The sequence below is a fragment of the Rattus rattus genome, chromosome 9, assembly GCF_011064425.1.
Source record: "Rattus rattus isolate New Zealand chromosome 9, Rrattus_CSIRO_v1, whole genome shotgun sequence".
NCBI lineage: Eukaryota > Metazoa > Chordata > Mammalia > Rodentia > Muridae > Rattus > Rattus rattus.
Window position 1 is genome coordinate 16,917,800 of NC_046162.1, and position 117,375 is coordinate 17,035,174.

Below are 117,375 nucleotides of genomic sequence, written 5' to 3' on the forward strand. Positions count from 1 at the left end.
CTGTAACGAAGGAGAGGCTCACTAGTTTAGCAGCTGGTTGTAGGAACCAAGCAAAATGAATGAGTGAGTCAATGAATGAATGAATGAATGAATGAACCAAGAAGGAGGCGGTGGGAAAAGACAGGAGAGCCGTGGCAATAGCGGGTCCCAGAAGGTACCATAACATGCAGCAGCTGTGTACTCTGAGAGTGCGCATGTCTTGCAGTGGAGAACATGGCGCACTGTGAGTTTCTTCTCCTGAGAGACCTGCTCATCCGGTGAGGTGTGGGGCCACCTGTGATCGGGTGGCTGAAAAGGGGGCCCGGGACCACTGTGGCCCAGACTGACTTGCCTCCCCTCGTTCAGCTCCCATCTCCAGGACCTGAAGGACATCACCCACAACGTACACTACGAGAACTACCGGGTCCTCAGACTCAATGAGAGCCACATGCTGCCCCGGGGGCCAGGCTGGGTGAACCTGGCTCCAGCCTCCCCTGGACAGCTGATGGCTCCGGGACCAGAAAAGGTCCGAAAGCGATCCAAGGATCCCAAGGATGATGAGTGCTGAGGGGCATGGCCCCAAGCCTGCTAGGCTCCTCCCTTCCTCAGCAGCCAGCTCCCAACACACACCCTAGAGCATCTATGTGAACCTGGAGTTGCTTTGTACTAAAAAGCTGTGCTTTGACAACTAAAGGGTTTGTAAACGAGTCCTCTGAGCCGGTCTGATATAAGAATATGGTTTTTGGGGCTGGGGATTTGGCTCGGTCGGTAGAATGCTTTGCGTAAAGCCAGAAGCCCCAAGTTTGATCTCCATCACCAGGTGAGGCCAGGAAGAGAACTCACGTCTGTAATCTAAGCACTCAGGAGGAAAGAACAAGAGGGTAAGAATTCAAGGCTTCCCTCCACTGCATAGCCACTTTGAGGCCATCCTGGGCTGTAGTATAGAGTTTACTCGGCGCGCGCGCGCGCGCGTGTGTGTGTGTGTGTGTGTGTGTGAGTGTGTGTGTGTACACGTGTATGTTCTTGGGCTGAAGATGTAGTTCAGTAGAACAGTACTTACCTTAGAATATGGTAAATATATATACATTTTTCATATATTTATTATTGCTACTAAGAGGTTAAGACATATGTCCTCCCACATATATTTCAAATACGTATTTAAATTCTATATATTTAAATTTTAATTAAAATTAAAATTTATTAATTTAGTTACATTTAATTAAAATATTTAAGTATATTTAAATATATATATATATAATTCTATATAATTTTTTTTTCATGACAGAGTTTCTCTGTGTAGCCCTGACCACACTGGAACTTTGTAGACCAGGCTGGCCTGAAATTCACAGAGATCCACCTGCTTCTGCCTCCTGAGTGCTGGGATTAAAGGCGAGCACCGCCATGCCCAGCACTTACTATATTTGGATAACTGGTCCTCCTGCCAGTCTCTCTGTTGCCCAGATTTCCTGCCCATACCACTACTCCTGCCTCTCTTTGAACAGTAAGAGACCAGAGACCCAAGGTAGGAAGAAGAGGTGCCCTACATCCTGTACCCCCTTTCCTCCTCCAGCTCCTCAAAGGAGCCCAGTTACCAGTCAGGCTCCTTCTGCTGTCGAGAGCTTTCACTGCTGGCCCAGGGGAAGACATGGAAACTTACTGCTGCCCTTCAGTGGTGCCCAGCGATGGGCTGACCTTTGTCTCCCCTGGATCTGAGTCACCAGTGTGATGCACCACCCTGGTTGGTGGGAAATTCCCAGGAGACAGGGCACTTTCCTCCTCCTCCTCAGTCTGCAAACCTGCAGGACATTGAAGGCAGTGTCAACCTTGTAACATTTGTCCAGACAAAACAAAGTGACATGCCCGCCACAGTCTGAAGTAGTGGACTGGAAACAAAAGTCACGCAGCCGGATGGAGTGTGGGGGCTGAGGGTCTGTGGCAGAGCCTACACTCCCACAGAACTCTCTGGAACTCTAGAAATAGAGGGGCTGGGGTGGGGAGGGGGCTCAGGTCTTCGTTGAACAAGCATGAGGATTGAGTTTGAGCCCCCCAGCACCCATATAAAATCATCTGCCACCCCAGTACTGGGACCATGGTGCAGGGACAGACGGATGCATGGAGCACAGTGGCAGCCACTCTAACCCAGTCAGTGAGTTCCAGGTTCAGGGAGACCCTGCCATACAAAACAAGGTGGAAAGGGACTAAGGAAGACACCTGACATCTACATCTCACACACACACACACACAGCACACAGCACACAGCACACATGCATGTCAGACCTCCGCCTGCAGCTCATGGTGGAACACTTGTCTAACACGCACAAAGCCATAAGTTTGATCTGTAGCACTGAATGCAAGAAGGCAGAGACAGAGAAATGTGCTGAGGTACACAGATCCCACAGGTGGGGCTACTCCCTCAACCCAAGAACCTGAGGTGACACTCCATCCACATCTACAAGGAGTCAGTGGACACTCGGTAGCCAGAGTTAGCAATAGGGTTACCCCAGCTACGAAAGCCACACTTCCCGAGAGCACTTGATATTCCTGTAGAAGACCCAGGTTTGTTTCCCAGCACCCACTTATTGGCTAATGACTGTGTGTAACTCCAGTTCCAAAGGATCCGATGCCCTCTTCTGGCTTCTCAGGGCCCTGTACATATCTGCACATACATACATGTGGGAAAACATTCATATACATCAAATAAAAATGAATCTTTTAGGGGTTGGGGATTTAGCCTCAGTGGTAGAGCGCTTGCCTAGGGAAGCACAAGGCCCTGGGTTCGGTCCCCAGCTCCAAAAAAAAAAAGAACCAAAAAAAAAAAAATGAATCTTTTAAAAAGTAATACCTTCCATGAAGCCCTCTGTGCTGCTGCTTCTTCTTCTTTCTTCTTCTTCTTCTTCTTCTTCTTCTTCTTCTTCTTCTTCTTCTTCTTCTTCTTCTTCTTCTTCTTCTTCTTCTTCTTTTTCTTTTTTCTTTTTTTCGGAGCTGGGGACCGAACCCAGGGCCTTGCGCTTGCTAGGCAAGCGCTCTACCACTGAGCTAAATCCTCAACCCCGCTGAGTTTTATGTTAACTTGACACAAGTCATATGAGCAGAGGGAACATTAATTTAGAAAATGTCTCTGGAAGACTGGACTGCAGACAGGTTTGTAGGACCCTATAGACCAGGCTGACCATGAACATAAAGATATCCACTTACCTCTGCCTCCAGAGTGTTAGGATTAAAGTCATGGGCCACCACACCAGTGCCTGTAGGGAATTTTCTTAATTGGTGATTGTTGGGGGAGGGCACAGTCCATTGTGGGTGGGGCTGTTCCTGCGCTGGTACTGCTGAGCACTATGAGAAGCAGGGTGAACAAGCCAGAAAGCAGTACCCCTCTGTGACCTCTGCATCAGCTCCTGCCTCCTGGTTTCTGTCCTGCTTGAGTTTCTGCCTTGGCTTCCTTCAGTAGACTGTAATTCAGGATATGTAAACCAAATAAACCTTGTAGGGCTAATCTCTTGTGCTATGTGTAAAAGAATTCACGTGTCAATAAAGAGCTGAATGGCCAATAGCAAAGCAGGAGAGAATGGGCAGGACATCAGGCAGAAACGGGGGAGGGGGAGGAGAAAGGGAGAGGAGAGGGTAGAGGGGAAATGGAAAGAGGGAGAGGACTCAGAGGAAGTTGAGTGTATGAAACTGAGGGGAGGTAACTAGCCACATAGCAGACATAGAATAGTACAAATGCGATAATATAAGTTAAGAGCTAGTTGGGGAGCAAGTCTAGCTTAAATCCATAAGCATTCACAGTAATAAGCCTCCATGTCATTATTCAAGAACTGGGGTGGATGTCAAAAGCCCCAGTGGTTACAAACCCTCCCCCACCCCCCGAGTTGCTTCTGATCATGGTGTTTCATCAGAACAACAGAAATCCTAACTAGGACACCCTAATTTTAAAAGAAAAAAAGTTGAAACCGAGTCTCACGTAGTCCAGGCTGACCTCAAACTGACCGAAAATGGCCTTGAACTTGTGATCTTCCTGCCTCTGTCCCCACACAGTGGGATCACAGACCTGAGCCACCACATTCAGTTCATGTAGCGCGAGGGATCAAACCCAAGGCTTTGCGCATTCCCAGGATTCCCCCACCCCCACCCCAATGTCCGCAGGCCTTGCTGCGTGGGCCCTGTGGTTTGTCTCCTCCTCAGCCCCCTGCACTGGGGATCTGTGGGAGAGCAGAGGTTGCTCCGCTTCATCCCCGCGTCTCACACAGGGCGGTTGCTCAGCGAGCAACGATCCCCATATTGCTGTTTATCTAGCCGTGTGCTCAGTGAATTCGCAAACCTGCCCTTCCACCCCTGCCCTTGGCTGACCCCAGGCTTAGGGAACTCCTGTCCCCAGGGCTGTGTGGACACACATCACTCACAACCTCCATCTCACAGGTGGACTGTTGCCACACAGAGGTTGAGACATCGACCCAGGGAACAATAGACTCTGAAGCTTCAGATGAGCTTCGGGCAACCTGGCAAAACCCACTGCATTTCAAGAGCACACGCCCTTTGGCTCGGCGATTGCATTTCTAGGAACGGGTATTACACAGAATGCGGCTGGTCACAATGTCAGCACTACTCCATCGGTCTTGTGGTAGGAGGGGGGCAGGCTGTTGGGCACCTCCTAGATACCAGCACTAACTTCCCTGTTTTGACAACTGAAAATTAACCAGGACATGGCCACAGGTCCCCTAGAGGGAGACGCATGTGTAAAGTATATCCTCCCAGATTATCTGGTGTAACAAAGGGCGGGAAACAGTCCGTCTGTGCAAGGACAGGCTATGCTCTGTGGATTGGTAACCCGTCAGCAAAAATAACACAATAGTCGCTGGGCCAAAACAAGGGTTTCAGCTGGACATAGAAGAAGGGGACATTTGGACTCCAGCTTTAATTTGTGCTGTTTTGGGGTTTTGAAACAGAACCTCACAATGTCATCCAGGATAGCTTTGAAATTGCAGAAAACCTCCCAACATGAGTGGCGTGAGGCAACACGGCCAGTGTGCAGCTTCTTGTTTTGTTTTGCTTTTTAAGTTTTTTTTTTTTTTTTTTTTTTTTCCGAGACAGGACTGCTCTGTGCAGCCCTGGCTGTCCTGAACTCCTCTGTAGATCAGGCTGGCCTTGAACTCAAGAGATCTGGCCACAGGCCTCTGTCACCACTGCCTGGACAATGTACAATCCTTTATTTATTGGGTTTTCGAGACAGTGTTTCTTCATGTGGCCCTGGGTATCTTGGAATTCTCTGGTAGCTGTAGACCAGGCTAGCCTGGAACTCTCAGTAATCAGCCTGCCTCACTGTCCCAAATACTAGGCCTGCTCCACCACCCCGGGCTGTGTGCAATTTATTTATTTATTTATTTATTTATTTATTTATTTATTTATTTATTTATTTAATTTTTAAAACTAGACTTCTTTTTAAAGATGTTTTATTTATTTTATGTATATGAGTGGTCTATCTACACCTGCCTGTCAGAAGAGGGCATCAGATCTCATTACAGATGGTTGTGAGCCACCATGTGGTTGCTGGGTTTTGAACTCAGGACCTCTGGAAGAGCAGTCAGTGCTCTTAACCGCTGAGCCATCTCTCCAGCCCCTGTGCAATTTAACATACGGATCAATAGATGGTTGTGAGTGAACGTTCCCGTTCATCAATATGGATACTGTGGCTCAGAACGGACAAAAGGCGCATAGGGACAGGACAGCCTGGAGAATGAATCTCTTTCTCAGAAAAAGTTCAAAGAAGTGCAGCCCAAACCAAGGAGCTCCGGGAGCTTCCTCCTGCAGGCAGCGGCGCGCGCGGCAGTCTGGGAAATGTAGTTCGGTCACTGGGCCACCCTAAGCCCGCCACTTCCATTTAGGGAGATTTAAAGCAGGACACTAGAGGGGATCTCAGGTTAAAACAACTGGAAACAGAAGTAGATAGACAGAACCTGGGCAGACCTTCTGTTCCCTGAGGTTAAGTCCCGGGAATTCTATTGTGGTCAACTTGCTGGTGACTTAGAGGCAGGGTGAAGGAGATAGGGCCAGGCCTTAGGATGCTGGGTTAGTTCTGGGAACTAAACTAACCTGGGGCCAAAGTAAACGTTTCTGTCTCTGGATTTCTTGCGTGCCCTCCCTATTTCAGTGCCTAAGGAGTTCTAGCTGCTCTTCACCTGTACAGATAACCACAGTTTTACCAAATTAGGTGATGGGTTTTCTTTTAAACAGGTTTCACGTATTCCAGGCTGCCCCAAATTCAACAGTTGATGACCTTGAACTTGGCGGGTGTGAACGCATGTACCTGTGTGAGGATGTGTGCGTGAAGGGGAGGCCTTTGTTTCCTGTAGGTAGTGTGCATCAGGAGCCATCTACGTTGTTTTTGCTTTGGCCTGGGACTTGTCCAGAAGGCTAGGAATGCTGGACACCGTTCGCCAGGTGTCCACCTGTCTCTACCACCCCAGTCTTGGGATTGCAAGTATTGGGATGCCTGGCCTTTTCTGTTTTAACATGGATCTGGGAATCAAACTCAGTTTTTCATGCTTTCATGGTGTGGTGGTTTGAATATGCTTGGCCCGTGGGAAGTGGCACTATTATGAGGTGTGGCCTAGTTTGGGGAAGTATATCACTGTAGGGGTGGGCTTGGAGATCCTATGCTCAAGCTCCATCCAGTGTGGAAGAGACCTTGACTGCATTTTGGATCAAGCTCCTTCAACTGGATGCTGTAGTACTTCCCGCCATGATGATAATGGACTGAAGCTCTGAAACTGTAAGCCAGCCCCAATTAAATGTTTGCCTTTTTTTTTTTTTTTTTTTTTGGTTCTTTTTTTTCGGAGCTGGGGACCGAACAGGGCCTTGCGCTTCCTAGGCAAGCGCTCTACCACTGAGCTAAATCCCAACCCCTAAATGTTTGCCTTTATAAGAGTTGCCTTGGTCACGGTACCTCTTCGTAGCAATGAAACCCTAAGACACATGGTGATCACTTTAGCAAACGAATCTTTATGAAACAAAGTTAAAATTGGCTTAACAGCCAGGCATACTGGTGCAGGAATTTAGTACAGCACTCAGGAAGCAGGGACAGACGGATCTTTGAGTTCAGGGACAGCCTGCTTTACAAATACAGCTCCAGTCATGCCAAGGCTACATAGTGGGACCATGTCTCAAAAAAAAAATTTTTTTTTTTGGCAGTTCTGTAACTTTATTTGACATTCAGCAGTTAGTTCTCATCCACATTGACCGTCTGTAGATTTTTGAATGTGGTAACAGGCACGTAAGTTACCAATGTGTAGAGCTTGTTTGGTGAATCCTCATCCTCATTACGCTTTCTGGACAAACGTACTCGGATGCGGTACGGAACATTCCTTATTCCTTTGGCCCAGACGGCTTTATTGAGCCTGGTGTCTATGCGCACATCTGGAGTTCCCATCTCCTTCATGGCAAATTTCCGAATTTCTTTGAGTGCCCGAGGAGCACGCTTCTTGAAGCCCACTCCATGGATGCGCTTGTGAATGTTGATGGTGTATTCTCGGGTCACCACCTCGTTGATGGCAGAACGGCCCTTCTTCTTCTCGCCACCCTTCTTTGCGGGAGCCATTCTGCCGGGCCCAAGTTGGAAAGGAAGCTCAAAAAAATTTTTTTAAACAGATTTAAGCCCATGGGTTAATAGAAAGGCACTCAGGGAGACCACATGCCTGGGTGTGAGATTCTCAAGGTAGAGTCATATTTAAGTGTCTTAGCGGGAACCATATACAGTTTTAGTAGTAGCTTTTGAAATTATGCTGTCCAAAGTTATTCTAAAGAACTTTTTCATGAATGGAACCATGGAGTGGTTCTTGAGGTACATGGGCCTTGGATAGGATTACAGTCTAATAAGGGAAAGCCATGGGTCACAAAGTTGCACAAGGAAGACAAAACATGGTCTTTATTGTAAGCAGAGTGGGCTTATGACGTTGCACAGTTATGGTTGTCATGTATGCCTCCAGCGTGGCTCATTGCTCTTTTAGTGTGTTTCTTTGAACTATCTGTATGGAAGGAATATTGTCACGTAGGTGATCAGCACAGCATTTATTTTTTTTTAATTGCACTGGGTCCTTGCCTCTGTCTCTGGGCTTCCATGCCGAGCTCAGGATGAGAAGTGGAAACAGGCAGAACAGGATCTGTGAAGTGTTGGAGCTCACTGAGGACTCATGGGAACTGACCTGAGAGACCACTCTTTCTGGACAGATGGTGGCTAATTAGCATATATCTCTCACTTTTGCTTTGCCGCTGACAACTTGTTACCCGGGCTGATCAGTCATTCTCCTCCCTCATCCTCAGGAGCAGCTGGAACCAAAGGTCTGGGCCATTATCCCCAGCTTATTTGGAAGTTTTACTTTGAAAACACTCTTTGGAAATGAGACTCTCAAAGAGGCATTTTCTTTTTTTATGTGAGTACACTGTAGCTATCTTTAAACACACCGGAAGAGGGCATCAGATCCCATTACAGATGGTTGGGAGCCACCATGTGGTTGCTGGGAATTGAACTCAGGACCTCTGGAAGAGTGTCAGTGCTCTTAACCGCTGAGCCATCTCTCCAGCCCTATTTTCTATTCCTTGAGAACATACCTGCTGGGAATAGGAAAACCCCCTTGCCCTGTATTCCATCCGCAGGGATACATAGCCTCTTCAAAAGCCTCCTTGCCTCTGCACAGTGGTCCCTAGCAAGAAGAGTCCTTGTGAAGCCAAACACTTGTTTTTCTCTTCGTTTGGATCCCTCCATTCTAAGGAAGCCTTGAAAGAATGAAAGATTCCCTTCTGAAAATAGAGTTAAAATTATCTAGGGGTACAAATATTTCCTCTCTTCCTGACAGTATCTTTTCCTTCCCCCACTTTGCTGTGTATTTATTCCCGGTGCCATCCGCGACAGAATCATTTTATATGCTCCTTTGTATATATAGATACAAGTTACAAGTATACCAATGTGTATGTACCACAAAACTTAGAAATGGATGTCCAAAATAATAGGGACTCACTAAAGAAATGGGGCTGGAGATGTAACTCAGACAGCAGACACAAAGCTCTGGGTTTGATACCCAGCACCCTTCAGACAGGGTATGGTAGAGCTTGTTAGCACTTATAAGGTCAGGGCTGAAGGATCAGAAGTTCAAGACTATCCTTGACAACATAGCGAGTTTGAGGCCTGCATAAGTTGCATAGACCATCTTTTGGGCTGGGGGATTGACATATATGCTGTTAATCCTGGTACTTAGGAGGCAGAGGCAGGACGACCTTGGTGAGTTCTCCCTGTTCTACAGACTGAATTCCAAAACAGCCAGGGTTACTAGACTCTCAAAACAAATAAATAGCAAATTTTCAAGGTTTCTTCCGTCACAATTGTTCTGTCCAGCTCAGGAATGGATGAAATGGAGAGTGGGTGAGTGACTTAGCAACGGAACTACATTACCCACAAGGCATGCTGTGCATCAGCCTATAAAACAAACATTTCCCACAATGCGGGACATGATACTGCCCACTAGGCCTCATGCAGCCTCGCGTTGTAGGCAGTGAAGTTCTTTTCATGGGCTGAGCTGGCTGTCGGGCCTAGAATTGAGGTCCCTGGACAGGCATTTTGGGCAAGGTAGTCAGTCTTCTTGCTATTGGCTGAGTGAGCTGCGGAAGGTGGTGCCATGACATCTTTCCCACATCTGATAGGCTGTACAAGGAAGATTTGACCCACGCCAGCTTCATGTGTCCCTAGTGTACAGAGCAGGATGCGCTGAGACCAGAGCCTGACTACAAGGCATGATGCTCTCTCTCCACAGCCCAAACTTCTCCAGCCAGCCACACAGTGCGCAACCCTGACCCCAATCTGTTTGGACCACCTTTTTTGTGACCACCATGAGGACATTGCAGAAAAACCTTCACTGTACCCAGGAGACAGAGCAAGGAGGAGGGAGCATGTGTCTCCTGCACTATAGGCCCCATAGCCTGGTGGCTTCTCTAACTGAAACCACTTACAGTTCAGTCAAGATGTTGGTAAGGGATGGCTGCCTCCACAGGACCTGGTGAAAAATCCATCCCCATTTCCAGTCGCAGGCAGCTACTAATGTCCCCTGAGTTGAGCCCCATGACACCTTCCTTTTATAACTCCCCCTCCCAAGACAGGGTTTCCCTGTGTGGCCCTGGTTGTTCTGGAATTCACTTTGTTGATTAGGCCTTTAACTCTGCCTGTCTCTGCCTCCCGAGTGCTGGGATTAACGGTGTACAGCACCACACCCAGCTTTAAAGCCGTGCTCTGAGGTGTGAGGGGGCATGGGTTTGAGGGGTCCTCTGCAGTGCTCTCTGGTGGGTGTTTACACTATGGGGCGTGTGTAACTGCCCCGTGACTGCTGCACACCCAGCACCCCCTCCTTCCAGCCATTCTAAAAGGAAAATGGGGGGCTTGCTCTGGAGTCAGTGGAGAATTGGGTGAGTTTCAGGTCCTTTTTGCCAGATTCAGAGCAGCTCTGTAGATCTTGTGCTCCTGAGGAAACTAGGGGTTCCTGAGGTGGGGAGCCCAGGCTGCCTTGTCCTGTCCTCCAGGCCTCACTGGCCTGTAAGGTGAACTGCTGTGGTCAGTCCACACCCATGCTTGATGGAGTAGCTGAGTGCTGAAGTAGACACCTTATTAGCAGTTACTGAAATCAGGAGACAGTTATGGAAGCTGTGGAATTGTGGAATTCTGGGTGTTAGATCCAGATAGTATGTCTGTTACTGGTGACTGAATACATATTTTTAAAAATATGTTGTGTGTGTGTGTGTGTGTGTGTGCAGGGGGTGTGGGCTGGGCTCCTGTGTACATGTGGAGGCCAGAGGGTGGCTTGTTGGTTGTCTCCATGCAGGGTTCAGGCAGGAGACACAAGTTCCCAGAGTCAGCAGCCAATGCCTTACCTGCTGAGCCCTGCGGGCCCAGGGTGTCATTGTGGTGTCTCCTTGTGTTGTTGCCCGCCCCGCTCTTTCACCATCACGCCTGACCCAAGCTTGTTACTTGGTTCCCTTCACTCTCATAATAAATGCCAGCCCTTGTGACCCATGTGTGGTGTGTGGTGTAGCCTTTCCTCTAGGGCTCTCGGGCTGCACGTGGAAGACAGCAGAGGCACCCAGACCCTCTCTGCCCACACCACTCACTCAGCTCTAGTTCATGTCCCTGCTGGTGCCACAGGGCACAGACTGATGGGCATTTGCCATTTCTTGGGTTCTCATGTGGAGCCTGCCCTCCCTTTTCCCTGGGACCCTTCCTTCTTCCTGTTTGGACTTCTCTACCTCATGGCCTTGTCATCCGGTCCTCTGAGGTGACCCTCGGGACTCCACCTTCAGAGTCTTTGTCCTTAGCCCCTTTGGCTTTCTGCATGGCCTGAGACACAGTGGATGTCGCCCAGGTGTGAACGTGGCTTTGGGCTGATTTGCTGGCCCACCACCACCCTGCAGCTTTCCTGAAAGCCAGTGATTCCCAGGCGCAGTTTCTTTTTCTTTTTTTTTTTTTTCCGAGCTGGGACCGAACCCAGGGCCCTTGCGGTTGCTAGGCAAGCGCTCTACCACTGAGCTAAATCCCCAACCCTTCCAGGCGCAGTTTCAACTGCAGCAGAGTTTATTTTCTATCCCTGTGAGTCATTCTCAACAAGCCTTGTAACTAACATTATGTGGGTTAGGGACAGTGGGCACCTTTGCTCTCCACAGTCAGTGGTTGAAGTAAAGGCTGCTAGGCAGAGGTGGAGTCATGCTGCCCTGGAGTTCAAGCAAGGGCATCGGCACCTGGGCAGAGCAGCCTGGCTCCCACCTACAGGGAGGCTGCCTGTGGCCTTGGTAGAGGCCTGACTTGCATGTGGCTTCTAAAGGACATGTCTTGGGATTGGGACGGATGGTGGCATCCCCTGTGGACAGGATTGTGTAGGCTTGACGCTGGCTCCCAGTGGCCTGCCATGGACCTGCCCTTTGTGTGGCTCACAGCTTGACACTGAGACTCCTGCCTATCCTCAGCGGCCAGGCAGCTGGCAGTACCACTCCTCCACCCGAATGCTAAGACATCCGCTAGGTGCCAAGTCTCCTGCCATGTCACCTGAACCCTGCCTCAGTGATGGCTTCTCGCTCTTTCACAGAGCAACCAGGGGAAGACTCTTGAGAGATGAGGTGGTAGGAGATCCAAGGGGCTGAGAAAGCAGGTACAAAACAGTCCTAAAGATGGAGTCTATGAGGTGGTTGTAGGGGGGCAAGGCTTGCAAAGTAACCAGGTGGAGGAAGCGCAAGTGTCCGTGAGGCCCGGGTACACAGCTGCTATTGGGTACCCAGGGAGGGAGACGGGGTACCATTGCATTTCATACAGTGTTAGAATTCCCAGGAAGAATGGCATTCCATTCAGACTAGCAAAGATTGGTGTCACCTTTAATTTGGAGTGACCTGAAATCTATGTGTGCTTTTGTGTCTCAGTTAAAAAGAGAGAGAAAGCAAATTTCAGGTTCTGCTTCCTTTTCCATCAGATCTGTATGGGTGTGTACATAAAATACCAGGAATCCAGGAACCTGGGGACATTTTCTATAGGAAACTATAAATGTGTTTAAATATGGGAACGGAAGAGGCCCTGGATGCAGTTCCCAACACCGCAACAACAAAAGTTTAACTGTTAACTTAAATTGGCTTAAACTGGCTGCATGGTGTCTAGACTGGGGGTCCCAGCCCCTGAGGCCCATGCTGTTAGAAACAGGCAGACTGTAGAGACCACCAGGGCTGTGTGGGTAGAAAGTCTGCCACCCAACCTGCTTCTCAGGTCTTTTACCTGAGTTGCCTATAGCTGGCCCATACCAGGGAGGAGCCGTGTCCCAAGAGGGTCCCCTAGATTTAGGGCATTCTGCTTCTCAGCCCAGAGTTTGATGTGCTTCTTCCTCTGAGTTTGTGATCCCCCAGTATCTTCTTGGGCCTGATCCTTTTGGCCTCCAGGGCCATCCTTGGCAGACAGCTGAGGTGGAACAGCCCCCTTTCGAAACGCCCTCAGCTGCTGAAGAAGCTGGCTTTTCCCAGTACAGTACCTGTGACACAACATAAGCAACCTCAGCCCTGTCACCTGACAGCCAGAACTCCCAGCACTGAAACAGCAATGTCCTTATGTAGTTTCAGTTCCATCCCAAAGCAAGGGCAATGTCGGACCACCGCTGCAGTTGGTAGGGATGACCCTTCTTATGGCTTTTCTCTTTGTAAGGGACATTGTCCATAAAACAGGCTAGTTTTATGTCAACTTGACACAAGCTAGAGTCATCCGAAAGGAGGGGAACCATAAGTAAGAAAAAGTCTCCATAAAATCCAGCTGTGAGGCATTTTCTTAGGGACTGACAGGGAGGGACCAGCCCACTGCAGATGGTGCTACTATCCCTGGGCTGGTGTCCTGGGATCTATAAGAAAGCAGGTTGTGCAAGCCATGGGAAGTACGCTAGTAAGCAGCACCCTCAATGGCCTCTGCATCAGCTCCTGCTTGAGATCCTGCCCTCACTGCTTTTTGTTTTTGTTTTCAGTTCAAGATTCTCTCTGTAGACCAGGCTGACCTATAACTCACAGGATCTGCCTGCTCTGCCAATACTTCCCACCCTGTTTTCCTGGGATGTCCACATTCTACATCTAAGCTCTGCACATGATCTGCAGCCTGGGCTCTAATCCTCCCAGCAGTGCAGGCAGCTGAGACCCATACTTCTCATTCACCAAGGGTCTAGGCTCCCCGGGCATGTCTGATTGGATGCTGCTCTTTAACCAACTGGAACTTACACATTTGGCTAACCTCTGGCCCTACATTTTATCTTCTGCTGGGATGAGCAGCAAGGCAATCAAACTAGGGAGCTGTTCTCAGAGGCTGGAGAAAGCTGCCATAGGGGGAGCTGGGTACAACAGGCCTGGCCACACAGACTTCCCCTAGGGACACGTCATAAAACACAATGATGTCCACTCTCACCACACCACGTGCTGGCTTACATGTGGGGGGGGGCCAGGGTACATCAAAGGAGTGTCCCTAAGCAGAGGAAGAGACTCTAAAGTTACCTTTGTTCCCAGGAAGATGCCACCGGTATGGAGCCTGCTGACCCCACTTCCTCCTCCTCACTGTCAGAGGAGCTATGTTCAGAGCTGGGAGTAAAAGGAAATGGATTCTTAGGATGTTCTGCAGCTTCCTTGCCAGGCCTACCTCTCACCTTCTCACCCAGGGACCTCCCTGGGAGTTCCAGAGGGTTGGTAGCCAGCCAAAGCTAAGGAGCCACTGGGCTGTGCTGCCCATGTGCTGGCAGGAAGGTACGATGTGCTCAAGCCAGATGAGCGTTGCCTTCTGTCCCACCTTCCCACCTCAGGCACAGTTCCTGCTTTGTACCTCTCCTGGGACTGGTGTTCTTGTGGATCTGATGGTTCTGTCAGCCGCAGGTCAAGGAAGACAGTGGGAGGCTCTGTCTTCAGCCTCCTACTCTCTGCCCTCTTCTGGACTGGCTCAGTTTGAAAGCTGGACTCTGCTGAAGCACTTCTGCAATGGAGGGTGGGGTGGCCCTTCTGTGTGATTCCTTGCCACCAGATGAGCTGCTCGAATCACAGTGCTCAGGCAGCTGTGACAGTGTTCCTGCTGTGTGTTCATGGGCACCTGGAACCTGTGTGTTCTCATAGCTACCGTTGGGACAGGCCAGCACTACCCTATAGAACTGGGCAAGTCTGACGTGCTGCACATCAGCTAGGCTGATTGGTAGGTCTGGCATCCCAAGTGCCTGGGAAACCGAGGCAGGAGGATGGAAAGTTCAAGGACTAGGCAACTTAGCAAGACTTTATACATGTAGTTTGTTTTTCAAGACATAGTTTCTCTGTGTAGCCCTGGTTATTCTGGAACTTGCTCTGTAGACCAGGCTGGCCTCTAACTCATAAGGATCCACCTGCTTCCGCCTCCCAAGTGCAGAGATTAAAGGTGTGCACCACCACCCAGTTTATACATGTGTTTTTAAAACGTGCGTGTGTTTGCTTTCATATATATCTATACACTATTTATATATCTGGTACTCATGGAGGACAGAGAGGGCATCAGAACCCCTGGAACTGGAGTTTCAGACAGTTGTGAGTCACTCTGTGGGGGCTGGGAATCAAACCTGTGTCCCCCAGAAGAACAATCAGTGCCTCTCACTATTGGCCATCTCTCTGACCTCCTAGAAAGACTATAAAAAGGAAAAAGAGACTGGAGAGATAGTTCATCGGTTCAGAGCACCGACTGCTCTTCCAGAGGTCCTAAGTTCAATTTCCTACAACCACATGGTGGCTCACAACCATCTGTAATGGGATCCCATGCCCTTTTCTGGTGTGTCTGAAGACAGCGACAGTGTGCTCATATACATAAAATAAATAAATTTTTAAAAAAGTAAAAAGAAGGCTGGGGTTTGTGGGGTGGTGGTGCACACCTTTAGTCCTAGTAGTTAGGAGGCAAAGGAAGTGGGATCTCTGTGAGTTCAAGGCTAGCCTGGTCTACCGAGCAAGTTCTAGAACAGCCAGAGAAACTCTGTCTTGAAAAACTAAACAGGGCTGGAGAGATGGCTCAGTGGTTAAGAGCACCGACTGCTCTTCCAGAAGTCCTGAGTTCAATTCCCAGCAACCACATGGTGGCTCACAACCATCTGTAATGGGATCTTATGCCCTCTTCTGGTGTGTCTGAAGATAGCAAGTGTACTTACATATATAAAATAACTATTTAAAAAAAACAAAAATAAACAAAACAGCAAATCCAGCAACAACAACGAAAGAGTCAAAAGACTTCTTGTGATGCGGCAGTGGCAGAGTCAAGCACATGTGAGGCCCTGGCCTTGCTCCCCATAGCATAAGAAATTCTATTCAGTTGGAGGAGGCCACTTAGCACAGGGGGCTGTTTATATATTCAAGCTAGTCATTTCCAGTAGGCCCATAAAATTACATAGTCCTCATCCCAGTAGCCGCATTTCCGGTGCTTAGTAGTCCTGTGGAGCTGGTGGATTTCATACTGGAAAGTGCAGGCCTGCTAGCCATGCAGAACCTACAACTACCTCCCAGAAAAGGCTCCCAGACTCCTGAAGGCAGTGGAAGGAGCATGTGGGAAAGGCAGGCCTCAGGGAACCCATCTCCTCCTCTGCTACCCCAGCTTCACTCTGTCCCTCCTTGCTTCCCTCCATGTCTAGGACAGGTTGCTGCCCACGGCCCTTCCAGCCTCCATCGCCATCCTGTCCCCACTGGTCATGCAGACGGTGAAGACAAAGTGTCTTCAGCTCTGCCACCGATGGACTGGGACAGGCACAGCGATCTGAACCTCGCTTTTCTCATCAGGAAAAACAGAAAATGCAGCATTTGCCTAATCAGGTTCCTTAGTCAAAGAAAAAGTACATGCCCAGTGGCCCACCAAAAGGCCCAATCAGCACTGCCCAGAGGTAGGGTGGTTCTAAGGAAATGGCTGTGGCTGGTGGAAAGTCTCACCTGATTCTGGCTACCTGCTCTTCTGTGTCTTGGAGCTTGTCAGCAGATACCTTCCAGGTAGGGTGTCGGACTCTAGACTGAGTGGCACACAGGAGCGCCAGCTGTTCCAGGAGTAGGTCCTGGGAGGATCCGGTGCTGTGCCCTGGGGATTGCCAGGAGAGGGGCTGCTGAGCTCAGGTCTGCCTCTGAGAGGTGGAGCTTGACTCCAATGTGCCCCACCCCAGCTTGTCCTGAGGCTTCCAGCTTCACTTGGCAAAGTCAGGGGTAGTCATGTCTTCAACAGGGGCTGCTGCATTTATGCCTTGTGACATAGGGTCAGAGTGAGCAGATGCTTGTAGCTTTCAAAATGTAGGAAACAGGCTTATCATATAGATCAATTTCTCTCTCTCTCTCTCTCTCTCTCTCTCTCTCTCTCTCTCTCTCTCTCTGTGTGTGTGTGTGTGTGTGTGTGTGTGTGTGTGTGTGTGTGTGTGTGTTGGGAATGAATCCAGGGTCTGTGTGTGCTACCAAGAGCTCTGTCACTGGGCTATATCCCCACCCTCTTATACATCTTTATTACTTTTTTTTTTTTTTTTTGAGACAGGGTAGCCCTGTCTGGAACTCAGATCTGTAGACCAGGCTGCCCTCGAACTCACAGAGATAAGCCTGCCTCTGGGCACCACCTGAGTGCATCACTACCCTGCTCATAGTACATCTTTCTGTGAATACAGTTCAATATTGAGCTAAGGGCACTCTATGACGAGCTTGATTTAGCTAGACCCCTATTGATTATGAGCTCTTTTCAACTTTTCAGAATTTTAAAATATATAGCTCTGAGCATCCTTGTAACTTTTTTTCCCTTTTTTTTTCGGAGCTGGGGACCAAACCCATGGCCTTGCGCTTGCTAGGCAAGCACTCTACCACTGAGCTAAATCCCCAACCCCGAGCTCTGAGCATCCATGGGTGTGTGTTTACAAGAGATTTTCTAAGTGGAATAGCTTAGCTGGTGGAAATGGCACTTGGGAAGTAAAAGCAAGATCAGGAGTTCAAAGACAGTTTCAGGTATAAAATGAGTTTGAGCCAGCCTGGGCTTCATGTTTCAACAAAACAAAACTAAACAAAAAGGAACAGCTTGATCAAAAAGCCATGAACATTTAAAAAAAAAAAAAAAAGAAGAAGAAGAAGACTATTTCTGCCACAGCACACTCAGAGGTGCTCATGCAGAGGACGGCTTTGCCACACCCTGAAGCTCTGCTGACACAGGACTTGCTGTCACATGCTCATTAGGGGCAGACCTTTGAAGTCTGCAGCAGGAGGATTGTCAAGAGCTCCAGGCTGGCCTGGGTTAGTGTGAGACCCTGTCTCAAACACAGGTGGTGGTGTATTCCTTTCATATCAACACTCAGGAGGTAGAGTTCAACACATCAAGTTCCAGGTCTACCTAGCCCAACAGCTAGACCTTGTCTCAAACACAAAACAGAGCTAGGGCTGAAGAGATGGCTCGGTGGTTAAAGCACTTGCTGTTCTTGCGGAGTACCTGGCTTCAATTCTAAGCACGCACTAGGTAGCTCACACACGTAAGGAACTCCAGTCCAGGGGATCGGTTGCCCTCTTCTGGTATATGCACAGTCAAACAGCCCAGAGGCTGTTGGTCTAGTGGAGTCTTTGGTCTGGACTAAGCCCTAACCTTGCTCCTCAGCTCAGATCTGCTTGCACCAGCTGCTGGAGGCCTGTGTGGGTAGGGAGAGCATGAAGAGCTTCTGCCTTTTACAGAGCTGCTCACAGCAAGGCCACAAGGACAGTGAGAGTATGACCTCCTCTGCCTTCCTGCAGGAGTGTGCAAGATGCCGGAAGGGGAGGAGGAAGCAGGTTCTGCTTTCCCTTAGGAAAGAAAGGGGAAAGAAAGGAAGCTGGAGGAATAAAACAGGTGAGCCACAGGGCAGGTCAACTTTAAAGGCCTGAACATGCCTGGAAGATCAGGCAGCCACATGTATGATGAATGAATGACGTCTTTGTAAGGCCCGTTGAAATGTGTGCTGAGGGCAGTAAGGGAGACCGACCCTGCCCAACCCATAGCCCTGCCACTGAGGCTTAGGAGGAGGTGGGGACTGACTGGCTTAGGCTTCAGGGTTGAGAGTCAGACCTTGGTCTTGGCAGCGATCCGCTAACCACCATGCACTTCTGGATGCACTGTCACCCTGGCTGCCTTGTTGCCCTGGCAGACTCTGGAGGATGTAGTCCAAGTCCCAGCCTTCAAGTTGCTGAAATGGTAACACTGATTACAAGGTTGCAGAAGTCCTGCAGGAGCCCCCACTTTCACATCAGCTGTGCCGGTGGAGGGGAAGATCATCCACTGCAGTGAGGGGTGAACAGGGAATAGTGCAGCTTAGGACCCCCTCCCAATTTGGTTTTAGATTGTCCATGTCCCCACTGTAATAACGCACTTGGCAGTGTAGTTCCTTCACTTGCATGCACTACACAGACAAAGCCCCCTTCAAACACTGCACCTAGAAACCCAGAAGTCTCTCGTCATCCCTGACCTGCATCAAGCTACAGGTATTCCCATCTCTCTGGATTATGGTATAAATCTTTCCCCTCAACTCCCCTAGCAATCAAATTTAGACAGTTTCTATTCAAGTGGGTGTCCAGTGTATCTAGGCATGGAGAAAAGAAGGGGCTATCTTGCCCGAACTGATTTTGAGTGTATAGGTAATGCGTCTTGAGCAATCTTTTAGGGATAACCTATTTACTGTAATCTTGAGCCTGCGCATAACTAGGCTTTGATGCATCGTGGGAAAGGAACATGCACAGTAGGAAAAAAATCAATCGAAATAGAGAACCACACATTTATGCTCTTAGTAGCCAGCCCCCCTTCCTTTAGACCTCATAAAATGAAGCCCTGTCAAACTTGAGACAGTGTATAGCTTTTTATCTGTTGTCACTGAGCTGCAATAAAGTTATCCTGCTTCAAAAGATAACTTTGCACATCTGTGTGATCTGTGTGAGGCTTTGTTTTCAGCTCCTTGGATAAGGGGCCAAAAACCCGGAAGGACCCCGCCCAGACTCCAACCACAGTAACAGTAGAGTGGTGTCTGGAGTTTGGGTGCATATAGCAAATGAATGCCCTGTCGTGACTGATTACACTGAGCCAATGGGAGACGTACATTCCTTGGCATCTCCTTCCTTTGGCGGCTTTGCCGGGGGTGGGGGAGTGTGTGTGGCACAAAGATAGCTAACCTGGAGGAAGCCCCGGTTTTTTTCAGACATGATCTCATTATAGCTCAGGTTGGTATTGAACAATGTAGCCAAGGATGACACTGAATGTCTGATCCTCCAACCTTTGGAATTACAGGTGTACACCCATTTTGTGCATGCAAGGTAAGCACTCTACCATAGAGAGACACCCTTGCCTTTTCCAACACATAATTGTTTTTGGGGGGGCAGCATTTCTATGTGTAGCCTTGGCTGTTGTGGTACTTGCTCTGTATACCAGGCTGGTCTCAAACTCAGAGATCCACCTGTCTCTGCCTCTCTACACCCAGATCACCATGTAATCTTTAAACTGTCTAAGTTCATACCAATTTAAGATGTTAGAAAGGTTTTGCAACTTTAAGAACCTGGTGGTTCAAGCAGGTGCTTAAACTGGAGACCCTGTTGGCATGCTTGGCTTGGCAGGCATTAGTATGACAGAGGGAGAATGAATGCTTATGTGAGACCTTTCAAATTCTTGTAGCCCTATAGGTGAGAAAGAATTAAAGTCGTGAGGGTGAACAGAGGAAATTGTTGGCTTATGCAAACAGCAATGAAGAATCCTATGCAGGCTACACGCTGACACTCTGTACAATGTTTGAGTGATACAGGGCTGAGGTGCATGGCCTTCCCATGCCAGGCTGGACCATCTTCCATCATGCCTACCTGCACAGCTGACCAGGTACTCTTCTCTTTGAGAACTGGGCTAGTATGACGGCTTCTTTCCTGTCCAGTGGGCAGGGTAAGCTCATAGATCTCAGCTGTGTCCCCCACAGGCTGCCTACCCCACAATGGGGAACGGCTCCACCATGGAGGGACACAGAGCCGCTGCTGTGGCTTACCGGTCTGCTTTCCCAGTGGTCCTCATACTCCTTTCTCTGCTGCAGTACCTCACAGGATGGCCTCTCCTACTCCTAGCCTGTCTCCCTGGCATATGACGTCTGCCCGCCAAGGGCCTCCCTTCTGCAGCACTGCTTGTCTTAGCATGACTGACAATCAGCACTGACATTTGGGTCATTTCTATGTTCTCTCAAGAAGGCTGGAGTTGGCTTCTCTTGCTGTTGCCACTAATTCTCCCCGAGGGTGAGCTCTGTGCCAGGCTATCCCATACTGTCACAGGAGCAACATGTGGACTTGGGACCTGGGCTCTATGTCCTGAGGCACTGCTTCCAGCCTCCACAGCGGGGCAAGAATATGCCAGGCAGTGGGGACTACCTGAGGGCAGGGTGGGCCGTGCGGACACCTACCTTGAGTGAGAGAACTGGTCTTCCTTCCCAAGACTGCTCTGAGGTTGCTTTTGGACGGGGTCCTAACTCTGCCACGTGGCCCTGGTCACCACAGGCTGGGTTCTGAGCAGCCTGGGTCACTTTCTGAAGGATCTCTCTCTCTATCATCTTCCTCCTCTCCCTGCGGAGGGCTCTTCGCTTTGCAGAGTTTTTAAAATCAGTATCTGAGGGCTCTGTCTTCAACTTTCCTTCCAAAGGAAAGGTGGCTCCTTCTCCCTGGGAACTCCAGGGAGGACTCTGGGATCCTCTGCCTTCAGGCCAAGCGGGTGCCTCCTTAGCATCCAAAAGGATTGGGCTGCTCTTGACACAGCCAGGGCCTCTTCTTTCCTGATGGGCCAAGTCCTTTGATCTTACCATCCATTCACTTCTGGGTTCTATGGCTAATCTCCCAGGAACCAGAAGTGGCTAGGGAAAAAAGGCATCCTTTATGAACACCTGCAGACAATCTTCAGAGAGTGTATATGCACGATTAAGTCAGAGTATAACTGAGAGCTAGTTCTCTCCTGCCATGTGGGTCCCAGGGATGGCATGAACTCAGGCTGTTAGGCTACCACCAAGCCATCTCAGGGACCCCATTTTGACTCCCCCCCCCTTTCCTTTTTTCAAGACACAATCTTACTATATAGCTCTGGATGTCCTGAACTAGCTCTGCAGACCAGGCTAGCCTTGAAGAGATCTGCCTGACTGTCTCCTGTGTTGGGATTAAAGGCATGCACCACCATCACTAGGTCTCATTTTGACCCTTCTGAGTTCAGCAGTCTGTCAAGTCATGTAGTCATTGCCACTGTTTCCCAAACTGTTCCACTCCCACTGCCTCTTTCCCAGAGGCTGGCAATTCTTATGGAAACAAAGACAACATCTCATGAAAATCCTGCTGTTGGGTGTGCAGCTCACACCTTTAATCCCAGCACTTGGGAGGCAGAGGCAGATAGGTCTCTGAGTTCAAGGCCAGCATGGTCTACAGAATGAATAGGACAGCCAGGACTGAGAAACCCCATCTCTAAAAACCAAACCAAACAGACTAGGAGTGACCTAACGTGACCAGAGCCCCAGTTGCCTCTCAGAGTCTCCTGCGGAGAGCAAGGGGTGTTATTTACACTTGTTCTTCTGAGGGCTGGCCTTCAGGCAATGTATATGGTGGAGGTGGGTCAGGTGATCCTGTTCAGCCCTTGCATATCCAGTTTGTTTCGAGAGGATGTTAGGATTAACTGAGCAGAGGGAGGTTACCCAGAGCTGAGTGGCTCCTAGAGCCCAGCCTGGCCTTTAAAATGGGTTTTGGCTCCTACAATGTTTTCTTTGGGAAGTATGTTTAACCACAGCAACTTCAAGAAGTGTTATCAGGTCTAACAGGCTGGGGTTGCCAAGGATAAAAGCCTCGGGTGGGATCTATTAAGGTAACGATTCATTTTCATCATCAAGCCAGTGATGTTTTAAATCTATCATCTATCTATGTATCTATGTATCTATGTATCTATGTATCTATCTATCTATCTATCTATCTATCTATCTATCATCTATGTATCTATCACCTATCTACGGACCTACCTACCTATTTGTTTTTCTGAGACAGGGTTTCTCTGACCATTTAGACCTACACTGCTGCTGGAATCCTTGTGAGACTTTCGATGACCTCCCTCCCCTCCCCTCCCTTCCCCTCCAGGGCTCCCAAGGCCTGTGTCCCACAGACCTCAGGTGAAGGACTCCTCCCTGCAGTAACCCAGGTCCCAGACTCATCGACACCAACAGGGTCTTCAGCCAGCTCCTCCGTTAGGTCTGGAATCAGGACAGGCTGGTTCCGCTGAAAGATGAAGGGTTCTTCTTCCTCACAGTCAGACTGCGGACAGACCGGAGTACTTTAGAGGAAATGGCAGTCATGTTTTGCCCATCCTGCCCAGGAGCAGGTCTAAGCAGGTCAGTTCTCTACCAAGGGCCTAGTCCTGTGCTGTTTTCTGCAGCCAATTTGAAAACAGGCCTAGCAGCATACCTCCTGTTGGTGAGATGTGGGCTTCATTTTTCACAGGCCATATGCAAGCCTTGCACACAACGGATGCTGTGTTAATGCCAGCCCTGAACAATGGTGGTGAAGAGGCAGCTGAGAATGGAGGCCAGCTCACTTTCATACTGACTAGTCACTTAACACAGGAGCTTTGGTCACCTGTCTCTAGTGGAGAGAGGCTGAGCGGGTACTGGCCTGCCTCCTCATAGGGACTTCACAAGGCAATGGCAGCATTAGAGCACTGTGGCGCTGTCACTGTCTACCTCTTCTGCCTCGTTCACTATGAACTGGATGGTGCCCGAGTCTCAGCTACACCATGCTCGTCTTGGCAAATGCTCAGGCATGGCACAAAGCAGCCATCTTGCTTCTAGAACCCTTGCTCTTCACTTGAAATGTCCTATGTCAACCTGTGTGCTGAGCCTCTGGCCAGTGCATCACCATGTATCCCTCTCACCTGTGTAAAAAAAAAAATGGTCGGTGACCCCTGAATCACCTCAAGTAGCAGAATCCCTGCTGGGCCATACTGTGTGGCTCTGGCATGATGATCACTCTCAGAGGTTGGAGCTGGCTCTGACCTGACCCAACAGAGTTGAGAGCAGCCCAATAGCAGGGTGGGAAGACTCTGGACTTTGGCACTGAGCCCAGCTGGGAGTCAGGACCACAGCAGGAGTGGCCTTGGAGATACAGAGCACTAATATCCACACTCGAGCGTTCTGGCAAACCCAGAGAGAAGCCTGAAGGAAGTGGATACCCAGAAGTAATCCCAGACACTGATGAGTGAGAACAAAGCCCATAGACCAAGGTGCGGTCTGTAGAGAGAAGTGCCCGAAGCTGTCCTTGCCCAGGCTGGACAGTTAATATCTTCTTGCTCACCAGGGAGGAGTCTGAATCCAGAGATGGCAGCTGGTCTTTGGCAGCCTTAAGGATGGCATCCCAGGGAGAAACTGGCAAGGATACCACAGCTTTGTCTTTGGATGTCATGGGGGCCAGGACTCAAAGCATGCCCTCTGTCTGGGTCATCATCAAGGAGCCCTGTGGAGCACACAGGGTGAGGTGGCGGTGACTAGGTGTCCAAGGAGAAACTAACATTGGTAGCCTTCCCCAGGCCTTGAAAAGCTGTAGGTGAAAACGCGCCCGCAGAATCCCACTTTCTACCTATTTCCTTCTGGTTTTGCAAACTTATGCTACTGTACGTGTGGGTGTGTGCAGTAATGAGTGCACAAGACCATGGTGTCTCACATGTGTGAGATGTAATACGTAAATGGAGGGTGTATATGATACAAATAGGCGTATGTATAGATACACAATCCTTATGACTTGGAGATTTTATATATGTGTTTTAAGAACACTATTACCGGGGTTGGGGATTTAGCTCAGCGGTAGAGCGCTTGCCTAGCGAGCACAAGGCCCTGGGTTCGGTCCCCAGCTCCGAAAAAAAAAAAAAGAAAAGAAAAGAAAAAAAAGAAAAGAACACTATTACCTCTGGGAGAGCCTTTAGTGGAGCATTTGTCTCCATGTAAGAAGAACAGGAGTCCAATCCCCAGCATTGAGAAAAGGAATGAGATGGCTCAGCAGTTACGATGTCCTCGTAACTGCTCTTGTAGAGGATCGGAATACAGCCCTAAACCACAATTACTTGTAACTTCAACCTCAGGGAGAGCCGATGTCTCTGGTGTCCACTGGTACCTGCGCTAGACTACACATATACATACCCACCTTCACACACATACATATAATTACAATAAAACTAATAAAATCAAAAATAATTTTTAGAAGTTAGATCCATTATCCGATTCTGTTTGTCATCATTCAAATGAGTCCCTATAATCCAGTTCCTGGCTCAGCTCCACCTTCTTTGTATCTTACCCTAAAAAAAAAGATGCTCAGCCTTCAGGGTTTCGAAAGAGGGACTTTAGGATTAGGGGGTGAGGGCCTAGCGAACCAGGCAGATCAGCTAACGGTGTCGAACCAGAGCAGCATCAGGGGAGTGTGTGGGGGCTTAAGGTCTTTGAATATTGTAAAAAGGACGTGTGCTTGGCGGTCCTGAATTGGGAACCATAGGTGGAGACGCTTTTGGTATACGCAAAGGATGCTTCATAACAGGGGCTTTGGCAGTACGGTACAGAATCACCAAAGTGAAGGGGGCCGCCCAAGACTGGTCGTCCTTTAGGTGTGCAAGACCTTGAGGTTGAGGGAAGGTCTGACTCGCAGGGGGAAAGAGCATGGAGGAGCTGAGAAGACCGAGGGGCTCAGTGTTTCTCCTCAAAGCCAGTTGGTCTCGCCTCGCTCTGCCCCGCCCCGCCCCGCGCCGCGCCACGCCAGGCGTCGTTGTCAAGGGGACTGGAAGGCAGCGGGACAAGCCGGCCTGTGTTAGAGCAAAGGGGAGGATCGCACTCCCTGCCACCCGCAGCTGGGACCAACACATGGTCGCATAGGTTTCCGCGGTCTCCTACTCGCCTCGTCCGCTCCGCTCGTCCACTTGCCCTGAGCCCGGGCTAAGCACAGCCACCCAGCGCAGCCCGACAACCCGCCTCCTCGCCTCTTCCTCGCCTGGCACGGCCCGCCTCTCTGCCTCAGGATTGGCTCCTGAGCAATGAGCGGTATCTGCCATCTCATTGGCTGCTGTGGGATGTCAATAACAGAACGTCCGTCGCCTTCCCGGGGTGCTCTGCGCCGCCCGACAATTACTTCCGGGGTGGGCCGGGCGCAGGGCTGTTGGCCGGTGAGGGAGCGTGCAGCTGCTGCTGGAGGGTGGCGCGGGAACCTGAGGCCTTGCAGGTAGGCCGGGCCGCGGCGGGGCCCTCTGAGAGGCGGGGCCCGAGGCGCCCCGCGGCCGCCTTGATGGTCAACCCTGGCGCTTGCCTGTCACAGGGTCTGGGGACGCGGGCCCGGCTCCGTGTTGCTAAACTGAGGTACCTGCCAGACTGTCCAGTCACACGGGAGCCAGCGGCCGTGCACGGTCGTCGGGACCGCTATAGGGCCGGAACCGCGTCTCACATTTGGGCTACAGGGGCTCCCTCGAGGCCTTCACGAACCTCTTGAAGGAGTGACAGTTGCCTCCAGAATAGATTTTTTTTTAAAACGAAGATTTAAAAAATTTAAGAGTAACGTCAGTGCTGTTACTGAAATTCTGGAAGCGAGGTGCAGAAGACATACAAACCTTTATTTTACTCGAATCGATTTTTTGGGTGTTGGTTTTTTTGAGATTGTGGGCGTGTCTCGCTGGGTAGACCAGGCTGGCCTCGAGGTCTGCCTACCAAGTGCTGAGATTAAAGGTCTGAGCCACTACGCTAGTGGGCTGTATGTTTTTTGAGTAAGCATTTCATGTATTCCAGGTTGTCCTTGAACTCAAAAGTGGTCCTATTTTCTCAACCCCCACCCCCACCCCCAAGAGCGGAATTACAGGTGTGAGCCCTTCCAGGGTTCCACTAATCTGCTAAAATTGCACCTTTAGGCCAGCATGTGTCCACTCTATTGGTTCAGACTCGGTTTCACCAGTGAGGTTAGGTACTACTTGAGTTCAGGCGTTGCAACATGAGAAGCTAGTGTTTCCAGAATGCAGGCCTTGATTTTCACCTCACCAGCCCACACACATCACTCACCATGAGGCTTGCAAGCTGCTCCCCAGATTAGTGATTTGTACGTTGTCCTTTTTATAATTCAATTTTTAAAATATGTCCTTGCAAGCTGTGTATATATGATATTTATCACTAAGATAGCTCCTCAACCAGAAAGACAGATCCACCCCCCTGCCTTTTAGGCACTCACCAACACAGAATAATGCTAGAGTGTTTAAAAGCAGGGAATTAGTACTTTCTGGGTACATACTTCCTTCAGGCTTCCTCTGGGTTCCTCTTGAGTATGGATATTATGGTGCTCTGTGTCCTTGAGGCCACTCCTGCAGTGGTCTTGACCCCCCTACCCCCTGCCCCTGATGGGACCCAGGTAGGCTCAGTGCCAAAGCCCAGGTCTTCCCATCCTTCTATTCTGCTCTTGACTCTGATAGATCAGATTAGGGTCAGTTACAACCTCAGAGTAATAACCTTACCAGAGCACTGTGATTCAGTCCTGGAAGGGTTCAGCCACTTAAAGTAGTTTGGGGTCACTGAGGTGGCCCCATGAATGCGTAGTACCAGTGACTGAGTATAGAGGCAGATGCCTTCAATCTCAGCAAAGACTATCTGTGAGACCAAGTCCAGCCTGGTTTATAACTTGAGTTCTAAGTTATCCAGGGATACACAGTAGGACCTTTTCTCAAAACAAAACAGTGGCCATTGCACATGTGAGAGTTGAATGTGAAACTAAGGCCCTACTCACAGTAAACTGCCATTATCTCTTCTCTCTCCCCCTCCCCCCCAACACTTTGCCTTGCTAGGGCTTGGACTCAGGACTCAAGGTCTTATGCAGTAGGGCACCTGACATCTCCCATCTCTTCCTGTTCTGTACTAGCTTCCTGTGCTCCTAGACGTAAGAGTCTGCTAGAAGATAAATGGCTAGTCTTTGGTTTGAGTAGGATTACCCAGAATAAAGCACTCCTAACCATACACTTGCCCTCCTTGTGGTCATCTTTCCTATTTAAAAGGGTTGTGTGGGTGGGTTCCTGCTCAGGTAACATTTGCTGAACATCAGGATTGCCTTCTGCAGTCTGCTACGGTTTTCTTTTCCCCTGCCCTACTTGTCATCCCCCCCCTTTTTTTTTGAGGCAAGTTCTGTCTGTCCAGGCTGTTTTTTTGTTATTTTTGGTTTTTTCTCCTCTGAGGGTTTCACTGTTGTAGTCCTAGTTATCCTGGAACTCAGTCCTGTTTCCATCTCCCCAAGTACCATAATTAAATTGCATCACCACATATAGCCTTCCATGTGGTTTGTGGAGATGCAAATGTATGACATTCCTGACCTTTATGTGTGTGTGTGTGATCCCCTGGAGGCAGCTGTGAGTTGCCTCATATGGATGCTGGGAATTAAACTCGGGTCCTCTGTAAGAGCAGTACATGCTCTTAACTGCGAAGCCATCTCTCCTGCCTTGGTTTGTTTTAAGAAGACTTGAAATTCTGTGTATGCATGTATCTTGGGGGTAGTATGTGCACACACGAATGCAGATCCAGGAAGCCAGAAAGGAGTGTTGGATCCGCTGGAGCTGTAGTTACAGGAGGTTGTAAGCCACTGGACATAGTAAGTGCAAGGAACTGAACTTGGGTCCTCGGTAAGACCAACCCCTGAGCCATCTTTCTGGTCTTACTCTTGCGTTTATTCAGAGAGGATCTCTGTGTAGATAGGCTGGCCTAAACTTGTTGTATAATGCAGGCTGTCCTTAAATTCATAGTCTCCCTGCCTCTCTTCTACCTTCCCAGTGCTGGGATTATAGAGGTGTGCCACCACACACAGCTTCCGTGCATTTTAGCAACAACCTTTTAGACACACATGTCCATAAGTGAGGAATTAGGGACGGAGAAGCTAGACACAGAGCTCAATTTTGCCGCCCACCCAAATTCAGCAAATAGTGCTAAATAACCCAGCTTGCACTGTTTTACTACCAGTGAAAAGGCCATCAGACTCCTGGAGAATCTGACGCAGAGCCTGTGGTATGGAGCAGGTGTGCAGCAACACAGTTAATGGCTCCATAGATGTTTCCGTCCTCTGTCTGGCCTCAAACTGCCAGCAGCTGTGTGATGTTAGGAGGAGGCTAAGTCAGCCTTAGTGGCTTCAGTTCTTAGGAATCTGAGGTGATAGCCTGCTGTTGGTAGGAGTTTTTCATCTTTGGAACAGCCAGGGAAGAACAACTAACCCCTGGCCTCCCTCTGCAGCCATGTCTGAGCTCAGCGATGAAGCCAGCGAGCCGGAGCTTCTGAACCGCAGCTTGTCCATGTGGCATGGACTTGGTGCACAGGTCAGCAGAGAGGAGCTGGATGTCCCCTTGGATCTTCACACAGCTGCCTCCATTGGCCAGTATGAGGTGGTGAAGGAGTGTGTGCAGCGGTAAGAGGTCTTGGGGTGCATCCCTTCACCTCACATTCTAATTTGCATCTTGGTGGCTTCAGTTCCCAACAGGCTGCATGCAGCCTTGCAGAGATCAAGGTCTTCAATCCATATCAAATAGGCTCACCCACTTGTTGCAGGTGTCCTTGACAGCCGGCTCCTGTTCAACTCCTAGAAAAAAGATACCTTTGATTCTGAGGACAAGAAAGATGCTTAAAACATGTTATAAATACTAATTTGTAGTTTATTTGAACCAGAATCATTTGGGGGGTTTCCTCTGACTGTAGAAAAACCCAGAGAAAACAATAGAAAGGACGGACAGCCAGCACTCTGGCTCTGTGACTACAGGCTCACTGTGGTTCTTGAGCACAGAGGTGAGAGGGTGGCCTCCTATCTTCACTGCCTGCTTTACTAATCTGCATATGTGTATTTAGTTCCACAGCCTGTCTATTATTCTGTGTGGTCAGAAGGTTTGGCTGGAAAAGGGTCTCTTTACTTTCTTGGTTCCACCCCACTCTATACTTAAAAGTTTGTCAGTGCTCACTCATTTAGTATCTTGGTTAGATGATGTCTCTCAGACCTCTCTGTGCCATCTCAATTCCTGATGAGCCAGGGGAAAGCCTCAGAAAGCCTGTGTCTCTGGTTGCTAATCAGAGCCATCCATCGTCCTTGGCCAGCAGAGTCTGAGTGCTCTCAGTCTAGAGCAGTCTGTAGGACTCCTTTACTTAGTGCCTCAGAGGTGTGCAGCTAGGTGTGTAGTCAGCACATGTCCTCACAGGATCCCAAGACTCCTGCTGAAATTCTTTGGAGTCCCAAGTTCTTATATGTTGAGTGTTTTGTTAAAAAGAACATGTCTCAAAGCAGCCCAAAGAGGGGAAGATAGAGTAGATCTGTGCTCTCACTGGAGTTGACCCAGTTGAGAAGCACACTTGCTCACAGAAGCCTAGGTTGGGGCCAAGGGATATTGGAGGTTTCAAGAACAGGTGCTGAAAGGTAGGTGGTGGTTAGCTTTGCTGAGGTACTTGCTACTGTTGAGTTTGTTGAATTTCCACTCATGAAGCCATGCAGGGGTGGATGCCAAGTCATTCCAGTGACTCCAGAGGTAGCTACATGTAGCTCTACAGGCAGGGCCTCAGGCCACTGCAGAATGCAGAGCCAGCTCGAGCTGCTAGTGTGCGGAAGTCACTGCCTCGGTCAGCTTAGTATGGATCTCACAGGAGGCACTGATCAGACAACAGTTTCCACACGGGGAATAAGAACTGTAAAGGGGAAGGCCTGGGCCTTAACATACCTTCTTTGGAGTGGGCAGTGGGTGCTATTCTAGAATGGGACTATCATTCCCAAGCCTTAAAGTCTGAGAGCCCCACTCTTCTGCTTTTCTCAGTGAAAGTGCATTTCCAGAACTATAACAGAAAGAACTTAGATAATAGGTACTCTGGTGACAAGTTTTTTTATAGGGTGAAATGACAAAGGATCAGTGGCAGTGATGTCCTTAGTTCCTTTCTCTTTGCTTGACCACTCTGCATAACTCTGAAGGCAGACGGTGTTAATTTGGTGCCTGGTGGTTAAGGTGACTCAGCCTCATTTCTACTAATAAACTAGGCCAGTTAGTCTTTTCTGTGCTGGGTCCTTTGTGCTGCAGGGTGTTTAACCCACTACCTAGACCTAATCTACTATGTGCCAACAGCTGGCTACTTCCTAGATAATATAACTGGGGAGAAATGGCAAGACCTTACCTAACTCCCCTGCTTGATCATGGTGGGTATTGCTGTAGGTACAAAAAAGATTATTGGCCTTGTCCAGGAGGTACTGGACAGGCGAGAGCATTAAAATAAAGGGGTTATATCAGTCACTTTTACTTTTTTCCCCTTTTCTTTCTGTTTGTTGTTTGTTTGTTTCTTTTTTAAAATTTACTTATTAGTCTGTAACCACAGCCCATGGAATGCTTCCCACATCATTTTACCCAGTCTAGAAAATTCCTCAGACCTGTGCAAAGGTATGTCTTTTAGTTGATTCCAGACCCTGTCAAGTTGACACTCACGATTAACCATCACAAGACTCTGAAGCAGGATGGAAACACTTACCTGGGGATGACTCGAGGCAAGCGACTCCTGCCTTCTGGAAGGGCAGCTTGTCCTACCAGGCCTAGCACCTGGCTCTGACGAAGCCACATGTGAGATGCTGGTTATATCTAGCATAACTTGTGTTATTTAGGAGAGAGTTAGATTTGAATAAGAAGAATGGTGGTGGCTGGACTCCGCTGATGTATGCCTCCTACATTGGACACGATACCATTGTTCACTTGCTGCTCGAGGCAGGTGTGAGTGTGAATGTGCCAACCCCAGAAGGACAGACTCCACTGATGCTGGCCTCCAGCTGTGGTAACGAGAGCATCGCCTACTTCCTGCTCCAGGTGAGCTGTGAGTGGGCCCAAAACCCCAGGTGCTCCCTGGTTGCCCTGACAGGATATGAGATGCTGCAGGCCACAGTGTGCATATACGCATAGGTCAGCTGAAGGTCCAGTGGATGCTTCCCAGGCACCCACCCAGATTATATATTTTGGAGACTTGGGGCGTAACCCACATTCTATTCTTTTGAAGCAAGGTGCAGAGCTTGAGATGAAAGACATCCAGGGCTGGACTGCACTCTTTCACTGCACCAGTGCCGGCCACCAGCAGATGGTCAAGTTTCTTCTGGAGAGTGGAGCCAATGCCAACGTGAGGTGATTGTTGCAGCCACGTGGTCATAGGAGTGGGCTGGGTTTCTGAGATCAGATAGGTGGTTAGCAGAGAGGAGCTAGGCAATGAACAAACCAAGCCAAGATTCCTACATGCAGAGCAGGCGTGCAGTCTCAGGCCCAGGCTCTCGTGCACTTAGAACTGTTAGGATGTTGAGATTGGGGGGTGGGTGGCAGTTCAGTTGGTAAGGTGTTTGTTGCACAGGCATCAGCTTGATCCCCAGGGACAGGTAAAAATGTTGCCGTGGTTGTGTATGCTTATAACCACAAGGCTAGTAGGAAGAATAGGCAGATGCCAGCCCAGTCCACTAGTCCAGTTGGTGAACCCTAAGTCATAAAAAGAGAGCAACTCAATAAAAAAAAAAAAAAAAAAAAAAGGTGGGTGGTTGTCAAGAAACAGCACCACTTCCAGCTTCTGCACTGTGCACACCCACCCACCCCGCGCTCACCCTCACCACACAAGGACACCAAGGAGATGAGGTGGAATAGTCACGAAGACCACACGAGATTTAGTAACTCCTCTGCTTCATTAATAGTCCATCTTCCCTTCCTCAAAGCCATTCCCACTTCATTCTAAATCCCCACTTTAATCATGCTCAAAAAGCATCTTCTGCCAGGCATAGTGGAGCACACCCTTAATCCCAGCACCCAAAAGGCAGAGGAGGATTTCTGGCCAGCCTGGTTTACACAGTGAGCTCCAGCCAATGGACAGCCAATGCTACCTGAAGAGACCCTGTCTCAAAAAACATACTAACTGAACAGGCTGGTGTTAAAGCAGCTATTGCTCTTCACTTCTCACAGATGGTGATGTCTCTTCCCAACTGTCCAAGTCTTATCTATTGGGTTCAGCAGCCCATGAACTGTTTCTGTTAAGCCCATCTGTGTTCTCAAACAGCCCCTTCACTGTTCCTCATTCTCTGCTGAAATAGAAGCCAGGAGTCATGCTAAACCTGTCTCTCAACCATTGTAAGAAAGAGTTTTCACCTCTCAACATCTCTCGTTAGAATATAGCTTAGAATCATTAGACAAGTTGAATTTTAATTAGTAGCATTTTATTTCTATTTTAGAGTCATTCAGAATTATATCGTGTCTCCCAGCATGGGTACCAAGAGCCAGAATTTGCCGTGCCAGCTTAAGGTGGCGCTCAGTTGGTACTTGCTGTGAAGGGGGATCATTACATAACATGCACCAGACCACAGTAGCTTCATGTCATGAAAGTCATGAAGGAGACTAGGGAGGTGGCTTAGTGGGCAGAAGTGCTGTGCAAGCCTGACAACTGTAACTGTAGGATGCAGTCATGCGGGTGTCTGTAAGCCAAGCACACAACAGGAAGTAGGAGGGCAGAGACTGAATCTCCAGAAGCTAACAGGCCAGCTAGCCGGGGATACCCAGCAACCAAGAAACCATGACTCCAGCAAGGTAGAAAGGCAAAGATCAATACCCCAGCAGTTGTAACAGCATGAGAGCCTAGGCCTGAGCCTGCACCCCTACTTTGCATGTAAGGATCTTGGCTTATTTTGTTCATTGCCTAACTTCTCTCTGCTAACCATCTATCTGATTTCATCTTGCAGGGAACCTATATATGGATTCACTCCTTTGATGGAAGCAGCTGCCGCTGGCCATGAGATAATTGTGCAGTATTTTCTGAATCATGTAAGTACCTATTTACTACCTTATAATTTACTCACAGCAAATGGGAAACTATAAACTCTAACTGGGGTTTCTTTTACATGTGTAGTTAGCATATTGTATATATGCACGTGTATACATGTGGAATAGAGGACCGTAGGAGTCTGTTTTCTGGGACGTGAACTCAGACCGTAGGATTGATGGCAGGTGCCTTTATCTACTGAGCTATCTTGCTACTCTGTAGGCAGTACATTTTCACTGAAACATACAGTGCTGAGTAAAAATAGACACCCACATTTATGTATTTACAATGATTTTGGAAACACATTAACTCTATTCCTGATGCTGGAGATTAAGCCCAGGTCTTTGCATGTGCTGTGTAAGCTCTCTATTGCTGAGAGAGATCCTCGGCCCTTTTAAAAATGTTTTATTTTGAGGCAGGCTCATAGTAAGTTGTCTAAATTGGCTTTGAACTTGTGTAGCCCAGGAAGACTGTAAACTTTTAATCCTTCTGCTTCAGCTTTCTGAGTAGCTCAGTTACAGGCCTGTGGCCTGTGACAACCAGGCAGTGTGACTAGAATGACAAGAAGGGAGGGTTGGAGTATGAGTGACAGTGTCCAACATGAACCTCAGCAGACTTCCAAGTGGCATCGCTTGTCAGGACACAGTCTGGTAACTCTAGGCCCAGCTAGCATTACTGTAGCATGCGTCAGCCCTTGTCTCAGTAGGACTGAGAACTGTGTCCACACAGAATTGTACACAATGTCTACAGTAGGAGTCTTCCTAAGCACAAAGGGGAATCAGTGTGCATGCTTTGTGATTTACTTTTGCTGTTTGCTGTTTGTTACTTTTGTTTTGCTTTCTGGAGTTTGCATCTGATGTAGCCCAACCAGGTCTCATAACTACCTATCTAGGTGGTAAATAGCCTTGACTTCCTGATACTCCTGCTTCCACTATAAGTACTAGGATTATAGTCATGAGCCACCACCCCATAATGCGTGTTTTCTCCACGGGTTTTGGGTGTCCTTCCTGCACTGCATCCACTCCTCCCTGGGGAGTGGTGGGAGGTATCTTATTTGCTCCCACTGACACCTACTGCAAGTTCCTCTGGACCGCAGTGTTACTTGGAGTTACGCTGTCAGTCCTTAATTATCTCTCAAGTTAAACTCCTGGAAGAGACTCTGGGCCAACTTTTATTTTCTAAATTCCTTGTCATTTGTCCTCAAAACCTTGCTGGGCAGCCTGCCACCATGATATTAGACTGTATTGTGAACACTTTGAGAGGAGAAATCTATTGCATTAGGTTCAGAATAAGGATCTTCCCACCTCAGGAAACCTAAACCGTAATCTCGTTAGGTTATTCTAGCAGGAGGATTGTGAGCTCAAGGCCTGCCTAGAATCACAGTGAGACCCTGTCTGTTTCAACAAAACACCAATAGTTGGAGGTGGAGGCAGGAGAATCAGGAAGTTAAGGTTGTTCTTGGCTACATCCTGTCTCAGAAAATCAGGGACAACAGACATAAGTTCAGTTTGGGAGGATGGAGACTTCTTTCTGGGGGTGGGCTGAATGGTTGTTTGGTTCTCTACTAAGAGACAGATATAGTAGGTGTAGAGGGTGAAGGTGGGCCTCTGTTGCAGGTTCCAGGTTCTTTGTGTCTCCTTGCCTTATGGCAGGCAGTATTCAGGAGGGAGAGTGGCTGCCGCTGCAAGATGGCTTGGTGACTGCTCTTGGTGATGGGCTTGTTGTCACCAGACCTTTTCACCCCTACCCCTCCACCCGAGTGTTATCTCAAACAGGGGGTGGGGAGTTAACCATAAATGTCCTTGTTTTCTCATCCCTCTGGACCAGCAGTCCACTCAGCTGGAAGAATTTCTGACTCTTCTTTTGTGAAACTTTTTAGGGAGTCAAAGTGGACACAAGAGACCACAGTGGAGCCACAGCCCGGATGCTAGCCAAGCAGTATGGTCACATGAAGATTGTGGCTTTGATGGAAACTCACTCACCTGTACTGCCCAAGAGCCTCTACCGTAGCTCAGGTACCTGATCTGCCTGTGTCCTGATGGAGTTGAGGCAGCCCTGAGCAGTAAGGAAACTAGGAGACAAGGAGGGCCTCTCCCCAGTCCATCCCTTTGCTCAGGTTGGGCTCTACCAGCCCTGCTCTGAGGCCTTCTCTTCTTACCAGTTCCACTGTGGAGCAGAGGTTGGGGTCCAAGGCCTAGGGCCAGAGAGATGCAGACCTTCCCACAGAGAACAGTGTCTGTCAACTGATATCATGCACAGCACAGGCTGTGGAGCCTAAGGAAGAAGGGGAAGAGATATGCCTCACTCACAGAGAGGCCTCTCTGGCTTTTAGTTCTTGACTTTGACAATCTCGTGCTGTGTAACTTTTACCTTTATGTGAGCAGGTGTCCTTTCTTGCCTCTGGATGTTGAGTCCTCACCAGTGTTTCTCAGGGCTGTGATGGCCATGACCCTTCTAGCCTGTATGCTTTCATCTTTTACGTGTACATGTCTGATCCGTGATACTTGTTTCTCCTTTCCAACTGTTCACAGTGTTGCTGGAATTTCCAACCCCAGTAAGCCTGTGTAAAAACCACACAATCCAGCTATTATAATTATCAGCCACATGCCTAGATTGTTTAGATCTAGCACTATACTAACTTATTCTGCAGCCAGGAGACCCTTTGCTATTTGTGGTTCTCTGAGCCACATGGTTCTGCTCCATCATGGCCACCTCCTCCTCTTCCTCCTTTCCCTCCTCCTCTCCCTCCTCTTCTTCCTCCTTCTCCTCCTCCTCCTCCTTCTCCTCCTCTTCTTCCTCTTCTTCTTCCTCCTCTTCAGTACTCTCCTTTCCCTTCTCATTCTCCTCTCTTCACCTGCCCCCACTCTTAAAGATCTCCTGTCCCACCTTTCCCCTCCACTGCTCAATCACAGGCTCTAGCCTTTATCGACCAGTTAAAATGGGGAGAAGGTTCACAGGAAATCACCTAAGTACATGATCGACTGGTCATGGGGACAACCCCTCTTGAGGAAGTGGAATTAACATCAGAATACAAACAGCACTAGGGCAGCCCTCAACGATACAGTTGGGCCAGCATGACTGACATGTACAGTTGGGCCAGGATGATTGACATGTACAGTTGGGCCAGGATGATGGACATGTACAGTTGGGCCAGGATGATGGACATGTACAGTTGGGCCAGCATGATTGACATGTACAGTTGGGCCAGCATGATTGACTTGGCTCCTTAAAAGGTGTTGTTTTAATTAAGATGGTTGAGGGCTAGAGAGATGGCTCAGTGGTTAAGAGCACTGACTGCTCTTCCAAAGGACCTGAGTTCAATTCCCAGCAACCACATGGTGGCTCATGACCATCTGTAATAGGATCCGATGCCCTCTTCTGATCTGTCCAAAGACAGTGACAGTGGAATAAATACATGGAATAAATAAATAAATCTTTAAAAAAAGAAAAAGATTAATTAAGATGGGTTGAAAAGGTGTATATGATGGTGTACAGCTACAATCTCAGAATTTTGGATTGAGAGGCAAAGTAGAAGGATGCAAATTCAAAACCAGTTAGGAACACAGACTCAGTCTCAAAAAAACAATGAGCACATATCAAGGAGACTACAGGAAATGTGTAAATTCACTGTTTCTATGGTGTCACCTGTCCATCTAAGAACACAGGGCATGTTTTAGATTTAGTATACTTTTGGGACGTTGAGGACGGATTAAATTTTTCCTGATATATATTTTGTCTATAACTAAGTTTATTCTGAAGTGTTTGTCATCCTTTCTGCTTTTGTATATGGGTTCACTACAGTTATTTTCTTTAACTTCTGATTGAGGGTTTACTCCAATTCTTGGTGTGTCCATGCAGGAGACCCTGGACTCCCACACTGATCTTGTCAAGTTAGTTTCTTCTCCATTTGTCCAGTCTGCAGACAGAGCTCACCCTTTGCTTGGCATGCTTCTGTATCTTATTTCCTCCAGTTGCCAGTGCTTCTAGGATGGCGCTAATCATTGTGCACATCCTTTCTTCACACTGTAACCCAGTCTGGGGCTAGCTGTGGGAAAGTGTGTGTACCTTTCACCATGTTAAGAAAGTTAAGCCAGATGGTGGCTCACGCCTTAAATCCCAGCACTCTGGGAGGCAGAGGCCGGTGAGTCACTATGGGCTTGAGGCTAGCCTAGACCACAGAGTGAGTCTGCAGGACAGTCGGGGTTAAACAAAGAAACCCCGTCATGAAAAGAAAGGAAAAAACCAAAAGAATTAATGAAGGTTTCAGTGCAGTGGCCTGCCAGTTGTGATGTTTCGAGTCCAGTCTTGGTAAACTTTTCTTGAGACAGGATCTACCTCCCATATACTTGAAGTAAGGGTAGGCGGGAACCACCATACACCAGCCCAACACATTTTTCTAATTCAATACTATTAAGGTGGTTTGGCTGGAGAGATGGCTCAGTGGCACTTAAGAGTCAGTTACCTAGTGCTTTCTCAGGGAACCTGTACACCTTTTACAGAAGAAAGTTCAGCTCACCCCTCCCCACACCTACCCCAAGGCAATGTGCACAAACACCTGTAATTCTAGCGTCAAGGGATCTAAGTGCCTTTTTTTTTTTTTTTTTAAAGATTTATTCATTTATTATGTATAAGTACACTGTAGCTGTCTTCAGACACACCAGAAGAGGGCATTGGATCTCCTTACAGATGGTTGTGAGCCACCATGTGGTTGCTGGGAATTGAACTCAGGACCTCTGGAAGAGTAGTCGGGTGCTCTTAACCACTGAGCCATCTCTCCAGCCCTTTTAACTTTTTTTTTTTTTTTTTTTTTTCCGGAGCTGGGGACCAAACCTAGGGCCTTGCGCTAGGCAAGCGCTCTACCACTGAGCTAAATCCCCAACCCTAAGTGCCTTCTTTCTAGCTCCATGGCACCTGTATTTTCACACTCACACACAACTAAAGATGAAATCTTAAGAACATATTAAACTGAGTATGGTGGCATATACACATAACCCCAGCATCAGGGATAGAAAGGCAGGAGGATTGCTGTAAGTTCAAGGCCTGCCTGACCCTATGTAGAGAGTCATTTTTTCAAAAAGCACACACAGACACATGACCTTAGTGCTTAGTGTTGGCAAGTGAAGTTATTATTGAACCAACTGTCTTAATTCTCATGTCTGACCTTTAGAAAACTATGAAGACCTGAGCTCTTCAGATGAGTCCTGGCCTGTTCCTCAGCGCCAGAGGCCCTGTCGAAAGAAGGGCCTGAGTATCCACGAGGGGCCTCGCGCCCTGGCCAGGATCACAGCTACTGGACTGGGAGGCAAGACTCCGGACAGCTATGGTGAGAGCCACAGTTCCCAAGGCTCTTTGGTATCACATGCCGAGACTGGATATGGACAGGACTGCCCTGGTACATGGGTCCCTACTACAGTAGGATTGGGTGCTTCAGGAGCGAGGCTCAGAATTGACCTAGTGACAGGCTCCAGGCATCCCTGATAACTCAAGACACTTGGTTTCATTCTGTGGATTTTTCTTTTCATTGGATGTTTCTATTCTGTCAATTATATATCACACCAATTGTGATGTGTAAGGGTTTTAGTCCCTGTCTGGCTCTGCCCACACCTGATCCTGGGGAGCTGAGACTACAAATATGAGACATTCTTTGTTTCTACTTCCTCTCCTCTCTTTCCCTTCTGGGTTTCACCCCATAAACCCAGGCTGGTCTTGGATTCAATCCTCCTGTCTCTGCCTCCTGAATTCTGGGATTACTGGTGTGTGCCATCATGCATGGAGGATTTGGAGTTTGTTGTTTCCAGTGCTGGAATGGAAGCCCGAGAGTCTGAATGCTTGGGAAGCACTGTACCATGGAGCCACATCCCTTCTTTTTGCTTTCTGTGGGCAAACATGTCAAAGGTTACATGAACTTGTTCTGCATTGTCCATTTCTAGGTCAGTCTCTCTTGAGATATTATTATTCTAAGTATATGAGTACACTGTAGCTGTCCTCAGACACACCAGAAGAGGGCATCAGATCCCATTACAGATGGTCGTGAGCCACCGTGTGGTTGCGGGGAATTGAACTCAAGACCTGTGGAAGAGCAGTCGGTGCTCTTTTTTTTTTTTTTTTTTTTTTTTGGGTGTTTTTTTTTTTTTTTTTGGTGGCCGGGGAGGGACCGCAGGTGGTTTTATCCCTACTCGCTCTTGGGCCCCACACCCCTCTGCTAAATCCCCAGCCCCACAGTTGGTGCTCTTAACCACTGAGCCAACTCTCCAGCCCTAAGTCAGAGTCTTTTTTTTTTTTTTTTTTTTTTTTTTTTTCGGAGCTGGGGACCGAACCCAGGGCCTTGCGCTTGCTAGGCAAGTGCTCTACCGCTGAGCTAAATCCCCAACCCCCAGAATCTTTTTCTTCCTGTTCAGGCAGATTTTTTTGGCTGGGGTTGGAGCTCTGTACAGTACTCTTGCCTACCACATAAGGCCTCGGGTTCTATCCCTACACTGTCAAAAAAGTAAAAAGAAAAAAGAAAAAAAAATGCTATAGTTACACAGATAACTGGTGGATGGGTGTGTGCATATTAAGTTTGGAGTTTATACTAAATGTGCCCAGATAACCTTTCAGTTGAGGAATCTGTAGATCCAGCCTGCCTTGCCACTCTGTCCCTAAGAAAATAGTAGCAGGTGCTAAGGGCTGACCTTGCCTGGGTGCTGACTCTGGCCCCACCAAGCTCATCTCCTGTGATGTGCAGATTAATCTGTCTTGGAGCATGGCAGCAGGGCCAAGTTACTGTGCCAGAAGATGATGTGGCAGCTGTGGAGCTGCTTCACCCCCAAATGCCTAAGACAGGGGGTTCCTTCCTTCCTTCATGTCTGAGGGTTCACATGCCCATTCTGTACACAGAGCAAGTTCCTCCACGGGGCTATGTGACCTTCACCAGCAGTGATGAGAACACCATGGAAGGCGAGGGCCTCTGCTACCGAGATGTCACTTCCCCCATCAATGAACGTGATGTGGAGAGCAGTAGCAGCAGCAGCCGGGGTATGAGTTCCAGTCCTTGTGGGTTCCCGTAGAGGAGGAGAAAGAGAAGCCCCCAGTTCTTGTGAGGTAAACCAGAGTTGGCCATGGGCAGGTGAGGGCAAGCATTCCACTTCCAAGTCCCCACAGGCCAAGGAGGCACGCCACTCAAAGGGTCAGTGCAAGGGCTTCCTGACAATCTCCCCTGCAGGGGGCTGGGCTATGACCTGGCAGTGCTATGACCTGGCAGTGCTTTGCCAAATCTCTCTCACTCCAGGCTCTGTTGTAGGTGTGGAGAATTTATGAGCACACAATAAAAATACATACAAACTAATACCCTAGACAAGCACTATCTACCCTATAGTGTGGGGTTGAGACAGGAGCCAGGCCAGACGAGCAGAGCTGAGCTGTGTAAGAGGCAGTTTAGAATGAGCTAACAATGTAGGCAGCTTCACTGGTGAGACCTGTCATCAGGTGTTTTCCATTACCAGAGGAACCCACTTTCTGTGCCAGTCTTGGGCCTGTGTGGAGGAGCAGCAGCAGTGATGGCCTAGCAAGAGCCCAGGGTCTCAGCAGTGAAGCCTCCATAGAGAGCAATGAGGTAAAGGTCCCTCTTCCTCCTTCGGTGTTGTAGGAAATGGGTGTTTAATATGTGTCTACACCATGTCTGGAGGACTCAGAACCCTTGAGTGTGGGGGCCAAAGCTGCAGGTAAGTCATGGTAGATTTCACAGCTCACCCTTGCCATGGGTGAGGAAGGCTAGAAGTTTCGGGCCAGACAAGGGCTGTTCCCAACACACCCCTTTCACTGCAGGATTCTGATCACGCCCGCAAGAGCTCGGTTCGTAAACAAACCAGGACTTATCTGAAGAATAAGAGTCGTCACAACAACAGTGATGGTCACTGGCCTTCTAGCACAGGGACTGCTCGAACTCCAGGGTCTGAACCCCAAGCTGAGAAGTCCCCTTACTCAGGACCCCAGGTGAGACCATTCAAGAACCTGATAGTGCATGCCTAGAGAGGTGGTACTTCTCTGACTGTGGGATGGCGATTGTGGGCTCACTTATGTGTATACGTGACAGGCCAGGCACTTTTGAGAGGAGAGAGGGTAACTGGGTTCTCCCACAAGTTCTCCCACTGGGAACTGATCAGGCTCAGAAAGGGTTTTTGATGAGCAGTGGCCAGCTATAGGGCTGGCTTACTTTTCTTCCTGTGTGCAGGTACTGTCTCCTTGCAGTCTTGCTCTCTGGCCCTCCCCAAGCCTAGGGAGATAACAGGATGCTCATGAGCTGGGGACACAATAGTGGCATGTAGCAGATGCTTATGTGGGTCAGCCTGATGCAGCATCATCTCTGGTCAGATCAGCAGCTCAGGGTGTGATAAAACATAGGCCTTAAGTCCCAGCTGCGCTGCTCCTAACAGCCAACTCTGCCTGCAGCCTCTTTCAGGCCTAGGCCTGCAACATAGTGCATCTCTCAGTTCTACAAGCATGTTAACAGATGTGCTGGGATCTCTTTTTTTTTTTTTTTTTTTTTTTCCTGGAGCTGGGGACCGAACCCAGGGCCTTGCGCTACCACTGAGCTAAATCCCCAACCCCAGATGTGCTGGGATCTCAAAGCTGGTTCTTTGAGGAAGGTGGTAGAGGAGCAACCTTGGAACATATTCTCTCCATCCTAAGCAACCAAGCACGGGCAGAAATGGAAACTGAAAATTCTGGTATTGAAAAGCTGCTGGGGTTGAACAGTTGAACTCAGCAGCAGCTGACTTGGCAGGGCCGGCTATGAAAAGCTTGTGCCATCACCAGGCCCCCTCACTTGGAGCTCTGGAAGCTCCAGGTGGACTCAGGAGAAGTACAAGAATGGCCATGCGGACGCGGATTCTCACAGTGGCACCAAGTTCCACAGGACTTGGACTTTAAGCCTGAGCCGCCTCCTGGACTCTTTTCCTTTTGCTCTGTCTCTGCCTGAGGCACTAAGGTTGCAGGGGCAGTAGAGGGGATCTAGTCAAGCTTGGGTCAGAGCCTTGAGGAGACCCGTTCTCCAGTACTGACCCCAGCCTCCCACTTGTCTCCTCTACCCCAGGATCTTGCCACACTGTTGGAACAGATCGGCTGTCTAAAGTACCTGCAAGTGTTTGAGGAGCAGGACGTAGACCTGCGTATCTTTCTGACCCTCACTGAAAGCGACCTGAAGGAAATTGGCATCACGTGAGTTCCCTAGTGCCTCTCTGCAACTCCACCAATTTCAGTCATCCTTCCAGCCTGTGCTCCAACAGGTGGATGAGCAGCCTGTCTAGACAGTTGGTCTTTGTGACCACATGGCTTCAAGATGGCCTTGCTGCTGTATGCTGGACCTTTGGACTTTTTTTTTTCAGTTTGCTTTTCTATGATTTTAAAATATTTTTTTCAAGATAACTGTCACAGTTCTGGAGTTAGTGTTAGTGTTTTATAGTATAGGTTTCTTATTTCCCAAAAGCTTGAATATAAAAGCTTTTAATATAAAATCCAAGCTATGTAATATAATATGCCTTTTGTCTCAAAACATTCAATATACACAACTGCAGTGTGTGACTTGGAGGTAATTTCATGGTTGGCTCTCACACTAGAAGTGCTCTCCCCTGAGCACTGGTGGCTCTGGTGCAGCAGGTCCCCTGCTGTCAGCAGGGCTTCCTCAGTGTTTGCCTATCTGGGAATGTCTGGTTCTCTCCTGCACCGGGAAGGACAGTTTTCCCAGGTAAAGGATTCTTTTTTTTTTTTTTCCGGAGCTGGGGATCGAACCCAGGGCCTTGCGCTTCCTAGGCAAGCGCTCTACCACTGAGCTAAATCCCCAACCCCAAGGTAAAGGATTCTTGGTGACAGCTGTTTGCCTGGACACTGTGGCTGCCCCAGCCGTGCAGAGTTCTGAATGAGAGCGTGCAGGTGCTTTACTTTGTTTGCTCCCTGCGTGGGACAAGCTGCTTTTCTTTTGTTGCTCCAGGGTTCTGTAAGTCCTTAGCTTAGCTGTGTCCTGGTATTCATCATCTGTGGCGTTCACTTTGCATCACAGATGTTCCTGTTTTTGATGGAGGTGGAAGTGTCCAGCTGCTAGCTCCTCAGACCCCCTGCCCTCCCTCCTAACACTGAGGCACTCAGGGAGAGGCTGGCCCCATGCGGTCTTGAGCCCGTGCTTGTGGTTTTCATTCTCTTCCTCCTCAGACCGAATTCCAGCGTGCTCTAGTTTGCTGTTCCAGTCTGGTTGTCCTGTCGTCTGTCTGCTTACATAAGGCTGCCTCCACTTGTTTTAGGAGACTTTACCTCAGTCACCATACTTGTTATATTTTACATTTCTCTCCATTGTATCTCCATTTTGTATTGTTTCCACATCATCTCTGATTATCTTTAAGATGGTTGTTTCAGGGCCTTTGTCTAGCAGACATGCTGCAGGGCTTTCTTGGAACTTCTGTGGTTTGTTCTCCTGTAAGTGATCTGTACTCTACTTCTTGTTTTTTAATTTTGTTGTTGAAGTGGATACTTAAGTCTCATGAACTCAGGACCTCCTTCTTTCCTGGGATCTGCAGGTTTTGTTTTTGTTTTTTAAACTTACTGTTGTTGGCTGCCTCTGTGCACAGGACTAGCTGGAGGGTGAAACCTGAAGGTCCCCCTCAGAGCCTGCACCTTTCCCTAGGCACATGTAATGACTTTCCTCCCCTCTGTAGTTGCTTTGAGACAAACCACTTCTATGTGGTCGAGGGTGATCTAGAACTCTCATGCTCACCTTCCAAGTGCACCAATGTTCTGAGCGTGCAGGTCCTCTCAATGTCCTAGTCTTTATTGTTGGCTCCCTACACAGGGAAAATGAGGAAGAGGCATTGCCCCTTAGACCGCTCCCCGCTCCCCCACCCCCAATTCTATTCTTCAGGCAGAGAGTGAATGCGTGGCTTATTAGCAGTAGCCCTCAGTAACTAGAACTTCTGTTCTTGATACTGGGAGGACAGGGTCTGCCTTGCCTACCCTACTTCCTGCATGTTGGGTCTGGGTGGCTGCTGCTATGCAGAGCTGAGATAGCCTAAGCTGGCTGCACTCACTGTGAAAGCCTGCAGTGACTTCCAGGGCACTTGTCTGGAGGGGAGAGATTCCTGGAGATCTCTCTTGAGAGCACAGACACCGTTGTCCAAGTCTGAAGCCAGTGATGGTAGGTAGAGGCTTTTTGAACCCTCTTGTTTTGGTTCTCAGCCCCAGGATGTTCTACAACCTCCCTTCTTCAGAGTTAGGTGTTCCCTAGCAACTGGCCTTGGTAGCAGGTTGGTACCAAGGTCCATGCACATGACAGAGCAGACATGCACTCTGATTTACCCATTCAGGCTGTTTGGGCCCAAAAGGAAAATGACCTCTGCCATTGCCCGATGGCACAGTAGTGCCCGCCCACCTAGTGATGCCCTAGAGCTGGCCTATGCTGACCGGCTGGAGGCGGAGATGCAGGAGCTTGCCATCCAGCTGCACAAAGTAAGTGGGGAAGTCCTGGTGGGCTGTGGGCACAGGAGGCAGAGTACATCTAGAGTACTCACATCTTTGTAGCAGGGGGCTGGAAACAGGTCGATGGAATAGCCAAGTCAGATGAATTTAGGAGGCAGAGCTAGTTAGAGAAAGGGGCTCACGGAACCTGGAAGCTGCAGGATGGAGTCAAATGAGTAACTCCTACAACAGGCTGGGGAGAAGCAGACAGGCACCTAACAGACTGCGGGCAAATAAGCAAGCCTGGGCCTTGGCTTCCTGGCTTGGGCCCTCTAGCCTGGTATTTGCCTGCAGTGCTGTGAGGAGGCAGAGGCTCTGCGTGGCCAAGTCTCCCAGGAGCAGGAATTGCGGGCTGTAGTAGAGAGCTGCCTCCTGGAGCAGGATAGTGCCCGAAAGGACATCCATGCCCAGCTGCAGGAGGCCCAAACCCTGGCCCAGGATGCTGCTCTTGTCCTAGACCAGCTGCGGTAAGTGGGCTCACATACTCAGGTAGACACCCACACACACTTGTTAGTCATTGTCCCTTCCTAATCCTCTAAGCAGTTGAGAGGTGGGGGGAACCATAGTGCCTTTTCCTGGGGCTCTGTCTCTTACAGAGCAGACCCAGGCTTGACTCTAAAGCAGACTGGGGATCTGCATGTCTTTCCAGCCTACCAGTATGGGCTGGCTACAGGGCTGAATTGGTTTTCCTTACCCGGATGGTTTGGGCTTGGGTTGGTGGCAGGGCCTCTCCTGTGTCACACTTGATCCTATGTCCTGCAGGGACTGTCAAGCTGAGCTGTCAGCTCGATTGAGGCAGCACCACTCCCCCAGCGAAGCTACCCCAAACCCACCCTTTCTCCCAGCAGGTATGAAAAGTAATAGCGTGGTTCTGGACCAGGACAAGGGCGGGCAGGAATCCATTAGTTTAGGTTCAACCAGTGAGTTCTGCAGAGTTGGCACAGCCCACTTGTGATAAGAGATGTGCTATTACACTTGGTGCGTAGGTGGCAAGTGTAAGGGCCATAGTCTCATGGCTCACTACACTCTTTAAGGCCTCTAGTGAGTTGGGTGGCTATAGCTCCCAGGGTTCAGCTCTATTTAAAGCCTGAGCCTTAAGTGGCAGCTATTAAGCTCATAGCCTGGTACAAGCATGAGAGGCACCCTTGGGTGGTCACTCATGCATAAGCAGTAAGGACACACCTGTGGCCAACCCACCATTCTATACCACAGATTCCAAAGGCTGGCCTATTCCCCTGCAGGCCTTGAGCCTCCCTGAGTTGTCAGGAGCCCTGGAAGACCGTGTCCATGAGATGGGTAAGTCTCCAGGAGGGTAGCAAGGCTTTAACCTGACCCTTCCTCAGACCCTCTTCCATGGAATGAGGCTGAGACCTGAACCCAAAGCTATCCATATTCAGACGGCTCAGAGCCCTGAGTAGTCTTACCTCAGGGTCACCTATTCATAGTGCCCTAAGTTTCCCTTCTAGACTGCTGCTGAGACTTGACCACAGACCACTCACTAATTGGCCCTCTCCCTAGGACAGGCATTATGCTCCGTAACACAGAGCCTGGAGAAACTACAGATGCTGAATGGGAAGAAATGGAGGGAACCATAGCCAGGAGGGACGGTGAGAGTATCCACTGTGTGCTCATGGGTGCCTTGGACCACTTGACCTTCCTGTCCCTTCTTACCAGGTGCTCTCTCCCTCTCTCTTAAACAAATTTATTCAGATTCTGACGTTGGGTGACGAATCCACCCTGAAGTTATGTGCCACGCAAGACAGGGCAGTGAGCAGATGGCTGCGGCAGCCCAGGGAATAGAAGACCAGCCCAGGGAGCAGCTTGTGGACAGGAGGACAGGACTTCAGTCCTCACTAGGGCAGCTTGGGCCAGCCCTGAGACAGGATGAAGGGCCTAGCACCCAGATTCTGGTGGAGAGGCCCACGCTGGTAGGCAGAGGCAGCTTTGGCTCAGACCAGGCGGGGCTGTATGGAGAGGCTAAGTCCTGCACATGTAGGGGCCACACTGAAGTCTGATTTTACAGTCGAAGTCTGGGGTGCCTAGAAAATGTACTCTTTGAAAATAAAATTAGACGCAAGTTGGTGGGAGCTCATTTCTGATCACATGACATATTCCTTACTGCCACCAAAAGATCTATCACCCTTGCTCTAGGGTTTCTCCTGTTTCTAAGCCCTAAAGTGGAACTGGCACACATCCTTCCTTACCCAGTTGGTTTTGAGCCGTGGGAATTCTCCAGCCTTTCCAGTGTTTGTGCGCCAGGCTGTAGGACTGCTGCAGTGTCAGTCCTGTCCCATGGTGGCACGCTGTTGTCCCTCTGCATACTAGGTCTGTGCCTTCAGCTCCACCATCACCACTACATGAGCTCAGTTCAAGCTGCCACCCAGATTGATTTTGGTCCTGGGCCCAACCTTCCACCTCAGAAAGATGGCCATGCCACTCAGAAGCAGACATGAGCATCAGAGGAATGGCTTTATTGGCTTCTTTCTTCCTCAGTTTCACAGAGCCAAGTCAAAGCCCTCATGGGGAGAACACAGCCATATGGGGCACAGCCATTCTAAAACCAACCCACAGTTCATACACCAAGGAAAAAAACCCAACAGAAATCCAACAACCACCCAAGCATCATCCTACCCCAAGCTGGATCAGGTTCTGGGCTAAGGGAAGGAAGGGCTGATCTAATATGGGTCCTCTCTACTGAACAAAACCCACGACCAGTCCAGGATCTGGGTACCATCCGAGTGGTTGCCTGGGAAGAATGGCTCTAGCTGGGGCTCCACCAGTCATGAACAGACTCACGGCACAGTTTGAGCCCTGGGATGGGTGAGAAGAACATCTTCAGCTTGAAAAGTTGGGCCCGGGCCCAGGCCCAGCCCACTGACCAACCTGAGAGAGGGTGGCTGGGTCCCAGGGACTGCTTGGGACAACAATGATGAACAGCTGCCTGCTTGTCCCTTGCAGTAGAAGGGATGCAAAACCAAACACACTAGAAGGCACGCTTCTCGGGAATTCCAGGGCCTGTGGGCAGAGACAGCCAAGGGAGGGCAGGGACCTGCACAGGAACCACCTCAGGATGAGGCCGGGAGCAGCTTCTCTAGGGCCTTCTTCTGCTTCTCTGTGGCTGAGGCCAAGGCCTCGGCCAGCTTTTCCGAGGGCATCATGTTGAGTACCTTAAGGGCAAATAGGAGCTGATATTTGGCAGTGCTGACGAAGGCGTTGCTCAGAAAGTTAGGGAAGCCTCCTACTCGATCCTTCTGTGTGTACAGTGGGACACGTACAAGGCCCAGGACCTGTGGGACAGAGGGCACGGGTGGGGCTGGGCTCTCCTGTAGAGGCAGGACTCTGGCAGAAAGTCCTGTCAGCCACCAGTTTGCCAGAGACAGGGAGACCCAGGCCGGCTCTGGCCAGGCATTGCTAGTGCAGTAAAGCCCCTTCTCCCCAAGTTTCAAGGCCAATCCTACGCACTCCCCACCCTGTCTGGCTGCAACTCCCATGATCACTAGTTTCACTCTATGCCCTTTAGACCAGAGAATCCTCAAATCCCCAAATTTCCTCTCAGGAGGTAATCCTAAACGCTACAACCCGGTTTTTGTTTTGTTTTTTGTTTTGTCTGTTCTCAATTTTCCAAGCAGGCCCTGATCATCCCTTCCAGTGACCCCGAGCCCCACTCCCAGGATTGACAATGGCAGGCAACAAGGCAATGTAAACAGCCCATGACCCAGACCCCAAGTCCCTCTTCCCATCCAACAAAGCCAGGGTGAGGACCCTGAGGGGCACTTGTTACCCATTGGTGCCTTCTGTGGTGCCAGAGCCAAACCTCAGGAGTGGGAACGGGGGCGGGCCCCAGGCAGTAGTCCCACCTCCAAACCGTGGTCCCGCGAGTGCACAGCGCTGATCTCTACAGCATGCAGCTGTTCCAGCGTCAGCTGCCGTGCGTACAGGTGTGCCACCACACGGTGTGGACCCTCAGTCAGGTGTGAACTCAGGTAGTCAGCTTCAGTAAGGCGTAGGCCGCCCAGGCCCAGACCCAGGACCCGGTTCAAGCCATCCTCCAGTGACCAGAAGCGGCGGTCCACGAAACCCCCGGGAAAGCCCAGCAGCCCATCGAAGCGCATCTGCATCTGCAAGGTAAGCCTGGTCAGGACGCGGGGTCTACTGGGTGTCCCAAGCGATCCGCCCTGCTAGCCCGCCCAGCTCCTCACCAATACTGAGAAACGCATGGGGATACGGCCGAAAAGTTGCCCGGGGTTGGCAGCGTACAGCATGGCGTGGCATGAATGACTCCAGCCGGGCCCCAAGCGCATTGCTTCCTCCCGACTGATCTGCTTCAGCTCCGGAACCGTCGTGGTCGACATCTTGATGTGCTCCAGGCCCACTGCCCAAATGAGCATGCGCGACCCCGCCCACGACACATAGGCCCAATCCACGTGCTTCCACGTGCATAAGCCCGCCCCCACCAGCCCTGAGACTCTGGTGTTGAATCCAGCAAAGACTCGAGCTCTTGGTGGAGGCGGGGTGGGGGTGGGGTTATGTAGTTAGCTACTCTCCTTTACATAGGAGACCCCCCACGACTACCAGAAGACTACGGCTCCCAAGATGCACAGCACCGAGGCCAGGTTGTCTAGGGAGGTACACTGATCATCAAGATGTGCCAGTCTCAAGTCCCAAACGTCATTGAGAGTGCAGCTGGAAATCTCAATATCCACCTCATCCACGATCTTTCCCTGAGGCTCGACCCGGAGCTCGTGACTCCACTGCCCTGTGAAACCATGCCTTTAAAGACTTAAGCATCTAAGTGACTCCAGCTCAAGTGATGGGTCCCCCTTGTCATAGGCTTTGCCCTCTGGTACATTGATTAGTACTCGGTAGACATCACAAGAGCTGGGGTGAGTATAAGAACTAGGACCATCTGCCCACCTGGAGGCTGAGATCCAGCAATTGCTCCGTGGAGGTGAGCCAAATTTTATGTCAGCTTCAGACAGAGCGAGCAACAAAACAAGCACAATGACCGTTGTCTGTGTATGGAGGGGGTGCTCACTGCCCCTCTCACAGAAGCAAATGAAGGCAGCACCAAAACCTGTCAGCTAGTGTCCTGTCAGTACACCGAGAGCCAACAGTGCTGCCTACAGTGCTGTGCCAGAACAAAGGCGCACACAGAATATTGCTGCATGATTTTATTACTATAAATATACAGTAAAAATGAACCCAAAACTAGCCAATCAGTACATCAAATGATAGTACACGTGAATCTGAGACAGGTAAGTGTGGAGTCTGCATCCCATCTTTCAAAGTACTGGCACCAGGCGCCAGGGTGTTGGCAGGTGAGAAGTGAGGGGTGGGCATGCACATGCTGACATGTGTGCACGTATGTGCATTCAGAGAGAGAGAGACAGAGAGACAGAGAGAGAGAGAGAAAATATGGATGGATATGCAGACAGAACTGTGCTTACAGGCTTACCAGAGACCAGGCCAGTCACTGCTAGGAAGGAGCAGGGGGAGAGCCAGAGCTCAAGCAACCTGAGCCTAAAGGGGTCTCCATGCATTGCTACAGGCTGTCACCTGGGTGAGTGGCAGGGCAGCTCCTTGGGCTGACTTCCCTCTCTAACCGACCAGGGAGCTGCATTGCCTGGGGCACCTCTGCCCTGGGGCCACCCTTGGGCTACTTCTGCCTTAGAAACCAAGTAACCCTAGGATCCTGTGACAGAAGCCTCAGACAATAAATCGGTAAGAAAGTAAAAGGACAGGTAACTGGCAATGGATCTGCTGTGGAAGCTGCTCAGGCTCGTCCCTGGCAGGTGGTGGGCAGTGTTGCCCTGCAAGCACAAGCATCTCCATCTTGGAGGCCTGTGAGGATGTGAGTGAAGCAGGACCTGTGAGGGCTACTGGACACTGACCACTGCAAAGGACTGTGGTGTTAACACAGTCTGACTACCCCGGCCTTGCCTCAGCTGCCTCAGCTGGACAGCTGCCAGAGATCACTAGTGGGTAGTAGAGCAGAGCAGGAGGGGACCTGGAGGCTCCAAGGAGGGTCACCCATGCTCAGGACATCTGTAAGGTGAAAGAAAGCAGCAATGACAGCCTGGCTGCCTTGGGGTCACATGAGACAGGCATTGTTTCCTTCATAACCGTAACCTAGGCAGCCCACCTTCCAGAGTGTTTGTGAGGATGACACTTCAGTCCATGGGTAGATTCTCTTATGCTGGTTTGCTAAGTGCTCAAAGCATCAGCTTTGACATTTGGGGAGAGTCCCTCTAGGGCTCGTGGCCCATGGGGACAGCTGCTGTCCTTCATCTTGTACCATTTACAAATCTATTGACCATAAAAAAGGAGGGTGTGGGGAGGAACAACCCACTGTGCAATTGGATCAAGGTTCCTTGTGGCCCCTCAAATCCCAGTGGCCACATGAGGCGTGCAGACAGGAGAGGCCAGGGTCTCGCTGGGGTCCAGGGAGTCTCCTGGCAATGTTTGGGATGCTGAGGGCTCTGTGCTGCCCACTGAGCCATACTCTCAGAGAGGGGTCAGCTCAGAAGCTCCAGGCTCGGGACTAGAGCCACTCAGCAGAGGCCAGGGGGAGCTGGTGGTGGCAAGGCTGTGTGTCTCCATGGAGGTGGACCATCCTGTAGGTGGGAGCAGAGAAAGGAGGAGTCATGATTGGTTGGTGGTCTTGCATCTGTTCATCAACCCAGAGCCTCATGGGGCTTGGTCAAGAAGCTCCACTGGAGAAGTGGGCCTGAGCCTGTCTTCCACAGAGGCCTCTGCTAAGTGCCAGATGCCAGAGCTATGGTGTTGTGTAGCGTTATCCCAGGGCAGAGCTTCAGAGACAACTCCAGCTCTACCCTCTGCGTTAGGAGCTTCAGCTTCAGGAAAGGCAACCTACGTACATCTCCCGTCTGTGACCTACACTCCCACCTCACCCAACACAGCTGCCCCTGCCTCCTACAGAAGTTATAAATAGCAGTGGCTGTTTCGGGAGCGCAGCTTAAGGGGGACAAGCAAGTTCCAAGAAACCATGAACCCTACCAAAGCCAAAGAAACGGCACCAGGTCTGGCTCCCTGGCTCATGGGAGAGGACTGCGGCATAGAGGTCTCACCAACTTGGCACTTCCCAGACAGGTTGTGTGAACCTGGCTATTATGGTGCTGTCCTTCTGGGGAGCCCTGACAGGAAAGGCTGCCATCCCCTCTGTAAGAACCTTAAGAAAGAAGAGTCCCTGCTTGTCAGCCTGGTTTTCCCGGGTGCTTCTGTAACCAGCAATCTGGGCTACCTTGTGGCCACGTATCTCTCTCCAACAGGGCACCAATCCACTGGTCCCTAAGATTGTCTGTGTGTGTGTGTGTGGTGTGGCAAAAAGGTTTCAGAGACAGGATGGACAGGTTCCCAGTGGCAATGATGGTCTCAGGACAGAAAAGCTGAGCAGTCCACAAGAGAGCTGCACACCAGGAAAGGGACAGAGGCCGCAGTGACAAGTGAAGGAGGCATGAAGAATTCCCTCTGCACAGGCTGTGCCTTTTTTTTTTCCCCCTTTAAAACCAGAGACAGGGTTTCTCAGTGTAGCCCTGGCTATTCTGTAACTCCCCCTCTAGACAATGATGTCCTAGAACTCAGAGATCTGTCTGCTTCAGGGTCCTGAGTGCTGGGATTAAAGGCCCGGACCACCGTGCCTGGCATTATACTGTTTTAATGTTTCGTTTTCATTCTAAGTCTGAATGTTCTGTCTGCGTGTATCCCTGTGCAGACGTTGCATGCCTGGGGCCCACAAAGGCCAGAGAGGGTATCCAATCCTTTGGAACTGAAGTCAGCTACCATGTGGGTACTGGGTCTTCTGGGGAGGAGCCAGTGAACCTTCTCTCCAGCCCCCCAGGATACAACAGCCCTGGGAGGATGTACGTGTCCCACAGACTGGAGCACTGATGGGAGCGGGTGATGTAGGGCCTCCCAGCGACTGGAGCAAATCTCAACTACTGCTTAAGGCCACAACTGCAGCTGAGGCAGGAGGAATGTATACTAGAAGTATGTTTGGGCTGCAGAGCAAGTTCAAGGCCAGCCTGGGGAACTTTGTAAAATAAGACCCTGTCTCAAACAGTAAAGAGGGCTGGGGATATAGCTCAGTGGCAGAGTGCCTACCCAGTACTGACTTTTGTTGTGTGTGGACCCTAGGATGTTGCTGCACATGTTCCTAGGACTCCCTGACTCTCCAACTCCTCCCTCCTACCAGTGACAGTAACTCCAGAGCCTGAGTTGAGTCACTGCTCGAGGGACCCTACATTATCACTTTAGAAGAGCCTGGGTGGACAACTGTCCAGGTAGGAGACCCTCTGGCTCCAAAGCCAGGAACCCCAGGAGGCCACCTTTCAGACACCAAGGTACAGCAACCATCAGTGGCTCTGGACTCTGGATCCAGAAAGCACCCCTCAGGGGATTGGGCTCTTCTCTGCAGATATACCCAGCCAAGCCACCAGAAGTGTGGAGGAAAGGTCACGTACCAGCTTACTCCTCTATACCAACAGAGCACGACTCAGGACCCAGGGCTGTGCAGAGAGGAGGGAGAGATAGACGGAGCTCAGTTAGCAGAAAGGCATGAACTTTAGGGTCAGGGGTGGGAACTATCTAGAAACAAACTATCCATACATCACCTGCTACAACAAGAACCTCCAGGATAGATCCTGGACAACTTTCTAACCAACAGAGAGATGTGTATGTGTGATGCTAACAGGCATGGTTCCTCTTGTGGCTACAGAAGCCAGGCTACTGGACCACGGAGAGGACCCAGCAGTCTTCTGTTTTGTGGCTTTCCCCCGGCCCTGTTCTTTCTATCTGCAGGGGACCTGGATTCGGTGAATTCAGCTGCATCCAGAGGATGACAGTGCAACCATCAGAAAGTAAAGACACCAGCTACATGTGTATCCTTACAAAGATAAAAGATATGCAGCTTTCTCAGACAAAAGCCAACAGAAGAGACAGTGCCACTGTGAGAGTGAGAGTAAAAAGCACATGCAGGTGTGTACAACGGCCACACACACTGTCCACCATCCTCCAGAGAGCTCCAACAGGATGTGCAGAGATGGCAGTCTGGGCTCCTGTTGTGGAGTACGCCTCCATAACAAAAGGTTCTCAGAGAGGAGCTGGGATCCAGAAGCAATTTCTGCGCAGGACTGCCCAAGACTAGCTCTTCCGCAGCTACGCACACAGACCCTGCCTCCCCATGGCTTCTACAGCTCCACCTCCCACTTACTTGGTGGAACTAAACACAGCCTAAGATCCTTACCTACAGCTGTCTCTGTGGCTAGTCCTAATGTGTTGCTGGTCACAGCTGGGGTTAAATACTCTATGCTGGACAGTGAAGGTGCCCTCAGGGCCATCTGCAAGAGCAAAACTCATAGCTGGGACTCAAGAGGCCCAGGGGCCTCTCCTGACTCCCTGCTCAGCCAAATTAAATAGATAGGGGGGTGTTCCTAAGAACATACCAGAATTGTGTCCTTATAGAATGTGTTGGTTCTAAACACACTTCGCTTATGGGTTTGTTTTGGATAAGCCATGGTGATCTAAGACAACCCATAGCTGCTCTCCCACAAGGGGTGACCTGATGACCCCTGTGTCCTGGACAGCCTCTATGAGTCACTTCATATCCAGAGGACAGGGGCAGACATCCTCTCTGCCAAAGGATGCCACAATCTACCACTATGAAGCAGCCCTGAGAAAGTGAGCAGGGCCAAGCAGGGGCAAAGGAGTCTCTCTGCTCTGTGGAGCAGTCCAGCTCTCTAGGTAGCTACTTTTAAGAAGGTGTAGCTGCTTAGAAGTTGTAATGGCTGTTTATCCAAGTTTCCAAATGGCAGAACTCTTGTAAGTCTGAGAGACCCACTTCTAGCCCTGACCTGGAGCTCCCAGTGTGCAGCTGAGGTCTTCATCCCAGGAGAACAGAGGAGGAAATAAGCGACAGCCTGTACCAAAACCTTCAGAGAATAACAGCAAGTCCTGGCCCACTGCCCGTGGCCCAACCGGTGCACCCTACACTTAACCCTCTGGTCTGACTAGGAATGAGCGGCTGTAGCCTAGGTCAGCCCCAGGCAAACATCTGTGGCATGGGCCACAGAGGAAGAAAGAATGCAATCTCAGCAGAACCAGACTGGCTTCCCAGGGTCTCTGCAGGGAGCAGACAGAGAACAGACTTTGTCCTTTTACCCTTTTAGTTTGAGCAGCTTGTCCTGCCTTCCTTGGGCAAAGTTTATCTCAGTGGGAAACAATCTTGGCCAGCAGGAAGCCAGCAGGCAGACAAGGTGGGCCTGACCCATGCTGTGGGGATTAGCAGGGTAGAGCTCAGCGCCAGAGAGGACCTGGGCTCTGAGAGGGTACAACAGGTCTCTGAGATTCCCTTTTTCCTGCTCCCTCAGAGACAGAGGTAGGCTCTGTCCAAATGTTCACACAGGCTTGGTGCTGTTACCTGGTAGGTAGATGTCAGCAGGAGGGACTGGCTGGCTGCAACCATGATGCTGGGGACTGCCATCCTGCAGGACATCATCAATAGAGGGTACTCGGCTTCCTGCAGCATGGAGAGGAGTGAAATCAGGACACACAGGTAGAGAGAGGTCCTTGTGGTGCACTCTGACTCCATATACTCGAGAGATCAGTGGTGGGCATATGCATAGGTGAGAAGTTTTGCTTCTTTTGTTTCAAAACCAGTCTTGGTTGGAGCCAGGTGGTGGCTGTCCTTTGCTTTTCCTTGCAGCTGAGCCATCAGGAATGGCACCATTACCCCAACCAGTAATGGTGCATTGCAGAGCAGCCTTCTGGAGCAGCCCTGAGGACCATCCCTAGTCCCCATCCCTCCGCCCCCACAGTCCTTACCAACTTGAACCTGCATTCCTAATAGAGGGAGGGGCCCAGCCTAGGGGGGAAGCTGAGGCCCTGCCTGAGACACAGGACAGAAATACGAGGCCAGTCTAGAAAGGCTGCAGTGACCACGTTGCTCTTAGTGGTGCCACCCCACGCACACCCAGGGCCTCAGCCTCCTGCAGGTGGGCCTCGTATGAGGGGACCTCTCAGGAGGACGCAGGATACAACAGAGCAGCTACAACTGCACGGAGGTTGGGGGCATCTCATCATCCCATGAGCCTCACTGCTAGTTATAGCCATGTCTGAGACAAGTGACCTGGGCCTCTCCTAGATGCCAGCCCTGAATCTTGCTTTGTTCTTCTGTCCAGCAGCAACATGGCAAGGACTAAGCAGAGGCAGGCTTGAGGGGGCTCCTTACCACCCAATAAGGATGCAAACAAGGATGGGGGAACCCAAGCCTCCGGGGCTCCCGATTAAGCCCTCCAGTATAGGAAGGTAAGGAAGTATCAGCTGTCCTCAACTCATCAGGAAGACATAGCCACAGTATGACAAATGGCTCCCACACATGGGCAGAGCTTCCAGGACACACATGCGGTACTGGCCAGTGTCACAATGCCCTTACCATCTCTGCACACTAATTGTCCAGGTTCCTGACAGCAAGAGCAGGGTAGGGCAAAGGGGTGTATGTCCCTGACCAGGACCCAAAGCTTACCAAGGGCTCAGGGACAGACCTGGGAGAAGCGGCTCACCTTGCTTTAGGGATGGCTCACCCACTTCCTCTGTTCCGAAACTCTAGAAGACAAAGAGGAAAGGCCTCTGATGCAAACGTCCTCAGGTCAAAAGGGCCAAACCCTGAGACTAAGCTGAGGGCAGTAGGCAGGGATGCCACGGGCATGCAAAGACATTACTGGAAGCCAGGCGTCATATGTGGGCTTCATATGTGGGCATCATATGTGGGCTTGTCTACAAGCTTCAAAGTGACTCCACCACAAGGCACCCCACCTAGTCAGACACTCATCTGTCTAGCTAGAAGAGTCTAAAGGGCTGGGGAAAGGTCAGGATCAGTGAGGAAGGCCTGGGGAAGGCTGGCCAAGGCCTCACCTCAGGGGAGCTGCTCTCCTGAAGCACGAGCTCCACACCGCTTGGTGGGAGAGGAGCCTCCGGGTCCTCTGAGAGCTTCTCCTCATCCTCCTCATGAATGGGAGATGATGGAGACCGCAGGGTGCTGGGGAGAGGAAGGAAGCAGGGCTATAGGACAGGCGTGTGAGGAATGCAGTCCTACAAAAGGCCACAGGGGCCAGCAGCCTTTGCATATATATATATATGCACCTGGAGACAGGAGAGGTGACACGTCTGCAAAGATTCAAAATGTGAACCTGCCCAACAGAGGCTCCCTAGGGAGAGGTGCTCTTCAGCACAGACCGGAACAACAGAAATCTAGGCCTGCACAACAACCTCCTGCCTCACAAGGACATCAGCACAGGCCTCACAGCCTGACACTACAAGAAGAGACACTGAGCCCAGGCAAACATCAGAGGGGACTGTGTCTCTGAAGTTGTTCTGCCATATACACAGAGTACAGGGCCTCAGCAACTAGCAGAAGACATTCCTTTCTTTCTTTTTTTTTTTTTTTCCGGAGCTGGGGACCGAACCCAGGGCCTTGAGCTTGCTAGGCAAGCGCTCTACCACTGAGCTAAATCCCCAACCCAAGACATTCTTTTCTTATACTTTTCTCCTTGAGGATGTCAGCAGAGTGAGACTGACCAGCCACCCCAGGCTAGTCTCCGAGGGAGCAAGACTGACTCTTGGGCAGCCTGAGGGATGTGGTACCAGAGCGTCTTGTGATGCTGAGGGTGGAGCTCTGTGATAGAACTGTGGCCCCGCATGCACATGGCCCTCTGGAAACACAGATATACAAACCCCATCTGACAGGAGATTAATATCGAGGGCACATAGAACCTCAAGAAGTTGTACTCCACATAGCAACTCATCCAATCAATAAATGAACTCAGAACAGTTTGCAGAAGAAATACAGCCTTAGTTGTGTGGTACTGGGGAGATAGAGGCAGGAGAATCAGTGCTCTAGGCCAGCCAGTCAAGGCTGCATGAGAGCATCTCAGAATACTCAAAAAGAGTAAGGTCACCAGGAAGTGACCAGGCAGAGGCAGATGGATCTCTGTATCCGAGGCCAGCCTGGTCTACAGAATAAATTACAGGATAGCCAGGGCTACACAGAGAGACCCTGTCCTGAAAAACCAAACCAAACCAAATAAATAAATTTGCAGGAAAACTGATGGAACTAGAGATTATGTTAAAACAAATCTAGCCAGACTAAGACTCCATCATATGCTGCAGAATCCAGATTTTAGTAAGTATAAACTTAGTAAGTGTATTAACATGTGGGGCATGAAAGCAGAAAGGGACTGTGTGGGGGAGAAGTAGCCAAAGGAGGCAGCGACAACACAGGGTAATAAAGGTGTATGTAAATGAAGGTGTATGTAAATGAAGGTGTATGTAAATGAGACCAGGGAGAGAGAGGGAAAGAACCAGTATGGGTGTGTGGGACAGTTCAGCCACAGTGATACAGATGTGTGAAATGCCACAGTGACTATCACTGTTTTGTATGCTAATAAGATAAGACCAACCTAGCAAAAATACCCATTTACAAAAGCAATGGGTACCACTTGCAGAGAGCCATGGGCCATCCAGTGCGAACAGAGAAGCAGTGGAAAGTCGCAAAGCCTGGAAAGGGGGCACACATCTGGCTTAGCCAGCACAGGGAGCAGCAGCAGCCTGTACTGTCAACCCGATACAATCAAGTCAGCCTCAGAGCAGAGCCCAAGCCTGTCCCCGCGGTTTTTTAGTTATCGAAGGATGGATGGGAAGGGCCCAGATCGTTGCAGTGGGATCATCCCTGGGCTGGTGCTCCTGGGATTTATAGGAAAGCAGGTTGAACAAGCCATGAAGAGCAAACTAGTAAAATAGCACCCTCCATGGCTTCTTTCTGCACAGCTCTTCCCTCCAGGTTCCTGCCCTGTTCTAGTTCATGCCATAAGATACAGAAGTGTAGATCCTTTCCTCCCCAACTTGCTTTTGGTCACGGCATTTCATCACAACAAGAGAAACCCTAACTAAGACACAAGGCACCTGCTTCACGCCCTAGCATCCCCATCTCAGCTGCTACTGCTGCTCCTTAGACGAGATATGCTTAGGTGATCAGCTGCTAAAAATTCCAAGATTTAAGTCAGCTCCCTGGGCAGGAACATGGCACAGGCCCGTACAAGTCACGACAGCAAGCAACTGGTAAGGCTTGAGGCCTTGTGAGCACTTTCCTTGATGCACTGCTCTACTCAGTGCGGCTATGACCAACTATGGCAGAGTCTGACCCGCTGTTGTGCCTTTTGAGTCCCAATTATCAAGGAACAAAATGTACCACAAAGTTCGGTAAAAACACAGAGAAGCCTTGCAAGGCTTACATGCACACACAGCAGATCGCCCTCCCTCCCTTACATATGCCCACTTTCACTCAGTGTGCTGACACACCTCACCAAGGGAGACAGACACTGGCCTACCTGTCTGGAGACTTGCTCTGCGTCTTGCCCTTCTGTATTCCATTTTCTATGATTCGATCGAGTCCAGCAAGGGGACAACTGGCCTGAGAAAGACCGTCCGAGATGCCTGAGTAGGTGATTTCCTCATAGAGGGGAGCTGATGGGATAGCCGGGGAGACAGCCCGTAGACCATTGAGTGCCTCGAGCAAGGAGATGGGCTCATAGCCAGGTGGGACACTGTCAGAACTCTGTGGGAACAAAGCCAAGTGAGGAGGGACCAGACATGTCCCAGACCAGACCACAGCCATGAAACACCAGAAAGGGGACATTCTCCTCCCTAAACCTGCTTGGCTGTGTCTCGATCATGCCACCTTCTGAAGGCTTAAGCCTCATCTCTTATCAAAAGCTACCTTGCAGAATGGAAACCATCCTGCTCAGGATTCCCTTGGCCACCAGCTCCAGCACACATCCCAACACCCAGATGTCCAGAACGATCATGAAGGTCTGCAAAAGTCACTGCGCCCCTCACTACCAAGGCCTACAGAGCTTGCTTTGCCACCTTGCACAAGTGGAAAGTGTGATGGGTTAGTGAAAACAGCAGAACTCAGGCAGAGCAAGCCATGCCAGAGGCTAGGTGCTGCCCTAGACCAGGGGAAGTATGGCCTCCAGGGACCCCAAGCAGGATGACAGTGGGGGTGAGGGATGGTGCTAGCTGCTGCAGCCTCTCATTAGGAGTAGATGGATTTGACAGGGGGAAGGGGAGAGGACCATGCCCAGATCCCAGGGAATAGCGGCCAGGCCGTGGAGTTCTGTAGACAACTGTGCTGCTCCCACAGGCTCTCATAAACCAGACAGAGGGGAGGGCTCATGACTGCTCACACAGGAAGTGCCTACCCTGTGAATAACAGGAGGGGCAGCACCCCTGGAAAATGTGATCTGCACCAGGTTGGTGCTGGTCCTCTGGCTAACTCTCATCTGTTCCTACTGCCTTCAACTTAAAGGTGAAGAACTGCCTCCTGCCCCACACCCTCCATAAAGGACAAACTCGCTGCTTCCCAAGCGTTTTCCTTCCGTTACACTAGCTGTCAACTGGCTCTCACTGCTACCTGACTTTTGCTCCCTCTTTCTCTGTCTGATGCCCGGGGTGCAGGAAAAATATCAGAAAACCAGAGTCCTCGGCCCAAAGAGCCAAACTTCAAGAGACAGCCAGCCAGGATGCAAGACGTAAAGCATGCGGGGAATGCCATGTGCCAGAAGGAGCAGCATTATCAGTTCCACCTTCAGCATCCACTCCACTGCCAGCAAGAAACAAAAGGGAACCAGGGCGGTCAGGAGCTACAGCGAGCAGAGCTGGAAAGAAGGGCTGTGCCGGGGCTGGCTACCCCGGGCACCGACCCCGAACAACACACCTTCAGCTTTGCTTGTGCCATAAAACTCCCTTCCTGGGCAGGGGTGCCGGGACTAGGGAGAGCAGATTTGACAAAGTGTGTTAAACACATTAGCTTGGGGTTAAAATGACCTCCCACACTTGTTGGTTTAAAATTAAGGGTTGAGGCAAAAATGGAGCCATATGACCAAACACACTTACTGTTTCCCTTTTAGGTTTCTTGCTGGCCAGGGAGGCAGGGTGCGACTTTGATTTTTTAAAGGGACACTGTCAAAATAAAAATCACATGTTTTACAACTTCTACCTCCACATGGCATGGGCATTAGTGGGGTGAGACAGGCCTCTGGTTTACTGCCCTCCAAGCACACCCAGGAATTGAATTCCAAAACTATGGTAGACTTTAGACCATACTCAACACAACAAAAATTCTGCATTAGGGCTACATAGGCTACCTGCACATTTAAACAGTTCCTGGGAGCCCTGCAGTGGGTCCCACACAGAGAAGAAGGGTATGGGATCTAGCCACATCCTCCACCTAACTTACTCATGGTCTGGGTCTCCCCAAAAAGAAGAGGTCTTAGCCAAGGTATCATGTGGCTGGTCACTCAGCCCCATCTCTACCTAACAACTCTCTAGAGACCTTATTTGGGGACTTCACAGCCATGGCCTCGACAGGACAGGTGGCAGAGAACAAGCACCCACTGAGGTTCTCAGAACCCTGCAAAAGGTAGGTGCTTCCCAGAGCAGATTAGAGCTTCTGGCTACTTACAAATCAAGACTGTGTCTATTCTGTAATTGGTTCACTCAGAATAAGAGGACGGACAGAAGGGGATCCACCTGACCTTCAACCAACAGGGTAAAACCAACTAACAAGCCCAGCACTGCCCAGCACCAGTGGATCCCTCTGCCACATTCAGACCCCTCCTTCATGGGGCAGCCCCACCTCAGAGCCATTTTCCTACAACCAGCAAGCACAAGGTTGGTAAGCGCATGGTTCTTCAACCAAAGCCCACACAGTATGCCTGAGAGCAGAGTTGTTACAGGGGTCCTTGTGTGTGTGTGGCCGGGGGATGGTCCATTGCAGCAGGAATGCTACACTTCTAGCCTAGGGGCCTGAACAAAGCCTCAGTTTTTGAAAGAGAGGGAAAAAAAAAATCTACATTTCATGGAACACTTCTAGGCTTTTAAATGTTGGCATAGGCCAGGTGTGGGGCCGGGGCAGGAGCAGGGGCAGGTGGATCTCTGAGTTCAAGGCCAACCTAGCCTACAAATGAGGTCCAGAATATCCAGGGCTACACAGAGAGAAACTGTCTCAAAAAAACAAAGTAAAACTGTTGGCCCAGTTTTCAGAAGTCTACTGTGGGAGAGCACAGCACATCTGCTGAGCTTGCTGGCTATAAGGAAATGAAGCAGGTCTCTCTGGGAACAAAGGCTTTGTCCCCGATGTCCAGGCCACAGAGCTTATTGCTCTCTCCTCCCATGCACTTCTTGGTTCTGCTCTTAAGTCTCTGAGCACGTCTGTATGAGTCGTTATTTATGCCTCACTCTTTAGGTCTTTCGATTGACGGCCTTCCTGATCTGCCTGAAGCAAGGCCTACCTAGGCGATCTGTAGAGGGAGGCTCCCAGCTGAGGCTGAAGCTAGCCCACAGACAGTAACATACAGGGGCCCCTCAAAGGGTGCTGCCTAAGACAACAGTGGGAAGAGAGCAAACACTCTTGCCCTGCAGGCTCCTGTCAGCACTGGTCCTTCATTAGTACCTCACAGGCTGCTGTGGGGCCCATGCCTACCTTGTAGACAAGAAGAAAGAAACAGAAAGGCACTCACAGAGTGTTCATCGTGGTCCACACTTTGGGCCAAGACAGGACTGAAGGAGATGGGAGACAGAGCTCCTGGCTTCTTCCGTACAGCCCGGATCTGTAGGAGAGCTCGGAATGCTGTGGCAGAAAAAGCAAGAAAAGCATGTGAAGAAGGCTGCAGCTTCAGAGGCCTGAGAAGACACTAGACTGTGGACACTGGACACACTTTGCCATTCCCAGTGCCGAGAAACAAGGAACACGTTTCTACATCAGAAGCAGAGGGAATCCTTAGCAGATGGAGAACTGGCCAATCTGAGGCAGCTAAGAAACCAACAGCTACCTCAGGTCCCTCTACAAGAACAGCAGCTGCGGTGCTGTGCGTGCCAGTGGGCTCCAATAGTGGCAACCACAGGTCTCCACACTACAGCTCTGCCCTTGCCCTTCAGAGGGCAAGGACATGCGATGTCTACCACAGACACCAGGAAGGATAGTGGTTATGGAGCAGAAGGGACAAATTAGGACAAAGGTCATCTCTCGTGCCAGCTCTGCCCACAAACGTGTGACATTCTGAAGACACAGTGAAGTGAGGTGAGGCCCATGAGTCTATGATAAATAGATTCTATCATGTCCCATAAATCAGGATCGAGTAAGGTATGCCATCAGCCTGTATCCCAGTGCTGTGGAAAGAGAGCAGCACGGAACAGTGGGCCTTCCTCTCACATCTGCAGTAAGTTCTGATCCCTTCCAAATCCATACCAGAACCCTTTCCATCCTTCCAACCTCAGCCTACACAGCTGCCATCCTGACTATACCCCATCACCTCAGTGGCTGTGTCCCCTCTGCTTCCAGCACTGGACACAGAAACACAAGGCCTGTGCTGCCTGTTCATCTAAGGCTCCTATAACAGCCTCGCTTCCGCACAACCACTTGTACTTGGATATCTAGCAATCAGGAAAGGAAGGATATCTCCATATTTTCAGCCCAGCCCAGGATACACACCTGCTCTAACCTGCTGACCTGCGGGTCCCACCAATACACTCCCAGAGTGCCCCAGGCGGCCAGGCCTGGTGCTCAGCCTCACTAGAACGACCACCTCTCACAGGCTGAGGCTCTAAGCTGCTGTGTATATTTGGGACAGTAGGTTCGCAAGGGGACAGTGCTAGAAAGGACTACTCCAGAAAGACGGCAAGTCCTGGCCACCTGGCTCACTGGAGACCCTCTATGTAAGAACAGTACCTCTCAGGGGTTGGGGATTTAGCTCAGCGGTAGAGCACTTGCCTAGCAAGCGCAAGGCTCTGGGTTCGGTCCCCAGCTCCGAAAAAAAGAAAAGAAAAAAAAAAAAAAAAAAAGAACAGTACCTCTCCTTTGTCACACATAGGTACCAAGCCCTGCAGAAACTCAGGCTGGAACAGTCTGCTTCCCTTGCAAAAAGACCTATAAACCACCCAAGCCAGCCCACCTATGGCTCCGTCCTACCTCAGCGGAGTCACCAGGAGCCCCCAAACAGGCACTCTATCTTCCCTTTCTGTATATGCTGCCTGTCTTATGACACAAAGGAACTGCCACAATGCTAACTCACACATTATATGGACATACACACACTGCATTCAGACAGTGAGGTCAAGAGCAGAAGTCAGAACTCCACCAAAGAAGCCACTTCTGACACTTTAGTAGCCATGAGCCCGGGTGAGTTCCCTTAGAGTCTACATTGTTGGCAACAAACCGACCATCACCTGCCAACTTTTCTACCCACCAGTGTTCTGCTTTTGACTCACTTCAAGGTTATCAAAAATAGTTCCTCTGCTACCTTGACAATAGATTTTGTTCAGAGCTTAACCTGCCTGGTTCAAGTGCCATCACACTCTGCCTTGGAAGACCTCTACATCTTCCTTCCTTTCCCTGAAGGAGCAACACTATGCCTTGCATGTAAAACTCATGGTGTTTCCTTTTCATGTCGTAGGGAATGGCAGTCCCCAAACTGCCTGGAATGAGCAGCCCCAAATCTCCTGCCCCTTCCACAATCAGAACCCCGGGTATGCTCACGCAGCCGGCAGATGGGGCAGTTGTTGGCCTGGTACCGCAGCGTGTCAGCACAGGAAGTGCAGAGGCACAAGTGGCGGCAGGGCAGGATTAGCGTGTCCCGCAAGTCTGACAGGCACACCACACACTCACTGCTGTTGTCACTGTTCTCATCGTCGGAAGGCTGTGGAGACAAATGTCTGCATGTCAGTGGCTTCCTAAGAGCCTGAGAATGGGCCTGATGCTGCTGCCTGGAGCAAGCCCTCCTGAGTTTACGTTTGCCGCCATCCCCAGAGACTATGGAAAGGGAGCAGGAGCTATCAGAGTCATATGGAGCTCCCCGAGCACCATCGGGGGAGCACCAGGCTCACACACAGGGAAGAGGCCTCGCCTCCCCTAACTCCAGACAGGATATAAAGAAGCAGAGAAAGGTAGGACAGCACTGAACCATGTGTCTACAACAGCTGAAACGTCTATTCAGCCAAAATCATTAAGCAGATCTAACTTGGAAATAATTTCATTTATATCCATTTATATCAGCTTCCAGAAACCACAACAGGACCTGGAAGGAGAGTAAGGAGCTATCTTAAATGTGAACTCGGTAACTGAACCTGCTTATTTATTGGGACGCTGCCACACGTAGTCGTCTTTGTGCTATCCGGGACGACGTCTGAGCTACGGCTGCCATATACGGATGGCTAACCTGGTGCAGTGGCACACACCTTCAGTTCCAGGACTCGAGAAGCAGAGGCATGGATCTATTGAAACTTGTGGCCAGCATGGTTTACATAGTGAGTTCTAGGGCAGCGAGAGCTACATAGGGAGAGTCTTTCTTAAAAAACAAATAGGGGCTGAAGAGATGGCTCAGTGGTTAACAGCACTGATTGTTCTTCCAGAGGTCCTGAGTTCAATTCCCAGCAACCACATGATGGCTCACAACCATCTGTAATGGAATCTGATGCCCTCTTCTGGTGTGTCTGAAGACAGCTACAGTGTACTTACATATAATAAATAAAATAAATCTTTAAAAACAAACAAACCAACCAACCACAGATGGCTCCTAAAGTCAAACATACTATGTGACCCTGATGTATCAATGCAAGTGAACAATATGGGCTCACCTGGTCAAGCTGCCCTGCTTCCCAGCTCTCATGACGCCACATCACGGTTGCTGTCTGTTTATTAGTTCTGGCTGACTTGGAATTCGCACTGTGTACCATGGTTAGTCTCAAGCTTGCAGCTTTTTTCCTGCTGCCTCTGCCTTCTGCATGCTGAGATTATAGGTGTGCACTACCATGCCAGGCTGACTTTCAAAGGTTTTAAAAGCAGGAGGTCTGGCTGGACCACTAAGACAGCTTAGTAAGTAAAGATGCTTACTACTAAGTCTGACAACCTGAGTTCAATTCACCAGGACTCACACTGTGGAAGAGAGAATTGTCTCTCACAAACTGTCCTCTGACTTACACACACACACACCCACACACACACACACACACACACACACACACACACACACACACACAGTGAAAAAATGTTCTAGCCCTCACACAAAACAGTCAGCAAATTGATTTACACCATTCTATCTTTAAAATAATAATACAAGAAACAACCAGGCTCCCATTCCATTCTGCTGCACTTCCCAGGCCTTGCTGAACCTCTACTATCAGCACCACAGCTTCTAGAACTCTCTGCGATGTCTGTCTGTTTGTCTGTCTACCAGTCTAGAGAGTTCTCTGTCTGTGAGAAGGTGGGAACCAGGAGATAGGGAAGGTTCTGCCAATGAGGACAAAGCCCAAAGCGGTCCTGTATGGATGGGAGGAAGAGACAGAGGGTCCCTGGACCCCGGCAGCCGGCAGGAACCCTGTCTGCCAGGACAATTTAGTGATTTAAACATGCTGGGGAAAGGACAAAACATCAAAAAACCCTGCTGTCCTCTGGTGTTATTGGGGATGTATGAAGTGTCTCTCCAAGAGGCTTATGTGTTGGAGGCTCTGAAACCCAGCTATTAGGGGAGGAAGTGGGCCACTAAAGGCCAGTGCTCGGAGAGCCAGGGAGCGTGTGCCTGCAGTGGTAGGGCTGGCACTTGCAAATCTGTGAATGAATTGTCCTCACTGTTTTCAAGTATTCAGGCATAAAGACACAAAACTCTAATTGGCTTAACTGCTAAAAGGGAATTAAGGAGAAATGATGGAGTCTGGGTCATAAACCTCTAGGGAAAGACCTCTTTCCCATCAAACCTGTGGGTTCTGGGCCTAGGAAACCTCAGCAAGTTACCCCCCCGAGTTATCCTTGAAAGGCAGATGGAGACCTGGGCATGTGGCCAGCCTGGAGCCTAGGTAGTTGCCCATAAGAACGTACCTTAGTCTCCTGGTTGTTCTTGTTCTCAATGCCGTAGATCTCCTGCAGCAGGTAGCTGACCCGGTCCACCTAAAGAGCAGAAAGATGTGCTGGGGTTTGGTCGGTCTCCACTAGTGGGTTTCTCTGTACCTAGCACCTCCAGAGCCACATGTCCCAGGAAAATTATGGCTAGAAAGTCTGTGAGACTAGTTGAACTCCTTTTCCTGAGAAAGGGCAGATGCCAGGAACAGGAGGAGGAAACCCTGCCCTGTGCTGAGCTCAGCTAGCAACACAGGGAGTAGAAAATGGGGCCAGTGGTCCCATCATCCATCCATCCATCCATCTATGCATGCATCATCCATCCATCATCTATCCATGCATCCATCCCAGAAGGCCCAGCTCCAAGCTGCCCACAATCATCCCCATTACCAGAGAGCAAATACTTTAGACCCATTCTGTCCAAAAACAAGAGGGCTCACAGGAGGGCTATAGCTGCTGTCTGTAGGCAGGAGAAAGCAAGCCATATAACTGATGTTCCCACAAGATATGAAAGTCATTAGACACAAGACCAGTCATTTTTTGACTTAAAGGTCCCATGTTGACCTGTCTCAAAGTGCCCTCAGTCACTGGTTCCCAAGTTCCATGGGCTATGGCATCCCTCCAGAAAGCCAGGATCCTACTAGCTAGCTTTAAGGAAACAAGTGCCCCAACTACAAGTAGGTCTTCTGCCTACCTAGTACCATTAGGATCTGAACCTACCAGGCAGGATTCATTCTGTCTCTCCTTTAAAGGCTAATAAACTCTATCCCACCCTGTAACTTTAAACAGGTCTCTGGTATCTGGGTAGCTAGGACAACTGCTCCCCACAGCCTTGGAACACAAATTCCTGCCTATCAGTCAGTCTCATGATAAAGGTCTCAAACAGAGTAACTGCCTTATGTAATAACACAAAACATAAAATGCTATCCCAAGTCTCCCCTATACCCTGGAGTTCCTCCCGTGTGAGGTGCTGACATGGTTCATTCAAGTCTTTACCCAATGCTGCTCTATTTCCAGTAATTTGTAAGCAAGAGGCAGCTGCCATATTTCTGCTTCCCGTTTTTCCTCCACCCACTCATTTAGCAAACACTCACCAAGAACTAACTGCAACCCACGCACCATGGTTCACGCTAGGCAGGACTCAGGCACCTACACAGTTGCTGTAGCATCAAGTAGCTATGTAACCACCACACACAAAGCGCAGACCCCAATATCCCAGAGCACAACAGGAAAGCAGCTCCTTCATGTCCAGAAGGAACAGCCATAGAGACCAGGCATGAGCTCACAGCTGCATTATGTGTGTTTTGCAACCCAAAGGCCCGTGCTATCTGGCACTTACAATTTGCTTCTGCTTTAATGGCTTCACGGAGAAGCTGCCATCCACGTGCTGCAGGAGAGAGACACAGTTACTCTCAAACCAGCCCCTCCCTGCACTCTTGTCCAGACCGGTGAAGGCCAACCTACGTTCATGGCTGACAATAAAAGGGTGAAGACAGGAACCAGGCCACAATGACCTCATGGTGACTGCATGCCTGCCTTCTACAGTCCCTGGAGCACCGGCAAACATCCCTGGAGAACCCAACTGTCCTGAGTGGGCCTCAGTATGCGCAAACTGAAGCCACTCAGCTACACTCTGATCTTGGCAAGGCGCTTCCTGCTACCCAGAAGCAAGCGTGAATACACAACAATTCTTGAGCATGGCTTAGTCAGGAAGATGACACAAAACACACTCAGAGAGCTAAAAATAAAGAACAAAGTGGGATAAACAAGTGTGCTTAGTGATATCTAGGGAAGCAGAGCTCTCAGAGTAGGGAAGGTTTATCAGGGTTTAGAGTGGAAGTTTTGAAATGACACCAATTACACGGAGTCAACTAAAACCAGCACTCAGGGTTGTAGATACTAATGGAAATCTCTAGAACGTCATACTACAAAACAAAGTTTCTTACTTAGCTTTCCATGCAAGCACTGAATGGAAACCTGTGAGGGACAGCCCATTGGTCTCACCAGATCCTGTTGTGAGCACTTCTCCCAAACATGGGGTGCTCAGGAGGTGAGGGCCAGCTCGCTCATGTCAACTGTACTTCTGCCCCAAAAGAGCATCCCAAGGCTTCCCACAGAGCAGGCTGGCAAAGCTCTGAAGATCCCAGAGTGGTCCAGAGACCTGGGTCACAGTAGGAACGGGCTCAGCACTGAAAACGTGCAAACCTTGGTGAAGGACCCCAAGTCACAGGACTCAGGATGAGTCAGCAGAAAATGAGCCGTGGGGACCTCCCAAGTAATCCAGTCCGTTCTTGTTGGGATCCTTGTAACCTGGGCTCAAGCCTGGTGCTGTTTTTAGCTAACTACGGAATGACAAAGGCCTGGGGAGTGGACCCCGCCCACACCTCCCGCAAGCCAGCGAGTGTGTATGTATACAGGCCAGAGGCTGTTCCAGCAGGCAGCAGACCCTTACCCCCCAGTCAGCCCCCCCCCAGTCCGCCCCTCCTGCCCTGACACACATAATAACATTAACAGTTGTTCTGAGGGACCAGGAAGGCCTCCTATGGGGATGGAAATCTGCCCAGCCCTATCTGGACTACAAGCTGCAGCTAGCAGGAGGGGTGAGGTAGACACACACCTCAGGCAAGGCTGAGACCAGTGCCTGGTGGCACCTGAGGATACTGAACCTGGTGGGAAAAGATGGTGGCTGGCGGTGGGAACGTTAGTCTGTGGTAGGGTTTCCATGTTGGCACCCTAGCCTGTGCTGGCAGGTTCTTGGAGGTCCGATGGAGCTGGTTTTTGTCTAGAACATTCTGCCTCACCACTGCCTGCCCCAGTTCCTAGGAGACAGGGTGGTGGCCAGGATGGCACTTACCTTCTCAAAGGCAGCCAAAAGCACATGAGCGTGGCCAGTCACTTCCACAACTAAAGCAGTGAGATAAGAGAGGGGAGGCCAGTGTGAGGTCATGGCTGGGACTTTTTCCCTTTCCCTACAGCACTGGCAGAGCCCAGACTCTACTCCTATCCTTGTCCTCATCCAGCACCCACTTCTCAAGCTGTCGCATGGCAATGAACCTGCATGTGAGCTATGACAGACACAGTTTCCAGAAGAGGGGTCCTTTGATGACTCAGGAAGAAGGAAGCCACTTCCCCCCACAGGTCCTACACAGTTGACAATGAAGATGAGGAAAGACCAGCAATGCTCACCATCTCCTTCATCCACCACAGCCTGGATGACTACTGGAAACACACCCCGGTCCAGGTCAAAGTTCAGCTGCGGAAAGGAAGCAGAAATGGTCAGGTCCACAGATAGTGAGCTGGTCAGCTCGAACTGGAGCAGACCGAGGGAATCAAGGACACTCAGTGCCATTGGACCACTAGACCACATGGCTCCCGACTGGCTCTCCAAACAGAAAGGCCATCTTCTCCATCCTTGACAGCTACTCGTGTGCCTTCCAGAACTGTGGATGTGCCTCTCTGGACAGTTCCTACGGTGAACTGTTTAGTGTCTACCTTTTTATGCCTAGCTTTTTTATTGAGCACGCTTTCTAAGTTCAGTCACAATTCCCACAGTCCCATTCCCTTTTTGTGTTGCAGTTATTCTAGGCGGTGGGTAAGCCACATTGTCTATTCATAAGTTGTGGATCCGTGGTTTTGACATTGTGAACACTGTGAACAGTGCTGACATCCAGTCTCCTGCTTTGGGTGAAATTTTATTAGCTAACTGCTTGATGGACCGTGTCTGGCTTAAGCCCCACCAGAGACGGAATGAGAGCAGCAATGAGTTAGAGACCACTTGGCCCATGCTTCCCTTTCTAGGCCAGCAGCTGCCTTCCTCCCACAGCCAGCCCCACCACAGCAGCCTGTGACAGAACAGGTCCCCATCACTTCACAAAGACCTGCTATCCTGGAACCCCTGGCCCTCACCCTGCAGTGGACAGCAGAGCAGCACCTGTGGGCCATTCCCAGGGAACACTCTCAACTCCTGTTTGCTCCTGTTTGCTCCTGTCACAAAGCTGTAGTGGACAAAGTTCAGCCTGTCCAGCCTCTAGAGCCCTCTGGTATCTCAGGAAAGCAGACATTTCCATTTATTCTCACTAAGGAGTTACTGGAAGAGTGGTCAATGGGCCAGATATAGCAGTGCACACCGCTGACTTCAGTTACTCAGGAAGCAGAGGCAGAAGAGTGGTGAGCTCATCAGTGAAACCCTGTCTTAAACAACAGTAGTACGTACCATTAATCCCTGGCAGGCAGATCTCTGTGAGCTCAATGTTAACTCACTCACACACACACACACACACACACACACACACACACACACACACACACACACACAAGACTGCCTGAATATCAAAAGCAAGCCAGGCAGTGGTGGCACTAGCCTTTAATCCCAGTACTTGGAAGGTGGATCTCTGTAAGTTCAAGACCATCCTGGTCTACAAAGTGAGTTCCAGGGCAGCCAGGGCTGTTACAAAGAGAAACCCTGTCTCAAAAATCAACATCCCCCGAAATAAAACAAAAACAAACAAAAGCCCATACCTCCCAGTCTCTTTCTGCCTGTGACTCTTCACAAAATATGAGCTCTCACCTCCTGCCCCAGTGCCATGCCTGCCTGCCACGCTCCCACCATTGATGGTCACAGACTCACCCTGTATGTAAGCCCCCAATTAAAGGCATCCTTTAAAGGCTGCCTTGTATGGCATTTCATCACACTCGGAGCACTGGCTTCCAGCTCGGCCCTGTGCTCAGTCACTGTGAACAAACTCAACTGAGCCTGATTCTCATCCTAGAGGGACAGAGGCCAGTCTGAGTGCAAGGCTGAGCACAATGCCTGGGACAACATGCTTCCCTCCACACGATTCCTTTTGTGTTTGGAAGTAGGATACAGGCAATAGAGGAGGTAGCAGCAGATGGCCATGTGGGCAGTCACAGAACCAGGCTGGGTAGAACACTGTGAAACCACAGGATGGGTACATCACCCAGAACAGCACTCCTCACAAACTGGGAGGTAAGAAAGCGAATGACCTTCCTGGGTGACTGCCTTGCTCTGGAATGCGGTCTCTTCAGAGGAGCCACTCTGGAGTGCTCCTGCTGATGCTGACGTTGGCAGCATGCTGACCCTACAAGATCATAAATTAAGACCAAGAAGAGCCTCTCATGTAGGAAGTGTCTGTTCAGGTGTTAGTCAGGTAAGCTAGCTACAAGAGCAGAGCCGCGTGCCCATGCCAGGCTGGACGCTGACAGAGCGCAAGCCTGAATGCACTGGGGTCTCTTATGCTCCGAGTAGCCCCAAGCATGCGTGCTCTTCTCAGCTGCACTCCGCATCCTGGAACAAGCCAGCTGCGCTAAGTGAACTCAGCACAGAACCAGTGGCTGCAGAAGGTGTGCAGTGACTGCAATCCTGTCCTCTGAGTAGCCCAGGACAAATGACAGTGGAAGAGGACACACACCCACCACCAGAGGGAGCTAGAGGACGCTGCTTGTTTTGTTTTTATTTTCACATTTTATGTGCATGGGTGTTTGACCTGCAGGTATGTCTGTGCACCACACGAGTTCCCCAGGGTTACCTCATCATCCTTCCACTCGGAGAAGTCAATCTTGAAAGAAGGCAGGGAGAACTGCTGGCTAACGCCTCTCTTGTAGTGGACAGTCTCAGATTGCAGAGAAGGGTTCTTACAGCTGTACCTGAGGGCAGCAAGGCAGCCACCTGACTCCTGTGGAGCTATGGACCCCCAACCCAGCCTCCCATCTCCAATGTTACTCCTCTGAAACAGCAGCCATTTGTTCTATAGGGACTGAGAGCTTCAGCCATCCCAGACAGAAACAGGAAGCAGTCAGCTTAGCCAAGTGGCCCTCGATTTTCCAAGAGCCTGCCACTGCCAGCTCTGCTCACCACGAGGCTGCCCAGTCACACCAAGTGGCTAGTTCTTCCAGGGCCCAACCAGCCTGATATCTCTGCTGCTTCTGCACGGGAAGAACAAGCCCACTGGTGTTTGGTGCATTTGCTTTTTCTGAATGATCACGGTGCAGTACTCCCTGTGCCAATTCTTGCTCCTCGCTGCCTGCTTCTCAGGCATTCCCACAGAGCGTGAGGCCTTCGCTTCAATGTGAGTCATGTTCTGAGAGTGTGATGTTCCCTGAGCCATGCTGGTCCACTGAAGCTTTGCTCTAGTGACTCAGAGACTAGCCTCCTGTCTTGCCAGTCCCCACAATGCTTCCAGGACCATCCTTTTCCTTATGCAGAAGTCCGTCTCATGCCAGGCTGACCATCAGAAAATGAGAGCGCTGAGCCCGTGTCCCCATTCATGAACAAAAGCCATGCCCCTTGCTGTTCCCACCCCCAACCCATGCTTACTGTCCCAGGGCTTCTCTGGGTCTCTAGGACAAAGGCCACACTCAGCCTGGGAAGCTGGGTGACGTCCCTGCTGTCCCGACTGTCAGTGCCAGTATGGGAGGGAGCCCCACAGGGAGGTCCAGCCTAGATGTAGTGGAAAGCCCAGGACAGGAATCTCAGTACTTGGGCTTCAATTATATGCTGGAGAACCCCAGAACCACTCTACTTCAAATTTCTTGACAAAAAATTAAGGGGGCCAGGAAAGGAACAGGAGGACTGCCTGTCCTACAACTCAGGACAGAGAATCCCTGTTGGCTGGGTTTAAGAGTCTAAAACACAGCTTTTAAGACCTGGAGCCTCTTCCTTCTCAGTCTTGGTGATTTGGTGATGGTGTCATGCAAGCTAACTGAGAGGCAAACAGGCCTCATGCAGATCTCAGAAAAGGTCTACTAGAACAGGATCCCTGGGTAGCCATGATTAGCTGACCATCTATCTAGCCCATGTGGTGGCAGTAGGACCCTGTTCTTACATATCTCACAGGACACAACAGAGAACTGCTGATCTGGATGGGTTGGGTTGGGAGCCCACTGCACTGTGGTCCTCACCTCCTCTGGAGCAGCTCCAAAGCACCTGAATCCAGGGCGTATCTGCTATGGTGGCTACTCCCAAGGACAACTCAGAAACAGGAGCTCTTCTCAACTGTCATCACACTGGAGGCCCAGAGAGGTGGCCATACTCCCTACTGACAGTCATTGCACACTGGAGTACTGTTACGTAACAGTAGTAGCCTACTGCTTAGGCCACAGTGGATCCTCAAAGAACCAAGTGTGGCAAAGTCATTCTCTCCCTACGTGTGTGCCACCACTCGGGAAGGGGTCTGCTGATGGCCCAGGGCCCAGTCCTGAGTCCCAGAGGAAAGCCTTGAGTTTTCATAACCAGCAACTAGCTGTGACCAGCTACTATGCCCCATGATATATGGGTGCTGTTCAAGCACAGCACCCATAAGAGCTGAACTCCCCAAACCTCATTACCAGCTGAGGAAACTTGCAGAGAAGAATTTACATCTCTGGTAACATAAACAGGCAGAGCTGAAAAACACTCAAAAGCCCTCCTCTTTCCAACTCCAGATCTGAGCTTCTCTAAGGTCTTCCCCAGTGTAGGCGGGGTCCGACATGCTGCTACCCATCTGTGAAGCCACTCAGGGCAGGGCTGACTCTTACTGAGGCATGCTGCAGGGTGCACACTCCTAAGAGTGTCAATACTCATTTTAAAGGAAATCTCCAAAAGTTAAAATCATAACTGTAACATAACAGAATGTCTTCAAGTTTTCTGGGTGTTGGGTGTAGAGGGTCTGTGGAGGTTTCTGGAGGGGGCTGGTCACCAGAGAGACCAAGCCACCATCAGCAGTGGGGACCTTTCAATCCAAAGCCGTGCAGGAAGGGGCTAAGGTGAGCTGACTGTGAGGATACCGCAAAGCCTTCAGAAAGCCCAAAGTGCTGCGGAGGGACTCACACCGCCATGCCGTTGACAAACTCCTCCATTGCCTGGCAATAAATGGTGATAGCCACACGGGCATCAGCATCGAAGGTGAATTCCAGACTGTAGAGCACGCGGGGCTTCTCGCCGTCCTCTGTGGGGCTGTCTGTGTCATCTTTGTACCTACCAAAAGTGAGCAGGAGATGGCAGGTAAGGAGCCATAGCCCCAAGAACTGGCCTGCCCACACAGCCGTGGGGCATAAAGCTGGGTGCTTAGACATGTCTGCTTTGCTGGCAGAAGAAGGAGGCCTGTTCCCTATGGCATAAGGCCTGTAACCCATAGATAGTCTGTCCCCTTTCTTCTTCCTGCCCCCAGAAACCAGGGATACGTGCTGTTGGTGTGGACATCTTGGGTTTAAGGCAGTCTTGTATGCTATTAACAACAGGTGGTAGCCGTCCCACGCACAGCAGGAACTTGACATTATTCCCTGGACTGCTTTCCAAACTGGGCTAGTAACTCTGGGACGCGACTGCTGGAGGTGTGAGACCCTCGTTTAATGGCTCAGGGTCCCGTCACAGAGTTAGGATGCATAAACAACAGAGACTGAGCCCTGGAAATATCACCAGTCCCAAGGACAAACCAAAGCCTTGCATCGCACAGAGTCCCCAGGAGGGCAGCACTAAAGGAGTTACCTCACCAGCCGGAGAGAGTCTTTGCGAATGTTTACCAGGCTCCTGAGTGTCTTCACTGGCTCATGGGGGGCAGGGGTGACATAGGGGAACTAGAAGAGAAAATACAAAGGAACACTGGAGCTGATGACGCAAAGATGCAGCAGAGAGCAGGAGGCAGGAGCTCGGGCTCTGGTCCCCATGTGACGGGCGGAACTGATACTCCACATACTGCTCGTTCACTAAGGATGTGGGCTAGGTCTGGCCCACACAGAGTGGTTTGACTATTTATCCACAGTCCTCGGCTCTATAGGAGGCGCAGAAGTGGCCATGGTTAGGTTCTTAGCGTTCTCCTGTGATAGGGCACGCCTTACTGCTGCCAACAGAGACAACCATACAAAGCACAGCAGCAAGGCTCTGGAAAGACAACGCACATGTGTGCATGCGTATAATTTCACCCTGTATAACATACATACAACTGGTGACATGAAACTGACTGTATGTGTCCATGTCTTCTGCCAGCAACATGATGCCAGAGCTTGACAGGAAGGCACCCGTGAAGAGATTAAGCTGAGTAAAGCAGATAGACTGAACATGCTCCTGATCATAACCCAGGTGGGCCTCCACCTGTCTCAGCATCAAGTAAAAATAAAAGATCTGGAGGCCAGAGAGACGGCTCAACAGCTAAGAGTACTGGCTGCTCTTTCAAAAGGTCTGCCTTCTATTCTCAGCACCCACATCATAACCACATGCATCTCCAGTTCCAGGGATATGATGCCTTCTTCTGCTGTCCATGGGTACTGCGTGCACGTGCCTCATACACACACACACACATCCACTCATAAATAAGTCTTCTTAAAAACTTCACAGAAGACTTGTGGGAGGTAAGACTCTTGGAGTTGAGGCAGCAAATGTGAAAAGGGAAAGATCCCACGCCAGCTCCCAGGCAGGGGAGGACAGCACCTGCCCCTCTGTCCCACAAGATAAACTACCTGCCTGCTCTGGACTACACTATCTTAAAGCTCCTGGTCTGTAGGCCAGGATGCAGCCGTGTTCCATGCTGAAGAATGAAAGAAACCCAGCGTTCCTTAGAGAGGGAGGGCTCCTGTCTTGCCTATCATTTAAGCTCTGCTCAGGGATGTCCTCCCTGACCCTTGTCTCTCTCCCCTAGGACCCTATTCCTCAGCATCACACCCTGCCCTAGTCCCACTGGCCCTGCCCATCACTGTGAATGTTCTGCCTTTTGGTGCTCCTTGCTCTCACATAGCCAGGAGCTACTGTGCTTTCCTCAATACTTCCCACATTCCAGGAACCTCTGCTGCTCCTTCTCACCTCACCTGACCTGGGTCATCCTAAGGCACTGCACAAGCCATCCAGGAGGGAGTCTTTCTTGCCCTAGGCTCCCTCATCCCCTGAGGGCTTTCTGACCGTCTGGGTTGTAACTCACAGGATGTGTGTGGTCTACTCTCATCCCAACTCAGCACAAGCTGCAGCCATCAGAGAGGAGGGAGCTTCCCCTGAGAAAATGCCTCCAAGAGACGGGACTGTACGCAGGCCCGTAGGACATGTTCGTCATTAGCAATCATGTGGGAGTGCCCAGCACACTGTGGGCTGATTCTCTAAGAAAGCAGGCTGATGCTTTGGGAACCCTTTCCTCCCACAGAGCTAACTCTTCCAGCCTTAATAGGAAGGGCGGTGCCTGCTCCTATTGCAAACTGATATGCCATGTTTCATTGATGTGCCTGAGAGAGCTGACCTTTTCTGAAGGGAAACAGGGAGGAGTGGATTGGGGGGACAGAGAGGAGATAGGGGAGGAACTGAGAGTAGAGGAGGGAGGAAGAACTGCAGTTGGAATGTAATAATATATGAGAGAATAGAAAAATGAAAACAAGGGGCTGGAGAGATGGCTCAGAGGTTAAGAGCGCGGACTGCTCTTCCAGAGGTCCTGAGTTCAATTCCCAGCAACCACACGGTGGCTCACAACCATCTGTAATGGATTCTGGTGTATCTGAAGACAGCTACAGTATATTCTTATACATTAAAAAAAATAAAATCTTGGGGTTGGATTTAGCTCAGTGATAGAGCGCTTGCCTAGGAAGCGCAAGGCCCTGGGTTCGGTCCCCAGCTCCGAAAAAAAAAAAAAATAAAATAAAATCTTAAAAAAAAAAAGTCGAAAGGAAGGCAGGCAGGCAGGCAGCCGGGCAGGCAGCTGAGCAAGTCACTAGGAGCAAGCCAGTACACAGCACTCCACCAGGGCCTCTGCACCAGCTCCTGCCTCCAGCTTCCTGCCCTGTTTGAGCTCCCGCCTTGGCTTTCCTGTATGCACTGTGATTCAGGACATGTAAGCCAAATGCATCCTTTCCTCTCCAAACTGCTTTTGGTCATGGTGTTCCACCACAGCAGTGACCCTAAGGCAGGAGGCCTACCCTCTGGCATCACAGCCTACTTCTTTGGGATTCCAGGATACACTGAAGACCAGATGAGTGAGACATCCCGCCTAGTGGACTGAGCAACAGCAGGATTCCTGGACTTTCCCTTCACAGCTAGCCATTGTTGGATTAGCTGGACTACAGCCTGTGAGTCATTCTAGCGAATCTCTCTCTCTCCCTCTCCCTCCCTCCCCCCTCTCTCTCTGTGAGAACCCTGACAAATACCTACTTCAAGTTCCTACAACTGGGAGCCCGGATTAGTATTCCAGCTCCTACTCCCCATCCTGCACAGCTCGGCTCAGCCATGGACTCTGAATGGGACCTTTCCCTGTCACTTCTTTACTTGTTCTTCTGTTCCTCCTTTTTCTCTTTCATTTAACTGCTCGTCCTATATTTTCTTCTTTATGATTCTTACCATCTCAAAAATGGGAAAAGGACTGACTTCTACCTCCAGGCCCTATCCAAGAGCCCAAGAGATACACCAGTTGCCAAGTGTGTACTGAAGGAGTGGACACATTTGCTGAAATGTGTGTATTTTTACCAATTATTGAAGTCCTCTAGGCTCTCACATTCCCTGTGGGACCATGGCTCTTTTCCACCGTTGCACAGAATGTGGCTGCTCTTTCTACTCACACAAAAGGCCTAGAATGAAACCTCTCACTTGTGCACCCTGGAGGCGCCAGGCTCAATAGTGGCTGTTCTGTCCCTCAGTGCTGACTCTCTGGTCTCTCTGAGGCAGCACCAGGACACACTCCAAGTCACATGCCCACGCTCAGCTCTGTCCCATCTGGGGTAACTTGGTGCCTTCGTGTCCTCACGGCGGGACAGTCTTCCCACTACTCACCCCAGCCAGCCCTACCAAGACTGACTCACCTGGACTGGACGACTACCCAGGAAGTTCAGGTCCATGTTCTCGCCAAAGAGGTAACCTTCAGGATGGGGAGTGTCAAACTTCTCTCCTCCCATGAAAAAGTGCGAAGCAAAGTAGTTTCCTGCTTAAAAAAGGAAACATGTTTATTTGTGGAACATGGTACTGTGCAAAACTCTGTGGGAACAGCCAAGAAGCTCCCAGAGCACTTGTCCTAAGGGGCTCATGCTCTGGCTCTGTCTGCAGCCAGTCTTCTGCACACCACTGGCCTGTACACCTGCTTCTCCCCGCTCACAAATGAGTTCTGGATTTGGACGTCACTGCCCTCAGGAGTTGGGCAAACCATGTCCCTAACCACCAAAGATGTGTTCAAGTTCCACCCCGTACCTCTGATTTGTTGGTGTGATTAATCACAATGAATCCAAGCGGACTAGAGAAACCCTAAATTCAGTGATGACACATGTATCAGAGAGGGAGGTGTGGATAGAGACGCACCCAGAGGAAAGAAAATGGTGAAGATACAGGCACGGACTGGAGGGAAGCAGCTACCAGGTCAGATGTGCCCAGGACTGTAGCCTCCAGAGCTAAGAAAAGAGCAGAGAAATTTTTTCTTTGAAGCCTTCAATGGGAGCACAGCCCAGCAAGATCTTGACTCCTGACTCCTGGCATCCAGAATACTCAGAAGTTGAAGGTTAAAGGTTAAAGGTTAGTTTTCATAGCTTCTCCATACATCCCTAGACAATTCTTGGTCCCCCACTTTCTATACCCTGCCCCCCAAACCTTAGAATACCGGCAATGATCAAAGTTTAAAATTTGATGTTGGTCTGGATTCTTTCTCACAAGTACCGAAACTGTAAGTTGTTTCCACATCAACCCCAGAGCACTTAAAACCCTAAACTTGCAGGGCAGGAGACATGGCTCAATGGTTAAGAACATGAGCTGCTCTTGCAGAAGAGTGGGTTTGGCTCCCAGCATCCACATGGTGCTCAACAGATATCCAAAACTTCAGGTCTAGGGGTCCAATGCCCTCTTTAGCCTCTGTGTGCACTAGGCATGCATGTGGTATACATATATACAAACATACATACATACATACATACATACATGTAGAGAATACACTCTCATACACATAATATAGGGTAACTATATATTAAGATTTTTAAAAATTAAAACACCAAACTTGCATTTCTCCTCTGAGGAAAAAAGATGAAATGCTTCAGATGTTGAAAGAATTGAGCACACACACCTCTGAGGACAACCAGAAGTCAGGCCTCTCCCAAACATCCCAGCTACCATAGCCCAGGACTCTCCAACACAGGGGACTTAAGCAAAAGCCCAGGTAACCATGGACCCAACAAAGTTTGGGCTGTGTAAACTGTACATCTGCTTCATGAGTATCAGGAACTTCTGGGTTCCTAAGCCTTTAAGAGTTCTTCTTAGGGTCCCGGTGGGAAATCTGGGCCTCTCAAGCAACTAAGAGCAACATAAATCTGTGACTTTCCTGAGAATTACAGCCCCAGTGATGGCAAAACAGACAAGGCCAGTAAGGCAGGTCGGGGCCTAGGAGATAATGCCAGACAGCTGTTACCCAGGGTAGGGGACCAGAACCAGCTCTCCATGACTACAGGACATGTCATGTGCACCAGACAACCAACTGTGGCCAAGCATGACAGCTAGTTTATTTTTTTTTCTTTTTTTTTTTCGGAGCTGGGGACCGAACCCAGGGCCTTGCGCTTGCTAGGCAAGCGCTCTACCACTGAGCTAAATCCCCAACCCCGACAGCTAGTTTAAATGTGAGTTTATAGATTACTTTACAGTGCTCCACAAAAGACCTACACACACACACACACACACACACACACACACACACACACACACACACACACACGCACGCACGCGCATGGAGCAGAAGGACTTATACACATGTGCTAGTAAGGTCAGAAGAGCATGCTGCATGTACTCCTAGATCTTGTTTGGAGAGACACATGACACAAGCTGTGAGAACAGAACAGAACAGTCTCAAAAGACATGTTAAGAAGGCAACAAAAGAAGCCACATAAAGTCTGAGAGAAAGACCAAAGCCCTGGCTCTCTGATCTGCATTAACATGTGATGTCGTGGTTTTAAGTCAATAAAGAGAAGGCCACAGAGACAAGCATAAGAGCATCTTCCCAAATCACTGCAGCCACACACAGCCCTGCTACCATGAAAGCACTGGCACATACAAGCTCTTAGAGGGAGAGGACTCCAAGACACAGGGTTTCTGACCATGCCTGGGCCTGAGCCTCAATGCTGGCTGACCTCTATCCACTAATAGTAAGTGTGAACCATGGAGCATCGGAGTGGGACTTTGACAAAAAGCCTAGTCTGCCCTCACATACACAGTACATCGAATGAATGGCTGGTAGGATGCTAGCTGTGCTAAGACTCCTCTGACGGGCTGGCACTGCACTAGCTGGGCAACAAGAGAGGCAAGAGGCACTGGATGCAAGGAAGCCTCCTGACAGCACACATGACCCTATGTCCCCTAGAGTACCTGTCCATCTGGGCACTCCACTACAGAAGAGCCTTGGTCTGGAGGGAAGGCTTGAGAGAAGGTACATTGAGCACAGAAGCTGGCTGCCTCAGAGCCCCAGGCAAGACACAGGGACCTGGCTGGGAACACCCAGACTTCCTTTAAGACACAATCACATTGTGAAGGCAGACTGCAAACAGGCTCCAAGACATCTCACGGGCTCTCACCTCTAGGTTCTAACCCTAGAGAAAACAGAAGGGCTGAGCGCATACCAGGGCTCTTGTGGAAATAGTGGAGTAGGATTCCCAAGACTCTGGACAAAGCAGATGCTACACTGGAGCACATTCAAGCAGCCAGCCCATGGAAAGGTCGTGTGGTAAGGAGTAGGGAAACCATATTAACCTGTAGGACATATGCAAGCCAGCCCTCAGGCATCCTGCAAGATCTCCAGATGGTTCCCAGACTCCTGAGCATGCTCGCATGCCGGTAAATTCTTTTTACCAAAACCTAAATTGAAAAGACATTCTTTTTTCTTCCTTTTTCTCCTTTTTGTAGCTTTTCAAGACAGGATTTCTCAACGTAGCCCTGGTTGTCCTAGAACTTGCTCTGTAGACCAGGCTGTCCTCCAATAAATGTGCTTAACAGTCTTAAGAATCCTTAGGATTGCCAGGCATAAGTTCAAAACAGGGTTTCTCTGTGTAGCCCTGGCTGTCCGGGAACTCATTCTGTAGACCAGGCTGACCTCAACCTCACAGAGCTCCACCTGCCCCTGCCTCTACAGTGCTGGGAACTGGGATAAAGGCATGTGCTGCCACTGCCTAGAACTGATACATGCTCTTAACTACCAAGCCATCCCTCAAGTACAGCTGTTGGCAGAATGACGATTCTTCCCACACAAAGCCTTGGTGCTCCTGAGACAGTTGTATGGCCAGATTGAGGCAACCGGTGTCTTCCTGCCTCACAGGCTTGACACTACCATTAACCCACCAGTCTTTCCCATACCCTGGCACCTCCAATGGTTTTTATCCGTCATACCAGGACAAGTTTCATCCTCTTGTCTGTATCACGTAGAGTGTGCTGCCCACCTCAGGACCTTGCACTTGTTCCCATTGCTTACGGGCTCTTCCCCACGAGCTCTGCCTCCATCTTCCTCCCACCTGTCCCTTCTGGGCGGGGCCTCTTCTGAACACATGCTTCAAACTGTAGCCTCCATCCCCAACCTGCCCGCCCCTTGCTGTATTTCCTACCACAACTTCCTCAGTCCAGTGATCCTGTACTGGAGGCTTCAAAGACTGAGGGTGAACAGTTATAGGTGTCAGTAACTTCAGAAAGTAAATGGATGAGTAGTGAGTAAACGGCTTTCTTATTTATACTGTCACTATTTATGAATAACATTACTTGTAAAACAAAATTTTCCAAAGGTATAAGATATGGGAAAGCATGTCTGTCATCGCAGTGATTACAGTATGTCAGGATAACTCAAGTTCTATCTAGAATGAGTTATTCGTGATGGCCACACAACTGAATAAACTAGAAACCAGCAACTATATTTAGGAACTGACATCAAGGTATATGGGTAACGTTCCAATAAAGCCATTAAGAGTAAGAAAACTGGGCAGTGATGGCGCACACCTTTGATCCCAAGACCCAGACAGCACAAACAAGTGGATGTCTGTGAGTTAGAAGCCATACTGGTCTACAGAGTGAGTGTCAGGACATGCAGGGTTACAGAGAAACCCTGTCTTGAGAGAGAAAAAACCCTACCAAGAAGAAGATAAGTAACTAGCAATTCGATGTTATCTGTTGGGCTGCAGAGGTAGCTCGGCGGGGATCTGTTTGCCTAATATGCTAGGGCAAGGTTTTATCTCCTCATGTCCACACCCACACCCACACCCACACCCACACCCACACACACCCCACCCCCACACCCACACACAACCCCCCACACCCCCACACCACCCACCCCACACCCCCAACCGCACACACCACACCACACCCACACCCACACACACACACACACACACACACACACACACACACACACACACACACACACACACACACACACACACACACCACACACACACACACACACACACCACACACACACACACACACACACACACACACACACACACACACACACACACACACACACACACACACACACACACACACACACACACACACACACACACACACACACACATACACACACACACACACACACACACACACACACACACACCCACACACACACACACACACACACACACACACACACACACACACACACACACACACACACACACACACACACACACACACACACACACACACACATCCCTAAACAGGGGACATGACTGCTCCATTGTATAGTATTGTTGAGGGAAGGCTTTTATTGTACATATGAGAGAGAGAGAGAATAGCCAGAGGCAACCGGAAGAATCCAGAGCAGAGAGAGCAGCAGGCTGGTCCTGGCCAGCAGAGGGGCAGAGTAGAGACAAAGGAACAAGAGTGTGCACAGTCACACAGCAGGGTAGCTGCAGGAGGAACACTCATGAGCTGGGGGAGTTTGTAGTGTGTAGTGAGAATTCTGAAATTTGGTTTCATTACAAACACAAAAATTATAACAGTGTTTTTGTTTCAATCTCAGGTGTGGAGAAATGTGGCTGCTGCATAACAGCTGACTATGGTTTGCCTCACACTCTAGCAGAGGCGTGGTTCTGCCAGCTGCAGACATTTTCTGCAACTGTGTGACAAATGTAATTCCAAGGACCTTTCAGAGGACATATAAATGCTACAGCTCTGATGGTATGGTGGGTGGTTGCTGGTCACTCAGGGCTGTGGTTTGTGGTTTGTTAGTAGTCCTGCTCAAAGAAAAAAAGAAATTAGATCTATCTCTCTCGCTCGCTCTCGCTCTCTCTCTCTCTCTCTCCCCCCCCAAACCCCACCCCCAATCCTTCTTCCTCTTCTAACTATAGTGATAGGGGGTGAAACAGGAAGCAGGGGGTTGGGGGTGGAAGGAATAAAGGGTGAAAAAAAGAAGAACCCACAAAGTAGCAAAGACTGTAGCACCCAACATGTGATAAAGAAAAAATATAAACTTTGATTTCAAATGCCATAGAGGAAACAGCAAGGGACAAAGAAATTAATTTTTTTCCAAGAGGCCAGCAAAAAATTTATTGGCTGCTAACACTGGGATATCCCCTGATTTGCTTCCAGAGATTTCCTGTTTTTTCTTTTTCTTCATATATTTTGTTTCAAAGTTTTTGAAAGACTAGCTGAGCAGTGGGAAAAAACTGCAGGTGGAAATGGAGGAGCTTGAGAAACAAAAACCAGCTGAAATGGAAAAACAAAATGGTCACTCTGCTCTTCCATTTCAGAAAAGGGCGGGTGCAGAGTTGGTGGTGCAACTGGAGAGGCTGCAGGTGGGAGTGGAACATCTTGGGAAGTGAGGAGCACCAGAGAAGAGAACAAAAGGCACCAATGACTGAGCAAAAGAGTGGGAATCTGGGGCTGGAGAGATGGCTCAGTGGTTAAGAGCACTGACTGCTCTTCCAGAGGTCCTGAGTTCAATACCCAGCAACCACATGGTGGCTCACAACTATCTGTAATGAGATCGGATGCCCTCTTCTGGTGTGTCTGAAGACAGTGATAGTGTACTTTTATATAATAAAAATAAAAAATAAATAAATAAATAAATAAATAAATAAATAAGTCTTAAAAAAAAAAAAAAAAAAAAGAGTAGGAATCTGTACCAGAGGTTGGTCTGTACCAGAGGGTGGTCGAGTCAGAGAAAATCTAAAAAAGTGGGAGGACAATCTGATGAAACTTCTCATATGGAGAGAAAGGGTTAATCTAGAACCAACTGTACTGCCAGAGTGGGAGGAGGGGCAGCCAGCTTAGATCACCCTCATCTTTCCTAGTAGTCCCAGCCTAATGGTGTGGGACAGGGTTATGATGAGGCAAGATGGAGTCCTACGAAATGACAGGTCTAAGCTGGTTTAAAGAGACCATGATTTCATATGGGATGCACTCATTTTATATTCAAAACATTATTCCCCAAGACTGGAAGGGATTGTAACAGCTGTACTACAGGCTGGTCTTAAGTTCCTACCATGGTTAATATGGTGGAGGGAAGGAGCCATGAATATTGAATAGTGGGGTCAACGAATATAGTCAAAGACCAGTTGCTAGGGGAAGGGAGGTACTCTGACATACAAGAATTGATCTGATTTGATGGTGTTACTAAGAACAATGTCACTTAGTGGCTTTAAGAGCTTGGGACAAAGTTGAGGAGCTCTGGAAAAAGTTTACCTTGTTTACAAAGATTATACAAGGTTCTAGAGAAGCCTTTACTAATTTTTTTTTTAACAAAGATTAGTCTTAGCTGTGAACAAAGCTGTATCAGACCCTGATACAAGGCAGGTGTTGATAGAGACCCTGGCATTTGAAAATTTGAATACTGAATGTAAAAAAGTTATTAGACCATTAAAGGCACAGGCAATACCTATGTGAATGGCTAAGGGATATGACCAATATTGGTGCTAATGTGTACCATATTAATACAATAGTTATAGCAAGGGGTCTCCAATACCAAAACGCCTGGTGCTTCAGTTGCAGGAAATGCAGTCATTTGCAAAGAGATTATGACCAAGCTGCTAAAGATCTCAGGTCTCAAAATACTTAGTGCCATAACTGTAAGAAATACTGTACTTTGGGCCACAAAAGTGGATGGTCCATTTCTAGGAACAATGGTTTCCCTAAACCTCAAACAGAAAGAATACCTTGGCTTCCGGGGTATGCATGTGATGTGGTAAATGCCAGCACTGAGCACTGCCTCTTTAGGGTGCAGATCCTAAAGAGATGTTCAAGGCAATTTCTTGCCATCAGAAAACAAAATGGGGGGCAGGGGGAGCTCGAGGCCCCATAACAAGAAGTACAAGCCAACTGGCTCTTGCTGGCCAAGAAATAACATGCAGCCATAGAAAGATCTAATCAGGGGTTGGGGATTTAGCTCAGCGGTAGAGCGCTTGCCTAGCAAGCGCAAGGCCCTTGATCCCCAGCTCCGGAAAAAAAAAAAAAAAAAGATAGATCTAATCACACCTTAAAGGAAATGCTTATAGCACCAAACAGAAGAATGAAAATCCCCAGGGATAGACTAAATAGTGCTCTGCCAACTTTAAATTTTCTGAATGTTAATGAGAAAGGATCAATAACAGCCCAGAGACACTGACTGGGTCATAGAAAAAACTGTGGCATTAAATCAGCCTATCTATATTCTATAAGGATGTATTAACAACTGAATGGAAGGCAGCCAAAATTTTGCATTGCAGATACAGATTATATTCCACAAGAAATTAAAAGTTATGGATATCATCGAAACAGATAAAGATTAGAATTGAACAGAAAAGGTCTCCTGAAAACAGTGGTCACTGACCAAAAAGGGCTTATTTCGGTTTATAGTTTCCTGATAGACACAGCACAATTAATGGCTTAAAACAGGTGATAAATATAGTGAGAATTCTGGGATTTTTGCTTCTTTAAAAAACAGAAATATTACAAGAAAGTGTTTTCATTGTAATCCCAGGTGTGGGGGTACGGGACTGCTTCGAAGCAGTGGACCATGATTTCCCTCATTCTCTAGCAGGGGCTTGGTTTTGCTCACTGCAGATAGTTTCTGCAATTGTGTGATGACTGACACTCTGGGGACTCGTCAGAGGGTATGTAAGTGCCACAGCCCCATAAGTGTGGTTGTTGGTTGCTCAGGGGGCTTGGCTGCAGTTCATTAGTAGCTGTGCTCAAAGAAACAAAAGGGAAAAAATTAGATTCAGGGATACTCCCTCTCTCTGTCATTCTTCCTCTACTTGGTGACAGGGGTGAAACTGGGGAGCTGATAAAGGGTGGGAAGAAGAACCCACAAAGAAGCGAAGACCAGCTGCAATAGTAGAGATGAGAAGAGCTAGGAGCGGGCACTGTGACTCTGAGGGAGCCTGGAGCCCAGCGTGCACTTTGGCATGCTAGCTGGCCCACAGAGAGCCACTTGAACCTTCTGCCTTTAGGAATTTAGGAAAATGGGAGTTTCCTTTGGGCCTGACACGGGTTAGATGGATAAGGCCACTTGACGCCAAGCCTGGTGACTGAGTCTACTCTTAGGCCTCGCATGGTAGGAGCCCTTTGCCTGTTATCCCTGAATGTGCACACACTCACACACGAAAATGGATGAATAAAATGTAATGAAGAAAAATAAGGTGCTCGCCACCACTGCCTGGTTTAAATCTCAGCACTCAAGAGGCAGAGGCAGGAGGATCTCTGTGAGTTCAAGGCCAGCCTGCTCTACAGAGTGAGGTTCCAGGATAACCAAGCTACACAGAAAAACCCTGTCTGGGGGTGGGAGTGAACCCTAAACTTTTTTTAAAAGAACAAAAGAGTGAAGAATAAGGGCAAAGCCTAGAGTCCCAGCAGGAGGTTAGGACAGATTGAGCAATATCCATCCACTCAGAGACAAGGAAGGAAAGGAAAGACCAATCTGCAGGAGCTAAGGAATCCTGTTGACAAACTCTAGAGAAGTCAGAAGGGCCAGAGGTGGAGGTGTGAGACAGAACCCCATGTGTGTTGCAAAGCCAACTGCACTGCGACTCTCACCCACTCATTCAGGTCCTGTTGCTGTTTTAATCTAATTTCAGAGAGAATCTGAGATTAGGTAAGAAGTTCTTGGTCTAGACCCATGGTTCTCAACCTTCCTAACCTTGTAACATTTTAATACAGTTCCCCATGTTATGGTGATCACAAAAATAAAATTATCTTTGTGGCTACTTTGTAACTGTAATATAAATATTTAATCTGCAGGATATCTAATATTCAGACCCCTATAAAAGAATCATTCAACCTACAAACCCACAGTTTGAGAACTGCTGGTCCAAATCCTTAAACATTTGCAACCAAACCAATAAACCCTTGATCAGACCTGGGCTGAAGGTCACTTGTTCAGAAAGGACTTCCCAGGCACCCTCAATATCCCATATTCTCTCCTGAACATGAGGACAGAGGCCCTGTATCTGGGTGTGGGTGTTTTCACCTTCGTTTCCTCTAGACCTACATGTCCCAGGAATGGAGGCTCCTGATTCAGAGGTTCAAAGTTCAATTCCCTTTTCCTTATATTCTAGGTACCCACAGCGCAACAAATATCACTGTGCCTGGCCCTATGCACCCCCTCCCACCCGTTTACTCTGCCCTCCTCCTGCCCAACAGACTGTGGCTGCTTAGGACTCCTAAGTGAGGTCAACTCAAGCACATAGAGGCTACTTACTGTCAATCCTCCTGCAGGACTCTGAGTCACAGCATGACTCTGCAGTTAGAGGCCAGCACACCAAATGAGGGAAGGCACAGGTGGTTGTGTCCAATGTTTGATTGCAGAAACTGAGCACACAGGGAGGTCATAAACTCAGGCCACACAGCCAATGAAATGCCCTTCCTGGCCCCCTGTGCCCTTCCTTCAACCACACTAAGCAGAATGCTGTGACAAAGCCACTTAGTGTACATACCCTAAGAAAGAGAGCAGCTCCTCAGGAACAATGAGGGAATGTAAGCTGGCAGGGTGGTTTCCACCATCACCCCACTCTAAGGAAGGAGCAAGAACGGCAGAAAGGAGGGGATTGCCATGCACACACGGGAAAGAACAGACTGTACCTGAGGAACATTTCTCTTGACCTGTTCACAGGACAGGTGTCGCCAGTTCACAAAGTGCTGACACTGCCCCTAAACCCAGCTCAATGATGCAACCTGCAAGATCAGAGCATCGTAGGTCCTAAAAGAACGCTGCTTTTGGAAAGCTCCCCAGGCAGGTCCCAGACTTCCTGCCAAGTGGGAGGCCATGAGGGCATCTGCCCTATCGTTTGCCTGTGGCCAAGGGTAGGTCCACTTGCCCCAGTCATCTGCTCTCTGAACCCTGGACTGTGTCTGTCTGTATGTGTGCACAGACCAGCACTTCTCTCTGCTCCACATGGAACTTCCCAGTTCCTAGGGCTCAAACTCTGATGTAATCTGCCACAGGAAGGGGTACTGACTGGGCTGGTGCAACAAGGGAAGTCACCCATAGCTGGAATCCTGGCTCATCTGCAGACTAGCGATACTAGGCCCAGCAGCACCTTGCCTCACTCAGGACACCCCCAGGACTGGCAAGTGAAGACACTGGTGGCAATGTTTCCCAACCTCTCTGTGTGCCTGGTGGACGGCCTGTAGCTCCTCACTCCCAGCATGGAGGAGGGAAAACAATGGTAAATCAAGCTAAGCACAGGAGTGATTAAGAAAGATTCTAGCTCCTGTGTCTCCACAAGCTTAGCCTAGACAGTTCTTTTTCTGGGAAAGGTTTCCATCACGTGAAGGATGGCCCAATGGCTGGGCACTGGAGGTGCTCAGTGCAAGGCAGATGCTGGGGCAGCTGGCAAACGCTATGGTGTTTCACGCACAGGTCAGGAGGATACACATCAAGGCTGTGAAGGTAAACAACCAATGTCGTCACGTAACAAAACAAGCCAGAAGCAAGCGTCGGGTCCCAAAGACCCTCACCTCCCACCCTAAAACCTCTTCAGCCCTCAGCTCTGTTTCCCTCCCCCAGCTTTTGACTCCTTTACAACCAAGACATTGACCTGGTTTTCTAGGTCCTCTGCTCTGGCTTCTAGTCTTCTCTCTGCTGCCCCTCTCTCCCCTTTAAGTTCAGTCTAGGTCTTCCCCTATACAATAAAAACCTCCCCAATCATACCTGTATTGCTCATGTTTTCATTTTCATTATCTGGTACCAAAACCAAGGAGAGAGATAAAGGAGCCTCCTTCCATCCTCTTTGTCTACTTGGTGTTTCTCTGGCTCCTAGAGTCTGACATCTGTCTCTCCATCTCTCTGGCTTTTATACCTTCAAGGGCGTCTCTGTACAAAGACACTCCAAGCTTGGAGAAATTGGAGGCTGGTTTCCACTGCAGCTATGGAAACACAGGCCCAGAGAAGCAGAAACTTAGAGGCAAAGGCAGCAGCGCACCACAGAGCTCACCAATTGGCTCTCCCAGCAGTTTGTTTGCACAGACTGAGTAGAGCCAGGCCCCTTCTGCCTCTAAGTGAGATACTCTCAGTCCTAACTACCCTAGCAAGAGAGGTGAGCAGAGCCTTTTAGGCAAGAAAAGAATTTACCAGGTCCTTTTCTATTTATTTGAGATACAAGTCTCAATATGCTGTCCAAGTTGATGTCGTACGTATGGGCTCAAGCCTCCTGCTCAGCCACTCAAGGAACTAGGCTACACTTGGCTTTTATACTTTTGGAGGTGGGTGGAGATGAAACCGAGGCCTCATACAAGCTAAGCAAGAGCCTCCCACTGCACTACATACATTCCCACACAATAGGGCAGTTCTTGGCTTCCGTCTCTTACAGAGGCATCAACCCCATCCAAGACGAGATGGACTTGGCTCTGCCACATATCTGAGGAAAGAAGAACACCTTCTCTGGGTAAATGGAAACAGGGAAAGAGACAAACATGGGCTACCCAGACCATGGAGGGCTTCTCATCCACAGAAGAAAGGTGACCCCTTACTCCTCCTCTACTGGTTCTTTTTTGAGTGACCTGGTATGTTGTGGTTTTTTTCAAATAGCAGGGCAAGGAGTCAGCTCCACATGCCAGTCATTTAAGTGTGTGCTCAGTGACTCCACACCTGCTTTGGCCCTCAGCTGTGTGAGGAAATGAGGAAGGGCTGTGCTCTGCATCCACAGGAGCGGGACAGGGCTTGATGAGCAAGCTGTTAGGCTCCTGAACTCAGCAAACCTTACGGCTGCTGTCACACACATGGACCTAAGTACTGGGATACCACAGAAGCCAGAGGGGAAACTTGTAATAGAACCAGATCCCTTGTCCAAAAGAACCTACACTTCCCATTTAAGCATAAAAGTTCCCAGACTTGGGTGCCCCTCAGCTCAGTTCCTGCCTAATTCACTTCCTGAAAAGAAATGGCAAGTCGTCATCTCCAGGGACACACAGAGGATTGTAACGTCACCCTGCTCTCTTCAACCCATAGCAGAAAGGGCATACGGGAGGACTCTTCAGCAAGTTCACAGTTCTACAAACAGTGACCTGGTCACTCTGTACAAAATGCCAAATGAGAGGGAACCTATGGAAAAGAACTGCAGTTTCTAAGACTGGTGTGTTGTGGCTACCAGGTCCCTTACAAGCAGGCTGTACTGGATAGGTTTATGTCAACTTGACACAAATTAAAGTCATCTAAGAGAGGGGAACCTCAATTAAGAAAATAACTTCACAAGATCAGACTGTAGGCAAGTCTATAGGGCATTTTCTTAATTAGTGATTTATAGGGAAGGCCTAGTCCATCGTGGATGGTGCTATCTCTGGGATTGTGGTCCTGGAGTCTATAAGAAAGCAGGCTGAGCAAGCCATGAGGAGCAAGTCAGTAAGCAGCACCCTCCATGGCCTCTGCATCAGCTCCTGCCTCCAGGTTCCTGTCCTGTTTGAGTTCCTGTCCTGACCTCCTTCAATGGCAGGCTATGGAAGTGTAAGCCAAACAAACTCTTTCTTCCTTATCTTGCTTTTGGTCACGGTGTTTCAACATAGCAACAGTAACCATAGGACACAGGACACAGGAGGAAGAAAGCATAACCAGGGCTGGGAGTTAAGGGGCCCTGGCATCAGCTCACCATGTGACCCTGACTGAATCACTTCCACTTCTGGGCCTCAGTGTCCTCAGACAATTGTGGCCATGTGACAGTGACATTATTCCCTAAGCTGCAAACATTGTGTGGTTACTTAAGTATGTAATTTTGACTAGTATTTTCATTAAAATTAACTTGTAAGTAAAGGAGCAAGGCCCTAGACCAGAGAAGCAAATATCACTCACTTTTAAAGTTATCTTTAAAAAAAAAAGGGGGGGGGTTGGGGATTTAGCTCAGCGGTAGAGCACTTGCCTAGCAAGCGCAAGGCCCTGGGTTCGGTCCCCAGCTCCGAAAAAAAAAAAAAAAACCTTCAAAAAAAAAAAGGACAAATTGATAAGATTTTCAGGAGGTGGGAGAGGAGATAGGGTCTTACCAAGTAACTCAGGCTAGCCTGAAACTCACTCTGTAACCCAGGCTGACCTCAAATTTGTGACAACCCTCCTGCCTCAGCCTCCAGAATACTAGGATCACAGCTATGGTTCACCATACCTGGCCCTGCTGCGAAGACTGAAAGATCTAAATGGATGTGGAGCCAGACATAGCCGCACATGTCTACACTCTTGAGAAGTCAAGGCAGGAGGATAATGAATTTGAGCCCAACCTGTGTTTCAGGGCCTGAGGGATAAAATACAATCACACGAACATACAAAAGAGATAGATTTATCATGTTCGGGGGTATGAGAAATCCAAATAGAGATGGGAATTTCCCTAACGTGATCCATAATCCCTATCCAAATCCAACTGTTTTGTAGAAACTGACAAACTATAAAATTTCTATGGACATATGTAAAAGTAACTTATTCTCCTGTTGTAACTGTCGCCTCTGAGGCTTGCTGCCTCAGTCTGCTGACCTTGCCTGGAAGCCTCTAGCCCTCTGTACAATCTTATCTAGGCCTAGAATGCCTTCAGTCTCTGAGACTTACTGCTGAATAAATATGCTCACCCGTTCTAGTTCTTTCTGAGCTCTGGCCAGTTCAACTCAGCTGTTCTGCCTCGAAACTCCTCTCCACGATAACGGATTCAGTCTGGCCTCTCGGCTTCTGAACTGCTAAAGTTGGCCTCATGGACTAACTTTGGCAGTATGTTCTAATTCCCTGGCTCCTCCTCATTCTCTGGCCCATTCTTTCTTTACCTGTGTCTAGCTCGTTCACGTTCTGCAACCTGTCTCTGTACAACTACATAGTGCCTTCTGCCTCTCTGCACTGCTCTCTCTTAAGTAGCTTCCCTTTCCTCTCTCTTCTTGTGAGAGTTGGACATATCCTGGTCTGTCAAATCTTTCTCTGATTCGTCACTTTGCCTGCCAATCAATTAAACATCACTTTCAAAAATGGGTGCTTCCGTCTACAAACTAACTTTACGTTCATTCCTTGGGTTTAAAGGTGTCTACTAAGGGTATGTCTATATTTCAGCCACAGGGATTAAAGGTGTCTGAGAGACACCACAACTAGAAACAGGTTAGTTTGGCTTTTTTTTCCCCCCAGTAAATAACACAGTCCTGGGGTTCACAGTGTGATCAAAAACCTGCAACAGATAGATGAAGGATCCCAAGTAATGTTAAGAAAGAACCGCTCTTCGGGCTTGGGCTTCGGTTCCGGCGACATGGCTAAACGCACCAAGAAGGCCGGGATCGTCGGAAAATACGGGACCCGCTATGGTGCCTCCCTCTGGAAAATGGTGAAGAAAACTGAAACCAGCCAGCACGCCAAGTACAGCTGCTGCTCCTGTGGCAAGACCAGGATGAAGAGACGAGCCGTTGGCAGCTGGCACTGCGGTTCCTGCATGAAAACAGTGGCCGGCGGGGCCTGGACCTACAGTACCACTTCTGCAGTCACAGTGAAGTCTGCCATCAGAAGACTGAAGGAACTGAAGGACCAGTAGAAGCCCTCCCTACCATCTGAGACTTGCCTGGTCTGCAATAAATGGGCTAATTTACAGAAAAAAAAAAAAAAGAAAGAAAGAAAGAAAGAAAGAACGAACGAACGAACCACAGTAGAGAGCCTGGCTCCTACCCAGCCTCTACTTACCAGCCGTGTGCTGCTGGTAGGATGAGGTAGACCAGACTTTCCCAGCCTTAGCAGATCGGGCTCTTTGGACCCTCCAAATTCTGTTTGGGGTGGGGGTAGGAGGATGTCCTGTGACTGTATCCATTAGATATCAATAACACATACACACCCTGAGCTGTGACAAACTATCTCTATGCACTGACAAACACAAGCCCCAGGAGGTATAGGGACGTGGGGGTGGGAGGACAAAATTGTCTCAGTTGAGAAACACTAGAAAAGAGTTACAAAGCAAAGAGAGAGAATGCCGTCCAGAAATAAACCTTTCACATTTACAGTTAGCTGCATTTTGACAAAGATACAGAGGCACTTTGATGGAAAGAGGGGGGGCTTTGTCTGAAATGAAGGCATGCCCAGGACCTACACAGTGTAAGTAAAGAAACAACTGCAGCATGTTACTGTCTGATGTCACACTTAAACTAGAAAAAAGTAGGAGACTAGGAAACGCCCTGGGGTCAGGGCGTGTGTGGCACATGTGAAGACCAAAGTCTCTATCCCAACACCCACGAAAAAGCGGGGTAAGCAAGCGTAGTGGCCCACCCATAACTCCAACCTCGGAAGGTTCAGGATGCGTCAGAGTAAACTGAATAGCTAGAATAGCCAAATCTGGCCAGCTCTGGGTTCAAGCTCCTGCCTCAACCAATATAGAAGGCAGAGGGCAAACAAGGAAGGCAAGGTGGAGACCTCCACACACATTTATAAGCATGAATACTGACATGCACAAACCTACCACCACCAACCCCCACCTCAATAAAGAGAATCTGTGATCTTAGGCTAGGCAAAGGTTTATTAATTACTCCAAAAGCATTATTCACATTAAAACTGTTAAACTGAGCTAGATGTGGTGGGTCCTATCTATAATCCCCAGCATCGGGGAAGCTGGAGCAAGAGGCTATCCATGAGAGAGAGGCCTCAAGGGCAACACAGTAAGTTCCAAGCCAGATGGGCTCCCGCATAAAACTCTGTTGGAAATCAAAAACAAAATTCCAAACCCAAGGAGCTTGAGACAGAGCCTCATAGTGGATAGTACTTGCTGCTCTTACAGAGGACCACACAGTGGCTCACGACAATCTCTAGTTCCTTTCCCAAAAGGTCACACACATGCCTTCTGACTTCAAAGGGCACCAGAGCACTCCCGTAGTTCACACAAACATGGAAACAAAACACTTACTCACAGAAACAATCAATTTAAAACATTTTTAAATACTTAGGAGCTGGCTGTTCTAGAAGGCTTTCAGGGGTCTACCACCCTCTCCTGGCCTTCACAGGCACCAGACAGGCATGTAGTACAGACATGCATGTAGACAAAACACCCATAAACATAAAGTTAAATTAATTCCAGAACCTAGAAAGCAAAGGCAGGCAGGTCTCTGTGAGTTTCAAGGCCAGCCTGGTCTACACAGAATTTGAGGCCAGAGAAAGGGACATAGCTGAGAGTGGCATGAACACCTTTTTGCTCCCAGATATGCACTAGGGAACCTGGAATGTTAAGCACTTTAACATTCCCTTGAATGTTCCCACTTCAAGGGAAGGGATGAACTTGAGAGACTGAGAAGCTAGATCCTGAGTTCTAGTCAGCATGGGCTACATGGCAAATTCCAAGCTAACTTGATGAGTGTAGTCTCCTAAAAATAAAAGCACAAAGTGAAGGAAGCCAGCCACACAGACAACAGCACTAGATTTTATGATTCCATTTATGTGAAATATCCAGAAAAGAAAAATTGCAAAGACAGAAAACTGAACACTGACCGTGCTACTAACACTGGCTACAAACCGGCACAAAGTAACTTCGGGAGAGGAGGGTCACAAATGTGGTTGTACATTCTACCCACTTACTAAAAATCCACTTGTGTTTACAATAGGTCAGTGACATAGTGCACAAATTATAACAAAGCTGTCAAGAATAAAATCAATGGGACGAAAGCAAAGCGAATATTACTGACATCATTGTTGACAGCACATGATAAAACTCCCTAAGAAAGAAAACTGGGCAGCATGAAATTAACATTGCTTGGGGAGCTGGAGAGAGAGTGGTTAAAGAAGACATTTGCTTTTCCAGAGGACCCAAGTTCAATTCCTTGAACCACACAGTGGTTCCTTCCAGTTCCAAGAGATCAGACACTCTCTTCTAACTTGTATGGGTACCAAGCATTCATATGGTGCATACGCACACATACAGACAAAACATCCACATATAAAATATAAAATGAATACATCTAATAAAAATTTGTTTTAAAAAAATTGCTTGGGCTCTAACAATGGCTCAGGAGTTAAGAGTACCTGTTGCTCTTGTAACTACCCAAGTTCAGTTCCCAGTACTAACATGGCAAATAACAATTGTCTGTCCAAAGGAGCTGATGTCCTCCCACAGGTACTGCATGTACAGGACATATGGATAAAAGATAAAATAAAAACAATACTTTTTTTTTTTTAAAGATTTATTATATATAAGTACACTGTAGCTGTCTTTAGACACACCAGAAGAGGGCATCAGATTTCATTACAAATGGTTGTGAGCCATCATTTGGTTGCTGGGATTTGAAATTAGGACCTTCAGAAAAGCAGTCAGTTCTCTTAACCACTGAGCCATCTCTCCAGCCCAAAACTCTTTGACACAGGATCTCTTACTATGCAGCCCTGTAGACCAGGCTGGCCTAGAACTCACAGAGATCCTACTATCTCTGCCTCCCAAGAGCTAGGACTAAAGATGTGCACTACCTAAATAAATGTAGCTTTAAAGGAAACAACAAATATTAGCACATTGTTCCTTGAAATTCAAATCAAGAAAACCAGCAGAAGGCTGGGAATACAACTTTGCACAGTTGAACAGTTCATGGGAGTACCCTTCAAGTGTTCACCATTTCTGTCATCCCCAGTTGGTACATGAGACCTTGAGTAAGTAAAAGACTGGAGAGAACTAGGAAAGACACATTGTTAATGTTGTTATCCAGGAGGGTATGAAACAGAGTAGCACTCTCTAGGTGCCATGCCAGCACCAGCACCAGCACCAGCATACCAAACAAACAAAAGTCTTGGGACTGGGCAGGCCCAAATCTCAGCAATGTCTGAATAGCAGCCCAGTGAAGGCCGGGTGGCCCATGGACCTCACCTGCTGTGTCAGAACTGTCTGACAATGCTGGCTAGAACATCTGGGATGGATTCTGGAAACCCCATCCAGGTTGGAGGAATGTCTGAGCAATCAGAAATCCTACTTCTGTGGATCTGTAGTGTGTGCACAGGCCACACGTTGTTTTATCCAATTGCCTAAGTGAAGGGACGTTAACAGTGCTCAGGTGCTAGGTGAGAGAAGGAAGCTAGGTTTCCAGTATCTGTCACACCATTGCCACATACAGGTAGGGTTTGCCAGTCCCTAGTTACCTCTGAAGCAGTTACAGTAGCTAACATTTGCAGAAGAATTCCTATGTGCCTGGCATAGTTCTGAGCACTACAGATTATCGACCCTTCTCAGAGAAGAGGAAACTGAGATGCCAATAAGCAAATTTAACCAAGGTCACTCAGCAGAAGACAAACAGGGAGAATCTCAGTGGAGGGGTAACAACAACTGTTGTCTTAAGATGTGCAGGCACTAGTCCATGAAGTCTCCACCAGAAACTCTGGAGGGGCCGCCTGTACTAGAGATGCACACAGGCAAGGAGGTCTCCCTACACTGGCATGTGATTCCATCCGATTCACTGAAGTGTATCACTAAATAGTGCCAGTTTCCTGTTCTTTCATCCTGGGAGTTCCCAGATCTTCACACTAACACTTTCTCAAACTTGAGTGGGCATTGAACAAACCAAAGAAAATAAGCTTAAAAATGCAGATTCCCTAGGCCAAAACAAGTCTTGAAGAGCAGCCTGAAATGTTTCACAAGCTGTCCAACTAATGGGAGCAGATTCTTCTCAGTCACACAGGAAATCTGGCCGGGTTGGTCTGGAAACACCTGAAGACCAAACATCACACTGAACACTCAGAAGACTGCGTCTAAAGGCCCAGCGTCCCACCCTATCAGGAAACTGTGGAGAAGTGAATGTAGCTCTGACAAGGCACCAGGCATTGCTGCGTGTAGCAGAACACACCTGTCATCTCAGCACCAGAAGTCTAAGGCTGGAGAACTGAGTACCAGGCCAGCCAGAGCTACATAGCAGGGCTTTTGTCTCAGAAAAAGGCCTGGTCTATGAATGGGACTACGTTAATATAATGTTTGACTAGCATGCACAGTGCTCAAGTCTCCAACACCTCATAAAACTGGGCAAAGTGGTGCACATCTCAAATCCCAGCACTGGGAGGGTAGAGGCAGGAAGACCAATGTTTGGTCAATGTCACTCTCATAAGGAGTTTGAGCCAATGTTTGGTCAATGTCACTCTCATAAGGAGTTTGAGCCATCCTGGGCTACATGACTACATGACATCCTGTCCTTATTTAAAACACACACATACACACAGAGAGAGAGAGAGAGAGGGAGAGAGAGGGAAGGAAGGAGGGAGGGAGAGACAGACAGAGAGAGACAGAGAGACAAACAGAGACAGAGATAGACAGAACGAATGAATATGAGACTAGGACCAAGGCGCTCCTTTGGGATCCCACATCTGATGCTGGTTCCAGTTCCATCCAGCTCCCATAATCTACTAGTGAGTGTCTGCCCTGAACGAGAGGGTAAGGTCAGTAGTCCTCTCTAATCACTCCAACCATTATCCTGTCCTCCACTAGAACCCAGTACCTCCCTATTGATCATCTCCCTAGGTCAAACACCAGTGTCCCTCACTCGCACGGGAAGAGGAAAGCCCGGGTCCAAATCCTAATTAGTTCTCACAATCCGGGGCCGGTCATGCCTCCAAGTCTGGCGACCCCCAGGGGTAAAGCAGTCCTCACTATAATGCAGTCTTATCCCAGAGATGCCAAGCACGGCTGTGCAAAGTGAGCGGCCCAAGGTCATCAGTTAAAAAGGGGCCGCGCAAGGTGCGACTGCGGCCAGCAGGGCTAGCCAGGGCCGCAGCCACGCCTCAAACTCCACAGGTACCGGGAAGGGTCACAGGAGGAGGGTCAGCGGCAGGGCAGGGCGCTCGCGCGTCTGGTTCCCGGGCCTCCTAGTGTCCCCAGTCCCCGTTCTAGCCCCCTTCCGCGATCCGCGCCCTTGGAAGCTCACCGGACTTCGGAGGGTAACGATAGGCCGAGTTGGCCTGAATGTCGATGTCCTCCACGCCCGCGATGCGGCGACTCAGGATGGAGCCCATGGTGCGGGTTTCTGCGGACCAGCCGGAGAGGAGGGGGTGACGGCTGCGGCGTCCTCACACGGACATGGCTCAGACCAGGCCGCACCGACGCGTACCCACCGCCGCCGCTGCCGCCGCCGCCGCCGCCGCGGCTCCTCTCCACAGCCCCCGCCCCCGGCCGCCCAGGCCTAGGCCCGGCGCCCCGCCCCCCTCGCTAGGCCCCGCCCCGCAGCTCCAGGGGAAATGGAGTCCACGCCGGACGCCGATGCGCCTGCGTACTACGCTTCCCAGGATTGCCCCCCCTCACGTGAGTGGCCACGGTGGGATGAACCAAGAGGCCCGGTCTGCGGGGGTTATCTCCTTCACAGACACTAACCTCTGCGGCCCCGCTGGATATTGAAACCGGAATGCCTCAGTCACTTCATCTTCTTTTTATATTTAGACTCTCTCAGAAGTTCGAGCGTCTCTCATGTGAACCTATCTGAAAATCTCGACATTTCTACAGTGGCTCTCCCCCACTTCCCAAGGTTCTCGCGTTCTCAGCCTCAAAGGGAACACCTTTAACCTGACGGGAACTGGGTAGCCACCAAGCGATAGAGGAATGCAGGGTTTGGTTGAGCCTTGGCCAAAAAGTCCAGACATTTACAATCGACACGTAATTTTCAGAAAACAGATTTCTCCCCATTTTACACATAGGGAAACTGAGGCACAAAACAAGGCAGACTGCAAGTAATATACTAAAAGCAAGTTCAGAAAGGCCAGGTTACTGATGGCAACATTACAATTTAAAAGCTGTGCCCTGCCTTTTCACACACAAGCACGCAAGCAGGCATTTCTTTGAGGATGCCAAGTCATGTTTTTATGATCCTCAGATGAATTGAGTTTCTTAGAAGTATAGCCAAACTTGAACCGACTGTGCCAGGAGAGCAGTTAGGGAGACCAACAGATAATGAAGTGTCCAGTGGTGAATTCACCATAGTACACTCTAAACGGTACAACACCTGAATGCAAAGTCCTCTGGGACCCTCTCACTATACCTTGTAGATAAGGTGAAGTGCCTAGGCCTTGATGTAGGAAGACCCTCAAGTGAGGAAGAAGGCAGAGAGACAACAGGTAAGCTGAGAGCTGTGTGAGGAGGCGATCAAAACGGCTGGATGATGGAATAACGTACAAAATTGAATATAGTAATATTCAAACCATAAAGGGCCAGCTCTGGAACTGGTGCCAATGGAGAAAGTGGCTATCCAATTGGAAGGCATGCTCAAGGTTGCCATTCACCAGAGACAAGACTTCCCTCGAGACCATGTTGCTGAGACTAGTAGGGAACCTCTAGGATGTCAGAGGTCCTCCAAAGTTCAACTAAGGCATCAATGGGCAGCCTAAGAAGCTGGATGAAAAGCTCTGTTTCCTGGTTGGAAATTCTTTCCTCTTACACTGGAAACAAAGACACAAAGTCTAAAGCAAATCTGTCTGCCAGACTGCCTTTGTCCCTCAAGGGGCAGGCTCTACCATCCACCTCTACTATGCCTCCCACCCAGGCAACTTACTCCATCCCCTGAAGAGTCAATGTTTTGGTTATCCTTTGGTTAACACTACTCTATAGGGTAACTGTATTCTCTGAATTTCTTCAAACTCAAAACTACAGCAGCAAGTTAGCACTATGGACCAGTTGAGACCAAGACCCATCATCTTTTCATAAACATATTAAGAATCACAAGGCTTAACAAACACTAATGACTGTTGTGGAAACATGCCTAGACTAATGAAAACAAGGCCCTGATGATGAAATTGCACCAAGGCTGCAATTCAATACATTTAGCTCACAGGCTGTGCCTGAGGGAGAGACATCTTCTTGAACTCTGAAGACAATCACTGGAAACTCCACAGTTCCTCAGCATCCCACCACCCTCTCTGTGACCACGGCACAAACTGCAACCAACTTGAGCTGCAAATGAACCATAACTGCCTGGCTCGAGTGTGTCAGCCACCACAGAGCTGCATAGCAACATACTCCTGCCGAGCAACCTGTCTGATACACGGGAGAAGTGAGTCCACGCACATCTTGGGTCACTGAGCTTGCATTTGCAACTGTACCAGGATATCGCAACCAGAATTTCAATTTCACCAAAAATCTGGAAAGCTGAGAATGAAATGACCCAGGGCTGGAGAGATGGCTCAACAGTTAAGAGCATTGACTGCTCTTCCAGAGGTCCTGAGTTCAAATCCCAGCAACCACCAGTAATGCGATCTGATGCCCTCTTCTGGTGTGTCTGAAGACAGCTACAGTGTACTCATGTAAATAAAATAAATAAATCTTAAGAAACAAATGAAATGACCCACTAGGTAGAGTCCAGGTGTTCAATGTAACCTGAGCATATCTATCCTATAAGCTCTACATTGGCCCCCATAATGCCTGTCTGTAGCCCAGGCTGGCCTCCAACTCATAATTCTAAGTACTGAGTGTAAGCATGCATAACCACACCCAACCTTGGGACCAAACACTTTTCAGATGCGGTCATCCTGCCTGAGGTATCTAAACATATTCTCTTACTTAGCACTCTGGCGTTCCATTTTCTATTTTCATTCCCAACTTACCTTACACTACAGGAAAGTACTGTACAAACGAGTAAGGGCCCTATGCCAGTCACACAGTAGATAGTATGATGGCTAGTGTTGACTGTCAATCTAATAGAAGCACAAGTACCTGGAGAGGCTTGCCTAGGCATCCATGTGGGAACGGCCTTGATTGTACTCATTGATGTAGGAAGGCGCATCTTAACTGTGCTGAGCAGTAGCATTTCTTAAACAGGGGACCCTGGACTGCCTAAAATAGAGAAGGCTAGGCCGCTGAGAGCACAGCAGGTGAAGGCGCTCACCACTGAGCCTGCGTTTGATCCCTAGAACCCAGAGAGTAGAAGGCAGCTGACTCCAGAAGTTTTGCTTTGCGCTCCACACCATGGCATTCACACGCCCACATAAACATACAATAAATATAAAACAAAATATTAAAAAAAAAATGGAGGTGAAGTGAGTATCGATCCCATTTTCCTGATTTCGGATGTGATGGGACTAGCTGCTTCAACTCCCTGCACCTTGACTACTCTGCCACAACAGACCACACCCTGCAACTGTGAGGTGGGATAAACCTTCTCTATTTTAAATATGCTGAACTCTTGGATCAATGAGCTTAATTAAGACACCCAAACCTGGTTTAGTCTTCTTTAAAAATCAAAAAAAGGAAAGTTCCTTCTTGTGAAATCCTATCACTCTTATGCATATATGTATAATGGTATATATATATATACATATATATATATAATGGTATATATGCTCATGGTATATATGCTACATGAATGTTTTAACGAGCGCGCGCGCGCGCGCGCGCACACACACACACACACACACACACACACACACACACACACACACACAAATGCGTGCCCTAATACTGCCCTCCCTGATCATGGAGAGGGAAAGTCCTGAGGGCTCTGATTGTCAAGGAAATGGGGAACTGTTTCCACCAAAGAGATGTCTCACTAAACATTGTTCTTAAGAGTTTGAATTCAGGGTTGGGATTTAGCTCAGCGGTAGAGTGCTTGCCTAGGAAGCAAAGCCCCTGGGTTTCGATCCCCAGCTCAAAAAAAAAAGAAAAAAAAAAAAAAAAAAAAAAAAAAAAAAAGAGTTTGAACAGCTCGCCAGGCGTCCTCGTTAGAGTGACATCGTCTTTAAACCCCGCATGGCAATCCCTGACGCACTGCCGTGATGCCCAGGGAATACAGGGCGACCTGGAAGTCCAACTACTTCCTTAAAATCATCCAACTTTTGGATGACTACCCAAAATGCTTCATTGTGGGAGCAGACAATGTGCGCTCCAAGCAGATGCAGCAGATCCGCCATGTCCCTCCGCGGGAAGGCTGTGGTGCTGATGGGCAAGAACGCCATGATGCGCAAGGCCATCCGGGGGCACCTGGTGAACAACCGAGCTCTGGAGAAACTGCTGCCTCACATCCGGGGGAACTCGGGCTTCGTGTTCACCAAGGAGGACCTCACCGAGATTAGGGACATGCTGCTGGCCAATAAGGTGCCAGCTGCCGCTGGAGCTGGTGCCCTCGCGCCATGTGAGGTCACTGCGCATGCTCAGAACACTGGTCTGGGGACTGAGAAGAGCTCTTTCTTCCAAGTTTTAGGCATTGCCACTAACATTTCCAGAGGTACCATTGAAATCCTGAGCGATGTGCAGCTGATAAAGATTGGAGACAAGGTGGGAGCCAGCGAAGCCACACTGCTGAACATGTTGAGCATCTCCCCCTTCTCCTTTGAGCTGATCATCCAGTAGGTGTTTGACAACGGCAGTATCTACAGCCCTGAGGTGCTGGACATCACAGAGCAGGCCCTGCACTCTCGCTTCCTAGAGGGTGTCCGCAATGTGGCCGGCGTCTGTCTGCAGATTGGCTACCCGACTGTTGCCTCAGTGCCTCACTCCATCATCAATGGATACAAGAGGGTCCTGGCTTTGTCTGTGGAGACTGACTACACCTTCTCACTGGCTGAAAAGGTCAAAGCCTTCCTGGCCGATCCATCTGCACTTGCAGCTGCGGCCCCTGGGGCTGCTGCTGCCCCAGCCAAGGCCGAAGCAAAGGAAGAGTCGGAGGAATCAGATGAGGATATGGGATTCCGTCTCTTCGACTAAGCCCCTCACACCAAGTCAGCCTGCTTAATTTAAGAAAGATGGAAATAAAGGCTTACTTCTCTTAAAAAAAAAAAAAAAAAGTTTGAATTCAGGTGTTCCAAAGCCCCTCGAGCAATTGCCCACACCCTGAGGAAAATAAGCTCCACTATCAACATTTGAGTTAATTTTATTTAACAAATATTTATTGTGCAGCTATAGTGGATGAGTCGGGCAGCAGAGATCAACTGACAGAATAAAGGAGCCTGCAGACTAGAGGAAGCACCACACCTCCATTGACTAGCTCTGGGACATGTCTCAACTTACCTGACCCTCGGTAAGAGAAGGCTGGAAATGCCCTACTCTCCCTCTCTCTCTCTCTCACACTCTCCTGGCCCTGCACACAGGTCACATCACAGACTGCTAAAAAAATCCAAAGTCTACCCTCCAGTCAAGCAAATGGTAGTTGAAAACAATGTTGTTTTCCTTCCCTGCCACTCCTGGGAAAAACAACCTAGGTCGGGTAACTTGGGAGCTGGGTGACCTATCCTTCTGTCAGCTCTATCTGTTCTGCCAGTGCAAGACCTGCACGGAGTAGCTGTTTCTGGGATAAGCAAGCCACTGAGGTGACTGGAAAAGGTAGGGGTGTGTGTGTGTGTGTGTTCCTACATCCATGAACAAAAGGTCCCCCAACCCAATACTCAGCTTCCTTTGCCAGAAAGATGCAGCTGGCTCACTGGATGCCTGTTCTTTTCTTTTAGCTCTAAATGTTGCCAGTTAAAGGATGAAATCTATCGTGAGCTCACTTAATTATAAAAATGAGGATCACACTCCCTAGAGTGGCCAACGCGGGATTCGAAAAAAGATGCATGCCAGGTCTTGAACACAGTAGTTCCAGGCCTTTTGCTAGGTCTGCCATGCTCATCCACCCAACACTGCACAGTGAGAAGAGTTCCCACACAAGAGAGGAACATGAAGAAACAGCGGTCAAAAATGCCATCCAAGTCTGTCTGGCTACCAACCTACCCACCTTCCTTCGGGCTGTGTTACAGTCACCATGGCAACAGTGGAACCCGAGCTGCTTCTTACTGTGATTTCCTTGTGTGTTGGCTTTGCCTACAACAACACACAAGCTCGGTGCTTCCTAGAGATAAAGGCACGTTCTCAGCAAGAGCAAAAAAAAATATTTTGATACTATTGCTTTGCAAAGAACAGTGCTGAGTGATCCCCCAAAAGGCAGCAAAGAGGCTGAAATCTTACTTTCCGTGAACAGATGGGAAAGATGCTTAAGAAAGAGAGACACGGGGTTGGGGATTTAGCTCAGTGGTAGAGCGCTTGCCTAGCAAGCTCAAGGCCCTGGGTTCGGTCGCCAGCTCCGAGAAAAAGAAAAAGAAAAAAGAAAAAAGAAAAGAAAGAAAGAGAGACACTCATTTGTCCCGCTGCTACCCATAAACTAAACTCCCAGCTCTAACTCAAGAGTCCTCCCAGTCTCCCCACCTCCTTCCTTCCGTACAATCCTGCCCAGGGGCCGAATTTCAGTACTTGCCCACCTACTTCCCATCTTCTTGCAGCCACCCGATGTGACAGTCCTTAGGAGTGAGGGGCTAGGAAGAACACCCGCTATTTCCTAGGTATCAACTGCGCCCCACACCTTTATGGCCTCAGTGGTCCTAGCAGGGAACAAGCGATCAGGTGTATTAAAACGACGTCTAAGTAGCCCGCAGTCTGCTCCCGCGGCCTGCGCTTACTTCCTTGGGGCAGGGTCAGTATAATGAATGCCCCATTTGCTCGAGTTTTCTGACCTAACGTCAAACCCCCGGTTGGTTCTATTCAGCAGGGGGTCAGGTCAAAGAAGCGGACGGCGAGGCCAGGGAGAGCAAAGAACCCAGCCAACGTTACTCAGCCGGGGGAAGAACGCCAACCTTCTTCCCCAGCTTCTGGGCGACTCTTCCGCTTCCGACCCGCCACTCTCCCACCCGCGACGTCAACCGGAAGCGGCGTGTGCGGGGCTGTAAACACAGCCTGCAACACTCCACACCCTGCTCCGACCCCGCCCCCACGCCACGTGATGCTCCCGCCCCCGCCGCCGCCTCATTGGGCCGCCAGCTTTGTTTACCTTATATGGCCAGGTCCTAACACCCCGTGGCGGCCCATTGGTACAGTCGCGGCCTCATTCAGGTGACGTCACCGGGACAGAAAGATGCAAATAAACCGGGGCATTATGGGACTGGCAGTCGTGGCCGCTTTCGTACGTGCTCCCCGCGGTCCTGTAGACTGCAGGCTGCTGGAACTTTTTCTTCTTTTGCGTGGGAAAGTGGAAGTCAAAAGGAAGGGGACTCCAAGGCTCCAGAGCAGGGGCAGTCTCTTTTTTTTTTTCCTAGACGCTCTTCCTGCAGGACAGGCCAAGAGTCAGGCAAGGATGCTTTGCCTTGCGTGCTCTGGAAGGCTTCCAGGAGGTGGTGATTTCTAGCAGCACCTTGAAAGGCAGATGCTCTGCTACACCGAACGTCTTCTAAGGCTGAGGACTTTAGGAGCCTTGCAGCCTAGGGCAGTGGAGTAGGACCAAAGCTTTCAGGGAGCCCCCTAAGAGTGTGCCTACTAATACTGTGATGCAAACCACAACAGAATACAGGACCCCCGGGGCCCAGTGATATGGCAAGCTTGTGCTGTGGTCCCTGGTCCCCAATTTCACATCTCAGCCTAGGGTAGGGGCTGCACTCCCCACTGAGATCAGCCAGGAAGAGGGCGTCCACGCTCCTCCCCGGTCCATTCGGCGGGGGCGTCGCGGACTACACATCCCAGCATGCTTCGCCGGCCGCCCGGTAGCAAGGCGCGGTGAGTCAGAGCGCACAGTAAATATTTGTATTAGCCGGGGCCGGCTCGCTAATGGTGGACGCGTGAGGCTAGCGCGCAGGGAGGCCGGAGCGGGCTGCGCGGCGGCGCCATGTCCGTGAACATGGACGAGCTCAAACACCAGGTCATGATCAACCAGTTCGTGCTGACGGCGGGCTGTGCGGCCGATCAGGCGAAGCAACTGCTGCAGGCGGCCCACTGGCAGTTTGAGGTGCGTAAGGGAACCAGGGACGGGCGCGGGCGGTGTGGACACGTGCCGGGGTGCGGGCTGCGGGTTTCACTGATCGCCAGGCCCGAGTCCCGGAAACCCAGCGATCTGGACCGGACACCTCCCCCCCACCCTCGGTCTCGGTAACGGCTGAGGACGAAGCAGCGGCCGCCTGTAAGATGCCCAGGGCCTGGCCGGAGGCGGAGTCGCTCGGAGTGAGCGGTCCTGGGGTCCGTGTGCCCGGGGGGCGGCTTTCGGCGTGTGCGCACACGTACATGTGGATTTGTATTTACGCACGCACCGCGCTTGGGCGTCAGCAGGGCACATCGAAGGTTGTGGGCATGTGGGCGCGTGTGCGGACTCGAAGCCTGGCACGAGTGCGTGTCTGATGTAGGATACCCTTGTGTCGTGTTTGTGTGCAGCGTGTACATAGGTGGTGGTTTGCTGATGGTGGCCATGCTGGGTATGGTGCGGTGTGTGCACACACACGGCATGGAGTGTATGGGTGGTGTGCAGGATCCTAAGAGCAAATTACGAGAATCTGTATATGTGTAGCCCACTCCAATGGTGTCACTGGGGCAAGATCCTTATAAAGGCCTGGGTATCCTCGGGCCTGACAAAGGAACTTGTGCCTTTGGGGTGATGTACTATATGGTTCACTAATTTTAGGGCATTTTAGACAGAAGATGGGAATGTCAGTCTGGCCCCCACCTACTCCCAGGTTTCTCTTGACCGGTAGAATAATGTGCCCAGTCTTTTGAGTTACTGGGATGCCTGTTTTCCTCTAACTCAAAACTCCACATTCACTCCTTGTGGGCATTTTAAGATGAGGCTAGAGGACTTGGAGCTGTGTCCCTTACAGGTGTGAGTCACAGCGAGAGCCAGTTTAGTAATCTGTGCCCAGTTGGAGACCCCAGAGCCTGGTTTCCCAATGGGAGCCGTCCCATTTTCTCTAGGAAGAGCCAGGAAGTGGAGACCGAGGCTTTGCTTCCTGGTGCAGGATCAGACCTCCCGAGCCCAGGAAGACAGTAGCCCCTCCAGCTCTGTAAACCCAAGCCTTTGCTCTCTTTGCCTAGTCCCTGCTAGACTTCCAAGCCAATGCCCCGACGCAGGAGAGGGGAGACATTCTTTCTTAGCCTCAGTTTCCCTACCCCTGGAGGTAGCAGTGTTTGTCAGCCTCTACGGTCTGAATGCTCTGCCCTCTAACCCCTCCCCCCTGCAGCTCCACCCCAGGAGCTCTGCAACAGTCTTAATCTGCCCTGTTGTCTCTGGGGTTGGATGTGGTAAAACTTGTAAAACCACATTCATGGCAGTTGCTGGAGCCGAGTGGCTGTGCTCGCAGGTCCTTGCCTGAGGCTGGGCAGGCAGGTGTCTCGTGGGAAATGGGTTGTGTGGAAGACTCAGCCCATCAGTGTGGGACAGGCTGGACGGAATGGACTGAAATATATGGCTACCAAGATTAGGGAAAACTGTCCTAGGAGGAGCAGGGACTTCCTGCAGCCTGGAAACAGACTGACATAGGTAGGTTCTCTGCCCTCTGGGCTTGCAGAGTCTCCTTGTCACTGTGCACAAAATGAAGAGTGGGCTGTGAGCTCCCCTTGACCTGAGGCATCTACCTAGGAGTGAGGGGTTCCTCATGGTTAGCCCTCCCCCACCCTCCTGCCAGAACCAGGCAGTGTTTCTGGGTCACATTCTCAGATTCAGGTGCTAATGGGGGCAGAGGCTGGGGGTGGGGGCCCCTCTCCATGGAGAACTCACAGTGCCCTTTGGAGGACAGGACCAGGTGTATCATGTTGGGGTCCTGGGCTAGAGCAGCAGCTGCCCCTGCCAGGGGGTCTTGAGTGACACAGGTTCATCCCCACTCCGCTGTTTGGGAACCTTGGTGTAGGGTGTCTCCAGCAGGGTATGCCCAGAATAATTCATTTGAATATATTTGAAGAGAAAAAAAAAAAGAGCAAGCCCAGTAGTCAGACTGGGTTTCTGGTGTGAAGTCAGAGGGGCTCAAAGTCCTGCTGGCTTTCCTGGACTCCCCCTGGCTCTTGGTTAGGTAGAGAAGTGGTTAGAGGCTGGAGCCTAGCAGGCTCCAGAGGACCCCTCACCCACTTGACAGCTGTCCTCACCCAGCACTTTCACAACAGCATCCAGTTTCCTCTTGTCCTGAATCGGGCCAAGGCAGGACATGGTCAATACAGACACTATCCTTTGGGTTCCCTGAGGCCACCTTCCCTAGTGACCATGCTTTTCACCCTGAGTCCTCTTTCACCACACTCTTTGGCCAGTCCTGAGTATTTGCCTAGAGTCCCAGTCCAGGGTTCTGTTCCTGTTCTCACCTCATGCTGGCCAAGGGTCTTGTCACTCATCCTCAGTTCTCCTTCGGTAAGAGGGAGGACACCAATTCCAGCCTCTAGGTTTGATGGTGTGTCCTTGCTTTGATAGAGCTGTGCTTGGTGAGGCTGTAGCTTGGAACAACAGGTGGTTAGGGAGTTGTCCCATAAGCTGTCAGGGGAGCAGTCTTCAGTTTTGTTAGGGGTTCAGTTTCTGGGTCACCCTTAGCTGTCCATGTTAGGGACATCCCTCCAGAGACAGAAGTTATGCTAAGAAGTTTCTACCCTCTCCACCGAGACTCACTCTTTGAGAGTCCCCTGGTTCATATATGATACAGAGACTCAGAGAAGAGTGGAGATTTGTGCTCCCCTCCCCCCACTGGGGTGAAAGACCCAGGCCACAATAGAGTCCAGAAAAGCCACAGTGACAATGCTAGGGTGTGGGGTGAGGGTTCATTAGGCCACAGCCACCCGACTGGTGGGAAGCACAATGTTGTGTCTTCACTGCCTGTCCATCCTGCGGGGAGTTCCACGAGACCTCCTCATGTGGTCACCGACACACTGCTGGACCTCAGTTCACCCTGTCCCAGTGGGATGGGTGGACAGGTCGTAGAGGGTAAGCACAGCCTTTCTCCCTGCAGACAGCCCTCAGCGCCTTTTTCCAGGAGACCAACATCCCCTACAGCCACCACCACCAGATGGTAAGTGTCCCCTGGAGACCCAAAAGTGGCAACACTGGTGGCTCCCAGCCCGGGTAGGGGGAGGCTGAGCTTACTGGCTACACCTAATGAAACCTCAGGTGGAAGAGGGTGGGCGCTGGAATGAAGGCATTCTTCACATGAGGTAGGAGTGTGGGCAGCCTGGGCCCTGCAGAACCTGGAGAACACTGGCTCTTGGAGCTCCGCTCCCGCCAGGCAGTCTGCCAGGGCTGCCATACTGACCACGGGCTGGAAAGCCTCAGAGCCAAGGCAGCAGGCACTGTGCCAGGTGGTATGGTCTCCATGAAGCCCGACTAACCCATCTTTCTAGATGCCTTTTCCTGTGAACCTGGGTGGTGGGCCAGCTGGGGCCATATGCAACCCAAGTAACTCCCAGTAACTTCTGGGCATGTCTCCTTTTTAGAGACAGCAAAGGCCCCACCAGGACAGGGTGCTCAATCCTCCGTCTGTGCTTTCTCCCCCACAGATGTGCACTCCCGCCAACACCCCTGCCACGCCCCCCAACTTCCCTGATGCCCTCACCATGTTCTCCCGTCTCAAGGCCTCTGAAAGCTTCCACGGTGGTGGCAGCAGCGGCAGCCCAATGGCCACGTCGGCCACGTCACCCCCACCGCACTTCCCCCATGCCACTGGCAGCTTTGCAACACCCAGCTGGCCAACTGCAGCCTCGCCCCCAGGAGGCCCACAGCACCACCAGCCGCAGCCGCCCCTGTGGACTCCGGCACCCCCTTCCCCGACTTCAGACTGGCCTCCCCTGGCTCCCCAACAGGCCACCTCAGAACCAAGGGCCCACCCTGCCATGGAGGCAGAGAGATAAGGGAGGCCCCTCCCCCCTCCCGGAGGCCAGAACCCCGTGGGGTGGGGGAGAGGATGTCTCCGTGGGCCCCTTCACCCCTCCTCTGTCTGCACCCCTAAACCCCAGAGCCCTGGAGGGGAGAGACTGGACTCTAGCCAGGCAGTCTTGTGCCAGCACTCAGCTGCACGCACGCAAGTTCACAGCACAGGCACCCCCAGCTCGCATGGATCTGACTCAAAGTGGCTTGGGTGCCTAGTGGGCAGCACCTTGGAGACCAAGCAGCCATCCCAACGAAGACTTACCTGCCTGGCCCCACCACCTGGAGTGTTTCAGAGAATCACTTGGTGGCAGACACATGGCTGACTCCTGTCTTGGGGCCAGTAGGCCTAGATCCCTACCCTTGGGAATGCAGAGCCTTCTCCGCATGTGTGCGTGTAGCTGTGTCTTATGTATTTATACGTATGTCGCTCTTCAAAAGCAACCTAGTTTATGGGGCAGCTGGACTTTGCATGTTAGAGTGAGCCCCAAGCCCCTTGGCCCGCCACCCTGTTGTTTGAAGGGCCCTGCCTCACTCCACCTCCTTATCTGCCAGCATTGCTGTTTCCTGCAAAGGATTATGGGAAACTCCAGGACTCTTCTACCCAGCCCCTGCCTGCAAGGGTTCCCTGCATGCCTGTTTCCCAGAGCCCAGGGGTACCTGGTCCCCATTTCCTACCCCTCTTTTAACAAAAGAGAAAAGAATTCCAAACCACCACCAGGCTCTGTAGTCTTGCCTCGTATGTGCTGGGTGTTGCTGGCTGGCTCTGGAAGGGGGTGCTGAGCTGAATAAGCCACCCCATTCTCTCTAGCTCCACACCCTCCTGTCTCTGACTGTCCTGTCTATGTGCTCTGAAATCATCTTGCCTACCAGAGCCTATCTCTGCCAAGTTCTCTAGCATTTGTTCCCAGAATCTCGCCTCTTACTTGACCCCTTTTCTGATGAAGTGAAGGGGTTTTAGTCCTGCTGCCTGGGCTCACATGGATCCACTTGGACCTTTAGCCTAGCCACCAACTGCAGGGTCTGGTGAGCTCCCTTACCAACCTGGATGCCTCTCTGGAGGGAGAGAATGAGGCAGGAGGAAGGTAGGTGTGTTTGGCCTGAGTCTTACAGCTTCCCTACTCAGGGATGGTAGAAAACTGTTCCTAGGGATCCTAGGGCCGCCCGCTGTGAAGGGTGGCCTGTGGGCTCTATATATGATGCAGTGCATGGCCTAATGCCAGTTTTTAAATGCCCAGCAGCCACTAGGTGGCCTGTGGTGGACCATACCGACCCTGCTTAAAATAGTTTGTCATGGCAAAGTGGAAACCATCACCCTAGAACTTGGTTCGTACATGAAATTAGTGTACAGCCACACCCCAAGTCAGAATACAAGGTATAAGAGTGAAAGTACACAGTGAAGCTTATTCCCCGACCCCCAACAAGGTTTCTCTGTGTAGTTCCTGTCCTGGAACTCACTGTGGACCAGGTTGACCTCAAACTCAGAGATCCACTTGGCTCTGCCTCCCGAGTGCTACGATTAAAGGTGTGTACTACCACCTGGCTGAGTTTTGAGACATATGCTTGAGATAGCCGCCACCGAGCCTAGCTGTTTGAAAAGACTCCTGAGAGTTGGGCCTGGGGATCTCAAGTGGTTGCACACATGAAGGCAGAGGGACTTTTTGTCTTTATCACTGTGAACATCTAGGTATATAGTGTTGTTTTGGTTTTTTTTTAAGATTTATTCATTTATTATATATAAGTACACTGTCGCTGTCTTCACACACTCCAGAAGAGGGCATCAGATCCCATTACAGATGGTTGTGAGCCACCATGTGGTTGCTGGGAATTGAACTCAGGACCTCTGGAAAAGGAGTAGTCGAGTGCTCTTAACTGCTGAGCCATCTCTCCAGCCCTATAGTGTCCTTAAAGTGAGAGCTATCCTATGTACAGTGTGATGCCCAGTGTTCTGAAGCCTGCCCAAAAGATCGGGTAGCACCCATCCCCACTGTGGTGATCAAACCCCACTGTAGACACCGCTGACATCTCCTTTGGAGATGGCCATTGCTAGTCACATGGTTCCCATGCCTAGGTGCCCAGCCTAAACAGAGCCCAGGTCTCCAAACCCGTCTACATCAGTGCTGGGAAGAGTAGCAGGTAAATAACAATGACCCCTCTGCCTAAGCCATTGGTTTACACTTGGGAAAGGTGAGCTTTTTGCTGTGTCAATTCTCCTAAAAAGCTGTTACCAAAAATATACAGCTCCCCCTGCCAGGTGGCTCTGGTGTAGCAGCTAAGCACACAGCCACCAGTCTCCTGATCTCCAGACGTGCAGAAGGCTAAGAGTATTTTGAGTGCTGTGGGTGGTTTTGTTTTGAAGCAGGGTCTTACTGTGCGGTTCAGGCTAGCCTTGAACTCCCCTCCTAAAGGCTAGGATCACAGGTTTGAGTCCTTTTAATTGTTTTTAAGTACTTGCCAAACATCCTGGATTCCAGCCTAGTAAGAACTTCCTGTGATGAGCGTCCGTCCTAGGTACTTGAGTTTGTAAGATGCTGGAGCCCTGCTGGTAGGACACTGGGCTGGAACCCTGGTCTGAGCTGGTCTGAACAACTCAAGAGTGTCAGGACTAACTTGGGTGAGTCAGATGTGGCTGGTGATGAAGCTCTGGACCCTCTTAACCCCCCACCAGGAAGCTGAGAAGCACAAAGATAAACAACGATGTGCTCAGAGGTTGTTGGGTAAAGCAAAGGAGTGAAGTTCTAGAACAAACCTTGTAAGCCATCCTGAGCAGTGCTTCATCTCAAATACTTCCTCAGAGCAGCCTGAGCAACCACAGAAAGCCAGCTCATGGGCTTAGCATGAGGCTGAGTTTGCAGCGAGCTTGCCTAGCACATAGGAGGCCCTGGTTGTGATCCCTGGCACTGCATAAACCGGTCAGGCTCGAGAACATACAGTTGTAGTCTCTCAACTGTAGAATGTGGAGGCAGGCGGGCAGAAGCTCAAGGTCATCCTCAGCTATATATTTAGTTGAAAGCAAGCCTGAGATACAGGAGACCTGTCTCAGAATATCCACAAACAGCCTGTTAGAGTTGATCATGTCCAACATGCCCAAATGACTGGTGTCCAAGTGATGTTTCACAATCCCAATCTTCTAAAATTCCATTTGCATCTATGAAGTTGCTTTAAAGAGTGTGTCCGATTCCTAAAGGACATTGTGACATACAGAAATAAGGGAAAACATGGCTTTGACAGGTGGTGGCTGTACCCTCCCTCAGTCGGGAGGAAGACAGTTACCTCAGGGGCTTACAGACCTGTCACATGCTCACACTGTTACCTGGTTTGCTAACTGTGTCAAGTGTTTTAAAGTCAAGAGGTTTGATGTAAAATCTTCACTTCTGACTTACCTTGGAAAACCCACAGGTGGCAGGAGCTGGCTGTCACACTAGGGACACGGCCTGGCCCACTTCTGCCAGGTTGGTCCCTCCATTTCATTGGCTAATAGGTAGCTACTGTCCTGAGATCAGCCAGCCTCTGACAGGCACCTTGCTTTTCACTCAGAGCAACTACAGAACAGTCTGCCTCAGGTGGGCGGAGGACACCAGCTGATGAACACAAGTCTTAGCTCCTTTCTGTAGCTGACAGGGCTCCTTCAAACAACCTTGAGGAGTGAGACTTGTTCTTTGAGAATCTCAGATGTGGGGCCACACCCAAGACTGCTCAGTCTCCCCAGGGTCTGTCAAGTGGCCCAGCCAGAGTTCTCTGAGCACACATCATGACCAACCCAGAGAACCACACTGTCCCCAGTGCTGGTTCCAGTCCTAAACGTCTCTAAGAGGCTTTTTCACAGCAGTCCCTGCCCAGCAGAAGACAGATGAACCCTTTGGCTGGGGTCTCCTGGTTTGGAGAGGCCTCCTGGGTTGACTAAAATGAAGATCTTTTGATGGAATGCAGTTCCAGTCCCTGTATTTGGAAAGGTGTCAGTGTGTGCTTAATGCATGTATTTAGGAAAATATGTACCTCAAATGAGCCTTGAAAGCTGGTGTTTTGTGGTGGGGGCGGTGAGTTCTCGAGATAGACAAGGTGGAGCTGGCCCAAGAAGGCAGAGCCACGTCTGTGACCGCATACAAGGTGTTGGAGGACCAGCAGCAGAAGTCCTGCTCTGCTCACCGGGGAGGTAACCGTGACCTCAGCTGTGGTCATTTTCTCCAGACCCCGATAAAGCACGGTTGGTGGGACTGGTGGGATGAGGGAAACTTCTCTGGTAGGTAGTGTGAATTGGGAGGGACTGCCTAGAGCCAGCCAACCCCAGGTTGTGTTGGGGTGAGCACTCTGTGGGAAAGGCTCTTTCTTCCACACAGGAGCCTCCACCCTGCGCTCTTAGCCTGAAGCACTGGCGGAGGCTTTCTAATGCAGACATCAGCTTTGTCAGTAGTTTATACCTTAGGCTAATGAATTTGTGGTCTTAGGCATGGAGAAAGTCCGTGATCATTCATTTATGGCAATCCGGTGGTCACTGAGCAACGTCGGCCCTGCTTCAATAGCACACCCGGGTGACCTCTGCAGAAGACACCCCCTTTTGTGCTGCCTGCCCCCTGTGCAGTTCAAATCACTCCCCCCACCGTACCACCATCTCAGTCTTGGTTGGTTAATTCTTTTTTATGTGATTGAATGTTTTGCCTGCATGTATAGATGTGCACCATGAGCATGTCTAGAGGCCAGAAGAGGGTTTCAGTTCCCCCGGAACTAGAGTTCATGTGTGGGCGCTGAGAATCAACCCTCTTGACCAGCCTGCCTGTGCTTTTAACCATTGAGGCACCTCTCCAGTCCCTCTTGTTTTTTTGAGACAGAGTCTCAAAAACTTCTTGTAGCCAAGGCTGACCTTTACCTTCTAATACTCCGGCCTCTGCTCCATGAGTACAAACATCACAGGTGTGTACAACCGTCCCTGGCCACCACCTTAATCTTAAAACACAAATGCTGACATCCTGAGATGCCCTATGCCAATTGATTAATCAAGACAGTGGGCCACCCTGCCCTGCCCCTTCATCCAGTCTGATCTTGCAGCTACTCCTAATCCAGATATTATGAGCCCCGTGTAGAGGAAAAGTCTCGGACAGGCCTGGGATGGGGTTCTACTGCTTTGGGTGGTTCCCCCATTGTGGGGTCAACCACATTCCTAGCAACTGCCTGCTCCCAGCCTCCAACCTGCAGGCCTTTAACTTTTGGACCAGACCTGTCTTTGAAGTTGCGCTCCCGACAACTTATTCTGTAGTGGAAGGATGGACGTTAGCCTGCAGGACTGACGACTCATCTTCAGTCCCTGGGCCGTAGGATCCAGCTCAAGTGTTGACCACTGAGGTTCTTCAACCTGCAGAGGAACCTCCGAAATGACCATCCAGGGGTTAGACATGAGTTTTCGAGGGAGAGTAGGCCCTCTTTGAGGACCAGCAAAGACTCTTGGGTGTCCATATGCCAGGGACACATGCACAGGCATAGCCCAGACCCCACCTCCCCAGCAAATCTGTAGCAGAGGAGGGGGTAGCACAGTGCCCAACGGTTATGACCATCTGCACGAGTCAGAGCTGTGTGACCCTGAGCCCATGGAGTCCCCAGGATCTGTGAAACAGCTCGGGAAATGTGGCTGTTTGGAGCGAACAGCTTTTGAGTCTGCAGACTTCTCATATTCTAGATGGGGGCACTGGGAGGCTGGGCCTCACGGTCAGTGACCAGAGGAGGGGCCACCAAGGCCCACCCATGTGGAAGAGGACAAGGCCTCTACCTACAGATGGCTCCGGGACAAGCCGTTCATTTGAAGTCCAAAAGGAATCAGATTTTATTCTGGCCAGAGAATGCTAAAAATATGTATCTATGGTATGGGGTTGGGGTCTCCAGGCAAAGATAAGTGAGTCACCTGTGTTGGGACTGACCCAGCCTGATTTGGACACCTTTGTAAAAAGAAAAGGTGAGTTGGCTGGAGGGGTGGCCTCAGGCAACAAGCTGGTACTGACAAGAGGACACAGGGAGCTTTGGAAACAGATAAGCATATAGCACCCCTACACACGGATGGCCTCCCAAGCCAAGGGTTTCTTTCCTTCACACCAAGATCCCCTCCTCCAGCTCTCTAGGAAGTGCCAGACCTCCATCACCACCTCAGCTCCCCACTCAGCAAGAACTCTCTGAGGTGGGGCAGGAGCCATGACTGGAACCTGTGCTCAGGAGAGGTATATGTGTGTGAAGTGGGGTGGGACTCTCTCAGCAGCAGAAAAGGGGGAAGGGAGGAGACAAAGGAGGACTGTGAGGGAGTAAAATTAAGAGGAGCAAGGAACAGGCAGGGGGATAGCCCAGCTTGAGTGTCCAGGGGAGTGGCTACACTTGCACCCCACCTCACATCCCAAGGCTAGTCACTAACTGCCAAGAGAATGGACCTCAGGGTGCTGTTCTTCCACAAGTACATGGGCTGTGAACCTGCTGGGATGGGAATAGATTTGGAATGCCCCACCTTGGAAGGCACCTGCAGTCCTAGACGACACCAAGGTGCTATACCAGTCTGTAGACTAGTTGAGACATAGAAATAATTAAATGGTTAATCGATTAAAAAATGGGCAGTGTAGCTAGAGTACGTGCCAAACATGCCAGAGACCTTGATTTGATTCTCAGCCCTGCAGAAGTAACAGCTGCACAGGCCTGTAACCCATGTCGGGGTGGCAGACACTGAAGTGTCAGGTCAAGGTCATTCTTCAGCTACAGCCTGAGGTCTAAGTCATCCCAGAATACACAGGGCCCAATCTCAGAAATAGAACCAA

The 117,375-nt window shown here is 49.8% G+C and overlaps 8 protein-coding genes and 1 pseudogene across 19 annotated transcripts in view; 5 read left to right on the forward strand and 4 right to left on the reverse strand.

Annotated features, from left to right (window-relative positions):
* The window catches only part of Septin12 (septin 12), a 10,205-nt gene extending 9,510 nt beyond the window's left edge, over nucleotides 1-695 (forward strand). Inside the window, exons 9-10 of one of the 2 annotated variants that reach the window (XM_032912678.1) lie at nucleotides 206-257; nucleotides 346-695. In XM_032912678.1, the coding sequence (XP_032768569.1) occupies nucleotides 206-257; nucleotides 346-547 (254 nt within the window). In that variant the 3' untranslated portion in view covers nucleotides 548-695. The remainder of the gene's footprint in view (nucleotides 1-205; nucleotides 258-345) is intronic. The other variant, XM_032912679.1, reaches the window with a different exon arrangement.
* Nucleotides 696-7,148: 6,453 nt separating this feature from the next.
* LOC116909001 (60S ribosomal protein L31) lies at nucleotides 7,149-7,591 on the reverse strand. The gene has a single exon (XM_032912470.1). The coding sequence runs from the start codon at nucleotides 7,568-7,570 to the stop codon at nucleotides 7,193-7,195; it is 378 nt and encodes a 125-aa protein (XP_032768361.1). The 5' UTR covers nucleotides 7,571-7,591; the 3' UTR covers nucleotides 7,149-7,192.
* Nucleotides 7,592-12,355: 4,764 nt separating this feature from the next.
* Nucleotides 12,356-25,492, reverse strand: C9H16orf71 (chromosome 9 C16orf71 homolog). The gene is made up of 9 exons (XM_032914008.1): nucleotides 25,399-25,492; nucleotides 23,815-23,973; nucleotides 22,633-22,779; nucleotides 20,907-21,350; nucleotides 18,554-18,671; nucleotides 16,432-16,573; nucleotides 14,333-14,479; nucleotides 14,011-14,094; nucleotides 12,356-13,013 (listed from the first exon to the last, which is right to left on the reverse strand). Exons 2-9 carry the CDS (start codon nucleotides 23,920-23,922, stop codon nucleotides 12,773-12,775), a joined length of 1,431 nt encoding a protein of 476 aa, XP_032769899.1. The 5' UTR covers nucleotides 23,923-23,973; nucleotides 25,399-25,492; the 3' UTR covers nucleotides 12,356-12,772.
* Nucleotides 25,493-25,636: 144 nt separating this feature from the next.
* Anks3 (ankyrin repeat and sterile alpha motif domain containing 3) lies at nucleotides 25,637-46,872 on the forward strand. 3 transcript variants are annotated; one of them, XM_032913532.1, is made up of 17 exons: nucleotides 25,637-25,719; nucleotides 28,743-28,914; nucleotides 31,129-31,327; nucleotides 31,515-31,636; nucleotides 33,223-33,304; nucleotides 35,182-35,317; nucleotides 38,470-38,625; nucleotides 40,179-40,316; nucleotides 40,784-40,893; nucleotides 41,106-41,273; nucleotides 42,373-42,497; nucleotides 44,630-44,771; nucleotides 45,075-45,247; nucleotides 45,543-45,628; nucleotides 45,993-46,076; nucleotides 46,304-46,387; nucleotides 46,491-46,872. In XM_032913532.1, the coding sequence occupies exons 2-17, from the start codon at nucleotides 28,745-28,747 to the stop codon at nucleotides 46,505-46,507; spliced, it is 1,992 nt and encodes a 663-aa protein (XP_032769423.1). In that variant the 5' UTR covers nucleotides 25,637-25,719; nucleotides 28,743-28,744; the 3' UTR covers nucleotides 46,508-46,872. The 3 variants fall into 3 exon arrangements, with proteins under 3 accessions (XP_032769423.1, XP_032769421.1, XP_032769422.1); XM_032913530.1 differs by lacking the exons at nucleotides 25,637-25,719; nucleotides 45,543-45,628; nucleotides 45,993-46,076; nucleotides 46,304-46,387; nucleotides 46,491-46,872 and adding an exon at nucleotides 30,836-30,910 and having other exon boundaries at nucleotides 28,801-28,914; nucleotides 45,075-45,499; XM_032913531.1 differs by lacking the exons at nucleotides 25,637-25,719; nucleotides 45,543-45,628; nucleotides 45,993-46,076; nucleotides 46,304-46,387; nucleotides 46,491-46,872 and having other exon boundaries at nucleotides 28,813-30,910; nucleotides 45,075-45,499.
* Nucleotides 46,873-47,230: 358 nt separating this feature from the next.
* On the reverse strand, nucleotides 47,231-49,339 carry Nudt16l1 (nudix hydrolase 16 like 1). The gene is made up of 3 exons (XM_032913533.1): nucleotides 48,980-49,339; nucleotides 48,638-48,898; nucleotides 47,231-48,067 (listed from the first exon to the last, which is right to left on the reverse strand). Exons 1-3 carry the CDS (start codon nucleotides 49,166-49,168, stop codon nucleotides 47,846-47,848), a joined length of 672 nt encoding a protein of 223 aa, XP_032769424.1. The 5' UTR covers nucleotides 49,169-49,339; the 3' UTR covers nucleotides 47,231-47,845.
* A 597-nt stretch (nucleotides 49,340-49,936) lies between these two features.
* Nucleotides 49,937-99,164, reverse strand: Mgrn1 (mahogunin ring finger 1). 9 transcript variants are annotated; one of them, XM_032913524.1, is made up of 18 exons: nucleotides 98,924-99,164; nucleotides 78,499-78,620; nucleotides 75,221-75,309; nucleotides 74,564-74,710; nucleotides 72,285-72,402; nucleotides 69,925-69,991; nucleotides 69,593-69,642; nucleotides 68,078-68,125; nucleotides 66,721-66,789; nucleotides 64,387-64,546; nucleotides 62,372-62,481; nucleotides 60,747-60,812; nucleotides 59,180-59,406; nucleotides 56,709-56,832; nucleotides 56,357-56,399; nucleotides 55,216-55,314; nucleotides 53,261-53,305; nucleotides 49,937-51,394 (listed from the first exon to the last, which is right to left on the reverse strand). In XM_032913524.1, exons 1-17 carry the CDS (start codon nucleotides 99,009-99,011, stop codon nucleotides 53,265-53,267), a joined length of 1,668 nt encoding a protein of 555 aa, XP_032769415.1. In that variant the 5' UTR covers nucleotides 99,012-99,164; the 3' UTR covers nucleotides 49,937-51,394; nucleotides 53,261-53,264. The 9 variants fall into 9 exon arrangements, with proteins under 9 accessions (XP_032769415.1, XP_032769417.1, XP_032769418.1 ...); XM_032913526.1 differs by having other exon boundaries at nucleotides 78,499-78,617; nucleotides 98,924-99,163; XM_032913527.1 differs by lacking the exon at nucleotides 53,261-53,305 and adding an exon at nucleotides 78,989-79,077 and having other exon boundaries at nucleotides 78,499-78,617; nucleotides 98,924-99,028.
* Nucleotides 93,291-93,599, forward strand: LOC116909821 (60S ribosomal protein L37a-like). Its single transcript, XM_032913534.1, has one exon. The coding sequence runs from the start codon at nucleotides 93,316-93,318 to the stop codon at nucleotides 93,592-93,594; it is 279 nt and encodes a 92-aa protein (XP_032769425.1). The 5' UTR covers nucleotides 93,291-93,315; the 3' UTR covers nucleotides 93,595-93,599.
* A 3,573-nt stretch (nucleotides 99,165-102,737) lies between the features above and the next one.
* On the forward strand, nucleotides 102,738-103,755 carry LOC116910135 (annotated as a pseudogene).
* A 2,180-nt stretch (nucleotides 103,756-105,935) lies between these two features.
* Nucleotides 105,936-111,310, forward strand: Ubald1 (UBA like domain containing 1). Its single transcript, XM_032913253.1, has 3 exons — nucleotides 105,936-106,720; nucleotides 109,683-109,742; nucleotides 110,227-111,310. Exons 1-3 carry the CDS (start codon nucleotides 106,601-106,603, stop codon nucleotides 110,575-110,577), a joined length of 531 nt encoding a protein of 176 aa, XP_032769144.1. The 5' UTR covers nucleotides 105,936-106,600; the 3' UTR covers nucleotides 110,578-111,310.
* Nucleotides 111,311-117,375: the final 6,065 nt, after the last annotated feature.

Coding starts and splice junctions, on each gene's coding strand:
- LOC116909001 (XM_032912470.1), bottom strand. CDS start 7,570: ATGGCTCCCGCAAAGAAGGGTGGCGAGAAGAAGAAGGGCCGTTCTGCC.
- C9H16orf71 (XM_032914008.1), bottom strand. CDS start 23,922: ATGACATCCAAAGACAAAGCTGTGGTATCCTTGCCAGTTTCTCCCTGG. Junction 21,351..22,632: donor GGAGGAGTCCTTCACCTGAG/GTCTGTGGGACA, acceptor TTTTTTCCCTAG/CCACTTCTGGTTCCTGGGAG. Junction 13,014..14,010: donor GCATCTTCCTGGGAACAAAG/GTAACTTTAGAG, acceptor GTTGTGTCACAG/GTACTGTACTGGGAAAAGCC.
- Anks3 (XM_032913532.1), top strand. CDS start 28,745: ATGTCTGAGCTCAGCGATGAAGCCAGCGAGCCGGAGCTTCTGAACCGC. Junction 33,305..35,181: donor TGCAGTATTTTCTGAATCAT/GTAAGTACCTAT, acceptor GAAACTTTTTAG/GGAGTCAAAGTGGACACAAG. Junction 38,626..40,178: donor CAAGACTCCGGACAGCTATG/GTGAGAGCCACA, acceptor TTCTGTACACAG/AGCAAGTTCCTCCACGGGGC.
- Nudt16l1 (XM_032913533.1), bottom strand. CDS start 49,168: ATGCTCATTTGGGCAGTGGGCCTGGAGCACATCAAGATGTCGACCACG. Junction 48,899..48,979: donor CCATGCGTTTCTCAGTATTG/GTGAGGAGCTGG, acceptor CTTACCTTGCAG/ATGCAGATGCGCTTCGATGG. Junction 48,068..48,637: donor CGCGGGACCACGGTTTGGAG/GTGGGACTACTG, acceptor TCTGTCCCACAG/GTCCTGGGCCTTGTACGTGT.
- LOC116909821 (XM_032913534.1), top strand. CDS start 93,316: ATGGCTAAACGCACCAAGAAGGCCGGGATCGTCGGAAAATACGGGACC.
- Mgrn1 (XM_032913520.1), bottom strand. CDS start 99,011: ATGGGCTCCATCCTGAGTCGCCGCATCGCGGGCGTGGAGGACATCGAC. Junction 66,790..68,077: donor CATTAAAGCAGAAGCAAATT/GTAAGTGCCAGA, acceptor TCTGCTCTTTAG/GTGGACCGGGTCAGCTACCT. Junction 60,813..62,371: donor TGGACCACGATGAACACTCT/GTGAGTGCCTTT, acceptor TTATTTTGACAG/TGTCCCTTTAAAAAATCAAA.
- Ubald1 (XM_032913253.1), top strand. CDS start 106,601: ATGTCCGTGAACATGGACGAGCTCAAACACCAGGTCATGATCAACCAG. Junction 106,721..109,682: donor CGGCCCACTGGCAGTTTGAG/GTGCGTAAGGGA, acceptor TTCTCCCTGCAG/ACAGCCCTCAGCGCCTTTTT. Junction 109,743..110,226: donor ACAGCCACCACCACCAGATG/GTAAGTGTCCCC, acceptor TCTCCCCCACAG/ATGTGCACTCCCGCCAACAC.